General features: G+C 41.4%; 8 protein-coding genes and 3 non-coding genes across 11 annotated transcripts; 6 read left to right on the top strand and 5 right to left on the bottom strand.

Annotated features, from left to right (window-relative positions):
* The first annotated feature begins 38,152 nt into the window (after positions 1-38,152).
* LOC148297582 (small nucleolar RNA R71) lies at positions 38,153-38,259 on the top strand. The gene has a single exon (XR_015833240.1). It is a non-coding gene; the product is annotated as a small nucleolar RNA R71 (small nucleolar RNA).
* Positions 38,260-44,619: 6,360 nt separating this feature from the next.
* Positions 44,620-45,227, top strand: LOC148297581 (protein FAR1-RELATED SEQUENCE 5-like). The gene is made up of 2 exons (XM_088247701.1): positions 44,620-45,114; positions 45,195-45,227. The coding sequence occupies exons 1-2, from the start codon at positions 44,620-44,622 to the stop codon at positions 45,225-45,227; spliced, it is 528 nt and encodes a 175-aa protein (XP_088103827.1).
* A 492-nt stretch (positions 45,228-45,719) lies between these two features.
* Positions 45,720-47,242, top strand: LOC148297580 (protein FAR1-RELATED SEQUENCE 5-like). The gene is made up of 2 exons (XM_088247500.1): positions 45,720-46,769; positions 46,853-47,242. Exons 1-2 carry the CDS (start codon positions 45,811-45,813, stop codon positions 46,944-46,946), a joined length of 1,053 nt encoding a protein of 350 aa, XP_088103626.1. The 5' UTR covers positions 45,720-45,810; the 3' UTR covers positions 46,947-47,242.
* A 6,636-nt stretch (positions 47,243-53,878) lies between these two features.
* On the bottom strand, positions 53,879-54,604 carry LOC148297579 (uncharacterized). Its single transcript, XM_088247696.1, has one exon. The coding sequence runs from the start codon at positions 54,602-54,604 to the stop codon at positions 53,879-53,881; it is 726 nt and encodes a 241-aa protein (XP_088103822.1).
* A 2,831-nt stretch (positions 54,605-57,435) lies between these two features.
* LOC148297578 (uncharacterized) lies at positions 57,436-62,085 on the bottom strand. The gene is made up of 8 exons (XM_088251027.1): positions 61,890-62,085; positions 60,221-61,009; positions 59,985-60,137; positions 58,771-59,891; positions 58,602-58,681; positions 58,435-58,530; positions 57,930-58,336; positions 57,436-57,834 (listed from the first exon to the last, which is right to left on the bottom strand). The coding sequence occupies exons 2-5, from the start codon at positions 61,004-61,006 to the stop codon at positions 58,654-58,656; spliced, it is 2,088 nt and encodes a 695-aa protein (XP_088107153.1). The 5' UTR covers positions 61,007-61,009; positions 61,890-62,085; the 3' UTR covers positions 57,436-57,834; positions 57,930-58,336; positions 58,435-58,530; positions 58,602-58,653.
* Positions 62,086-69,594: 7,509 nt separating this feature from the next.
* Positions 69,595-71,316, top strand: LOC148297577 (uncharacterized). Its single transcript, XM_088247692.1, has 2 exons — positions 69,595-69,875; positions 70,455-71,316. Exons 1-2 carry the CDS (start codon positions 69,595-69,597, stop codon positions 71,314-71,316), a joined length of 1,143 nt encoding a protein of 380 aa, XP_088103818.1.
* Positions 71,317-83,998: 12,682 nt separating this feature from the next.
* Positions 83,999-93,333, bottom strand: LOC148297575 (uncharacterized). The gene is made up of 4 exons (XM_088247670.1): positions 93,321-93,333; positions 90,855-92,083; positions 90,258-90,794; positions 83,999-84,286 (listed from the first exon to the last, which is right to left on the bottom strand). Exons 1-4 carry the CDS (start codon positions 93,331-93,333, stop codon positions 83,999-84,001), a joined length of 2,067 nt encoding a protein of 688 aa, XP_088103796.1.
* Positions 91,660-91,766, top strand: LOC148297576 (small nucleolar RNA R71). The gene has a single exon (XR_015833252.1). It is a non-coding gene; the product is annotated as a small nucleolar RNA R71 (small nucleolar RNA).
* A 6,366-nt stretch (positions 93,334-99,699) lies between the features above and the next one.
* On the bottom strand, positions 99,700-100,611 carry LOC148297574 (uncharacterized). The gene has a single exon (XM_088247663.1). The coding sequence runs from the start codon at positions 100,609-100,611 to the stop codon at positions 99,700-99,702; it is 912 nt and encodes a 303-aa protein (XP_088103789.1).
* Positions 100,612-129,517: 28,906 nt separating this feature from the next.
* On the bottom strand, positions 129,518-130,078 carry LOC110746528 (uncharacterized). The gene has a single exon (XM_021946759.1). The coding sequence runs from the start codon at positions 130,076-130,078 to the stop codon at positions 129,518-129,520; it is 561 nt and encodes a 186-aa protein (XP_021802451.1).
* Positions 130,079-139,227: 9,149 nt separating this feature from the next.
* LOC148297573 (small nucleolar RNA R71) lies at positions 139,228-139,334 on the top strand. Its single transcript, XR_015833226.1, has one exon. It is a non-coding gene; the product is annotated as a small nucleolar RNA R71 (small nucleolar RNA).
* Positions 139,335-144,179: the final 4,845 nt, after the last annotated feature.

Below are 144,179 nucleotides of genomic sequence, written 5' to 3'. Positions count from 1 at the left end.
CTATTTCCCTAAAAAAAAAAGCCAGTTGGTACCCACTCCTAGACCACAGTTCAGGAGATTCGTGCCGGATATAAAAAGCAACGCACATTACGTCCAAATTTGGTTTCGTCGTATTAGAAAAAGTGATGCGAGGCTAGAAAGAAGGAGTCTAAACTAAAACGAAATATTTCGTCCAAAAAAAAAAAAAAAAAAAAACTAAAACGAAATAATAATAAACAATGACTTTAGTTACTTTCCCGGCACCTCAGTCTGGATGCAATTGCGATGAGCGATGAGCGATTGTTAAATGCAAATTGCAATTATCCTTGTTATTATAATATGCTTTTGTTTTTGGGGGTCTAATGTTATAATATGCTCTGATTTGAAAAGTTTAGTGGGCTTTTCTCAAAGTTGCCGGAAATTAAATTGTGACGTAAGCCATGTGTGGAGGAGAATCTTGCTATCCTCGATTTTCACAGGCTCACAGCTACAACTGAGGGGTGGGTCCCATTCCAGGGTGTCTTCTATTTCATCCCAACGTCGCCTTCGATCTCATTCTACAGAGAAACACCGTGCTTCTGCAATCCCGTTCAACTTCGTGTTCTCAACTCGTATTTAAGCACTAATCTTCTCTTTCTCTTGCCGGAGTTACCTACCGAAGGAGATTGAGATGGAAAGAGAATCGATCCTTACTTTTGCTGCCGAGGCAATACTGACGAAGGTTTCACTTGCCGCTAGTGCTCTTGATCATGAATAAATCAGTCTTTTCTGGGAATTAAATGTTGAACTGCGGAGGCTCGATCAATCGTTACATATTCTTCAAAGTTTCTTACTTGATGTTGCGGACCAACCACAGCATAGGGGCAAGGCTTTGGAGGACTGGGTGAAGAAACTTAAATACGTTGCTCATGATGCTGATGATGTCTTAGATGAAATAGACTATGAAGTTATCCGGCGTGAAGTAGAACTCCAAAACCAAACAAAGAAAAAGGTACTCAGGTTCTTTTCTGCTTCCAATCCCATTTTATTTGGTCAAAAAATGACACATAAAATTAGGTATGATTTGCGAACTTTAGCAGAAGATGAATGTTGGTTAATATTGAAGGATAGAGCATTTCCACATGCTAGTGCTGACATAAGTCCAGATCTCGAGAGAATTGGTCGGGAAATTGCCAAAAACTGTTCAGGCATGCCCCTAGTGGCAAAGGTACGAAAGTAGTATCATACATACATGTTACGACTGAAGTTTGTGCATGTTTTTCTGATTCTGTTTGTTATGAATTGTGCATGAGCCTAGCTCAAGTGGCATGGAATGGCTGGGTATCCTTAGAGATCCTAGGTTCAAATCTCAGTGTAATAAAAAAAATAGTAAATTGAGCTTAAACCCATAAAATTCATTTTAAATCACCTACAACTCTTTCCTTTAGTTTTCTATTTAAAATACCTAATTTTTTCAAATAATACCCGATGACTAGGATCCAACTAAGCAAGTTACCTAATATAACTTAAAATATGATTTATTGTATTTTTCGGATTCCAAAACTACCCCTATTTATAAGTTAATGTGTTATGGGGGTGTAACTAATGACACCCGTTGGATTTGGAAATATCTCCAAATAGTTGTAATGGATGTAGAAACTAATTTAGAAACTTATTTGAAATTAAATATTAAATTCCACATTAAAGTATTAGTAATCTATTTTTGAATTAATGGTGTTTTCCTTGTATGAATTACGATTAGTAATCTATTTAAAGTATTAATAATTTAAATTCAATATTAAATTTAGGAATTAATGTTGTTTTCTTTTTATGAATTATACGATCAGTATTCTTTTTTTATTATAGTTTTATGAATAATAGTGTACATTCTAATTATGTTGAAAAATAATTTGATAATCTATTTATTGTTTTGCTTTTAAAACTTTTTTTTTTAATGAACCTATTTTTTCTCCAAATATTGTACCTATTTTTTTTTCTTTATTACTTGTTTTATGAAAAACAATTTGATCATCTTTTTATTGTTTGTTTTATGAAAACAATTTTTTTTTAAATGAGCCTATTTTTTCTCTCAAATTTTTTTTCTAAATAATGTACCTATTTTTTTTTCTCAAAATAATGTACCTATTTTTTCTCTCAAAATAATGTACCTATTTTCAATTTATAAAAAATGTGCATAAATTTCAATTATACAACATACCTGTTTGTACCATATTTGACCCTCCACTCATACCGTGACACGTGGACTCGGGACAAAGAGAAGATCAATCCTACGGCTCGCATCGGTAGACCATCTGAGCACGAATCGGTGTTAATCACCTCGGGGGACTACTGTTTGTACCTTCAAGACCTTCGAACGGTAAGCTCTCCCAATCGCCTCGCTGAGCAAACCATCGACATCAGCTACTGATCGACATTCAAAGCCTACAATCAGCATGAGGTGACGATTCTGCGGAACAAACCTCGAAGGCCCCGCCTAGATATCCACAGACTCGTGTCGACCACAGAAGACCCTCCCACGAGTCCCACATCGAACTAAGTACTGAGAGCACACCAGATACCCTCCATAAATAAGCCCCTTCACTACAGACAAGGGGTAAGACTTTCAGCTTGACTTTTATGCTAAATACATCGAAACTAAGTACTGAGTGCTTGTGCTTGTGAAAAGAAACGAACAAACTAAAATTGCGAAGGAAAGCAAGTAAACAAATGTAACAAAGAGTGGTTTTGAGAGTTGAAAAACATATTTGGAGACTAGGGCATTCGAATCACCATAACAATTCAATTCTGGGTTATAAAGAGTCAAGTGACAAGTCTAATTCAGATTCAAAGATTGATTCTAGCTAAAGTATAATTAGGCCATGGTGTCTGGTCCTAACTTTGTGTTCCTAATTCCCTAATTTGATCATTTGTTGTCTAACCTAAAATTAAGCATTAGAAACCCATTAAGCATAGAAGAACATTTTAAACAACCAAGCTTGTATCTAATCCCTGTTGTCGAATGTCCATACATACTCTTCCTATTCATAGTTCAATTCGAATCAAAGCATGGTGTCTACTCTTGATTCAAACCAAGATAGCTAACATACAAGTTCTAATGGTGATCAATCATTCAAACAAGCATATTAACTGATAAGCATAATGAATAAGAACATGAATCACGAATCAAACTTGAAACTCCAAACTTCAAACTTATAAACCCAGAATATTCATGTTAGGTTACATCGAAGCCCTAGTTATGAAATTAGCTGCTCATAATGGAAAAGAAACTTAGATAGAAATGAGAAAACATAAGGAATGCAATAAGAGTAGAAAGACCCCTTTTCTGAAGTTCTTGTGGGGTCCAAGGCTTCTTCAAGTGCTTCTCCACGTCTAATGCTTCTCCCAGAGCTTCCCACCTCTAGAAGGATGTATGACAGCTAGTAGGTGATTTGGGATGAGTTTGGGTGAGTGGTGATGGCTGAGAAAGAGGAAATTCGTAGGGAAATGGAACAGAGGCTTTCTGGAGTTGTTTTGGTGATTTGGGGCAGTTTAGAGTATTGGGTTGATTGCTGGAGTGTTTGGGGTTGGATGGAGTGTTTGAGGATGGATGGAGAGGGTTTTGTGGGGTTGTGAATCCCAGGCTTGCACACCTTGAATGTGGAATGGAAGTTGTATTTATAGGAAGAGGGAAGTGAGAAATCAGAATTTAATATGGCAATGACCTAACACACTTGCATTAGAAAATCAGAATTGGTTGTTGCACTTCAACAACTAATCCTACCTGCAGCCATAGCTCATCCTCATGTCAGCATGACCAAGCAATAATGAGCTCATCTATAAGTCAGCATTATGTGTAATTGCATGGGCTCACGAATTGGGCTTGCCTTAATCAATTGATAACTTTGAGCTATCCATCTTTAAGTTCAGAATGTCTTCTTTCCAACCACATGTGATTTGGCCCAATCCAAGCTTGGATAACAAAGATAAGTCCGAAACGAACTTATAACTCAGTCTCTAGTTTTTTTACACATTCTTTTCACCATTTTACTTCAAATGCCTCAAGTGGTACCTAGAGCTCAATGAACTGAATCACAAACACAAAGGAGGTTAAAAGCACAAGTTTATCTCAAAAACATAACTAAATCATAAGCTAGAAGGGTATAAAATGATATACAATTGTGAACCGAACAAATACCCCCAGACCTAGATTTTGCTAGTCCTCGAGCAAAACAACACAAAACAAAGTTAAAAACAAAACAAGAAGTTAACTAAACCACTTCCGCAAGCAACTTGATTGCATGGAGCATATGCAACAAGCCTTTAAACCTCTAGGCATCCCTAGTAGGAGGAGTTGTGTCTCCCGATTGTTTAACAGAAACGATACCCATAAACGCTTTTCTAACTCAACAAAACAAAGTGGTTAGGAAAAAACTAACTTTGAAAACAACTAATGAAAATGAAAGAAAACTTTAGTCATACCTCCAACACCATAGAGTTGCCAAGATAGGTGATCAATCAGTGTGCAATGTGGAAGCTATAGCTCAAAGGCACACAGCTTCAAAGCAAACACACTCAAACCTTGAAGAAAGAACATGCTTCAACTCTAATTCTCACAAATAACACTCAATCACTCAGAACCTATGGTTTAATTCTCTCAAGAAAGCATAAGTGAGTATATGAAATAGAAGCACAATTTTTGGTTAGATCTCATGAAGGGAATCAAATACTAAGAATAGAGATACACATATACATACTAGCACCCATGAATACATCCTCAAAGATCAGCTAGGTCTCTCACAAGGTTGTAATGAATGGCCAAGGTTAGGGGAAATGGAAGAATTGGAAGGAAAAACAAGTAACTTAAGAACATACCAAGGTTGCATTATTCATTGATCTACAAGGTATCATTGATTAAGAATGGCATGGCTGCAACTTCATAGCATCTGCTAGCATAGACCTTATATTTCACACTTAGATCAAATCGAAACACTTTCTCTTTATCTTTCTTATTTGCTAATTTGATCTACTTCTTCTTTAACTTCATTGCACAGATTCACACCATCTTTCATTTAGGTACATGGCAGCAACTTCCTTGCTTCAAACTTTATCTTGGCACACCTTGGTATAATTCTAAGCTATAGGGTATGGCTACAATAGGTTAAGTATCTCAGATTGAGATACAAAGGTTGGGGAATTATGAGGGTGATAGAAGAAAAGGCTTAAAGTGTTTGGCTACAAGAGAGCTGATGGAACACAAATATGGTTAGGGTGAAAAGAAAGCACATAGAAAGGTTATACACACATAGCCTAGTATCACTTCAATGAGTTCATTCACGAGTGAGAGCATGCACATGATATCTGCAAAAGAGAATCATTGTTAGTATTCAATCAAAATGGAATAATGAGATCATTTAGAGTGAATTGAAGAAAATAAGTAGAGATGAGAAGCAGAAACACTTTAAACCCTCTCAAGAAAGTAATTAGGCTCGATATAGCTCACTAGGGTAGTCTCCACTATTCTCCTTCAAGAATTTGAGCATGGTACTTTAGTTGCCAGAATTCTAAGAGCAAAAGCTTTGTGAAGTGCAAAAATTCTGATATGAAAACCTCAATGGCAGCTCCATAGCATCGATTGTATGACATTCTAAAAAATTAGTGACAAATGAACAAAAATTGAAAACACAAATGAATAAGAAAATTGAAAACACAATTGAATAAGAAAATTGAAAATTGAAAACCTCCCCTCCCCCTCCCCCCCCAGACTTGAATTGAACATTGTCCTCAATGTTAAAGCAAAGTAAAGATGATTAAGAACATGTAAATGATAAAGGGAAAAGTTAAGAAAAAGGTTTACCTTGATGCGATTAGGTTGATTGTTACCAAGCACCTTCTTCTTGAACACATGGGTTGCCTCCCAAAAAGCGCCTTAGTTACTGTCTTGGCAAGACATTATGTGATCAGCTAAGTTGATACTACAAAGGGAAGGTGATCCACCACATGACCTGTTTGAATGCCAGCTGAAATTCCCTCATAGAATGGCTTTAAACGTTGTCCATTTACTTTGAAAGTCGAGCCATCTTTAGGGTTTTGAATCTCCACAGCTCCATAAGGCGAAACATTGACCACGGTGAATGGGCCAAGCCACCTAGACTTCAATTTTCCTGGAAAGAGACGCAATCGTGAGTTAAACAAAAGAACTGTCATACCTTTTGTGAACTCCTTCCGTTGAATATTTCTGTCATGGTAACTCTTGGTTCGTTCTTTGTAAAGCTTTGCATTCTCGTAAGACTCGTGTCTAATTTCTTCCAATTAATTGAGCTAAAACTTTCTAACATGGCCGGCCTTGTCCAGATCAAAATTCAACGTCTTGATGGCCCAAAAAGCATTATGTTCAAGCTCCATTGGCAGGTGACACGCTTTCCCAAACACAAGACGATAAGGGCTCATTTCAATGGGAGTCTTATATGCAGTCCTATAAGCCCATAATGCATCATTGAGCTTGGTAGCCCAATCTTTCCTTGTATTGTTCACAACCTTCTCCAGGATGTGCTTAATTTCTCTATTGCTTATTTCCACTTGACCAGAAGTTTGAGGATGATATGGTGTAGAGACTCGATGGGTGATGTTGTACTTTTTCATGAGTGCTTCGAATGGCTTGTTACAGAAGTGGCTGCCTCCATCACTAATGACAGCTCTTGGAGTACCAAACCTTGTGAAAACATTATCCTTCAAGAACTTTAGCACCACCTTATGATCATTGGTTTTGGTGGCTATGGCTTCCACCCATTTAGACACATAATCAACAGCAACAAGTATGTAAGTACAACCAAAGGAAGATGGGGATGGTCCCATGAAATCAATACCCCACACATCGAAGAGCTCCACAAAGAGTATGTTATTCAATGGCATTTCGTTCATGCGGCTTATGTTCCCCATCCTTTGACACCTATCACACTTAACACAAAAATTAAACGCATCTTTGAATAGAGTGGGCCAAAAGAAACCAGATTGCAGAATTTTAAGTGTTGTTTTCTTAGCTCCAAAGTGACCTCCACAAGCCAATTCGTGGCTATGCCTAAGTATGCTTTCTTGCTCTTCTTCTGGAACACATCTTCTGATGAGTTGATCCGGGCAATTCTTGAATAAGAAAGGTTCATCCCAGACATAATGTTTAACCATGGAAAAGAACTTCTTCTAGTCCTGAGAAGTTAGATCATTTCTAAGAACACCACAAGCAAGATAATTAACAAAATCAGCATACCATGGCTCTTTGACTTGGGCAGCATATAGTTGTTCATCAGGGAAAGTCTCATTCAAGGGTAGCACAGCTTCTCCTTGCTCTTCAACCACAATTATGCTCAAATGGTCAGCTACCACATTCTCACATCCCTTCTTGTCTCGAATATCCAAATCAAACTCTTGCAACAAGAGAATCCATCTAATCAAGCGGGGTTTGGCGTCCTTCTTAGTGAGCAAGTATCTAAGAGCTGCATGGTCAGAGTAAACAATTACTTTAGAACCAACAAGGTAAGAACGAAATTTTTCTAAAGCAAAAACCACATCAAGCAACTCCTTCTCTGTTGTGGAGTAGTTGAGTTGAGCATCATTCAAGGTCCGGCTAGCATAATAAATCACATGGGTAAGCTTGTTCTTCTTTTGACCTAAAACTGCACCAATAGCAAAGTCAGAGGCATCACACATTATTTCAAATGGTAAAGACCAATCTGGAGCTATGATAATAGGGGCTGAAGTTAGCTCTCTCTTCAAGGTAGTAAAAGCTTCCATGCAAGCTTCATTAAACTCAAAAACAGCATCCTTAGCAAGGAGATTACACAATGGCCTTGTAATGCTTGAGAAATTTTTTATGAACCTTCTATAGAATCCAGCATGACCCAGAAAGCTTCTAACTCCTTTAACAGAGGAAGGGGGTGGCAGATTTGAGATGAGATCAATCTTGGCTTTGTCTACTTCAATTCCTTTGCTTGAAATCATGTGGCCTAGCACAATTCCTTGTCTTACCATGAAGTGACACTTCTCCCAATTCAAAATCAAATTTGTTTCCTGGCATCTTTTAAGCACTAGAGACAAGTGGTGAAGACAATCATCAAAAGAGGAACCAAAAACTAAAAAATCATCCATAAATACCTCAATGAATCGTTCCACCATATCTGAAAAGATTGCCGTCATGCATCTTTGGAAAGTTGCTTGAGCATTGCACAAACCAAATGGCATCCTTCTATAAGCAAACGTACCGAATGGGCATGTGAATGTGGTTTTCTCTTGGTCTTCCGAAGCAATGGGAATTTGATTATAACCTGAAAAACCATCAAGAAGACAGTAGTAAGCATGGCCAGATAAACGTTTAATCATTTGATCAATAAAAAGGCAAGGGGAAATGATCTTTTCTTGTGGATGCATTCAACTTCCTGTAATCAATGCAAACTCTCCAACCGGTGATAGTTCGTGTAGGAACTAGCTCATTCTTCTCATTTTTCACAACGGTGATTCCGGACTTCTTTGGAACAACTTGCACAGGGCTCACCCACTTAGAATCTGAAATTGGGTAAATGATTCCTATATCGAGTAGCTTTAAAACTTCAGCTCTAACCACCTCTTTCATGTTGGGATTTAGCCTCCTTTGGGCATCACGGGATGGTTTGCTGTCTTCTTCCATTAAAATCCGGTGCATGCACATGCTTGGACTAATTCCTTTGATGTCTGCTATGGTCCACCCAATGGCTGTTTTATGCTCTTTTAGAACTTTAATTAATCTCTCTTCTTCATGTGAGGTGAGACCTGCAGCAATTATAACAGGGAGAGTTTCATTAGCACCCAAATAAGTATATTTAAGATGATTGGGCAGAGGTTTAAGTTCTAGCTTAGGTGGGATGATAATGGATGGCTCCAATTTCGTGGATGATGCTGTTTTATGCTCTTTTAGACAAATTCGTGCCACCACATCTTCAAGAAAATAGATACGTGCCACCCGCTCCATATGTTCCACCAATTCCATTTCCAAGCAAAGCAAGATAAGACTTTTAAAGAGATTTATGACATTTTGAGTAAAGTTAATATCAATTTGCCGCTTCCACCAAAACTAGAAGATCCTGGCAGCTTTGACATTCTGTCTGCCGCGCAAATCTCACTGCCTGGAGTTCCGGGCCGAGGGGATATGCGTTAACACGGGGTTTCCTGCTTTTGGGTGCGGTGCGGTTGTGCGCGGGCGTGCCAGCACGGTTTACCGTGCGTTGATGTTTCGATGAGTGTTGGATGGATGAATGTTGCGCCTGTTTGATCTGTCTTCCTGGTCAAACGATTGTAGCCGAGAGAGGAACTGGTCTCGGCTGTTAGGTTCACGGCCTGAACTACAAGGCCGTCGAGTGATGGTGTTGGTGGTGGATTTTGGGCGGTGCTCCGGCGCGCTGCTCAGGGAGCGACGGTCGTATGATATATGGGGTGAATGAACGAACAAACAAGGATGGTGCTCCGGCGCCTTGAAAATCAAGGGTCGTATGATATATTGATGAATGGATTCTGCTTACAACCTAACACTACTCCTAGGAAAGCAAGTAAAGATATTGAAAATGCATTACAGGAAAAAATAAGTTGCTCCATGGGAGGCTTGTTTTGGTGTTTGAACCCTTTGAATGTAGCTCGAGTCTTGTATTTATAGGAAGAGTCCCTGGATGAGTAATCGAGGCTGAATTTGCGCATAGTGGAGTCTGATTAGCGCAAGTGGGCAATCCAATCGACATTTGGGATCGTGAAGTATGGTGATGAGACCCCAGAAATCCTGGTGAATCTCGGCCGCCGCTCTCGATCGTGGGTTCTGAACCTCTGGCCGTGGAGACGCATTTATGGCCTGGATAGCTGGTGAACCAACATCTCAAGCTGTCAGAATCCTTGTGAGAATGTCTACGTCTAATCACTCTGATCTTCATCACCAAATCCTGACTTCAGTCACTTCCCACCTTCTCTGCATTTCAGCCTCTGCAAACAAGTGCCAGGGCCGAGAGAAAGGGCTCCTTCGGCCAGCTTATGGCCGAGATTTATCAGGCACAAACACATTCCCATTAACATTGGAGACAAGAAGGTTGGGAGAGCTATGTTGGACTTGGGAGCAAGCATTAATGTAATGCCATATTTAGTTTATCAAGAGCTTGGCTTAGAAGGGATGAAGAAGACTTCAATTCGTCTAGAACTAGCTGATCATTCTATTAAATATCCAAAAGGTATTATAGAAGATATTCTAATTCAAGTTAATACACTAATTCTCCCTGCTGATTTTGTAGTAATGGACATGGAAGACAACCCAAATGGAAATCGTGTTGATCCTTTTCTCTTAGGACGACCATTCATGGCCACTACAAACACAATTATTAATGTGAAAGATGGCACCCTCTCCATGACTGTGTTGGGTGAAACTGCTGAATTTAAAGCGTTTGATCCTCCATCTCAACCTAGTACCTCTCTTGATACTTGTTTTTCAATTGATTTTGTGAATGATGAAGTTTCCTCCCAAAGCTTGCAGAAACAGTCCAATGATGATATAGAAGTTGTCATTTCACAAAAAGAGGAAGAACAAGTTGAACCAAAGTTCCAAGAAGTGGTAGCTGCCTTAGAAGTGTTTCAGCCATACCCAACTTCCTTTAAGCCACCACTCGAGCCTCTTGGACCATCATCCACGAAATTGGAGCCATCCATTATCATCCCACCTAAGCTAGAACTTAAACCTCTGCCCAATCATCTTAAATATACTTATTTGGGTGCTAATGAAACTCTCCCTGTTATAATTGCTGCAGGTCTCACCTCACATGAAGAAGAGAGATTAATTAAAGTTCTAAAAGAGCATAAAACAGCCATTGGGTGGACCATAGCAGACATCAAAGGAATTAGTCCAAGCATGTGCATGCACCGGATTTTAATGGAAGAAGACAGCAAACCATCCCGTGATGCCCAAAGGAGGCTAAATCCCAACATGAAAGAGGTGGTTAGAGCTGAAGTTTTAAAGCTACTCGATATAGGAATCATTTACCCAATTTCAGATTCTAAGTGGGTGAGCCCTGTGCAAGTTGTTCCAAAGAAGTCCGGAATCACCGTTGTGAAAAATGAGAAGAATGAGCTAGTTCCTACACGAACTATCACCGGTTGGAGAGTTTGCATTGATTACAGGAAGTTGAATGCATCCACAAGAAAAGATCATTTCCCCTTGCCTTTTTATTGATCAAATGATTGAACGTTTATCTGGCCATGCTTACTACTGTCTTCTTGATGGTTTTTCAGGTTATAATCAAATTCTCATTGCTTCGGAAGACCAAGAGAAAACCACATTCACATGCCCATTCGGTACGTTTGCTTATAGAAGGATGCCATTTGGTTTGTGCAATGCTCAAGCAACTTTCCAAAGATGCATGACGGCAATCTTTTCAGATATGGTGGAACGATTCATTGAGGTATTTATGGATGATTTTTTAGTTTTTGGTTCCTCTTTTGATGATTGTCTTCACCACTTGTCTCTAGTGCTTAAAAGATGCCAGGAAACAAATTTGATTTTGAATTGGGAGAAGTGTCACTTCATGGTAAGACAAGGAATTGTGCTAGGCCACATGATTTCAAGCAAAGGAATTGAAGTAGACAAAGCCAAGATTGATCTCATCTCAAATCTGCCACCCCCTTCCTCTGTTAAAGGAGTTAGAAGCTTTCTGGGTCATGCTGGATTCTATAGAAGGTTCATAAAAAATTTCTCAAGCATTACAAGGCCATTGTGTAATCTCCTTGCTAAGGATGCTGTTTTTGAGTTTAATGAAGCTTGCATGGAAGCTTTTACTACCTTGAAGAGGGAGCTAACTTCAGCCCCTATTATCATAGCTCCAGATTGGTCTTTACCATTTGAAATAATGTGTGATGCCTCTGACTTTGCTATTGGTGCAGTTTTAGGTCAAAAGAAGAACAAGCTTACCCATCTTATTTATTATGCTAGCCGGACCTTGAATGATGCTCAACTCAACTACTCCACAACAGAGAAGGAGTTGCTTGATGTGGTTTTTGCTTTAGAAAAATTTCGTAGCCGGACCTATTGTAGCCATACCCTATAGCTTAGAATTATACCAAGGTGTGCCAAGATAAAGTTTGAAGCAAGGAAGTTGCTGCCATGTACCTAAATGAAAGATGGTGTGAATCTGTGCAATGAAGTTAAAGAAGAAGTAGATCAAATAAGCAAATAAGAAAGATAAAGAGAAAGTGTTTCGATTTGATCTAAGTGTGAAATATAAGGTCTATGCCAGCGGATGCTATGAAGTTGCAGCCTTGCCATTCTTAATCAATGATACCTTGTAGATCAATGAATAATGCAACCTTGGTATGTTCTTAAGTTACTTGTTTTTCCTTCCAATTCTTCCATTTTCCCTAACCTTGGCCATTCATTACAACCTTGTGAGAGACCTAGCTGATCTTTGAGGATGTATTCATGGGTGCTAGTATGTATATGTGTATCTCTATTCTTAGTATTTGATTCCCTTCATGAGATCTAACCAAAAATTGTGCTTCTATTTCATATACTCACTTATGCTTTCTTGAGAGAATTAAACCATAGGTTCTGAGTGATTGAGTGTTATTTGTGAGAATTAGAGTTGAAGCATGTTCTTTCTTCAAGGTTTGAGTGTGTTTGCTTTGAAGCTGTGTGCCTTTGAGCTATAGCTTCCACATTGCACCTACTAGCGTTTATGGGTATCGTTTCTGTTAAACAATCAGGAGACACAACTCCACCTACTAGGGATGCCTAGAGGTTTAAAGGCTTGTTGCATATGCTCAATGCAATCGAGTTGCCTGAGGAAGTGGTTTAGTTAACTTCTTGTTTTGTTTTTAACTTTGTTTTGTGTTGTTTTGCTCGAGGACTAGCAAAATCTAGGTCTGGGGTATTTGTTCGGTTCACAATTGTATATCATTTTATACCCTTCTAGCTTATGATTTAGTTATGTTTTTGAGATAAACTTGTGCTTTTAACCTCCTTTGTGTTTGTGATTCAGTTCATTGAGCTCTAGGTACCACTTGAGGCATTTAAAGTAAAATGGTGAAAAGAATGTGTAAAAAAACTGGAGACTGAGTTAGAAGTTCGTTTCGGACTTATCTTTGTCATCCAAGCTTGGATTGGGCCAAATCACATGTGGTTGGAAAGAAGACATTCTGAACTTAAAGATGGATAGCTCAAAGTTATCAATTGATTAGGAAAATGCTAGGGAGACCAACTTGGGAGACCAACTTGGGATACCAACTCTCTAATAGAGCGTGGGACCCATTGTATTGGTGGGCTCCACCTCTATTAGAGAGTTGGTACCCAAGTTGGTTGTTGCGTAGATACAGCTGCACCAAAATTGATTCAGCTGCATCCTCAACTTGTGATACTCGCAAGTGCACGAGCCGTTTGGTAGTATAGCATATGTAAGTGCGAGGTCGATCCCACGAGGATTGGTGATTGAATGATCCCATTCATTTCTCCTACACAAAATAGAAATGAAAAAGAAAGGAAATAAATACAACAAGAAAGAAAGAAAATAACTAACTCAAGCAGATAAGTTCCCAAGTTCAATTAGATTAACGGATTGATTCTAGCTAATGTATGATTAAGCCATGGTGTGTGGTCATAACCTTGTGTTCCTAATTCCCTAATTTGATCATTTGTTGTCTAACCTAAAATTAAGCATTAGGAACCCATTAAGCATAGAAGAACAATTTAAACAACCAAGCATGTATCTAATCCCTGTTGTCGAATGTCCATACATACTCTTCCTATTCATAGTTCAATTCGAATTAAAGCATGGTGTATACTCTTAATTCAAACCAAGATAGCTAACATGCAAGCCTTAATGGTGATCAATCATTCAAACTAGCATATTAACTTATAAGCATAATGAATAAGAACATGAACCATAATTGAAACTTGGAAACTAATCAAACTTGAGACTAAAGAAAAGAATTTACATAATGAAAAGTAAAGTGGAACTAAGAAAAACTTAAGAAAAATTTCAACACAAAAGATTTCATTACAACAATTGAAAACTAGAAAGAGAAACTAAGAGAATTTGAGGGAGAGAAGGGAAGGGAGCTCTAGAGAAGTGTTTGAGAGCTCCCCCCCCTTGGGGTGTGTTTACAAGCTTAGAGAACTTCCCTATTTATAGGCCTAGGGGAAGTGAAAATCTGAATTCAATATGGCTAATGCATACAACACTTGTTTTATAAAATCTGAAATGGTTGATGCACTTGTATTAGAAAATCTAAATTGGGTGATGCACTTGTATTAGAAAATCTTGAATTGGTTGATGCACTTCACCAATAGATGCCACCAGCAGCCCTAGCTCATCTTCATGTCACCATGACCAAGCTTCCAACCAGAAATGATAGCTCATACCTAGCTCACCATGACCAAGCATCCAACCAGCACATGCTGAGGTCAGCATGACCAGCAACTTCAAGGGCTTACAACTTGGGCTTCTATTAATCAAATTAGGACTTTAAGCACTCGCAATTGAAGTTCAGAATGTCTTCTTTCCAGCCATATGTTATTTGGGCCAATCCAAGGTCGGAGGAAGAAGTTAAGGCCGAAACAAATTGCTAACTCATTTTCCGCGCGGATAAGATCCATCCTGAGCATGGTTCTGTGTTTGCTAGGTAACGGACTCCAGATTTATCCAATGGGGCTGAATTTTGGATATGTTATAGTACACACCAATTGGAACAACTTTCATGAAGAATGTGGCCTCATTCGAGCTATATAGGTTGTTGAAACAAAGCTTGCAATATGACCTACGGAATTGGACTGGCAGGGGGCTGTAGCCAAAATGAGTTTGTCTTTAAGCTCTTCATCCATTCATCCAAATTAGGCCTTAACATGCTTGAATTGCATGAATTATGCTCTCTAAAGCCATCATTATTACCTAAAGCTCAATGAACTGAAAGATAAACACAAAAAAGATTAAAAGCACAAGTTTAACTCAAAAACATAACCAAATCATAAGCTAGAAGGGTACAAAATGATATACAATTATGAACCGATCATTGGTCTCCCAAGTTGGTCTCCCTAGCATGACCCAATTGATTAAGGCAAGCCTAATTCGTGAGCCCATGCAATTACACATAATGCTGACTTACAGATGAGCTCATTATTGCTTGGTCATGCTGACATGAGGATGAGCTATGGCTGCTGGTGGGATTAGTTGGTGAAGTGTAGCAACCAATTCTGATTTTCTAATGCAAGTGTGTTAGGTCATTGCCATATTCAATTCTGATTTCTCTCTTCCCTCTTCCTATAAATACAACTTCCATTCCACATTCAAGGTGTGCAAGCCTGGGATTCACAACCCCACAAAACCCTCTCCATCCATCCTCAAACACTCCATCCAACCCCAAACACTCCAGCAATCAACCCAATACTCTAAACTGCCCCAAATCACCAAAACAACTCCAGAAAGCCTCTGTTCCATTTCCCTACGAATTTCCTCTTTCTCAGCCATCACCACTCACCCAAACTCATCCCAAATCACCTACTAGCTGTCATACATCCTTCTAGAGGTGGGAAGCTCTTGGAGAAGAACTTGAAGAAGCCTTGGACCCCACAAGAACTTCAGAAAAAGGGTTTTTCTACTCTTATTGCATTCCTTATGTTTTCTCATTTCTATCTAAGTTTCTTTTCCATTATGAGCAGCTAATTTCATAACTAGGGCTTCGATGTAACCTAACATGAATATTCTGGGTTTATAAGTTTGAAGTTTGGAGTTTCAAGTTTGATTCGTGATTCATGTTCTTATTCATTATGCTTATCAGTTAATATGCTTGTTTGAATGATTGATCACCATTAGAACTTGTATGTTAGCTATCTTGGTTTGAATCAAGAGTAGACACCATGCTTTGATTCGAATTGAACTATGAATAGGAAGAGTATGTATGGACATTCGACAATAGGGATTAGATACATGCTTGGTTGTTTAAAATGTTCTTCTATGCTTAATGAGTTTCTAATGCTTAATTTTAGGTTAGACAACAAATGATCAAATTAGGGAATTATGAACACAAGGTTAGGACCAAACACCATGGCCTAATTATACTTTAGCTAGAATCAATCTGTGAATCTGAATTAGACTTGTCACTTGACTCCTTATAACCCAGAATTGAATTGTTATGGTGATTCGAATGCCCTAGTCTCCAAATCTGTTTTTCAACTCGCAAAACCACTCTTTGTTACATTTGTTTACTTGCTTTCCTTTGCAATTTCAGTTTGTTCATTTCTTTTCACAAGCACAAGCACTCTCACTTCACATTCCAATTTCATCTTGCTTCATTTACTCACTCTTGCTTTAATTTCTGTTTTAGACATAGCCTCTTACTTTCTTGAATTTGGTAATCTACGTACATAACTAATTTTAACTTCTCAGTCCTCGTGGGTACGACCTCGTACTTGTCTTGCTATACTACTAATTGCCCCGTACACAAATATTGCATTTTGGAGACAAGTCAGCTCAAATTGTGTCTGCAAATCTGTCAACTTCACGGATTGAACTGTACGTTCTCAGGAAGAACCAGCTAATGAGACATACATCATTGGAAAGATATGGAAGTCTAGTTTCTGGAGCATTTTACGGTTCATGATTCTGAGTCTCCTAGAGGAAGTTATGCAAGTTCTGGCAGCTTAAGGTCAAATTCGGCAGCATCTGCGTTACTGGGCCAAAAATGGCATTTGAAGGCCTTTCTGATTTTTCCTCAAGCTGGGCTGCATATGCTTGGAAAGATAAGACAAAGAGCTTGAAGATCCATATTTTTCCAGATTTTTCAGAATGGAGGAACGAGACCAAAAGAAGACTGCAATGCATTGTCATGCATGACATATGCATGAGGTATTATTGATTGTGGGGAAGTTAGGTGAAGTAGATGCATCACTTATAATTTGAGTGGATTTTTGCAGCAGCCAAAAGAAATAAAACATGATGAAGTGGGAGCTTCAACACTAAGCTTAAAGACAAGAAGAATTGTTTCAAATGTAATTGTGTGAAGTTAGTGTGATTAGAGAACTCAATTGTATAATTTAGATTTTCACTTCCCTTAGGCCTATAAATAGGGAAGTTCTCTAAGTTTGTAGATATACCCCCAAGGGGGGGAGCTCTCAAGCACTTCTCTAGAGCTCCTCTCCCTTCCCTTATCTTCTTTTCTAGTTCTTCAAAACACCTTCCCTTTGTTGACCACCGCGAATCTCACGGCCTGGTGCTCCAGGCCGAGGGGGTCTGTGCCAACACGTGTCGTCCTTCTTTGGTGCGGTGCGGTTGTGCGCGGGCGTGCCAGCATGGTCTACCGTGCGTTCGACGATGATGGGATGAATGGGAAGATGAGTTGCGCGCTTGTTTGATTTTGACTTCTAATCAGAGCAATTGTGGTCGAGAGAGGAACTGATCTCGGCCGTCGGATTCATGGCCTGAGCTACAAGGCCGTTAATGGTGGTTGCTAGTGGGGGATTTTTAGGTGGTGCTCCGGCGCATTGCTGGGTAACAACGGTCGTATGATATATGGAATGAACAAGAGAGTAATAAAGATGGTGCTCCGGCGCCTTGAGAATCAAGGGTCGTATGATATATTGATGAATGGATTTTCCTACAAACTGTCACTACTCCTAAGAAAGAAAGTAAAGGTATTGAAAGTGCATTACAGGAAGATAAATGACGGAAGGTAAATGACAGGAAAAAATAATCTGCTCCGTGGGAGGCTTGTGTGTGGTGTTTGAACCCTTTAAACGTAGTTGGAGCCCGGTATTTATAGGGGAGGTCCTGAGAAGACAATCAGGCTGAAAATCTGCATGATGAGGCTGATCAGAGATAGTGGGTAGTCAAACTGACGTTTGGGGACGTGAAGTATGGTGGTGTGACCCCCATAAATCCCGGCCGCCGCCCTGATGGTGGGCTCTGCGTCTTGGGCCTTGGAGGAGCATTTAATGCCCTGGTCTGGTGGTTGGTGACTCAATCTTACAAGTCGTGAGATTTTTACACCTAATCACCCTGATTTTACTCGCCATATCCTGACTTTAATCACTTCCTCTCTTCTCTTGTGCATTAAATACTCTCACGCGGACCGTGGGCCCTCTGTTGCAGTCAAAGGCGTTACTTCATTAAATGAAGTGTGGGGCCTTGATGCCACGTGGCGACGCCACTTGATCTTTTCCGCTTTGGCTATGTACTTGGGAGTATATTAATTTCTTCGTTTATGTTCACCGTGGCCGTGGCCGTGACGGTTTTGCCTTCACGAATCAACCTTTATCCTATGAGAGAAACGAACCACAACTCGACGCGCTCGGCCCCTTCTTCTTCTAGGTAGGCCCTTCGACCGAGAGGTTGCTTCTTCAGTCGGCCTCATAGGCCGAGATTTCTAGGCACAAACACCCTTCTCTCCATTCCTTTCCCCCCTTCTCTTCTTCTAAATTCTTCAAACACTTCTCTATTCTCTTCCAAAGTTCTCCATGCACTACTACAAAAAGTGCAAAAGACGACCAGAAAACAACGACGGTAGGTCAAAAAACCGTCGTTGTATTTTAAAAGACGACGGTAATAGAAACCCGTCGTAGAAACATAACTTAAACACCTAAAAAACCGGGATACGCAACCACGATGCACCAAATTAAAAAAGCGTCGTCTTATTACAAAGGTTTTATTCCGAGTTAAAATATGAACCTAAAAACAACAACTGCAGCTATGAAATCACCGCCGTAGAAAGTAAAGACGACGATTTAAAAATAAGACGCCGTGTTAACTCGTAAATAAAAACGACCCAATTTTCTTAGTCAGCGACGCATAAATTCAAAGAAATCTACGATGGTTAATTACAAAAAAATTCACCGATTTAAATTAAGTTACCACGACTGTAAATATAAATTTATCGACTTTTTAATTACAGTATACGACGACGGTATCCATAACTCTACTGTCCGCATAATTTGTACTAACCACGACGGTTTGTTAAATTAACGACGTACAAATTTTTTACCACTTCGTGGAGTTAAAAATACCGTCGTATTAATTTACTTTATACGTCTATCATTATCTATAAACCATCGTCTTAATTTTAATTGCTTTTTAAGATTTATTTATTGGATTTTTTTCCTACGACGGTAGATATAGAAAACCGTCGTCACCATCAAATTAAAGTGAAGTCTTACCAGAATGAACTCTGTTCCTCATCATAATCAAACCAACACACAAAGGCAATATTTTAGAAATTGATGATGTGTGTGTCTTTGTGTCTTTGAGATACACAAAGGCACACACACATCAACATCCAAAACATTTGCTTTCAGAAAAATGACGACCGCAGCAGAAAGACAATTTTTTAGATGATGTGTGCGTGTTTGTCTTTCAGATACACAAACGCACACACACATCAATATCCAAACTAAAAAATGAAAGCGAGGTGAGACAGAGCCCAGGGCAAGAAAGACAGAAAAACCCTTATTTATAAAGTAATCTTTTATACCACGTCGGTTATATTAACATTAGCGACGTGTAAATGAAAATATAAACTTCGTTTAACACTAAAATAAGGTCGTATAAATGTAATTAACAACGATGGTATATAAAAAACGACGTTGTCATTTTTTGAAAAACTAATTTATTGTGTAATTAAAAAAGTTACACGTCGGTATGCGTAATTAAAACAACATGCTATAGATTGTTCACGTCGTTATTATTGAGTATAAGGTCATTGGGTAAATTTGAAAATGACGGGATACATCTTTTTGAAGAAAAAAGCGTCGTGTACTTAGAAATAAAAAACGTCGTTTTCTTACAACTAAGTGTCGTGGAAACTGATGTAATAGGGCGGTATAAACCTATGGCGCTGTATAATGTTACATACTAGGGCGCGTTCTATTAATCGCGTTGTTTTATGAAACGGTATGTTAATATTTTAAACTTTTCGCCTACCTGACCTACACTTGCACTGTTTCCAAACCCGAGAAAAACTTTCAACTTCTCTCATTTTTCATTCTGAAAGCGTTGTTTCTGTATCTTCGAGAGAAAACTTTTCATCTTCCTCTCCTCTTCGTCTTCGTCTCTGAACTGAAACACCAAACTCCAGGAGAAAACTTTCATTGCACGCAAAGGGTAAGCATTTCTCACTATTTTTGTTCCTGTTTTGCATGTGCATATCATTTTCGTTTTTTTAAATCTTTTTACATTTTTTCTTGCTAAAATCATTTTACTTCTTTCCAAGTTTGATAAAATTTGCAGATAAAGAAGGAAAGTTTCCAAGTTTGAACACTACTCTGTTTCTTTTACTTCAACTAAATAAGACGACAGTGGCTTCTTATTTACGTGGTTAGATTTATAGACCACGACGGTTCGTCAGTCATCCTAGCATCGTGTGAAAGTGTTCTACGTTATTTTTTAAAATGATCGTATTTTTTTGTATTTGATTTTTTAGGATATATTCATCGCAGGTTTGATTTCTCTGAACAATGGTTTTTGTTTTGAAAATCTTTTTAATTATTTTTCTGTTGAACATCATTTTACGTTTTTCCAAATTTGTTTTTCTCTTGTAGAGACGACGGTATATTATTATTGACATCGTTTTAATTGTAATACCATGACGGTATATTATTATTTACGTCGTGTGAATATATTACTATGTCAAATATTTTTAAAAACGTTGTTTTAATAAATGAAAATCTAAAATATTTTCCCCTGAATGTGTGAATCTTGAATCAACCCTCTGTTTTTTGTAATTATATCATAAGATGTCGGTTGTTTATTATTAACATCGTTTTAATATTTAATCACGTCGGTAGTTAAGTACCGTCGTTAAATTTTTTTATTACGTCGATTTTTATGTTCTTACGTCGTGTCAAATATTATAATACATCGGTTTTTATAAATAACCGTCGTGTTTTTTCTTAATTTCATCTTAAATATTTTCACTTGCAGGTTTGATTTGTCTGTAACCATGGTTTCTCAATCCCAAAGTAAGGACTCTGGCTTGAAAAAAAATGAATGTAAGGAGCTTAAAGTTGTAAATCCTCAAGCCAAGTCCTCAAAGAAGATGAAGTTTGTTTCATCTGCTGAGACATAACCAGGTAGCATGACAACATTTTCTGAGGAGCCAAAGTCAAGTCGGGGTATAAGCACAATGCCCCATGTTGTGAAGAGAAAATTTCAGAAAATCAAGCCAGTTGTTGAGTACAATAAAAGGGGGAAACCATGTGGCCCTGCACATACTGAGATGCAGTCCTACATTGGTGTGTTGGCACGCTCTAGAGTCCCACTTGTGGACAAGAAATGGGCTGAAATATCCATGGATATAAAAGAGCAGATTTGGGAAGCTGTTAACATGGCTTTTGTGGTAGGTCAAGGGGGCAAGAAACTGGTGTTATCTTCTGCTGCCAAGAAATGGAAGGATTTCAAGTCTACACTAACAAGGCATCATATCCTTCCATTCATCAAGGAGAAGGAGAAATTAAGCCAACCCCCTGAAATATACAAATTCATAGAGAAAGCAGACTGGGATGCCTTTGTAGCTTCAAGGTTATCTGAAAAATTTGTGTCTGTGCATTTTGAACAATCACAGAGGGGGGAGAAACTTGAGTACAATCATCGATTGTCTCGAAAAGGATATGCTGGTTTGGAGGATCAGTTGGAGGAAACCATGCCCAGGGTAGAAATTGATCGATCTACCTTATGGAAGAAAGCTAGAGAAGAAAAACACGGTAACATCCCAGATCCAAAGGTTGCAAAGAAAGCAAAATTAATTGTAAGCCTACTCACTCTGTTTTAAATTTTTATTAAACTGTATTGCCATGATAAGTCTTATTACGTCTTCTGTTATATTTTGCGTCGTGTGAAAAATATTACTACGTCGAATTTTTTTTAAAAACGTCGTTAAAGGTCTGAATCTGGAATCACTACTCTGTTTTTTGTAATTATATCATAAGACGTCGGTGGTTTATTATTGACGTCGTTTTAATATATTAACCACGTCGGTAGTTAAGTACCGTCGTGTGAAATGTTATATTACGTCGATTGTTATGTTATTGCGTCGTGTGAAATGTTATAATACGTCGTTTTTATAAATAACCGTCGTGTGTTTTCTTATGCTGACTTTTTATTATGTCTTTGTGTTAGGATGAATTGCAAAAACAAGTCTCTGAAGGCACTCTTACTGTATCAGGAAGTAATGATGTGTTGACAATGGCTTTGGGTCCCAAGCATCCAGGAATAGTTAGAGGGGTAGGGGCTGGGATTTCCACTAAGAAATACTTCAATTTACCTAGACAACAGAGGGTAAAGTTTGCCGGTCAATTAAAGGAAAGTGTAAGACTTGTCCTTCAAGAAGAGACTTTGAAGATGGAGGCTAGATCAAGAGAAGAGACTTTAAAGATGGAGGCTAGAACCAAGCAATTGGTAGAAGCTGAGAGGGAAAATTTGCTGAGTCAGCTTTCCCAACTCTTCCCCAATTTTGATCCAAGCATGCTAAAACTGAAAACTAACCCCTGTCAAATCCAAGGTCAAGAGCAAAGTCCCAAAAATCCAATGTCGGACAAAGCAAGCTGCTCTGGGGCTCTTGATGTCAGAGCTCTACATTTTGAGGATGATACTACTAAGAATGGGGAAAAGCAGGAAGAAATGGTAACATCTTTGAACTTTGAATTTTCTGTTTTTTAAAAAGCCATTAGACGTCGTTATTGGGAATCACAGTCGTTAAAATTAAAACACAACGACGGTTTACATTTACCGCCATTTTAAAATGCATACCACGACGCATTTATTAATAAACCATCGTTTGGGTTTTAATACCACGACGGTGGAAAGGATTGAGTTATTGTCGTATTTAGTTTACTTGTTTTACAAGCTATCTTCACTGACACAATCTCACTCTCTGTATCTCTCTCTCTCTCTCTCCCTCTCCCTCTCTCTCTGCAATTGCTGTTATCTGTGTTTCTGCTAAAAAAGGCTGGTACACTCTAGAATCTGAATTTCTGAAAAAATTTATGTGATTTAGACGACGGTTTATTACTTACCGTCGTAATAGATAAATCACCACGACGTTTATTATTTACTGTCGTTTAATGAATGTTAGACGTTTGTAATTCTTACATATCGTCTTCTGTTATGCCTTACCACGACGGTTTATTTAATTTTTTTACTTTTTAATTTTTTTTACTTTTTGTACAATGTCTTATATATATTTCTTTATTTCTTAAAACAGAAATCCGGGGATGTAGAAAAGATAGATGAAAAGGTAAATTCTCATAACTTTGCCTTTTTCATTTGTTTTTCAATTTTATGTGATTTAGACGACGGTTTATTCCTTACCGTCGTAATAGATAAATCACCACGACGTTTATTTACCGTCGTTTAATGCATTTTAGACGTCCGTAATTCTTACATACTGTTTTCTGTTATGCATTACCACGACGGTTTAATTTAACTTTTTTACTTTTTAATTTTTTTTACTTTTTGTACAAGGTCTTACATATATTTCTTTATTTCTTAAAACAGAAATCCGAGGATGTAGAAAAGCAAGATGAAAAGGTAAATTCTCATAACTTTGCCTTTTTCATTTGTTTTTCAATTTTCAGACGTCGATATTTTCTTTAAACCGTCGTTTGTTTTAAATTTCCACGGTAGTTTTGTTTTTAATTGAATGTTTAAATTGTTGTACAAGCTTTCTTATATATCTCCCTTTATTTATTAAAACAGAAATCCAGTATTGGAGAAAAGCAAATTGAAAAGGTAAATTCATTATCTATGAATTTTGCATTTGAATTAGACGTTGGATTTTTTTTTTATACGACGTAATAAATTCTATAGATATTTATAAATAAACCCAATCCTAAACATGTATTTATAAAAAAAACCCAAGCACTATTTAAACATATAAACACACCCAAAATCAACCCCACAATCAACAATTGTATATTTTTTGGGTGTGTTTATAAATGGGTTTTGAGTGTGTGTAATGATGGGTTTTGGGTGTGTTTATAAAGTGTTTTGGGTGTTGGGTTTTTTTATAATTTCAGCCCCCATTTTGGGTGTTTTAGTGAAACTCCCTAAATTCTTCACCACGACGGTGTTTTTTTACCGTCGTTTAAATTATTTTCAGACGACGTTGTGTTCTTTAAACTGTCGTGTTTATTGATTTACCACGTCACTTTATGTTGCTTTATTTCTTAAAACAAAATACTGAAGTACCAGATTATTCAAAGCTGGAGTTGCCATCTTCTTTACAATCCCTTTGTCGTTATGTGGAAACAACACTAAAGCCTCAGGAGAAGATTATGACCTTTACTATTGAGAAGGAGATGTTTGGTGAAGATCGTAATACCTTCATCTTGCATGAAGATATTACACAGTTTCCTGGCATGGAAGAAATTGGGGCTACTGTGGTTGCAGTTTATATGAGGTTTGTCCTTATCAAATATTCATTTCACACTCTCCTCTCTGTTGAAAAAAAAAAAACAGTCATGGTTTCATTTCATATATTTAGGTGCCTATTTGATAATTTGAAAGCTATAAATATGGTGAACATGGTTGGCCTTATCGACCCTGCTCAAGTTAGTGCCAACGCTGGGACATTAACTGAAAGATCACGTTTGGTAGCCAATCAACTTCAAAAGACATATGGTGAACAGATTTTCCCGATGCCTTACAATCCAGGGTTAGTCTCCTTAACGGGATTTTGTTTGTATGATGCACTGCATATAAAACTGTTTAACCTTTATATTTATTTTGTGCAACCGTCATTGGGTCTTGATCATTGTGAGAGCAAAGAAGGAGACTGTGTATTTTCTGGATCCACTGCCTGGAAATCGAGTTGTGGATGAGGGGGGGCAAAAACATAGTGAACAGTGCTATCAAAATGTATAATTCACACATAGGCAAACAAGGCTGTAAAGCACCTATTTGGAAAACTCTACCAGGCACACCAAAGCAACCTAGCAGTGTAGAGTGTGGCTATTATGTCATGTGCTTTATGAGAGACATCATCATGGATCCTTCCCTGGAGTTTGAGAAGATGGTAAGAAGAAAATTTTCAAATTTATTTTATGTGGTTTTTTGTATTATCAACGACGGTAAATTAAAAATACCGTCGTTGCATAGATATACTACGTCGGTAAATGAAAAATAGCGTCATCTGTGGATATATATTGAATTTCTGTGTATTTATAAAGCCTAAATAATAATTGTTTATGGATTGCAGTTTGCGAAGGGAAAAGATCCGGCGCCATACCCCCAAGAAGCCATTGAAGAAGTGAGGAAAGAATGGGCAGAGTTTGTTTGCCTTCATATGGAGTAGAGGATTTTTAGAACACTTAAACATTTTTATATAATGTACAAATTTTGTTAGAATTAGACAAGTTTTTGTACAAATTTTATGTATAATGTACATTCTTTTTTTCCCTATGAATTTAAAATTGGTTTTCATTATTTAAAAAAAAAAAAGAAATTGCGTGACCAACGTGTAATAAACCTTCAAACGACATAATTATATCAAACACCGTCGTCTTATGGAGTACAAACGTGGTTAATAAATAAAATAAAAGGAATAAAAAAACACGACTGTACATTTACAATCGACGTAAAAGGAATTTAGACGACGCTCTTAATGCCCTAGATGACGTGGTAATTAAATTAAACAGCGATAAGTTAATAGTTTGAGTTGTGATATACTGTATGTACGTCGTTGACAGCCATTAAACGACGGTTGTTTTTACAAGTCGTTTATAAGTTTTACAACGTCGTTCTTTTCTTAGAGCCGACGTGGTTTGTTTGTCTTTATATCTATTTAATTCAAAATATTCATAATAAATTTAAAATAAATCCAAAAAATGCACCGTCAACCTCCCTGTAAATTTGTTGAGGTTTTCATGTTGTGAAAAACCCAAGTTCATGCTGAACCAAATTTGTAACGACAGAAAGTTGAATTCTGCTTGACTCGTCTGAGTTGGATCGTATTTGCAACGAGAGAAAACTGGTTCTTCTCTTATTGGAATCAGAAACCTGAGTTCCGCCTGTTTTGCTGGAACTGGATGGCTTTTGTCAGTTTTGACTGAGAGTTTTTGTTTTCCGTCGATGTTTTAAGAAGGGCACTTTCTAAACCGTCTTTATTTAAACTGACGTGGTAACATTATGATATTTTCTTCCCCCTTAAGCTTTAAAAAATGTAGTTTGATTTATACAAATTTAAAATGACTAAAAAAAAAAAATGTTTTGATGCGTCACAACATCACTTATAGTTTGATGGTTTAGGGTTTAGGGTTTAGGGGGATAAATGTTTATTTTTGGGGTTTAGGGTTTATGGTTAATATATATTAGGCCGTTGTTCACCCGTTTTGATTTGTTTCCTGTGATGGTAGGGCAAAGTTCCCCATTAATTCAAAGACCATAGTTTGGTCAATAAATTAACTTTCTTTATGTGTTGAGCGTGCCACCGTTAGCAATTTTTCAATTCTAACGGACTTGAGAGTAAAAATAACTTGCGCCCCAAGCTATTGACTCTGAACAAAACGATTGTGAATTTGGGTGAGGAATATCTCCCAAGTAAGTTCTTTTCTATGCCTTAGACATGTAAGGACTTCATAATTTTCTCAATATAAAACCGGTAGTTCCGGCCAGAATAAATGATAACAAATTGAACTAATTTCAGGCAAAACTCCCCTTTATGATACTCAAAATGGGAAAACTGACTATACAAAAACAAAAAGAGGGCTGTGCTTCCATTCCTGTCTGGATAGAAGCCTCTGCTCCGGGCTGGACTGGACGTGCCTGTGCTGGACTGGACTTTCAACAACTTCAACTGCTAGGCTTCAGCTGCAAATCAATACCAAAGCTTGAGTTTGGCAGAGCTTTAATCTATTTCAAGCCCTGGAAGGCTCTTGAATGGGTAGAACTGGGATTTCTCCAGTCTGAAAGGGACAGAAGTGGCTGGACTTGAGCTAGAGCTGTACTGTGGTACCTGTGCTGCTTAGTCAGGGGTCTCCATAAATTTGTTGAGGTTTTCGTATTTGAGACAAACTCAAACTCTGCTTGTCTTGGCTTTTGCTGAACCAAATTTGTAACCAGAGCAATCTTGTTTTTGTTGATTGGTGAACTGGGATTCGAATTAGAAGTAGTGTTCTAACTGTCCTTGCTGGGAAAAAACAAGATGATTCTGCAAGCTTGTTGAGAAGCTTTTGAAATTTAAGTGCTTCAGACTCTGGGTCTGTTGGATTTGGAATTTTTCTGTGATTAGGTGATCATTTTGAGTGTTTGTCTTTTGACTGAGTTTTTGGTTGTGTTGGTTGATTGTCCTTTGCTCTGTTTACCCTCTCTTGTTTATATAAGAAATGTTCTTGAGAGCAGGAGTTTTAATTATGGGCGGCAAATAATCTCAAAAGATCTTTAATTTTTAAAGGAAAAAGAAGGGGGTTCTATCCATTTTCTGGCAAGCAAACACTCAACGATCAGTTCCTGAAGTGACCTATTCTCTATATTTTTGATGGGGTGCCATGTCTTTCTTCCATTTCAACTGCTTTTGCAAGAGTCTGAAGTTTGAGATGGTAAGTTCTCAGTTTTTGAACAGCTCCCTGTTTCCCGCTTATCTCCTTTTCACAGAAGCAGAGTCTGCTTATCTTTGAAAATGGTGCTTTTTCTGAAAAATAGCAGGATATCTTTAGATAAACTAAACGGAATTTGATCTCTTGGCAGCAGAGTTCTTTCAGAGACGTCGTTCTTTATACCTGCCCCTGTTCAATCTTTAATTTCAGCCGAAGTTATTGACTTTTCTAAGTCAGGGGTCACATGGGTCTGTTCCTCTTGTGGGTTTTCTTTCTTTTTAATTAAAAGCTGCCAAGCCCATTTTTTCCTTTGGCTCAAACCTGATTTGGCTTCCTTCGAGGCCCAGGCTTCTTCTTGGTTTTTGATTACTTCCAAGCCTCTAATGTTTTTGGGCCAAGTGATATTGCTTTGGCCTGTTTACTTTGTTTAATGGGCTGGGCACGTTGATGGGCTGAGAGCGTCAAAAGCAGGTGGCCTAAAAATGATGTGGGCTTTTTGCTTTCTGATTGGGCGTGCCAAATTTGGGCCCAAACAGCCGTGAAACCATAAACCCTTTTCTAAAATTATTTTAAAATATATATATAATTTAGGGTTTATTTTTTATGGTTTAGGGTTTAGGGTATTAATGTAATAAGCGTCATGTTTATTTATATTTTTAACGACGGTTTGTTTGTTTTCCGTCGAAGATTTACGAAGAGCGCTTTCAAAACTGTCGTTTCTTTAAAATGACGTTGTACACAAATAACAACGTCATAGTTTTTTAAAAAGAGACGTAAAAGGTTATTCAAACGACGCTCTTGGTTCTATAGACGACGTGGTTTAATATAATTAGACGGCGAGAAGTTAAGAATTTAAGTCGTGGAATATCATTTGTACGTCGTTTTTTGTGTAAAAATGGCCATGGTTTTGCGTTTAAACGACGTCTTTTTTACAAGTAAGTCGTTTATTACGATTTACAACGTCTTTACTTTCTTAACGCAGACGTGGTTTGTGGGTTTTTGTAAGAATATTTTATTATATTTAATTCAAAATATTCAAAATAAATTTAAAATAAATCCAAAAAATGCACCGTCAACTCCTATGAAGTCATTATGATATTTTATTCCCCCTTAAGCTTTAAAAAATGCAGTTTGAGTTATACAAATATAAAATGACCACCAAAAAGAAAAATGTTTTGATGAGTCACAACATCACTTATAGTTTAATGGTTTAGGGTTTAGGGTTTAGGGTTTAGGAGGTTAAAGGTTTATTTTTGGCGTTTAGGTTTTATGGACGAGATATTTTAGGCCCTAAAACCCTAATCCCTTTTCTAAAATTATTTAATATATATATATATATATATATAATTTATGTTTTATTCATTAGCGTTTAGGGTATATTTGTCTATTTAATTTTCTGTTCATTCCACCCTAAACCCTAAACCCGTTCACGCACGAGTTCGAATCCCAGCAAAACCAAACCCCACATATATACTTAGTTTCTAATACGTCAGTTTTTTTTTTTTTTGCGTCGTAAGGAGTTACCACAACGCATTTCGTGTAATAAGCGTCATATTTATGTTGACATTTTAACGACGGTATTTCGTTTTTGCGTCATAAGGATATTTACCACGACGTCTTTAATGTAATAAGCGTCATGTTTATTTTGAAATTTTAACGACGGTTTTTTTGTTTTCCGTCGATGTTTTAAAGAGCACGCTTTCTAAAAATTTCCCCGCAACCTAAAATTTTCAGATTTCGCTCTAAGTCTTATACTTGTAACCCTGAACCAAGTTGGCCATAATCTGTGACCTAAAACATTTCGCTCTCTCACTTCAACTCTAATTCAAAGTTGGGCTCTCCAGGCTCCGTCGAATCCAAGTTGGCCATAATCTGTGAGCTCTGCCTACCTGTAAGTACAAACCCTAATCTTATGCTTGTAAATTCATTGAATGATATTAAGTTCTGTGTTAAAGGGTTTTAGATATATGTTTTGTGATCTTTTAATGTTGTCGGAGGTATGGGTTCATGGATTTAATGTTTAATGTTTTCATGAATCGGGAATGGATTTAATGTTGTCGGATCTTTTAATCACTCTCTGTTATTATGAATCGGGAATGGATTTAATGTTTTCATGCTTAGTATATGTTGGTTTCATGCTTAGTATACGTGTTCTTAATACCCAACATAAAAATTAATGTATATGTTGTGTTCTTAATATATTTTGGGTTCTTGAAAATAAATTAGGATTTTGATATTTAGAATGCTTTTTTAGGCATACGACGACGGTGTTTTAACAAACCGACGTCTGTATTTTTATACACGACGGTTTTTTTAACTACCGTCGTGGTTCAATTTCGCTGGCCTTTGTTTTTTGCTAGCATTAGACGACGTTTTTTGAAAACCCGTCGTCTATATATGTCCAATATGTCTGTTGTTGTTTAAAAACTGTCGTCTGTATACTATATTACTTGCTATTAAAACCCGATATAATCTGCTATAGTGATGGTCATTGCTTGTCTTTTCACTTTATTATAGGTAATAGGGTATAGTGTCGGATATGGATAAGTCATGGATGCACTCGGATAGAAGATCGAAGGCATATGAGTTAGGGGTGGAAGCATTTTTGAAATTTTCTGTAGAAAATCTTCTAACTACAACACATATCCGTTGTCGATGTGTTAAATGTGTGAATTTGAAATTGTTTGGGGTTGGAATTATAAAGGATCACTTATACTTTAATGGAGTTCACCAAAGCTATAAGAATTGTACATTTCACAGAGAACCTTGGGAAGCAACTACTAATGCTAGTAGAAATTTTGAAGAAGATGATGACCATAGTAGCTACAGTTTTGTGTCTGAAGAAATAGAGATGGATGATAATGATTTTAGTGATTTTGGATCCGATCCTTATGAGTTTGCCAATGTGATTGGGGAAGGAGATCAACCATTGTACCCTGTTTGTAGAAAGTACACCAAGTTATCGGCATTAGTGAAGTTGTATAATTTGAAGGAAAAACATGGGATGAGTGATGTCTGTTTTACAGAATTATTGATACTTCAAGGCGATTTGCTTCCAGAAGGAAATACAATACCGGCCTCTATGTATGAGGCAAAAAAGATTTTGTGTGCATTGGGGCTGAGTTATGAGAAAATCCACGCATGCCCCAATGATTGCATCTTGTATAGGAAGGAGTACGAAGATTCAACTAATTGTCCTACTTGTGGTATCTCAAGGTGGAAGGAAGGCAAAGATTCAATCTTGAAAGAGGGTGTGCCAGCAAAGGTGGTGTGGTATTTTCCTCCAATTGCAAGGTTTAAAGGGATGTTTCAATCACATCAGACAGCTAAGAGTTTGACTTGGCATGCTGCTAGAAAATCAATTGACAGTCAGATGTCTCATCCGGCGGATTCCCCGTCTTGGAAACTTGTTGATGATAAATGGCCCGAGTTTGGTAATGAGCCAAGAAACTTGAGATTGGCTCTTTCATCTGATGGATTCAATCCCCACAGTTCTCTAAGTAGCAGATATAGTTTCTGGCCAGTTATCTTAGTTACATATAATCTCCCACCATGGCTGTGCATGAAACGAAAGTTCATGATGTTGACCTTATTGATTTCTGGTCCTAAACAACCCGGAAATGATATAGACGTCTACTTGGAGCCTTTGATTGATGATTTAAAATCTTTGTGGGATGGGATTAGAGGAGTGTATGATGCACATATAGGAGAATACTTTACACTCAAAGCTGCATTACTGTGGACAATTAATGATTTCCCCGCCTATGGAAACTTATCTGGTTGTGTTGTTAAAGGATATAAAGCTTGTCCAATATGCGGTGATGATACACCTAGTCACAGGTTGAAAAATGGCCACAAATTTGTTACATTGGGCATAGAAAATGGTTACCAATCAATCATCCATATAGGAGGCAACGTGCAGCCTTTAATGGGAAACCTGAATATGGCACGCCTCTTGAGCCATTAACTGGAGAAGAAGTGCTGCAAATGGTTGAAGATATTAATTACATATGGGGCTCGAAAAAAGGGGGAGGTGGAGGTGAAAATGATGGTGACAAAGTTTGTTGGAAGAAGAAGTCAAAATTCTTTGATCTTGAGTATTGGAAATACCTTCCAGTGAGGCATGTCCTAGATGTTATGCACATTGAGAAGAATGTTTGCGATAGTATCATTGGTACATTGCTGGAGATCCCTGGAAAAAATAAAGATGGGATTGCTGCTCGGTTAGATTTATTGAACATGGGGGTCAAAACTGATTTGCAACCCGAGTATGGAGAAAGACGTACTCGTTTGCCTCTAGGGCCTTGGAATTTGTCAAGAGCAGAGACGAGAGCGGTTTGCAATTCTTTCTATGGTATGAAGGTCCCTGAAGGTTATTCTTCAAATATAAAAAAATCTTGTATCTTTACATGATTCAAGACTTCTTGGCCTTAAATCACATGATTGTCATACCTTAATGCAACAATTGCTCCCTGTGGCAATTCGTTATGTTTTGGAGAAGCCTGCAAGGTATGCAATAACTTGTTTGTGCTTCTTCTTCAATGCTATATGTGCAAAGACGGTTGATGTTTCCAAGCTAGATAAGTTGGAAGAAGATGTAGTAGTTACTTTGTGTTTGCTTGAAAAATACTTTCCACCTTCATTCTTCGATATCATAGTTCATCTAGTAGTACATATTGTTAGAGAAGTTCGTCTATGTAGGCCAGTTTATTTTAGATGGATGTATCCGTTCGAAAGATATATGAAAGTTCTAAAGGGGTATGTTCAGAACCGTACTCATCCCGAAGGTTGCATTGCTGAGCGTTATATAGCTGAAGAAGCTGTAGAATTTTGCACCGAACATTTATCTGATATTAGTACAATTGGAGTGCCATCAAGTCAGAAGATAGGAGTTTCAAAGACATTATCAGGTTGCACAGTGAGCATAGTTGATCGAGACCTATTGAACCAAGCACATCTATATGTCTTGGAGAAAATGGAGGAAGTCCTACCTTATATTGAGTATGAGTTTTATTCTTTAAGTTTCCATTTTAAATTATTCCTTATGTTTATCTTATAAGTTTGGGACCGTAATGCTTGAATTTTTCGTGTCATGTAGGGAACATATGATCCACATCAAGACCGCTTATCCAAAATTTAGAAAGAGAACAAAGTGGCTGCAAGATAAGTACAATAGCACTTTCATTCAATGGCTATGCTTCAAGGTATATGTTATTGAATAACATATTGGACTTTTAATTTTCTTCTTTCTATGTTAGATTGAATTAAGATATGATTAATTTGCAGGTTCAAAGTGAACTTAATGAGGAAGACAATCATGGCGTATCAGAAAATTTAAGGTGGCTAGCAGCTGGTCCAAACATGGCAGTGCCATCATATAGGAGCTATCTTATGAAAGGTGTTAAATTTAATCAAGGCACAAGATGATGTGCAGATAGTTCAAAATAGTGGAGTTAATTTACTTGCACATACCATGCAAGTTTCTAGTGCCAAGGATAAAAACCCAATTCTCTCAAATATGGGTTTTTATGGTGTCATTCAAGAAATTTGGGACCTTGACTACCAAAAGTTTACAATCCCAGTCTTTAGGTGTGATTGGATAGATAGTCGACGAACTTGGATTTACCCTTGTAGATTTGAGTAAAATTGGACATAGGAATGACCAATTTGTTTTGGCTTCTCAAGTCAAACAAGTATTTTTTGTTGACGACCCGATGCATCGTGGTTGGTTGGTAGTGTTATCAATGCCTAATAGAGAATATAATGATGTTATTGGTGATGATGTCTTAGGTGATGTGAGAATTGAGTGTGAGCCATTTACTAGAGGAATGCTAAATGTTGACACATTTGATGAACTGGTGGGTGAGTTTGGGAGTCAAAATATTCGAGATAGGTGTGAAGATATATGGATTGAATGATGCTCTTGTAATTTATGAAATTACTTATGCCCTAAACGGCACTAGTGTATGACATTAATTTTGTAATAAATTGTAATGTGTTTTCTTCACTTTCATTATGCAGGTTTTGGCCGCAAAACAATCAGTACAAAAAATACTGGTTCAAGATTATAAAACGACGGTCCTGATAAAAATGTGAAAAACAGATGTCTGTTTTAATAAAATTGTCATTAAAAAATGACGTTTTGGAGCATTCAACGACGGCAATGTATTTACCGACGTCTAAAAGCAACGTAAAAAGGAAGAACCACGACGGTATTGTGAAACAGTTATTAACGATATCACATCGGAGAAGCCTAAAGAGCTGACATGTAATAACAAATAACACGACTCCAATCCCATAATACCAACGTCTAAAAGACGAGATATCTAACCTGAATGTTACAAAAGACGACGTCTTAGATAATGAACTCGTCCGTAACAACTCAAAAATCGTCGTCTAAAATTTTACCACGTCGCTTGTTATCTCATAAACGAAGTGGAAAAAGAACAATTCACGACGTTATTTGAACTCCAGAGGTAAATTTGTCGACGTAAAGAAATATTTGGACGTCGTTCTTTTACAAAAACAACGTTATATGGGAATATCCGCATCTTTTTTTTATTCTTTTGTCGTTAAAAGTATTTTCCACGACGATTGGCTGACAAACTTTGCCGTCTCAGATAGATTAGACGATTGTCATTTTGGTAAAGACGACGTATAAATGTCAAAACACGGCTATCTTTTACATGATGACGACGTTGTCCATCAAACACAACGTCGTCTGTAGAAATAAATGTGTCGTAAGTAATGACCCTAACATATTTTCCACGTCGTTTATTTTCAGATCATGTCGTTAATATAAATTTATACGGCGATCGACTGACAATTTGTGCCGTCTAAAATACATTAGACGACGATCATGTTTTTAAAGATGACGTATAAATTCTGAAACACGGTTGTCTTTTATTTGTGGACGACGTTGTTCATTAAATACAACGTCATCTATAGAAATACATGTGTCGTAAGTAATGACCCTAACCGCTATTTCCACGTCAATATTAATGGAAAAAACGAAGTGGAAAATTTATTTCACGACGGTTATATAAATAGTGGTGACGTAGTATGTATTAATAACGTCGTCTTTTATTTATTTAAAGACGTCATAATTGTATTTCACGTTTCTTGTTTGATCATGTGTCGTGAAAGGTATATGTAACGGTTGTGAGTTTTAGTTTTCGTCTTGGTATGCGTCTCTTGCGGCCATGTTCTGTTAAAATATGTCATGTGTTGCCTTGTAAACAACGTTTGTTTGTTAAAATTGGTCGTCTATTCTTATCCTTGACAATTTTTTAGGCTCATTTTTCAATACACAGACGTCGGTTGTTTTTTGTTAATGACGTTGTTTGTTATAACAACGACGAGGATTTACCGTCGTGGTTTTCTTTTGGAAAAGATGTCGGTCGATTTCACGACGGTTTGAAAACCGGATACACAACGGTGAATTCCCGTCGTCTTTTGCCTTTTTTTTTGTAGTAGTGATGTTTTCAAACACTTCCCAAAACACTTTCTTCTCCCTTCTCTAAGTTCTCAAAACACCTCTCCGTTTCTTCATCAAATTCTCCAAGTTCTCAATTGTTGTACAAAACCCTTTTGCTTCTTAGTTGTAATTTATTTTTCTTTGTAATGTAAATTCTTTTCTTAAATTTGATTAGTTTCCAAGTTTCAATTATGGTTTTTGTTCTTATTCATTATGCTTATAAGTTAATATGCTAGTCTAAATGATTGATCACCATTAAGGCTTGCATGTTAGCTATCTTGACTTGGGAACTTATTTGCTTGAGTTACTTATTTTCTTTCTTCCTTGTTTTATGTTCTTTTGTTTTCATTTCTATTTTGTGTAGGAAAACTGAATTGGATCATTCAATCACCAATCCCTATGGAATCGACCTCGCACTTACATCGCTAAACTACCAATGGCTCGTGCACTTGCGAGTATCACAAGTTGAGGATGCAGCTGAATCCATTTTGGTGCAATTGGACTTGTTTGGGTTCCTGAGAATCTGATTTGGCCTTAGGAGCAGATTGAGAAGTTTTGGGTTGTTCTCCTTCCATAGCTGTGGTCTGCTCCTCTTCATCTTCATCCTCTACAACCACAACATTGTTGGAAAGATTAGAATCAACTTTATTATGAACTTTCTTACCTGATCTGAGTACGTGAATGGCCTTGACTTCGTGGTTCTTTGGATTGATAACGGTTTGGCTTGGCCATTTTCCAGGTTCTCTTTGGCTTATCTCAGCAGCCATTTGGCCTAGTTGAACTTCCAATTTGGCAATGGCAGCTTGTGTAGTTTGCTGGAAATTGTATTGATTGGTTGCCATTTGCTTCACTATAAACTCCAATGATGATGATTGTTGTGACCTTTGGAATGAAGGGGGATTGGCTTGATTCTGTGTATTCCTCCATGAAAAGTTTGGATGATTCCTCCAACCTGGATTATAACTCTGAGAGTATGGATCATTTCTTGGACCTTGGTTGTAGGAATTTACCAACTTAGCTTGCTCTTGCACAAATTTTGGATATGCAGCCCCAAGTGGACTGATCAGTTCACAATTGTATATCATTTTGTACCCCTCTTGCTTATGATTTGGTTATGTTTTTGAGTTAAACTTGTGCTTTTAATCCCTTTTCTGTTTATCATTCAGTTCATTGGGCCTTAGGTAGCAATGGTGGCTTTGGATAGGAAATGATGCAAAATGGTGCAAAAACGAGCAGACTGAGTTAGCATTTTGTTTCGGCCTTAACTTCCTCCTCGCAACTTGTATTGGCCCAAATAATATGTGGTTGGAAAGAGGAGATTCTGAACTAAAAAATGGACTACTAAAACGTATAAATTGATGAAGCCAACCCCAATCCGTGGTCCCATCAAAGTGCACCATGTGCAGGATTGCAGCTGCCAGCTTTGAGCCTTGTCACCTCCTTTAAGCCATGTGCCTCACCCCAGCTGCAACTGACTTTGGACCCAACATAATGAGTGAAGTAGGGAGGTATTCCAGCTATGAAAGTCTAAAGGAGCAAGTTGGTACATGCTGGAGCTATTATAGAGAAAGCATGTGCATGCATGTGAAGCAGAAATGAAATGAAATCAATTCCAGTCTCTGTTCGGCAGCCAACTTACAAGGCCCAAAACGCACACTTGTACTACTCCGATGGGAATACTTTCTTCATAGAAGTTGTTCCAATGGGTGCCTAGTATAACATATCCAAATTTGAGCCCCATTGGATACATGTTGAAACCTCTGGCCTTCCTACACCAAGCCTAGTTCAGAAAACTCGTTTTTGTTCAGCAACCAAAAGAAGACCACATGGGTTGGCAGCAAAAGGCAGCCACAATTGATCACCTTTGATCCCATGTGAAGAAAGCTTGAGGTGCAGAAAAAGAAGTATGGGATGGAATTGATTCCAACCACACTAACATAGACAAGATGAAGTGTGAGTTATGGATTGTATTAAAAGAGGAATTGTGATGTTGGAATTCATCATGATGTTCCTCATTCTTAGCCCTATAAATAGAGAAGTCTTCAAGCTTCAAAACACATCCCCAGAGGGGGGAGCTCTCAAACACTTCTCTAGAGCTCCCCTCCCTTCTCTCCCTCAAATTCTCTTAGTTTCTCTTTCTAGTTTTCAATTGTTGTAATGAAATCTTTGTGCTGAAATTCTCCTGAAGTTTTTCTTAGTTCCACTTTACTTTTCATTGTTATGTAAATTCTTTTCTTTAGTTTCCAAGTTTCAATTATGATTTTTGTTCTTATTCATTATGCTTATAAGTTAATATGCTAGTTTGAATGATTGATCACCATTTAGGCTTGCATGTTAGCTATCTTTGGTTTGAATTAAGAGTAGACACCATGCTTTAATTCGAATTGAACTATGAATAGAAAGAGTATGTATGGACATTCGACAACAGGGATTAGATACATACTTGGTTGTTTAAAATGTTCTTCTATGCTTAATGGATTCCTAATGCTTAGTTTAGGTTAGACAACAGATGATCAAATTAGGGAATTAGGAATACAAGGTTAGGACCAAACACCATGGCTTAATCATACTTTAGCTAGAATCAATCCGTTAATCTAATTGAACTTTGGAACTTATCTGCTTGAGTTATTTTCTTTTCTTTCTTTCTTGTTTTATTTATTTTCTTTCTTGTTTTTCTGTTTTGTGTAGGAAAACTGAATTGGATCATTCAATCACCAATCCCTGTGGAATCGACCTCGCACTTACATATGCTATACTACCGAACGGCTCATGCACTTGCGAGTATCACAAGTTGAGGATGCAGCTGAATCCATTTTGGTGCAGCTGAATCGACGCAACATGGACAAGCTATGGTAGTATGGTCATGAGTTTCACAGATGCTACGCACTTCCTTCGGAGGGTTTCTTGAGTTCAACGCAAGAAGAGCATCTAGCTTTTGTTCTAATTTTGAAATATGCACACTAGAAGCATCATTAGAACCACTAACAACACATTTACCTCTTGTATCCGTATGTTGGGTCTCCATTGCTATCCCCTTAAAGAGTTCATACATTTCTTCCGGAGTCTTGGTTTTATAAGAACCACCTGCAAAATTCGTGACAATATTATGACTAGAAGGGGTTAGTCCTTTATAAAACATATGCATTTGAAGTTTCAAAGGAATCCCATGATGAGGACATTGATTGAACAACCCATTGAATCTCTCCCATGCTTCACAAAACGATTCATCATCTTGCTGTGCAAATAACTTGATCTTGTCCCTAAGCATGTCGGTTTTTTGTGTGGAAAAGTATTTCTCCAAGAACTTCTTTTGAATGGCACCCCAAGTTGTGAGTGAACCAGGCTTCAAAGAATTCAACCAATATTTCGCCTTATCCTTCAAAGTGTATGGAAACACTCTCATTTGAAATTGATCTTCCATCACACTTGTCAAGGGAAAAGAGCTAACAACATTAAAAATATCCTTTATATGATTTAACGGATCTTCATTAGGTAAACCATAAAAGGAAGGTAACATATTAAGATGAGAAGATTTAAGCTCATAGTTTCGAGCTACAGTGGGCAGCAAAATGCTTGAAGGAGATGTTGGAATTGTTGGGATATCAAGGTCTCCCATGAACTCATTGGCAGCCATCTCTTCTTCTTCTTCTTGATCTGAACTAGGTTCTGAATTTGAAGGTGAAGAACCAGGAAGGTCAGTGTGGAGAGCAAGACTTGTAAATGTGGCTAGAGCTTGCTCTTTTGCAGTTGACAACTCTCTTTCTAATCGATTCTGAATTTCAGAGATCACCCTGTTGGGTTGCAATGATGGTCTTGCGTTCAAAAATCTCGAATGTTGAAATGAAGACCTCACTTGTTCAAGGAATGGCCTTTTAGACATAAACTACCTAAAGCAGAAAATTAGACTGATTAGAAACACTAAAAAGAATAGGGTAACCTTGGGCACATAACCAGGGAAGAACTTTCGTTTAGTCCCCGGCAACGGCACCAAAATTTGTTGTTAATATTATGTTAACTCGCAATTGTACGGGGCAATTAGTAGTATAGCAAGACAAGTACGAGGACTGAGAAGTTAAAATTAGTTATGTACTTAGATTACCAAATTCAAGAAAGTATGAGGTTATGTCTAAAACAGAAATTAAAGCAAGAGTGAGTAAATGAAGCAAGATGAAATTGGAATGTGAAGTGAGAGTGCTTGTGCTTGTGAAAAGAAATGAATAAACTGAAATTGCAAAGGAAATCAAGAAAACAAATGTAACAAAGAGTGGTTTTGAGAGTTGAAAAACAGATTTGGAGACTAGGGCATTCGAATCACCATAACAATTCAATTCTGGGTTATAAGGAGTCAAGTGACAAGTCTAATTCAGATTCAAAGACTGATTCTAGCTAAAGTATAATTAAGCCATGGTGTCTGGTCCTAACATTGTGTTCCTAATTCCCTAATTTGATCATTTGTTGTCTAACCTAAAATTAAGCATTAGAAACTGTAGGGGTCTTTTTCTTCCGGCAGCAAGTGGGCTGGGCTGATGAAGTTGTCCCCTTTGTCTGAGTTCGAAAATTAAGCCCCAAAATGCTTCGAAAGGGCAGCAAAGCCCTAGGAAGTATTTTGGTTATCTTCACCAACAAAAACAACAGCAACTTACAGATAATTTCTTCATGTTTACAGATAAACTTTCGGGCTTGGCATGAGAGGCATGTGGCATGGGAGTAAAATTATCATAGGTTTAGCACTTTAGAGAGAGAGAGTTGTGGGCTCCTACGAAGGACAGAGGTTCTAATGGAAGAGAGGAGGGGTTCTAAGGAGGATTGGTGGAGAGTTTTGGGTGATTTTTGTAGCTTCCGGCAGCTTGGCGGAGACTCTGCCAAAACTTCTGTCGATAAGCCAAAACAGAGGAAATAAAGGAGACTTGGCAGGGATAGCACGAAAATTGCTGGGTTTGCAAGTGAGAGAGAAAGCTTGCTCTCTGAAGGTTGTGGGTTGTGTTGTGTTGTGTAGGAGAGGCCCTATTTATAGTTGCTGGGGTTTGTTCTTCTCCAAGAAACCCTAATGATTTCTTCCCATTCTAGCTAAGCTTTCCTCTTCCTTTCTTCTCCTCTTTCTTGACTTACTTCATGGTGGCAAAGTTGGCTCTGCCCAATCCCACAAAATCAGAGATTTTGGGTGCTCTAAGTTTCTTCTAGCGGCTGCCTCAGAGGGGGGGCTTCTATTTTCACTCATCTTCTTCCTCTTCTTTCCTCCTTTTTTCATAGCTAAATCTGATGAGGGAAAGGAAAATGGGTGCGCCTGCTGGTTTAAGAAGTAGCGTCCTCCCTTGCATGCCAATACCCATCGGTTTCTTGAATGCTTGCACTTGGGATTCGTTCTCCCAGCAGCCCCTCACATGTGAGCCTTTGTTCTTCTCGTGGCCCTTTGTTTCAGCCAAGTGCTGGAGGCTTTGACTTCCCTTTATTCAAATAGTTGGGCCTTTTTAACATAGCAAACCAAGCTATTTAATGAGTGGGCTGAATTTACCAAGTATTTGGGCTTTTATGGGATATCTAAAGTAATGGGTCATTTTGGTTGGGCTACCCTAGTTGAGGTAATGGGCTATCTCTCCTCTTGTGCTTACCCATATTTGGGCCTAAGAAATGGGCCTGAGTCCCGAGGCCCCCAAGCGACCCGAGACTTCCATTTCTTGACTCATCAATGGGTCCCATGACAATTTGTTACCATCCATACCACAACCCACTCAAGCAAGCCCCGGGCATTTGAGTGGCTTGGGCCCACTTAAGCTTGAAGTGCGATTGGGTGTGAAATAATAATTTCCCGCTTGGCATGGCATGTCGCTTGGCATGGCATGTCGTTTGGCATGCTTTTAATTATGACGCTTTATAGGATAATTGGCATGAATTTGCATAGCTAAATGCATCTTTATAATTTTAATATCAATTTCTAGCATGACAGATTTTTATTTGGCATGGCATGCAGGATGTGGCTTGTGCATGGCAGACTTTCGTGTACTCCAAATTGGATCCTTTTTCGATAATATATCGTTTTGGGCTATGAATTTATTCGGGCCCAACCATGGATTTTTTGGGCCCCAACAGAAACCAATTAAGCATAGAAGAACATTTTAAACAACCAAGCATGTATCTAATCCCTGTTGTCGAATGTCCATACATACTCTTCCTATTCATAGTTCAATTTGAATCAAAGCATGGTGTCTACTCTTGATTCAAACCAAGATAGCTAACATACAAGTTCTAATGGTGATCAATCATTCAAACAAGCATATTAACTGATAAGCATAATGAATAAGAACATGAATCATGAATCAAACTTGAAACTCCAAACTTCAAACTTATAAACCCAGAATATTCATGTTAGGTTACATTGAAGCCCTAGTTATGAAATTAGCTGCTCATAATGGAAAAGAAACTTAGATAGAAATGAGAAAAACATAAGGAATGCAATAAGAGTAGAAAAACCCCTTTTCTGAAGTTCTTGTGATGTCTAAGGCTTCTTCAAGTGCCAAGAGCTTCCCACGTCTAGAAGGATGTATGACAGCTAGTAGGTGATTTGGGATGAGCTTGGGTGAGTGGTGATGGCTGAGAAAGCGGAAATTCGTAGGGAAATGGAACGAAGGCTTTCTGGAGCTGTTTTGGTGATTTGGGGCAGTTTAGAGTATTGGGTTGATTGCTGGAGTGTTTGGGGTTGGATGGAGTGTTTGAGGATGGATGGAGAGGGTTTTGTGGGGTTGTGAATCCCAGGCTTGCACACCTTGAATGTGGAATGGAAGTTGTATTTATAGGAAGAGGGAAGTGAGAAATCAGAATTGAATATGGCAATGACCTAACACACTTGCATTAGAAAATCAGAATTGGTTGCTGCACTTCACCAACTAATCCCACCAGCAGCCATAGCTCATCCTCATGTCAGCATTACCAAGCAACAATGAGCTCATCTGTAAGTCAACATGATGTGTAATTGCATGGGCTCACGAATTAGGCTTGCCTTAATCAATTGATAACTTTGAGCTTTAAGTTCAGAATGTCTTCTTTCCAACCACATGTGATTTGGCCCAATCCAAGCTTGGATGACAAAGATAAGTCTGAAACGAACTTCTAACTCAGTCTCCAGTTTTTTTACACATTGTTTTCACCATTTTACTTCAAATGCCTCAAGTGGTACCTAGAGCTCAATGAGCTGAATCACAAACACAAAGGAGGTTAAAAGCACAAGTTTATCTCAAAAACATAACTAAATCATAAGCTACAAGGGTATAAAATGATATACAATTGTGAACCGAACACCAACATCATTATTGAGAGAGAGAGGGAGAGAGAGAGAGAGAGTGTGTAACTCAAATTTATTTTCTCTGTCATTGTTCGGTAGCTACATTTGTTCTGATGCATTCTCTCATAAAATAAAACTTGTATGATGAAGTTTATTTTCAGTAATTGTTCTAGCGGTAAATTTTTCCTGAAGCATTTTCTCATAAAATTTAACTTGTTTACTCAAGTTTAGCTTAACATGTGTGAATTTTTGTTTAATCAATCTTTTGACATAGGTTTTGGCATGAGAGGGACAAGACAACCCCGTCTCATTCACGTGAAGACTTTTGAAATATGCCGTGTTCTTATGAAGTGTCTCATAAGATCCAAACTCCAAGCCTAGAACAACTTCAGGATCTCGGTGATTTTCTGTGCTGAAGCTTTGCTCTGTTTCAAACATCTTCTATGATTTCATCCCTTCAACAATCATGTGGGAGACTTTTTACCGCTGAATCTGCTTGGCATATCACCATATTACAAACTACTAGAAATTCGTGGTTTCACCATCTATGTGAAGAAGATGTGGTGAGCAGTGTCCTTAATATAGTTTACTTTTTTTTTTTAGTCGAACTTTAATATAGTTACTTCAAAACCATTTCAAATACGTGGAATCTAATTATATACATTCAATTCAATATTTTCTAGTATTTGTAGCAAACTAGCCTTAATATCAAATCCAATTCAATATTCTTTCTTCAAACTACACATGTGCCAATTGGTTTTCTTTTTTATTTATTATTTTATTTTAGAATTAAAAAAAGATAACATGGTAGTTATGAACCATAAAAGTAGGACCTATTATCTGATTTTGTTTTTATTTTTATTTTTTTAATATGAAAAATTGTGAAATTACCATATTATCCTCATTTAATTAATAATTTCAATTCTTAATATTTGAATTAACTAAGGGCATTTTCTAGTATTTTGAATGTTTCACCATTCTCTGTCTTTTGCTTTATATATATAGATTACTCTATCCAAATGAAACTTGCTGCATTTGCATATGTTGTCTTTTCTGTAGGGGAAGAGATGGGACTGGTACCAAAAAAGGAGGAATTCAACACCTTTCTGTGAACTGTCATAAACCCAATAAGCAAACTAAACAAAATAGCATCATACGGGATTGGGCCTAGTGGCCCAGCCAGAGTACGATCCAGTTTACCCAACGGGAGCTTCTATAGTGAGGGGAAAGTTATAAGGGGTTTTTTTGAGGGGTATGTTAGAGCCATTGGATTTCATCCAACGGTGAGTTTTTAAAAGAGGGTGCATGTAGAACCGGGTTGAAATCTGACCCGTTGGAAACCCAACTTCAGTTGAAGATATTTCCCTCTCTGAAAAATTCAAGAACACAATCCTCTGTTTTTGAATGTAACGCAAACCCAGAATTAGAAAGATCCAAAGCTCCCAAACCCTATAGTCGCTCCATTGTCATCAGCTCCTTAGGAGGCCTGCGATCTATGGCATCCTCGGTATGACGATTAATGGCTCTTATCTAGCTATTGCCCTGTTTTGATTCTATGGCTGAAGTGAAAACCCCTTCTCTTTTTCGTTCAGCACACGAGATTCCAGATGAAAGCAAAGTAGCATATCTGGTTCTGTAGCTAGACGCCGCAGCAGCATTTGTTCCTCGATTGTGGTAGAGATGGAGTCTCCACTACCAAAGAGTCTTCTCTAATGTCCACCACATTCTCTTAAGCTGATTGACTTCGGAGCTCCCGCTTGAGTTTGAGAGGTAAGTTTACTGTTGCTGGATTGATTTTATTGGGTTTGGTTTGTTTTTTGTGAGGGTGAGAAATTCGTCATTTGTGGCATCAATAATGCGTCATTTCTGCGGTCAATAATGTGTTATTCTGCCGTCAATAATGCGTCAGTTTTCTGTCAATAATGCGTCATTTCCTTATGAATATTCAATATATTTAGTTGATTGTTTTTGGTGGGGGTGGGAAATTATAAAATGTAGGTAAAAGATCCTAAAATTAGGCTTAATGGCATTAGGAGTAAGCATTTGGAGAGGATATTGGGAGAAGTTCTGTAATTGCTGGTTTGAATTACATTTGTGTTCTTAGTTGAACATGTTGGTTCTAATGTTATTTTTTCCAGATTATTGCACAAGAGATGACGTAACTATTATTAAATTTTGTGTAATAATGGCTCTTACAAACAAGCTAGGCTATGCGTCTTTTTTGTGTCAATTTGGGCGATGTTTTGTGTAAGTGGAATGCATTGATATGTTGTAATGCAGTAATGATTGATTAATGAATTAATATTTGCTATGCAGTGATATAGAAGTAGTTCAAAAATATATGTGGGTAAAATGTCTGGGGGCTCAGAGAGTGATGACTGTGTAACAGCTAATGGGATGGTTTACATTCCTGAAGTAAGAAATGAGGAAACACCAGCGGTTGGGATGAAGTTCGACTCGCTTGACCTCGCTTATAATTACTATAACAAATATGCATTCTTGGCTGGCTTTGGTATTCGACTTCATTCCAGCTTTCCGGGGACATATAAGAAAGAGATTCTGAGGAAAGAATTTGTTTGTTGCAAACAAGGTGCATACAGGAAAGATGAAACTCGGGAGAGAAAAAGACAGCGGGAAATAAGTAGATGCAATTGCAAAGCTAAGATTGTGGTTGTGAAGACAAATGGGAGCAAGAAGTATGCCATCTCTCTTTTTGCAGAGGGACACAATCATAAGATGACAGCCTCAGAAAGAGTGCATTTATTGATATCACACCGTCGTATTTCGGATTCTACAAAAGTACTTACAAAACAGTTGGGTTCGGTTAATATCCCCATTCATCAGAAGGTAAGTATTTTCGAGGTGCAATCCGGAGGAATGGATAAAATCGGTTTTATCAAAAAGGATATTTACAATCTTGAATGCAGTGTGAATGGGAAGCTGAGGAACCACGATGTTGAACTAGTGACCGAGTATTTTATGGCTGAACAGAAAAAAAAAAATGAGGCTTTTTATTTCAAGATTGAGGGAGATGGCGAAGACAGGTTTAGTCGATGTTTTTGGGCAGATGCAACTTCTAGACGGGCATACCGGTTGTATGAAGATGTTGTTGTATTCGATACCACATTCAACACGAATTGATACGACTTGACATTTGCACCAATATTGGGAGTTAATAACCATGGTCAGACAATTGTCTTAGCATGCACATTTTTTAGCAAGGAAACGACTGAGTCGTTTATTTGGATGTTTGAGGAGTTTAAGAAAGCCATGCAAGGTGGCGAACCTAAAACGATCATTACAGATCAAGATGCGGCCATCACCAGAGCGATTTCAATAGCCTTCCCGACTACATTTCATCGGCTTTGCATATGGCACATCACATCAAAGTTCCATGTTAAGTTACCACATTATGCTTATAAGGAGTATTGGTGTGAATTTCAGAAAGCCATATGGGATACTGACAATAAGGATGAGTTTGATGCAAAGTGGAATATTGTGGTTACAAAGGCTGGTTTGACTGACCATCAATGGCTAAGTTCAATGTTTGATTTAAGGGAATCTTGGGTTCCAGCCTACGCACGAGACTTTTTTGCCGCTGGAATGTCAAGCAGCCAAAGAGCGGAAGGTTCTCATGCTTTCTTCAAGCAATACATATCAAGGAGAAATTCGTTGATGGATTTCATAATACGATTTGAGAGGGCACTTTCCCATCAACGTCAAAAAGAGTTAGCTGCTGATCACGTAGATGCATTTGAAGTGGCTCAATGTATTCTACCAATGCCAATGAACAAACAAATGGCTACCTTGTACACAAGGGCAATGTTTCAAAAGTTTGAGAAAGAACTAATACAAAGTACAACATGTTTCCTAGAGCTCAAAACAGAGGATGCTTCAAAAGTTGTCTTTAATGTGAGCGAAAGGAAAAATTGGCAAACAAGAGTGGCAGAAGTCGTATATGTCAAAGATTCTGACCACGCATCGTGTAGCTGCAAAAAATTTGAATTTGTTGGGATTATTTGCAAGCACATCCTAGCATTGTTCAGAAGGGACCAGATTGAATATATGCCCGATAAATATATTTTGAAAAGGTGGAAGAAAACTACGAAAGCTGGATTGGTGTCAGATGCAAATGGCAACGAAATTAAAGACTCTGCAGATCCTGGTCTTTTAATAAAGCGGAGTACAATGTCCCGACTTGCTTCAGATGTGGTTGAGGATGCATTAATGTGTGAAGAAGGATGTGAGCTAGTGTCAGAGACTCTAAAAAGTTTGCGGGTGAAGTTGAAGTTGTTGAAGGATGGACCAAGTAATAACGAAGTTGGAGGGTCTAGCTCTCAAACACAATATATGAAAGACCCTAAGAGAGTAAGGTGCAAAGGAAGGTGGAAACAAGTAACGGGAGCAAAGGAAAAGCCAATGAAGCGAGGGATTCGACACTATCGGGAGTGTGGAGACATTGGTCATGATAGAAGACAATGCCCAAGAAATTTGAACACACCGTAAGATGTTAAAACTATTTATAATAACACCTAAAATTTGAATAGTTAAATTTTTTATGTGCTTGTGTTTGGTGTTTATGCAGGACATCACCGTCAAACAATGAGGAATCAACTCCAATAGATCTCAGTGACCCATTATTCGACGAATTTTACAGGATGCACGGACCTACCGAATGATTTATGTTTGTATTATACAAAGGCCGGTTGTTATGAAGGCTAATGATCAGGTTAAGTTTTCTATATGCAGTTTTATTTTATTTGTTTGTTCATGTCCACTGCTAATTGAAATGGAAATTTGGTTGGTTTACTTCTTGCATGAAATTTGGACACATGTTAATTTTACATGTCTTCTCCCTATTTGGAAATTTTCATAGACATTTGATAAAGTATCAAATTTTGAGTTTTGTGAAGAAGCAATGACTTTTACCATGTACAATGGGTAGTTTATGCTGAATTATGAACGAGTGACACAGATTCATTGATTATATCACAAGGTAATGTAGCATTTCCAGCAGGGAGCTGTTGTTTCCATCAGCAGTAATGATTTCCAGCACGAATCATTTCTAGCAACACTAATCATTTACAGCAGCAACCAATTTTTCCTAATGTTATGTTCTAGTGCTTGACTGGTTATTAAGATCTGACCTTGACTATGAAGCAATATTGGTGCACGATTTTGTAAACATTCGTACCTGAAGGATACTTGAAATTTGCACTATGTTAGAACACAATGATTAGAAATCAGCGTGTAAAATACAAACTACAATACAACATCTTCTATGCATGATAAGTACATTGCAGCTAATCACATTTCGAATGCTTGGAGAATATTAAAGTGTACACCAACATTTCAACTACTCGTAATTTCGCACACACAAGAAAATTACATTGCAAAGCATTTTATGTGCTCCCTCTTAGCAATATCACGATCACCCCAACCAACTGAACAATGGTAGCCATATTCACTCGGTCGTATGGGTCAGCTTTTTCCGAGCAGCTTGCACGTGCTTATGGTCACTCGTGTCCCCACTCATATAGACGAAATAAATATTCAGCAATATTTGTAATATTTTGTTATATAAATAACCCATAAATCATTCACCAAAGAATGTATAGCACATTGGCATGTAAAGTGAATAAGGAGAGTGTTACTTATGACTGACGTGTCAATTTTTTCAAAAAAGTACGCCATCTGTTTAATGTGAAGGGACATGATAATGCGACTTTACTGATTCCCAACGCGTGGTGATATTGACAACTTATTGAATAATATTTCAGTTTTTGCAAAATACAATTTTAGACACAAGGAATTGCAATACATAGTCCCAATAATTATATATGAAGCAAATAAAAGTAATACTTGTGTTATTATAAATTAGATAATGAACATTAAGGAAATATACTTCTAATTTGTCCCAGTTATATGTTGTTGTTTGTACTGTTTCATGTGACACTTTTTCTATCTTTCTTTATATTATATGTTTAGGGAATCCCTCAAAGCAACATATACTGTGAAAAATAAAATATTGTGTGAAGTTCTAATCACTCATATAGACTAGGACAAATATTCAGTACTATTTCAAAATTGCTTGACTGGTGTCAGGCCATCGAACGATGTGATTTGACATGATAGAGATATTTACTACGAACCCAAGACGGAGCCATATTGACAACTTATTGAATAGCGTTGACGTGTTCAAAGATCTAGATGCACGCACCCATGATGGCTTCAGAGCATTGTCCAATTATTATATATGTGGATTATTATAACAAAACAGATACGTTTACAGCCTTTTATATGAAAGGAAACTAATTATTATATTATTAAAACTTAGATAATTAATATTAGGGAAATATACTTGTGATGTTGGTTGTTGCAAAATATATAGCTAGGGTTAAGAGGAAAGTGAGTTATCTAAAGGCATTCAAATTTTTTCTTTATGAAATTGATGATTTCTAGCTTCCCCTAGTTGTATAACGTCACAAGGAGGCCGGAGTAATTTTCGGGGCATTTTTCCAATTTTCCTACAATTTATTTAACTTTTTATAAGATTTTTGCACTAAAAAAAAGCCAAAATAATCGCAAGATGACACCTGGCGCGATCTGAGCGCATCACCTTTCACCACTTGCACAAGTGTACGTCAATACACATGGCCACATCCTTGGTTTTTACCCTAAATTCTTATTTTATTGTTTTTTCTTATGAAATTCATAACTAAATACACAAAAATGATAAAAATGTTCCGAAAATTGATACGAACTCATTGACACTTCATCTTCCTTACTGAATTCCCCGTTTCATGGTTATTCATTTTAAAAGACAATTTCGAGCATTCACGGGAGATGCTTGTTGATGTAGGTTATCTAGGTTAAAGTTAACAACATATATAGCTAGGGTTAAGAGGAAAGTGAGTTATCTAAAGGCATTCAAATTTTTTCTTTATGAAATTGATGATTTCTAGCTTCCCCCAGTTGTATAACGTCACAAGGAGGCCGGAGTAATTTTCGGGGCATTTTTCCAATTTTCCTACAATTTATTTAACTTTTTTCAAGATTTTTGCACTAAAAAAAGCCAAAATAATCGGAAGTTGACACCTGGCGCGATCTGAGCGCATCACCTTTCACCACTTGCACAAGTGTACGTCAATACACATGGCCACATCCTTGGTTTTTACCCTAAATTCTTATTTTATTGTTTTTTCTTATGAAATTCATAACTAAATACACAAAAATGATAAAAATATTCCGAAAATTGATACGAACTCATTGACACTTCATCTTCCTTACTGAATTCCCCGTTTCATGGTTATTCATTTTAAAAGACAATTTCGAGCATTCACGGGAGATGCTTGTTGATGTAGGTTATCTAGGTTAAAGTTAACAACATATATAGCTAGGGTTAAGAGGAAAGTGAGTTATCTAAAGGCATTCAAATTTTTTCTTTATGAAATTGATGATTTCTAGCTTCCCCCAGTTGTATAACGTCACAAGGAGGCCGGAGTAATTTTCGGGGCATTTTTCCAATTTTCCTACAATTTATTTAACTTTTTTCAAGATTTTTGCACTAAAAAAAGCCAAAATAATCGGAAGTTGACACCTGGCGCGATCTGAGCGCATCACCTTTCACCACTTGCACAAGTGTACGTCAATACACATGGCCACATCCTTGGTTTTTACCCTAAATTCTTATTTTATTATTTTTTCTTATGAAATTCATAACTAAATACACAAAAATGATAAAAATGTTCCGAAAATTGATACGAACTCATTGACACTTCATCTTCCTTACTGAATTCCCTGTTTCATGGTTACGCTATATTAGTATTTTATTATTATTTACCCTACATTATTATTATATTACTTTTTAGCCTCTACATTTGTTAATTATATTTACTCGAAATTATTATTTTTATTGTTATTTTGAGTGAGAATAGACCATTTCTGGTGTTAATCAGTTTCTCTCTTCTTCAATTTGTTAATTTTTTTTTTCCTTTATTAGGGTGAAGGGATGTTTTGAAAAATAAAAAGAACAAATTACATTCCAAGTATTGTATAACATCAGAAAAAAGTCCATGAATAACCCATTATTTGTATAGCTTAATTTACTGCATCCAAACATTTCATTCATTCATACAAAATTGACGAATTACTGATGACTGACATAATGGTCCCATAAGATAGTTTTACATTGCAAAGCATATTATTTGGTCCCTGTTAGCAATACCACGATGACCCCAACCAACTGAACAGCCGTAGCCGCAATTAGTCAGTCGTATTGGTCGGCTTCTTCCGAGCAGCTTTGACGTGCTTATGCTCACTCATGTCACCACCATCGTCTAGTATCTCTCTCACAGCATCAGGGGATACATAGTCCCAATTATAACTTGTATGAGTAGTTGCCGCAAATGCTCGGAAATTTTCGAATCCTTCGTTGAATGCCATCTCCAGTTCACTATGGTGCTCTTCGCATCGCATATGGTTCATCAAACAACCTTTAATTTCATCATTCATTACTGTATCCAACTCCTCTGCTTTCAACTTCCTTGTATGACTCAACTTCAAGTACTTGTTCTTTTGGGAGAACGCTTTGTTAACTCTAATGTTAAGATCAGCCAGAATGGCCTCGTCTTCAACACATTTCTCGTGCCACGAATTGATCAGTCTGGAATTATAATCTAGCTTGCTACTGACTGCATGTATTGCCTCTAATGGATCATCGGAGTCCCCCTCACTCCCAAATGATGTTGAAAATGGAAGGGGTCGGCGAGTACAACGTGGAAATGGAGCCTGCAACTCCAATTTTTCATATTCGACTGTGTTGTTGGCGCCTGAAGAGGATGACATGCTTGAATAATCCTATTTGTTTTTAGAGGATGAGGATTGCATATGCAATTTCGTTTGAGGAAGGGGACATAGCTTTATAGACCAACATACTAAAGCTTGCGTGTAGTCAACATATGTACTTTACTTCAATTTTTAAAAAGAGGTGTCAGGTTTTGCTTTTCAAGCATGTCAACCTCATTACACCACTGTCAGTGGTTGAAAGAAACTCAATGGAAGTGACATCTAGTTAGTGAACCCAACCACAGTGGTTAGGATTAAACTTAGATTGTATCAGACAAAAAATTAATTTATACATTGTCAACCAAATATTTTTTGGCGGGAACCTTTTTATTGGTATTACTATCACATCCTTCATAGAAACTCTCCCTCCACGAAAAACTGACTCCTCCACCGAATCTCTCTCCATCGACTGAAACTCTCTCCCTCCATAGAATGGATTTACTAACCAAGTTTGATGTCAGCATAATAAACACCCCTCCAAACAAAGACCGCCTTCGACACGCAAGTGAGTCACCAGACAAGCAGTGTCACATTCCTAGACAGAATGACCATTTTGTTGGAAGTTTTGAGTCTGAAAGGGTTCTTGGATTCTGGAAGGAGAGGCATCTTCAACTTGGTGATGAAATCCAAAGGGCAAGGGCACGTTTGGAATTTGTTGAAGGCCAAATTGAAGATGACAAAAGGCAGGCCAATCTGGATAGGGCGAAGTTGCAGCGCATGAAGCGTAGACACAAACGACTTCGGAGTGTAGCTGTTCAAAACTACAAGAACTCATCTAATGCAGTGGAGTCAAAGAAGCGTGTGATGCAAGCTGGATTCGACTACTTCCGGTCCTATGCAAAACTCGTCGTACCCGGGTTTGATTGGTCATCTATTACCTTTTCCGACGTTAACAAATATACTCACCAAGGGAAGTAACCATTTTGGTTATCGTGTTTGAGCAGAGGCAAATCAGTGGAATTGGAATTTTCGTTCAACTCTGCTTCAAACCTATTTTGATGCTTACTATTATGGAAGATTTCAACCTTCATATTTTGATGTCTTTAATGATGAGAACACGTGATGCAACGTGGCCATCTACTTCAGTCATATGTTGCTGCCATGTCCATTTTTGTGTGATCACGTATCAGATTTGGACATGGTTGCATCATATGCAATGTTGCCTTTATTTATTATATGTTAGGGCAAGGTTTATGGAAAAGCATTTGTGAGTGCGTTTGTGACAAGGTTATGTTATTGTTTTTTTGTACTGGTTCATCTCCTACTATTGTTTTCTTCCTTTATATTATATGTTTGTGGAATCCCTCAAAGTTAACATATACTGTGAAAAAAATGCAGAGTGAATATATAATCACTTATATAGACTAGGACAAATATTCACTAATATTTTAAAATTGCTTGAGTGGTGTGAGGTTTTTCAAAAAAGTATGGCATTATTTTATGTGATTGGACATGATGGATCTTTTGTACTGATTCCCGATGGACTACTTATTGAATACCTGTGACGGTTCATAACTCTAGACGCAGTTGCATATGGACTACTTATTGAATACCTCTGACGTGTTCAAAGCTCTAGGCGCAGTTGCAATGATGGCTTCAAAGCAGTGTGCAATTATTATATATGTACATTATTATAACAAAACAAAAACAGATTATGTTACATCCTTATATTTGAAAGGAAACTATTTCTTGTCTTATTACAAATTATATAACGAATATTAAGGAAATATACTTGTTAAAGTGAACAAACATATATACTTAGGGTTAAGAGGAAAGTCAGTTCTCTGAAACAATTTGGATTTTTTCATTGCGAAATGGATGCTTTATAGGTTCCTCTAGTTTTATAACGTCACAAGGAGGCCGGAGTAATTTTCGGGGCATTTTTACGATTTTCCGACTATTTATTACAATTTGTTCAAGTTGTTTGCACTAAAAAAACCCCAAATAATCGCAAGTTGACACATGGCGCGATCTCAGTGCATACCTTTCACCACTTGCACAAGTGTACGTCAGTTGCAACCAAACATTCTTGCTTTTTACCCTAAATTCTTATTTTATTGTTTTGCCTTACAAAATTCATAACTAAAAACACAAAAATGATAATAAAAAACTTCCGAAAATTGCTACGAATTCATTGAGGCTTAATCTTTCTTACTGAATTCCCCGTTTCGTGGTGACGCTAAATTATTATGATATTGTTCTTGACCCTAAATTATTATTATATGACTTTTTACCTTCTATATTTATTAATTTTATTGACCCTAATTTTTTTTTTTTTGTAATTTTGTTATGCGAAAAGACCATTTCAGGTGCCAATTAGTTTCTCTCTTCTTCAATTTCTTAACTTCTAATTTTTATTAGGGTTAAGGGATGTTTTGAAAAAGTAAATGAAAAAAATACATGTCAACCATTGTATGGCATCAGAAAAAAATTAGTTTAGGATATGATAAGTGGGAAAATGTCTTTTCCAAGCACTGGTGAACAGACAGCTCACTCCATGCACGCCTTTTCGTTTACCAAATATTAAGATTGTAGTTGGGCAAAATATCTATGTCAGTAAGATGTCATATTACCCATCTCTGATGTCAGTAAGCATTCAAGTATACAAATATATATACGTAGATTTATATATGAAACGGTTTATGACTGCACAAACACCAGACAAAATACATTAAAACCCAACATTTGGCCAACGTAGCCAGCCAACGTAGAACTGAAGAGAAGCAAGTCAAGAAAGCATAAAAACCTTAAAAACATACTACAACTAATTATAAGGGTATGGATTCCCTGGCACAACATACACACGCATTACCTTGAACCAAAAAACACTCTCACGGTGCCATTTGCATCGATTGCAACAAGTCCAGAACGAAGGATTTATCTTTGCTTCAGTAGGCCAGCCTTCAATAACAAAACACCATTCGTTGTTGTTACAAGCGCTGCAATGATTGAACTTAATCTTCCCATAGTAAAACATATCTACGATATGTCTTGCAACATTCCAAACTCGGCTTAATCTTCGTCTCAAAGCATCCCTGGTTCCTTTCATATCAATGTTGTTACGTTGATTCAAAGAACACAAAAATTCTAATGCATCCTCTTTTGACTGACCAATTCCAGACATACCAAGAAGTCCAACTATATATGCCGCTTCCATATGGCCTGCCGTGGCTGCGATGCGCATCCCATACAACGCTTCCACGTTACCATGCATGAAAAACACTTCGAACGCCTCTCTAAATATCGACTCAGGGTTCTCGCAAGCTCTGCATTGTTGCAAGAAAAGCTGGACCGCAGGATTAGCATGGTACCAGCTAGGATGGTCTGGGTACTTAGCCATTGAAATGGTGTTCCACACTTGTGGAGTGTTTGCCAACGTCCGGAATAATGGGCACACAGATGCCATACGGAAGAGATCTTCCGAAGATTGGGTTGCCACGTATAACATCACTTTAAACCAAGCCAACTCCGGGATGAAGGCCTGGGGCATCTCCAAATGGATATGCTTCCTTCTCTTTCCTCCGACTGTAGTGAAATATTTGGAATTCATGTGTTTCTATTTTTTTGGAATGGAACGATTTGAGGAGTGGAAGAGGGGAGAAATGAGAATAGATGGGGTTTTGGTTCTGTTATAGGGTGTGTTTGTTGTACCGTTTGGAAAATGTGTTTCCACTTGAGGTTTTTCTCACTTGACCCTTTTTAAAGAAACTGAACCAACACCCTAAAACTAGAGAAAAACAGAAGAGAAGGAAAATGTCATCGAAATGCAAAGTCAGACAGTCAAAAAGTAAATTAAGAACCTATATGCATAGGCAATTTTAGGATTTTCCCGCCCTTTTTATGTCAATGAAACAAATGTGACGGATTACTGACTAGTCACAGAATGTCCCATCACATAACTTTTCATTTTCCCACACCGAAATATAGTAGTAATGTTATTAAAATGTGATGGATGTTTATCCAACTAGTTGGTTTAATGAAATATAATGAAAATAATATAGGGTTTAGGGCAGTTTTCCCTCAATTTTCATATTGGGTTTTGGTAGTTAAATATTATATTGGTTTATGGGGTAAACAGTGCCCCATATCTGACGGTACATGTGTCGAAAGCATGCCCAACCCACCCACAGACAGAAAAGAGGATATAATCGCATTTGGGCAGAGATGAGAGAGCTCTGAGTCCGAAGAGGTTTGAGTGAGAAGATCTGAGTGAGAAGGTATGATTCCGAAGAGGTTTCAGTGAGAAGATCTGAGTGAGAAAAGGTACAAGTGAGAAGATTCAACATGTCTTCGTCTTCATCTCCCGCTCAAACAAAGAGGTGTCCGTAATGTGGAGCTGCAATGGTGCTTCGGGTTTCAAAATCAGACAAAAATCGAGGGAAGCCATTTTGGAAGTGCCTAACCTCCTATGTAAGTTTTCATTTCCAGAATATGTATGTGGGTGAAAAAAACCTTGGTCTAACTCTGACACAATTATTTTGCATATATGATGCCTGCAATTAGGGAGCCACCAGTTGCAATGGATTTGAATGGGTTGATGTAACTTCCGCTCAAGCAGAACAGCCAGATGACACGTATGATGCTACGGTGCTGAATATGCTGAAGTCCATTAAGGACTTGGTATTAGTTTTATTACTTTTATCAATTTTAATATTATCTGTTCTTTTAATGACCAATTAAGTGCACAGTTTCAAGGATTGTAAAAGTTCTCCCCAAAAAGACATGTTGCACGCACCACCAATGAGTTTTCAAACCCATTTTGTAATATTTGTTCTTGAAATAGGTGGATTGGCATTGAGTTTAAATTATTGTTCTTGAAATAGGTAGATTGTTTATTGGCGTATACTAAAGGTTTATTGATTGTTTACTGCATGTATATCGCATGTTATAGCGCGGATATTGGATGTTTATTGAAGGTTTATTGATTGTTTATTGCATGTGTATCGCATGTTATTTATCGGATATTGGATGTTTATTGAAGGTTTATTGATTGTGTACTGCATGTGTATCGCATGTTATTTATCGGATATTGGATGTTTATTGAAGGTTTATTGATTGTTTACTGCATCTGTATCGCATGTTATTTATCGGATATTGGATGTTTATTGAAGGTTTATTGATTGTGTACTGCATCTGTATCGCATGTTATTTATCGGATATTGGATGTTTATTGAAGGTTTATTGATTGTTTACTGCATGTATTTCGCATGTTATTGTCCGATATTGAATGTTTATTGAAGGTTTATTGATTGTTTATTAGTAGGAAGAACAACTATTCAGTAGAATTTCCTAATCGATACGACTCCCTTATGGATGGTGAAATTAGGGACTGATGTATATTGCATGTCTATTGCGTATAGATTGCATGTGTATTGCGTGTATATTGCTTGTCTGTTGCCTGTGTATTGTTGTTTATTTCCTTCGTAAGCAATAAACAATCAATACACATGCAATAAATGTACGCTATGCACGCAATAGACAAGTAATATAGACGCAATAGACAAGCAATATAGATGCACCAATATACATTACTTTTATGCTACTGAGTTGCCCAAGACCAATAAAATAAAGAAAATCAACGAATTTATTAACCGATTATAAAGGAAAGAGGGATTCAAACCCGATGGGCGGTACGGAACCAATAGGAAGTTTTTATAGCATTGCAGATGGGAAATGTTTATTGAAGTTTAATTGAGGTTTATTGACGGTTTACTGAATGTTTACTGAAGGGTTACTGCATGTATATCGCATGTGTTTCTATAAAGAGGGCATGGTTGAATAAAACATTGGAGGCGAGGGCATAGCCGCCTATTTCCCTTACAGAATTACAATCAATACACACGCAACCCATTGCGATTAAGTTAAGGCATGGTGAACGGCTTAAAGATTGGGATGTGATATTTGGAATGGTGGCTTGGATAAATCATGACATATTACTTTGCAATAATGTAATACACTTTAAAAAGCCATCAGTCATTGTTCACATATGCAGTCTTCCAATCCCAATTCAATGCAGTTTGGTTAAGGTTATGTAAATGTCGTGAAGGAGTTAGGGCAATATTACAGAGATGTTTGTTTCATTAAATCCAAAAAAACTTTACACTCCAGATGCACTTCTATGTATGGGAATGGCATGTGCCTAACTTCAAAAACGCATATGCCTATCCATTTACATTTGCCCACGTGCACTAGATTTACAGATCCATTTACTTTTCTCCTCACTAAGCCTCTGCATCTCCATTTCAGATTCTTCATTTTTCTGTCCTTGCTCTGCATCCAGCTACTATATACATTTAGCCTAATAAGAGAATAAACGTAGCGTAGTATCACACTAATCAAAATGAAAGCATGCATCCGCTATAATAATATTTTGGTTCTAATTGTTGTCCAATAACTTAAACTTAAAATTATGTACAAAAATACACTAAGATTGAGAAAGACGAAGAAGAATTGAGGAGCAGAGGTAGAATTCGAAAAGGAGCCGTGGATCTGTATTGTGTATTTACATGACTTTCAAATTGGAGATTTCCAAAACCAATTTAATCATCACGTACCTGAACCCATTTCAACCACTATCATGGCATGTAAGCATCTCCCCGTAATATCTCTGCAGCCAACTTCAACCGGAAAAAGGGCATGTTCTGCGCGGTGCAAGTAGCTAACGGAATCTCAGCGCTCAAAAGCTCAATGTACTTCAACACAAACATGCCACAATCGCCTCTGAAGCAAATCAAGAACTCGATCAATTCAAGTAATGACATTGTAACGTAATTGACAATTTCAAGTAATAAAATTAAAGAAAAAGTTGTGCTCACTGATTAGATTGTTGTGGAACATCCACACGTTCTATTGGCCATGGACACCACCAATCTCTGCTGCAGTCGTTTGCGTAAACACCTTCTTCATAAAAGTCGATGGAGTTGAGAAGATTTGGAATCGTAATTGAAAGCGGGGCGAGTTCTTCCTTTAACATCTCATCTGGAATAACTGAAACCATTGAATCGTACACTTTGATTTCACACTTAACCAGATCAATCATTAGAGCCACCCAATGCTTATGCTTCGTCAACATACAAGGGGCATACACCTTATACACGTTCTGCCAATCCACCCCACACGCCGGAACCTTGCCATTTACAACGTTCACTAAACTGTTTCTAATTTTCCACCCAGCCTGCTCTTTTTTTCTTTTATTATCCACAAAGCAAGTATGGATGTGATTCTGTGAAATAGAAAACAATCAATGGTTAAACACCTCCACAAAGCAAGTATGGATAATTTGTAATTATTAACTGCACTTGGTCAAGCCCTATGACATACCATGAAAAATACATCGGTCGTTGTCCAGTTCGATATTTCTACAACCTCCAAATCTTGTTGTCGCTTCCGGATGAGATACAACCCCAAATCAATGTGCTGCACATGTTTTTCTGGTCAATCTCATAATCTATGTACATTAAAACAAATGCATAATCAATTAAACTTACATCTCCTGTCAGCCAACCGTCAGCTTTTACGAGGGAAGCGAAGAATTCAATCTCAGCTTCCACGTGGCCAAATTGCATCACTAAATTGTGAATATAACAAAGTTTTAGATCACAACAATTTAAAAATATATACACTAATGCCTTCTATCTCAAAAAACAAGGGACTTACTTTGGGTTAAGGCGCCATTCCCAACAAAGTTTCAGCAATTTCACCATATCATCATGCGGAATCGCCTTCATTGGGTCTAACATCCGAAGTCGGGTTGTCTCTGGCACAGTTTTTTTCACCAATTCACTAGCTTCAATGATCTTCCACATAGGAATAATCCTCTTTCTCTTTCGTAATTGGACCCCTTGTTCCACAGCTTTACCTTTATCATTCAACCAAACGTTCAACTCAGATAGCACAGCTGTAGGTTGATCCAAATCAATATCCCCGAGATTAAACTCAACAGTTGTCCCCGCCGTGCTCTCACCAATGTCATCACAAACCAAAACAACTTCATCATCCGCTTCCTCACATTCCTTTATTTGCACTTCCTTTTCCTCACTTTTTTTACTTTTCACTTCCTTGCGCTCCCTTCTTTTTCTTTGCGGATCCTCTCCATCACTGCTTTTTCTTTGCAGTTCCCCTCCGTCACTGCTTTTTCTTTGCAGTTCCTCTCCCTCACTGTTTTTTCTTTTCACTTCCTCTCCCTCACTGCTCTTTCTTTGCAGTTCCTCTCCCTCATTGCTTTTTCTTTTCACTTCCTCTCCCTCACTGCTCTTTCTTTGAGCTTCCTCTCCCTTGCTGCTTTTTATTTTCACTTGCTCTCCCTCTTTTCTTTTCCTTTGCGCTTCCTCTACCTCACTTGGTTTTCTGTGCACTTCACCCCCTTCAATCCCCTCCTCGTCCTTTTCCTCTCCCTCATATCTGTTACTTGGCCCTTCATCCCATTCACTATCATCCATTTCGTCAGATCCCGTAAATAAATGTGAGATGGCACAACGATTCGTCCTCTCTTTCAGTAAAGCTAGGTCCCTCCTTACTTCCTGCTCAAACTGAGGACCTAAACAGTGGTCCAAAAGTTTTTCCATCCGTATGACCTTTAACTCAAGGACGTCATTTTCCCGCTTTACTTGAAACAACTCGGACCTCAACAAGCTTACCAGCTTGTTCAACTCATCAAGATCAGCACATGAAGAAGGAATTGACTCTGCCGAGACAACAGCAGGGCGATCCTGTGGCCAACTCCAATATGATTGTCTCATTTCCTCTTCACTCGGACGTAGCGCCCGCAACTGAACTGACTGTTTCAGAATACAGACAATATTCATATTCAATCATTCTACTTAATAATTTCATTGAATCTTATAAATAGTTTCAAGGGCTGCAAACCAAACCTCTTTGCTCTGGAAAAAATAATTGTTCAACTTCCTCATCTCGGGCATAGACGTAGTCGTTCTCCATCGCAAAATACGCAGGACAGCTGTTGGATCAACAACCTTGCAGTAATTCAGGTCCACCATTCTAGGAATTAATTCATATACCCAAATCTACACAATTCACAGGACAAAAGTCATTATTTAAGTTTTAAAGTTCACAAAGCATAACTGACATGAACATTATTACCATGTACCTGGAAAGCATACGTGAAACCTTTAAAACTCCACCCACCCCTTTGCACTTCACCATGCTTATGCTTCTTGCCCTTCTCATTTTTCCGGCTTGTTCCCGTTACCTTACTTTTCCCCTTCTCTCTTCCCTCTTCATTTTCAAAGCTTTTCATATACTTTGTTGGTGCAGAAAATAGACTGTCTTGGGTTTTGTCAAACGACACCGAACCCCACGGATACCTGTTGAACGCATCCAAGTCCTCTACAAGGGTCAGGTAATTTACATTGATGTTCAAATGCTTGTCCCTTCCCAAAACCACTAACTCAGCAAAGTAAACAAGAGCTAGCTTGTAGACGTCATCTCTCTCTTTGCACCTCATAAATGCTTCTTCTAAAGCATTACATGTAATTCCTTCGTCTATAAAATATCTTTTCTGAAGTCTAATTTCAGCACTTTCTCCACTGGAAACTTCAGGCACTTCCCCAAAACGAAGCCCCGAGATCAAACAGAAATCCTGACGAGTAAACTGAGCAACGTCGCACCCTATTAAGAAACTCAGTCCATCCAAGTCTTTCACACCCTGCCCCGCGACTCGACGCAACACAACTCCATGCACAATCTGCCCGCTAAACTGAATCTTGTCTATATTCAGAAGATGGCCAAAGCATGATGTCTTGAATTGTTCTAATTGTTCCGCACTCAACTTCGCTCGAATTGCAGCTAGGGTTGAATTTGCATGTGAGCAGTTGTTCACCCGTGACGCATATGCCTCTGACTCTGGCCATACCAGCTGCACGTTGGATCCCATTTCCTAACATACAAGATGAAATAACGTTAACACATATACTACCACCACGTATTTGCACAATCATATTGGTATTTAGTATTTACATAACTAGTCAACCAGGCACATTACAAATTTTATGAAGTACATGCGCATAGGGATTACTGATCACAGCCTTTAACATCATCAAAGCAATATGACAAATTTTGTGCAAACACCTGTTAATGCAATGATTCTGTGAATTACAACCAATAGCATGTGTTTTATTTTTGGATACAAACTCCAATCAATGGTTGATGCATGAGTGAGTGTGAGTGCAATCTAGGCAAGTTCTGCACTTCACACACATGACAATTATTGTCATCTCATACACAACACAAAATAAATAAATAAATAAGAAAGATAGTGGAAGGAAGCAAAGCAAAGCATTTGCTCTGCTATCTGCTTGCTAAGCCATTGCCACATCCTTCTTTCTTTCTAGCTTTTTCTTCAGTCAGCCACTATGATCATGGATCAACCTTCATTTCAAATGCTTTGCACTTTTATTCATGACTTTATTATTATATCTTCTCATTTTTCACAGGCAAATTTAGCAACAAGGGAAATAATATTTATTTCAAAAAATATATATATTCTAGCGCCAGAGATATGTTATTGACATGTTATTGACTTCAGGGTCTCCTCCAATTCAACACCATTATCTTATTCATATCATTATTGATATGTTATTGACATGTTATTAACATGTTGTTGACTTGATTTTCATTCATTTTTTAACATATACACAAGCAAAAATTAACATGCAAGTGAAGCACAAGGAAGAGATGCCAAATCCAACAACATTGATGGTACAAATTGGGGAAAACCTTTACTCTAACCCTAAACTCAAATTCCATAAATTACTCACCAAATGTTGGTTATTGAACAATCGCAAGGTGTCTGTGCGGGGTCTTTGTGCGGCTTTGCTCCACAAATGGAACCTTTCACTTCCAACAAATACGGCTTCTCTCCTTCCCCTTCCACTGCTTCGCCACTTCACTGTTTCGGAATCCACGCCTTTGTCCCTTCCACTGAAAATAAATACTTTTTCAGGGTTTAGAGAATGGAGTTGCGCTACGTTCAACCGTTGCCTTCAACCGTCGTTAATCGTTGCCTTCAACCTTTTCTCAGAGCTTAGCAGTTTCTCAGAGCTATGGGTTTTAGAGTGATGGGTTTTTTCTGTTCAAACTTCGAATTGATTTTTTCTGTTCAAACTTCGAACTTGCCTCTTTTTTTTTTTTTGGGACCAACTTCAATGCTGGATATTAAATTCGGGTTTGGGTTCCTCACCTACCCGATTGCAAAACTTTATCTCAATTCTCCCTAGCCTTTGGATTGATCTGATGGCTATAAAGTGAACCCCTTATAACTTACCACTCATAACTTTCCACTCATTATAGTCTGGCCTTTACCCAACATCTCCCGTACAAACCCAGTTTTCAAATGCCAAGTCCACATACACCAGGTAATTATTTTGTACAACTTACAAATTCATATGAAATGAAATAAACTCAATTATCATTGTGAGTACGAAAATATTCTGCGGAAAAATCCACATTTTGAAGTTTATGATTTCTTTCCAATTTTTATCCGGGTCTAGGACTTTCTGCCAATTTTTATGAAGAAAATTAGCGAGCACTGGTTGACATACATCATCAAAGGGAGGGGGAACGAAAGGGGAAAACGATTTCAAAAATTATTCAGATAGTTGTTATTAATTTTTGCTAATTGGCAATTCAATCGATGCAAGCTAAGAGGTAGACAGCGCTTTCAATTAGGATGATGACCAATTTACTTTTCTTATTTCATGTTGTGAATTTCAGGCACTGAATAATGGTTTTCTTGTGGACCCTCATGATTAGAAATTTCATGAAACGTGGCTGCAATGATTCTGTTAAGGATATGCAAGAAATGGCCCTTAGACTCTGAGTTGAGGGATCTTTTGATGCGACTGTAGCTACTGGTTACCACCAGGTGCAAGATCAAGTGGAGCGTGTCCTAAGCAAGATGATGTAGGTCAAATGGTTTAATGGATTGGAGAAGAATTGGAGCGAAGAGGGAAAATAGGACGCAGCAGAAATTTACAGATTTGGCTATGGAGCTCCGATTGGGTAGCATAATACTTTTCCGAAAAGGAAATGACGCCACAAGTCCAACACACTATTTTACTATGACATAAGATGGATTTTGGGCTTCTGAGGGCGTTTGGGCTTTCAAAATGGCATTTAAAGATTGTAATCAATCTACAGACTTTTCGTTTATTTTCTATTAAGCTTTCAATAACTACTCAGGGTAGTCCAATGGGTGAGAATGATGTATTTAGACAGTCGTCGTGTATAGTTGAACTCAACTCATCTTTTATCAAATAATACAAACAGTGAGAATTTTCTCTCTAACTTTCTGGTGGATTCCAAGTTTATGTTCTTTTCTAGATTACGCATGTAACCTATTTGCTTGTACTGCGTCACAAGATCAAGAAACCATAGTCTGGTCGAAAAGGTCAAGAAGGAAATAAGTTGCTGGATAATATGGCAAGTATCCTATTTAAGGGAGCACACATAAATGGGTTTTTGTAGTGCTTGATTGCTATGGAAGCCCAAGATCTCCTGAAAAGAAGACGATTTAGGCTGTCATATGAGACTCTCAGAGAGCAAAGTTCACAGGGTTTTGGTCTACTAACGGTAGAGTTTTTCGGTTTTAGACAATCTCCAACCCAAGGGGTGAAATGTCAAATTTTGAGTTTTGAGCCGAAAATTCATCTCCAACCCATGTATTTGGGCACGTGGAATTTGAGTCCATGTAGAATATTGGGCGGAATACCAGTCTGGGTATTGCCTGGACTGATAAATTTGTGGTGCCCAATAGCCAACTGGGCTTTCCGTGTGACTCTCATGGGCACATCAAGGAGGCGTTGAAATCCAACGGTCTATTTTGAAAGCTCATGATCCATTGTTTTATTAAAATACCAATAGCTATTCCAAAGAAGTTGATGTTTCCCATTTTATTTTATTTTAAATTCCAACATCTATATATAATCGATGGCCACAATTATTTTTAGGCAATCTCGACAGGAAAAATTCACATCCAACGGTTGAAATTTAAATCCAATGGTCAAATAATTTTTATAATTAATATAAATTAGATCTAACCTCAAAACTCTTCCTAAACTCTATAAATACCCATCTTTTTGTTATACTTGCTTTTATTCTTTAAGTGATATTATTTTTGGATTTTTTTTTATCAAAATGTTCAGAAAATTAAATCATGAATGTTGAAACAAAAATAATGTCAAGAAAAATTAAGGATTAACCATTCTTAAACAATTTAATAAAGTTGCGAACTCAAATTATGAGTCTGCAAGGTTGGAAGAAAAAACAATTTGAGTCCTAAAAATACATGAATAGTGTATTTTAAAGGGTGAAATTTTGAGTTTAGCCTCAACATGATTGGAGATGGTCTTAGGGAAGATACAGGCAAATTTTGAGGCTTTGGTTTGTTGTAGTGGAAGTGAACTTCACAAAAGATGGAAGACTTTTCCTAGATCCAGATCATCACATATTGACTACTGGGCGTTAGGTATAGAAGATGAAAAGGGAACTGTTACGTGTACACTCATTTCTATATTATTTAATCCTCAATAACAAATACAGAGCACCACAAACAAAGCGAGAAAAGCAAGCATTGAAACAGACAGCACAGTGTCTATCTCTTGCTAAATTTTGAAGGGAACTAAGGTTTTTTTTTTAGTTTGTGAAATTTTGATTGACCTAAGGTTTTTTTTAGTTTGTGAAATTTTGATTTTTTCTTTCTATTGGGTTTAATGGGAGATATTTGCTAAATCGCTACTATTTGTCTATCTCTTGCAATTTTTCTTGCTCAGAATATATTTTTTTATCCCTTTGTTGAGGACAATTATGATTGCAACCAATAAGCAATATAATTCTTAACATATGTGATATATATATATATATACTATTTTTCGTATGTATTGTGAGTTCGAATTTTTTATTCTTTATAATTTGTGAGAGGGCCCCACACACATGAAATCCTGGCTTCGCCACTGCAACACACTCAGAGAATCTCAACAATGATTTCAAACAAACCATAATACACAAAACATATACAAAACAAACCCTCAAAAAAAGTATAGCATGATTAAACACTCTTAGTTTGTGGATCCACTTACCGAACACACTGCAGCTCCTCTTGGTCCTGTCATTGTCGGATTGAGTCTATACTTCCAAAATGTCACAAATTGTGCAAATTTTTCCAATTACAACCTTAGTTTCACTCTTTACTCTGAGGTCTAGTTTGGGATTGTTTTTTTGGCCAAAAATATGCTGCACTTTAAAGTTTAAGGTGTTTGGTAAGAATAAAAGAGAAATTGGCTAAAATAGCCCTTTTTCACAACTTCTATTCTAAAATAGACTCCCATTGCATTAAAGTGGCACTATAGGGACAATAAAGAGACACTGTATGGGGCATGGGCTATTATATAATAGAAGTTGTGAAAAATGGCTATTTTAGCACAAACTCCAAAATAAAAGTACATGATTGTTTCAATTCCCATAATACCATCATTAATTTTTAAAAATGACATCATCTACCACCACCAACACCACCTTCACATGCAACTCTACCACTATCACCACCATCACCCACCACCTCCACCACCACCACAACCAGCACTGTCACCTCTACCTCCATCTATAAAAACTGTGAACCTTGAAGAATGTAAGACAAGAAAGGGCAAGATCAGTGAGCCTCCCACATTAATCGGAGAGGAAAATGTGAAGTGTCATATATGTGTGGACACTTACTAGCCTTTTGCATTTTTTCCTCTATAACTCCAGGTGAAGCTAGCGATATTTGGATGAAATTCCCTAAACTTTATTGGCAAGTGTATAACTGGCAATTTAAATTAATTCGAGTGCTAAATTGCCTATTTTTTTTTTAATTCATGAGTTAAGTTCAATTATGGTCATAGTTCGAGATATTCATCACTTTACTCTAATGGTGTGTTTACTAATCAGGAATTGGAATTCTTATCATAAATTTCCACCTATGGAGGATTCCTGTGTTTACTTCACATCAAAGAATTAAAAAGTAAGTGGAGCTCACACAAAATTAGGAATTGAATTATTGATTTTGGAGGAATTCAATTCTTGGGTAGGAGGTGGTATTCTAATTCCTGAAGAACTAACGCATTAAGAATTCATATTATTACCCATTATATCTGTTTACACCCAAAATAAACGGCCAATAAGAGCAGGACACGTGGAGGAGATTGGGTTTGGTCAGAGGCGCCCTCGGCACCCTACCTACCGATCACTACGTTAGGGCAACGCCCACTCCTGGGACACGTGGCACGCTCCCAAGCGACGTCCACAGTCCCATATCGAAATTATCAACAAATGCACAACTCCCAAGACCTATAAAAGGAGGCCAACTATCCCAAAATATAGGTAATCAGAACTAACGGCATACAAGCCTATTGATCTGTCAGTTAAACTTTCTATTCCCGAACTTACTTAAGTATCGGAGAGCCTTCGGCCGGTACCACACCGGTGCCCTAGGTCTTACCGTGCGTTTGCTCATATTGCAGATCACACAGACTACCGAGGCATCAAGAATACCGAAGGCATAAAATTACTAGGTTGACCCTCAAAGTCAGAGAACCACTTTTTGGCGTCAACAGTTTGGCGCCGTCTGTGGGAAGCCGATAAAATCGACCCTTTATCCCAAAACACATGGGGACCAACTCGAAAGCTACGTTCCTACCGCAGGAGGGGATGCCGTTCGGCATGCCTAGCGGGGTTAGCCCAGCGCCGCCCCCATGCACCCCGGCAACTAATCCACCTGTGCTCCAACCCGCTGAAAATGCGGAGCTTTTAGCTCAAGTCGTGTCCCTTCGGCAGGACATGGCTAGGTTGCAGGAACACAACAACTTCCTCTCGTCCAGGGTGGATGAAACACAACAGTTGCTCAATCAGCAGCAAACACAAAACATCCAGACCAATCGATCTTCCGAGAGCCTACAGACTCCCCGTCGGCAGAAGAAGGGCAAGAGGGTGGCAAAGGCAACGCCTGCGCCTTCTAAAAAATTGGTGGTCCCGGCACCAAAAAATAAGCCCCATGTGCCGAAGAAGGTCTATTCCGATTGCGACACAGGTTGCTAGAGCGGGAAGTCGAACGGCAGTCCGAACGGCAGGAATCGCCGATCAAGATAAATGCCCGCTTGGACGATCCCCGACTAAGAAACATGGGGAGGAAGTCTCCAATACGGAGGATACAAGTCCTGGAATCAACGGCAGAGTCTGACCGAGAATACGCTCCTTCCACCAATCGGTCATCATCCTACCGTTCGGCAACGCCGACGAAATTCTCTGAAGTTAACCCCATCCGGTCCCAGCAGCGATCGGTGCATCAAACCGCGGAGGAGATACCGGAGAGGGACCCTGTCATCCGCCTCCTCCTTCAAAGGGTACAGAAGATGGAGGACGATCGAACTCGCTCTCAGGAGCCGGACTGGGGAAGGCTCCGGCCAGGACCCTTCACCAAGCGCATAAGGCACTCACGGCAGGATAGGAACGTGCAGCCCCTACGCATAACCCCTTACACAGGGGTGGAGGATCCACTGACGCACCTTCATTCTTTCCAATCGGCAGTAGGGTGCCGAGGGCTAAGCGACGAAGGCCTGTGCCTTCTGTTCCCTTCCTCGCTCACAGAAGCAGCTCTAATTGGTTCTACCATTTGGAACCGGAGACGGTCGATTCCTTCGACGAGCTGAAGCAAATCTTCCTGAACCACTTCATGATTCAGACAGACAGACTGTACTCTGCCGATGACCTGTATACCATCCGGCAGAGAGATGACGAACCATTGCGTGAGTATGCCGCACGATTCAGCCATGAATACTCGAGATGTCCGGATACCGATGACAGGGCAGCCTACGGCACCTTCAAGAGTGGCCTACAGTCCTCACACTTTCGGTATCTGGTACACAGCAGCAATTGGCGTACGTACGATGAACTCATGAAACAAGCGGCAATCCACGCCAAAGCTGAATACTTCAACTCGAGGGCCGAGCCCACGGCTCGCCAAAGCGAACCCATACAGCCGTCCTCCACGGCACAGGCATCGCCGTTCGCTCCAGCGGCACAAATTGCCGGACACCTTGAAAGCCACAAGCGCAAAGACGCCGGAAGCTCCCAAAGGGGGAATTCCAAGAAAAACAAGAGCAGGTACGGCAGGGACAACTACCGATCCCCACTACCGGCACATAACCAGGGGACAGAGGTGTTCACCCTGCTCAATACCTCCTACGAGGCAGTGCTGATGAACGAAAACGAGATAATCCCGAAGCCAGCATTCCGAAAGCCCAGTCGGCAAGACGGCAGGGATACAGGGAAATTCTGCCGATACCACCAGCAGAATAGCCACAACATTGAGGACTGCATCAGCTTGCGGAAGATCGTCGAGCGGTTGATTCGGGAAGGCAAACTGGATCAGTACATAGCCAGGCCGCAACAGGCGCCAGTGCCGAACGCCAACCGGCAGATCAACATGATCAGCACGATCATCGGAGGCCTAACCCTGGCTGGGGCATCCAACCGATCGATAAAGCAGTATGTCAGGGCGGCACAGTACCCCCAAGTCCTCGGCATTGAAAGTAGCCGCCACACAAAGATGCCGAAAGTCAGGTGGGAACCCATCACCTTCTCCGAGGAAGAAGAGGAAGGGATCATCTACCCACATAACGACCCTATGATCATCCGAGCCGAGATTGCCGAGTTCGATGTCGGACGAATCCTGATCGACAATGGAAGTTCGGTAAACGTCATCTTCGCCGATGCATTCAAAGAACTCGGGATAGATGACAGCCAGGTCAATCGGCAACTCTCGCCTCTCCTAAGCTTTTCGAGAGACCTGGTCTAGCCAATCGGCAGTGTCAGTCTGCCAATCTCTTTCGGCACAGCCCCACGAAGGACCATGGTCTACGACCAGTTCCTTGTGGTGGACTGTCCTACGGCGTACAACGTTATTGTCGGCCGAACGGCGCTCACGGCAATAAAGGCCCACTTGTCCCCCCACATGCTACTCATGAAGTTCCCAACCTGCTACGGCACGGGGGCAATCAGGGGCGATCAATTGAGCGCTCGGAACTGCTACGCCACAGCATTGAAATCGGCAGCTCCCCACAAACAAAAGGAAGCCTTCACGGTCGCAAGCTTGCCGAACGACAATGAACCAGTGGACGATCCAAGGGAGGAAATGCCCACTCCGGTGGCACAACCTGCCGAAGATCTCGAAACGGTGGCGCTGGACGAACGTCAACCGGAGCGGTGTGTAAGGATCGGTACCGTGCTGAACGCCACCCTCCGTTCTGAATTCATCCAGTTCCTTCGGCAGAATTCGGAGGTCTTTGCCTGGTCCTACAACGACATGCCGGACATATCCCCTGATATCATCAGCCACAAGCTGAGCATCTTGCCAGCATTCAAACCGGCCAGGCAAAAGCGCCGATCCTATGATGCCGAACGGTATGAAGCCATGAAGAACGGTATGAACTCATGACCATCGGCTTCATCCGGGAGGCTGTATACCCGGATTGGCTAGCAAACTCTATCATGGTTCGGAAGGCAAAAGGCGGGTGGCGAATGTGCCAGGACTATACCGACCTCAATAAGGCCTGTCAGAAGGATAGCTTCCCGTTGCCACGCATCGATCAGCTGGTTGACACCACTGCCGGTCATGAGCTGCTCAGCTTCATGGACGCATACTCTGGATATAACCAGGTCTTCATGCACCCTGCCGACAGCGAACACATGGCGTTCATAACAGACAAAGACCTGTATTGCTATAACGTCATGCCGTTCGGCTTAAAGAATGCGGGGGCAACCTATCAGAGACTGGTCAACCGAATCTTCGCCGAGCAGATCGAAAGCACCATGGAGGTCTACGTGGATGACATGCTAGTAAAGAGCCGAACGGCAGGAGAGCATCTGACAAACCTATCGCTCATGTTCGGCATCTTGAAGGATTACCGAATGAGACTCAACCCGACGAAGTGCGCCTTCGGCGTATCTTCTGGGAGATTCCTCGGTTTCATGATCAGCCAGAGGGGCATCGAGGCTAACCCCGACAAAATCAAGGCCATAATTGACATGGAGGTACCGAAGACGCAGAGGGACATCCAGAGCCTTACCGGACGAGTGGCAGCCCTCACTCGCTTCATCTCCAAAGCCACAGACAAGTGTGCGCCGTTCTTCAAAGCCTTGAAAGGGGGCAAACATCATATAGAGTGGACTGCCGAATGCGACAAAGCGTTTCAAGACTTGAAGGACTACATGGGCAGAGCACCGCTACTTTCCAAACCTCTTCATGGGGAAATACTCTCCCTATACCTATCGGTATCCAACACTGTCGTCAGCTCAGTGTTAATACGAATACCTGAGAGGGCGGAGCTACCGATTTTTTACGTCAGCAAGGCCCTTCAGGGGGCAGAGTCTCGGTACCCCCCACTCGAGCAGCTGGCTTTAGCTCTGGTCGTTTCTGCCCGGCGGTTGAGGCCCTATTTTCAGGCCCACACCATCATCGTTCTGACCAACCAGCCCCTTCGGCAAGTTTTTCAAAAACCAGAAACATCCGGAAGGCTGGTGAAATGGGCGATCGAGCTAGGAGAATTCGACGTACAGTTCAAACCCAGGCCTGCCGAAAAAGGACAAGCCGTAGCAGACTTCATCGCTGAACTGACACCTTCGGAGGCTTCAGAACCTGAAAAAACCCCTCCACAGGAAGGCCTACCGAACGGCAGTCGTCTCGACCAGTCAACTCCTTTCTGGATCCTACACGTTGACGGCTTGGCAAACCAACAAGGATGCGGAGCTGGTCTGGTACTCACCGCTCCCGATGGAGCCAAAATTGAATATGCCATCAGGTTTGGCTTCCGAACGTCCAACAACGAAGCCGAATACGAGGCGCTTTTGGCCGGCCTACGGCTCGCCAGAAGCATGGGGGCAATTCAGATAAGCATCTACAGCGACTCGCAACTAATAGTGAACCAGGTGACTGCCGATTTCGCAGCAAAGGACGCGTCAATGACGGCGTACCTCACGGCAGCACACCAACTGCTAAAAAAGTTCTGGGCGTACGAAATTCGTCATGCCGACGCCCTCGCTAGATTGGCTTCGGCAATCAAAGACAAAGTGGGTCAAAAGATCCCCGTCGAGATACTGACCCTTCCGAGCACCGCCATTACCGAGATCTGCGCTATAGAGTACAACAACACATGAATGTCGCCTATTCATGCTTACCTAACGAACGGCACCCTCCTTGCAGACAAGGCCAAGGCCAGACAGCTGCGTTACCGATCGACAAGGTACATTGTCATCAACGACATTCTGTACAAACGTGGCTACTCGACCCCCTACATGAAATGTATCACCGAAGAGCAGGGCGAATATGTCCTTCGGGAGATCCACAGTGGTGTCTGCGGCGATCACTCCGGTTCTAAATCCCTGGCCCACAAGGCCTTTCGGCAGGGCTACTATTGGCCATCCATGCACAGGGATGCAATCGCGATGGTAAAAAAGTGCGACAAGTGCCAACGGTTCGGCAATATCCCGCACCTGCCTGCCGAACCCCTCACGCCAATCGTAAGTCCTTGGCCGTTTGCCCAATGGGGACTTGACCTAATCGGACCAATGCCGCAGGGCAAGGGACAGGTTAAGTATGCAATTGTTGCCGTGGACTATTTCACGAAGTGGGTTGAGCCCGAAGCTCTTGCCACCATAACGGCGGCAAGAGTCGAGGAGTTTGTCTGGACCAATATCTGTTGCCGCTTCGGCATCCCCTACGCCATCATCACTGATAACGGCAGACAGTTCGACTCGGAGCTCTTCAGGCAGTTCTGCACTCGCCTCAAAATCAACCTATTCTTCGCCTCCCCAGCTCACCCTCAATCGAACAGCCAGGTAGAGGCCGTAAACAAAATCATTAAGAAACTTTTGAAACGGCAACTCAACAGTGCCAAGGGCGCTTGGCCGGAGAAGCTTCCCGAAGCTCTGTGGGCCATACGAACATCCTACCGAACCTCCACGGGGGAAACTCCCTTAAGCCTTGCATTCGGCTCAGAGGCCGTTGTCCCAGTTGAGATCGGTGAGTCTTCTTACCGAACGGAAAGCTTCGAGCCAAAGGCTAACGAGGCGGCACTCGCGTTGAGCCTAGATTTAATTGAGGAGCGCCGAACGGTAGCCAACCTTCGGAACGAAGCTTACAAACAGCGCGTCTCTCGGTACTACGACTCAAGGGTCAAACCACGCTCCTTCAGAATCGGGGACTGGGTCATGCGCAAGGTTTCGCTTGCAACCAAACACCCAACGGAAGGAACCCTCGGACCTTCCTGGGAAGGACCCTATGAAATCATCGGCATCCTTCGATCCGGCACCTACAGGCTCCGAGGCACAGATGGGAAGACCCTCGGTCACCCATGGAATGTGGACCATCTCAAGAGTTATTTTAAATAAAGCCCCCTAGCCAACGGCATGGAGGAATTTGTATTTTTGCCTACGGCACTTATATATAAAATGAGATTATTCAGTCGCTTATGTTTGAAACATTATAGCCTAAACGACACCTTTTTCGGTAGGGCCCACTATTTACGAGCCACAGCAACATTGCCTACGGCAATCAAAAGCTACGCTCTTTATGTTAACTACCGATTCAGAGAGGCCTTGCCCACGGCATCTCTATGGACGAAAGGCTATTGGGGCCTTGTTCCTACCGATGCGCGTGATACTTTGGTTATGGCAACTAGGTATGAGCCAACGGCAGTATCGCTACTTTGGGTTTATCTATCGAAGGTAGGGACACTTCGCTAATCCAAAGCAAATAAACTCCTAAGTGGCCAAAGGCCCAATCGGTAATTATCCTAAGCAGTTATTAGCCTACGGCAATAACAAAGCATGGAAAGAATTCGAACCAAAGATAAGCGAAAACGCACTGATTTGAAGAGAAAAATAACTTAAATTAAAAAGATGCCCTCGGCATCAATATGTTCAGAAATTTTGCCAACGGCAATTAAAAATACATAACAAAGTTACAAAATTATGAAGTAGCTCAGGCCTCGGCAGTCTCGACCACGGCGTCAACAGTGGCATCAGGGGCACCCTCGGTATCAGGCCCATCGGTGTTTTCTGGGGCGTCCTCCCCTTCGTATTCTTCGATCATATCCTCAGTGACACCTTCCGGCAGGGGAGGGGGATCGGCAGCGAAGTTTAAGTTGAGTTTTTGCCCTGGGTTGAACCGCTTGAAACGGTAGATGAGGTCCGCCATCTCCGAAGCCACTTCATTGTCCACCAGAGAGGTGAACTCAGCGGAGGAATGGTATCCCCTGATGGCTTCGTTAACGGCAACCTCTATCTCCACTGCCTTCGACCGCTCAGAACCCTCGAGCGCCGCCTGCACAGCCACCTTGGCACCCTCGGCATCCCTAACGGCCTGCTCCGCACCGTCCAGGGCCTCGCGCATCTCGGCAAGCTTCGCCTCGTGCGCCTGGATCTGCCATTTGGCAGCATGCATATCCTCCACGAGATGGGCGTGGTCCTGGAGAGCCTTCGTAGCATCGGCAACCTTGGAGCGGCCGTCCTCATAGAGCCGTTTCGCGCGTTCGGCAGCTGTGATGGCCCTCTTCATGCACAGCCACATGTCCATCGACGCCTGAAAAATGAAGCCACAAGTTAGTACCGAACGAAAGATAACAGCAACAAAAACACAATGGGAGTCAAAAGTTTACCGTGGCCTGGAGACGGAAGGCGCGCCCCGCCTCTTCCCGAAGAGCCCTCTTCGGCAGATCGTCGATTTCAGACAGATCCATCTGCGAACCCACGATCATGTGGTTCGCAAACTGAACTGTCTTGGATGGACAGGCAAGTGTGACCGCTTCGGTAGGGCCCTCCTCGTCCTCGACCGCGAAAACGGCCCTCGGTGGGTCAGATAGCCGCACCCTTTTGGGGGTGGAGGCGGCATCCAGGTCTACCGTCAATGGCCGCTTCCCGGACGCCTTGGAAGAAGCGGCATCGGCACCCTGTACCGGGTTAAGGACCGGCTCGTTAAGCGGCACCCTTCGGCTCACGGGTTCGGCATGGCGCTGCCTCTGCTGTTCGGAAGGAGGCTGCTCCTCAACGTCAGCCTGGGCGACCTTCTCTGCAGAAGCCTCTGGCTGCCGTTTCTGCTTCTTCCCCTTTGCGAGCACTTGGAGGCGCCTCTTCGAGGTCTCCGACATCTTCTTAGCCTCGGCAGTCTTCCTGGCCTCTGACACTGCAAGACAGAACGGTGGAGTTAGCCGAAGAAGTTAAAATAAATATAAAAAAAAAAAAAACTCAGGTGAACTTACTCTCGGCAGGGTTCACAAGACGGGCTCTGATGAGGTTCTCGGTGAAGAGGAACTGTGGGCATTCCCTGTCACCAGCAGGAACTTTCAGCATAACCTTGTCAATCTGCCGAAGTTCTGATTGGGTTGCCGTGGGCTGCTTCAGTTTGCCTACAAAAATAAGGAAGTTAGGTTAGTCCACAAAACAAAAACAAGTACCCTACCGATCGGCATGGTAAAGACCTACCGGCAATCTGAAAGGTGGTGGGAATATGGAAGCGCACGGGCACTCCCGAGGGCGATTCCCAATCACCAGAGAGGAGAACCCGCCGATTCCTCCAGGACTTCTGGGAGGTTGGCACGGCCGCAAGAAAATGGCCCCTTTCGGAAGCCTTGAGACAGTTCGCCTGAACCCAGCCACCATGATCGGTACTCTTGGACTTGGTGATGCTGTACAGGTAGGAGAACTGCTCGTATGAAGGCCCCTCCTCATCGGCAAGTCCGAATGCTGTTACAACCCCCATCAGAACGGCCCAGAAGTTCGGATTGAACTGCCCTGGGGCATACCCAATCTGAGCCAGGATCCGTTGAACTGGAGGCTGCAACGGCAGCCTAACGCCCTACTGAAGGACATCGGTGAAGGACGCAACCTCACCGTCCTTGGGGTTGCTCAGGGATTCGGTAGGGCTCGGGATCCTCATCCCTACCGAATTGGGGATCATGTACTCTGCCCTAATCCTCACCAGCTCACGGTAGGTCAGCTTATTGGGCGGTAGGTAATCTACATCGAACAACTGCTCCCTCGCTACCCTCATCGGCACCCTTTGGTTCCCACTGTTCACTATCGTTACCCTCAGCAGAGTAACTAGCTCGGAAGACTCTCCACGGCCAGAGGTGGAAGCCTCCTCACGGTGACTAGAAGATGCCTCCGGCATCCGAATGTCTTCCACCTGAGGTTCGGGATGCAGGCCCAACCCAGCTTGACGACCGTCGCTATACACGACCGCCAACGGTTGAGGCTGACTAGTCATAAGCCCCTTACTGATCCCATGAGTGGGCGCAGGTCTAAACCTCTCGCCAACGACCTCAACCTCAGAGTCACTATCACTATCGGTATCTTGGCCCATCTCCTCACTTTCGGTATCCCTTCGCCTATCTGGATACTCCTCCTCAAATGCGTTGGGCTCACTCTCGAACCCCGACTCGCTATCAGACATCTACAAAAACAACGGAAGGAAACTAAGGGCCATACAAGGAGCTATCTTACCGATGCCTACGTCTCTACCTATGGCAACTAGACTACCGAACCACACCCCACTTGCATAAAGTTCTAAGTCTAGTTCAAACCATGGAAGGACATATGCACAATGAAAGAAAAAATAGCAAAGTTACCGAACGGTACCTTGTGTGAATTAGAATGTAAGGACAAGAATCGCTCTGCCTTCCGTTTGCTTTCACCGGAAATCGTCTCTGGTACCGAATCAAGTCGCCGGAAATCGCCTCTGTTACCGTTTGCTCTCGTCGAAAATCGCCTGGACAGAGCTCTCGCCTCACTCACAAATGCAAAGTGAGTTTTGCCTCAGAGACTCCTTCTATTTATAGGGCGAAAGTTGCAACGGTACGCCTCGAGATACCAAACGGCGCCTTAATGGTGCCGCTCCGCGTGATAAGACACACCACGTGTCGTGCGTTGAGTGGAACCTCTGACAGAACGCTGGGTGCAGAAGACGAAGCGTCATTCTGTCCCATCACTACCCCTCACTGTGCACGACGTCGCATGAGAAAAGATCAAACTCGCCCAAGTTAACAAGACATCGGCAAGCATCTCTCGGAACCCCTTAACATACCAAATACTGCCGAACGGTAACCCTTGAAGTGGCGACTCTTGAGTTTCCGGGCAAGTTTTTGAAGTCAATCGGCACCAGGACAAGGCCCCAGCGCGCCTCCCTGACAAACTACCGAACGGTAGATTAACCGAGCTGCTACCGAAGAACATACAAGTCCCCGACCGAGAAATCTCGCTCGAGAACTTGGGGGACTCCTGTTTACACCCAAAATAAACAGCCAATAAGAGCAGGACACGTGGAGGAGATTGGGTTTGGTCAGAGGCACCCTCGGCACCCTACCTACCGATCACTACGTTAGGGCAACGCCCACTCCTGGGACACGTGGCACGCTCCCAAGCGACGTCCACAGTCCCACATCGAAGTTATCAACAAATGCACACCTCCCAAGACCTATAAAAGGAGGCCAACTATCCTAAAATAGAGGTAATCAGAACTAATGGCATACAAGCCTATTGATCTGTCAGTTAAACTTTCTATTCCCGAACTTACTTAAGCATCGAAGAGACTTCGGCCGGTACCACACCGGTGCCCTAGGTCTTACCGTGCGTTTGCTCATATTGCAGATCACACAGACTACCGAGGCAGCAAGGATACCGAAGGCATAAAATTACTAGGTTGACCCTCAAAGTCAGAGAACCACTTTTTGGCGTCAACAATATCCTCACACAATTTTTAAAATTCCAAAATTGCCATCTACTTTAACCCAACAATGATGACAACTTCAATAAGAATTTGGAATTTAACTCCCCTCAATTCATATGGTTAAGTAAACAACTTCAATAGGAATCCGGAATCTAATTTTTCTTAACCCAACTCTTCCTCAATTCAATTCCTCTTCCAATTATGGATTAGTAAACATGCCATAATAATAAACAAACGGTTTAGCAAAGACCTTTCTGCATATATTGAAATTGCAATTGCTGATTGTTAAATGCAAATTGCGATTTGTTAAAAAGAAATTGTGATCATGTGAGTTGGACGTTTAGTGGACTTCATCAACAAACGCCCAGACCGTTGATTGGTGGTGATGTTGTGATGTAAGCCACTGTGAAAGAGAATATCTATACTCAATTTGAAGTTCAATTTTTAAGGGAACTAGTCAAACCTAGAGCTTTGTGCTATTTGTCTTTCCACACCTTGCCGTCATCGCCTTTGTTGACACCGTAACTAACCGAGCAACTAGCTAAGCAAGATTAGCCACGTGTCATGCTTAAAGAGGTCATCACCTTCACCAAAGAAGCCTTGCCATATGTCACCACTAGGGGCAATGTCAAGAGTCCCACATTGGAAGACTACAAGAAGTGGAGACTCCCCTTCACCTATAAAAGAAGACTGCTCTCCTTTTAGAAAGGGATCCCCGATCCTATCGGATCCGATGCCATCCCATCCTAGGCTGGGCTCTCTCTTCAGGACTCTCCTGCTAGCCTGGCCTTCGGGTCCTAGGTCTCCGGACCCGGGGACTTGACCCCTAGGCTTCAGGTTCCTAGCTTTGTAGCTTAGGCCCTAGGCCTTCTTCCATTTATCCTTGGGTCTAATCCCCTTATACAAATGTAAACAATATCATAATGAGAACATCTTCTCCGTGGACGTAGCCCATTCATTAAGGGTAAACCACGTATATCTTGTCTTTCGTATATTTATCGCTTGGCCAAGTCCTCACATACATGCTGAAGGTCCTCACCTTCACCCATCATCCATCACACCTCATCACTAAGTTGGACTCAATCTTGGCTGAACCATTTTGAGCATCAACAGTTTGGCGCCGTTTGTGGGAATCGACACAATAAGCCTTCGTCGTTCTCCCTTCCTTCAGTGCCCTTCGGCACCCTTCCAATCATCACCCTTTGGGCTTATCGTTTAGTATCATACGTGTAGAAGCCACCATGAGATCTCAAGGCACCAATATGCCGCAGAGATGTATTTGCCGAAGCAACCCACCTTTCAGTCACATTGAAAGAGTCAATTTATGGGTGGCAAGATATTCCAACCGCACCAGGGATAGCACCATGCATGGCTTGCGCATGGCCAAGGAAAAATTGCTCCACTCTGAAGGATGCCCACGTACATCCTCACCACAAGATAAGATTTCCCTTCTTACATATAAATATTGTATATAAGCATGCAATATTTAAATAATTCATTGCACAATCCTATTCAACAATATGATTCATGAATATTGCATATGAATAAAAGCTGTCCAGATATTCCAATTCACCAACAGCTTCACTTTGCATGGCTTGCATGGCCAAGGAGGCCAACCATTATTTCAATCCAATGGGAAGCCCACGTGGTTCACTTTTCCAATTCAACTAGAGAGTCCCTTTGCATGGCTTGCATGGCTTGTGTTGACGCCAAAAAGTGGTTCTTTGACTTAGAGGGTCAACTTAGTAATTTTATGCTTTCGGTATCCTTGATGCCTCGGTAGTCTGCGCGATCTGCATTATGAGCAAACGCACGGTAAGACCTAGGGCACCGGTGTGGTACCGGCCGAAGGCTCTCCGATGCTTAAGTAAGTTCGGGAATAGAAAGTTCAACCGACAGATCAATAGGCTTGTATGCCGTAAGTTCTGATTACCTCTATTTTGGGATAGTTGGCCTCCTTTTATAGGTCTTGGGAGGTGTGCATTTTGTTGATTATTTCGATGTGGGACTGTGGGCGTCGCTTGGGAGCGTGCCACGTGTCCCAGGAGAGGGCGTTGCCCTAATGGAGAGATCGGTAGGTAGAGTGCCGAGGACGCCTCTGACCAAGCCCAGTTTCCTCTACGTGTCTTGCTCTTATTGGCTGTTTATTTTGGGTGTAAACAGGAGTCCCCCAAGTTCTCGAGCGAGATTTCTCGGTCGGGGACTTGTCTGTTCTTCGGCACCTGCTAGGTTGTCCCACCGTTCGGTAGTTTACCAAGGAGGCACGCTGGGGCCTCGTCCTGGTGCCGATTTGTCCAGGAATCTGGATAGGAGCCCAAGAGTCGCCATTTCGAGGGTTACCGTTCGGCAGCATTTGGTGCGTGAAAGGGGTTCCGATAGAGGCTGGCCGGTCGTTTGTTAACTTGGGCGAGTTTGATCGCTCGTTAACTTTTTGATGGGACAGAATGACGCTTCGTCTTCTGTACCCAGCGTGCTGTCAGAGATTCCACTTGTTGCGCGACACGTGGCGTGTCAAGTCACGCGGAGCGGCGCCATTAATGCGTCGTTTGGTTTCTCGAGGCATACCATTGGAACCCCAGCTCTATAAATAGGAATGATTTCTGAAGCATTGTTCACTTTGCGTTTGTGAGTGAAGCGGAAGCTCTGTCCAGGCGATTTTCGGCGAGTGTTATCGGCAACCGAGGCGATTTTCTGAAACGAACAATCGGTAACCAAGGCGATTTCCGGCGAGGTCATCGGTAATCAAGGCGATTTCAACCTCTTCTCAACCAGCTCGTACAAGGTACCGTTCGGAAACCCTTCCTTTTATTTTCTTTATTCATGCGTACGTCCTTCCTTGGTTCGAACTAGACTAGAACTTTATGCAAGTGGGGTGTGGTTCGGTAGTCTAGTTGCCATAGGCAGAGGCGTAGGCATCGGTAGGATAGTGCTTCGGCATAGCCCTTTAGCTTTCTTTCCTTGCTTTTGTAGATGTCTGATAGTGAGTCTGGGTTCGAGAGCGAGCCCAACGCCTATGATGGGGAGTCCCCAGACAGAGGAAGGGATACCGAGAGTGAGGCGTCGGGTCCTGATACCGAGAGCAACAGTGGTTCCGACGTTGAAGTAGTCGGTGAGAGAGTCAGGTCAGCGCCTATTCATGGGATCGGCAAGGGGCTTATGACCAATCAACCGATGCCGTTGTCGGTAGTGTACAACGACGGTAGGAAGGTTGGTTTGGGCGCGCATGCCGGGCCCTCGGGAGAGGACGCCCGAGCCCCAGAACAGCAAGGAGGTCACCGATCTGAGGCCTCTACATCTGGACGGGAGGAGGTGTTGTGAATTTATTGCAAGCGCACAATTCGCACAAGTAATATAGAAATAAGTAGAGTATCGTTCCCACGAAGACTGTAATTTCCTATTAATTACCAATTATGATTAATTCAAAAGTTTATCTGAACAATTGATTAAGAAGATTGATTGATTTAAGTAACCTAAAACAATTATGAAAAATAGCAATTTAATTAATGATAGAAAATTAAGATGATGAGACACTAGAGCATCCGATTTCACCATAACCAATTCCACTTAATTCTTATAGCCAATTAACCCTAATTACTATCCATATTGACAGTTGGTTTCTCCTAATTCATTCGATATCCCCTCTCGGGCTCAACCAAAAGTATTCTTAATTAACAACCCATTCTCTCTCGAGCAACGGATTTAGGAAATCAAGAACCCATTAAGTTCTATGAGAACCTGCAAGAAAACTGCATGAGTCATGTTAGTCCCTCTCGGGCACTCATTCAAGACATGGTATTTGTTACAAGAAGCAAACACCAAACATCTCCTCTCGGTCTCCGCTTGGATCATCAAATCAATTAAATATTGGCCAGATATTCAAAGCATTAAGAACAGTAACAAATACTCAATATGGAATAGTAATAAGAAATTAATATAACTATAAAAATTAAGTATTCATGGTTAGGCTACATCGTAGCCCTAGCAAGGATAATTAGTTCATGACAAAAGAAAAGATAAACAAGAGAATTATTGTCATAAAACCGATTTGGCAGATGAATTTGATCTTCGGAGTCTCCACAGGAACACCTTCGAAAGCTCCTCAAGTAGTGCAGCAGCAAATCCTTGGCTCTCTCTGATGTTTCTCTGGGTGTATGAAAGTTGGTGGAAAAATATGGTATATGGGATGATGATCTGAAGAGATCCTTAGGGTGATCTTATATAGTGTAAAACAACTAAACCCTACTCTTAAAAGGTCTGGAAAAACTCTCCTAAAGCAAAACACAATCCCAAACAATTAAGGAAACAAATTAGGAAAGAATCCTTCTTTGACTTGGAAACACGTCAGCCAACTTGCACGTACACTTTGGGGTCATTCCACTTCCTAGAAAATTCTGGAAAAATATGAGAAACGTAGCTTTATGTCTAAGCTTTCCAGGCATATATTACACGCCACTAGGAAAAATCGGAAAGGTCTTCAAATCTTCAATCTTCCACAGCAGTGCAGTTTTGACGGAATTTCAACTTAGGCTGTCTTGACTTGCAAGTCTGGAGCATTTGGCTTGGTAGAAAATTATGAAACTTTGATACAATGATCTTCAATGTCTTAGCTTTCTTCTCCAATTGGCCTTGCGCTAAAATTCATTTGAAAAGTCGATTTTCAGTCGAAATCCTTCCAAGAGTGCAGAATAGCTGAAAATAAGGAAAGTAAGGTAATAATGCTATTTTAAATTAACTTTCCCTACAAAAACCAAATAAAAGAGATATAAAAATATAGTAAATAATGCACTTATCAAACTACCTCAAACCTATCTTTTGCTAGTCCTCGAGCAAAATTAGAAACAAACACAAAAAAACAAAACGAAAAACTAACTAAACCACTTTCGCAGGTAAACTCGATGGCACTTAGCATGTGCCACAAGCCGTTAAACCTCTAGGTGTCCCTAGTAGGAGGAGTTGTGTCTCCTGAGGGTTTACCAGTTACGATACCCACAAACGTTTAATTGCAAAACAAAGTCGTTAAAGGCACCACTTTAAACAAGCTAATAAAAACCAATGCATGCCAATCACATTTGCATCACTAAAACTATGCCACTTTGAGTATAATTGCATCATAGTGTAACGTGTAATACCAAAACTCATAACATCAAAGCTTAAAGATAACCACACTCGAATGCCATGGAATTATTTCGCCTTGACTCTAATCCTCACCGGATATCACTCTATTTTTTCTCTCAGAATCCTAGGCTTACACTCAAATGTCACATATGTGTATGAAGTTATGTAATGGAAATCAAATATTAACACATATGCTTAGCTTGAAGAATGGAAATTTCTGAAAATAATGTCTCATGAAAAGAATCGAATACTAAGAACTAGAGTACATACCTCACCTCCAAGCAAGATTTCCCAAAAGATCAGTTAGGTCTTCTACTCAGGTTGTAATGAAAGGCTAGGCTTGGGGTATGAAAGAAAGGAAAGGATTAACAAAAACTTAGGACATACCAAAGCATTATTCACGATCACATACACGGCCAGCTCCTTTTGACATTTTGTAGTATTCAGCGTCCAAGAATTGTGCATATTTCCTACTCCATTTGGAGTGATTTTGAACTTTTATTCTTTTGAATTGCAAAATACTGTTTTCTTTTCTTTTGTCTTTCTTCTTTTCTTATACTTTTTTTTTTCTTCTTGCAATTTTGCACAAACACCTCGGTACACGCCAATTCTTTGGTGTAGAGCTCAACCTTCTTATTTTCATCACTTTGGCACATCCTAAGCTATAAGGTATGGCTTAGAAACGGGTTGTATAGGTCATAGATAATAAGGGTGGTGAAAGAAAGGTTAAGTGTTTGGTTACAAAGGGGCTAATGACGCACACAAAAGGGTAGGATGAAAGGTCTTTTAGAGGGTGAAAACATGCATAGCCTAACATCATCTCTCATGGTCCATCCAACTTGGAAGCGACGTACCTACAAAAATAAGAGAATTCTTTAGTATCCAATAAAAACCTAATGAGAGCAATCTAATTAAGAACAAAATCGAAGAGTGTTTAAGAGTAGAAACAATAAAACCCCTCTCAAGGAATGGCTTTTGGCTCAATATCTCACAAAGGTAGTCTCCACTAATATTCCATAGTCATTCGAGCATAGCAACCTTTTCCACCAAAATATTACGAATATGGTATTGTGAAGTGCAAAGATTATAATGCAATAACCCTTCATGGCAACACGTTAGTAAAGCATTCATGATCAAAACATGACATATACATCTCTATTAGCAAGGAAAAGTGATAACTTTAACTAGAATTTATATTTCACAAAAACTGCTTCTTTTCAATTTCGACCTTAGATCAGTTTTCAACAATTATCTCTTAAAGTATTGCACAGATTTTGACAAGCCTTATATGCTCAGAAAATAGACAAACAAACGCAAAACCTCTCTTTAGAAAAAATACCAGAAAACAGAGTAGAACTTCATGAAAACTGATGTTGAAAACAGAAATCAGTACTGAATCGCAGAAAAATTCCAGATCCAGACCCCTGTTCAGAAAAATAGCTATAACTTGCAAACGAAAAGTCAGAAAATTACGGGCCTTATATGGCTGGATTCAGCACAAAAAACTGAAGAAGACAGCGCGGGCCAAATCTTCAAATCCATTACAGATTAAAACAGTATTATCGAAACATAAACACCAATGTTTTGCATGACTTGAAAAAGACTAAAAACGAAAAAAAATTAAAATAAAACGAATGTTACCCACCTCAAACCTAAACGAAACATTGTCCTCAATGTTTAAAAAGAAAATAAAAGCAAGGACAGAGAATAGTAAAAGTAATGAACGCGAGAAGCACACAAACGAAAAATTAAAAAGATAAGGAACGAAGGTACCTAGTTGGGTTGCCTCCCAACAAGCGCTTAGTTTAAAGTCAATAGCCCGACTTTCAGATGCGTTATTTGGGATTATTGAGGACGACGTTGGTCTCATCCTTAAGAAATGCAGCTGCCATATGTGGTTTCAATCGATGGCCTTTGACTTTGAAGGTTGTATCGTCACGATCATTCTTGATATGCTTGTCATGCCACTTCTTTGTATGCTCCTTGTAAATTCTTGCACTTTCATAAAGATTTATTTTGAAGTTCCTCTAACTCATTCCTTCCTGGGTCATATGGTTTTGGTTCATCCAAGTACAAGGCAGGTTTGGCAACTCTTGGTTTGTCAGCTTTAGAGGTGGAGGCATGTACCAATGGATGGCTTGGAGTCTCATTTTCCTCTGCTTTTCCGTGAAATGTTATTGGTTCAAAAACTTTGAATGTCGCTTTTTCATTCCCAACTCTCACAGTTATTAAACCTTCTTCCATGTCAATCAGAGTCCGTCCAGTAATCAGGAATGGACGGCCCTGTAAGTTCTAGATAAGCTATAAAATCAAATATACTAACCTTGATTCTCAGCTGCCATTGTCCAGAATAGTCGTAGGAATTAGAAAGTTCTTCTCCAAGAAAACCAACACTGTATGCTTATTCTGATGGGGTGAATTTCTGATAGCTGAAAACGTGTTGTTGGTTCTGGAGGGAGCTCTCTATTTATATGCATATATCTCTTAGAGTTTTGCCCATCAAGGAACTCTAGGAGATGTCCTTATTGCAGTAGATGTTGGAGTCTCAATCCTGATAGAGTTAGGAATCCCAAAAGCTTTAGAATTCTGTTTAACATATTATCAAAGCTGCTGGTCGAGTAAGTGTATTGAGTTCTTGATTAACTAGGAGTCCTAGCAATCCCTTAGTGATTAGAAGATCACTTTAATGAGTCTAAGATGTATTACCATCTTACATTCTCCCACTTGATCAATAATCACTTGAGACTTCAAAGTTAACCTCTTAATGGCCATGTAGAACTCATCACTTCTCTATTCCAAAATCAAGCCGCTGTCATTAACAAAGTTTCACATGGAACCGTCGAAGTTCATTGGATATATAACATCCAAGACTTTTACAATCACACATATGAACCTTTGAAAACACATAAGGCTTCCAACTGGATTGAGATCGAGAAACTGTTGTGATTGACTGTAAGAATGTTAAATAATCACAAACTGTTCTTTGCTCACCCTTACAAGACTGCTAAGGTCTTTTATCAAAAGATACTTTATTAACTCATTCATGGATGCAAACTGCAAAACTAAAGCTAGCACTCTTGCAGTTTGTACTTTAAACCATTTGTTAAAACACATATTACGACAATATATGAAGAATGAAAAACTCCAGACTTATATTATCAACTGTCATATAAATTAAAATAACAAAAGAAAAATAAATTGTAACCTCTAGCTCCCACTGACTCCCACTGACTTTAAGCATCAAAATTCACTAACAGACCCATGCTATTCACATGCCTATGAAAAACATGGTTAGGCAGAGCTTTATTTAGAGGGTCTGCAATCATAAGGTCTGTACCAATATGATCCAAAGCTGTGTGACCATCTCGGATCTTTTCCTTGGCTGATAGAAACTTCAACTGCAGATGCCTCATTCCTGATGACCTTTTATTTCCTTTTGCAAAAAATACTGCTGCACTATTGTCATTCCACAATTGTATAGGTCTCTGCACAGAATCTACAACTTTCAACATAGACATGAAGTTCTTAAGCCACATTGCCATAGAGGTGGCTTCATAAATTGCCAAAAATTCCGCTTGCATGGTTGAAGTCGACACATATTGCTGCTTAACACTTTTCCAAGCTACTGCTCCTCCTGCAAACATAAACACTACTCCTGATGTGCACTTTTTGGTATCCAAACAACCAGCAAAATCAGCATCTCCATATCCTTCCAGTCGCAAATCATCCACTCTTCTATAAACCAGTTTGTATTCCTTAGTTCTCTGCAAATATCTTAGCACCTTCTTACCTATAACCCAATGAGCTTGTCCTGGATTTGATTGAAACCTTCCAAGAACACTAATACAGAAAGCAAGGTCAGGTCTGGTACAGACTTGTGCATACATTAAGCTTCCTACTAATGATGCATAAGGTTTATCCCTCATCTCATCCTTCTCTTGCTCAGTCTTAGGGGACTGATCACTGCTCAGTTTGTCGCCTTTTGACATGGGCACATCACAACCTGTGCAATTGTCCATGTTGAATCTCTTGAGTATTCTTTCAATATATCCTTTTTGAGATAAACCAAGTAACTTTCTTTCTCTGTCCCTTTTAATTTCGATTCCCAAAACATAGTTGGCTTCTCCCAAATCACTCATGTCAAAATGATTAGACAACATCCTCTTGGTGTCATGAAGCAGAGACAAATTACTACTTGCCAAAAGAATGTCATCAACGTATAAGAGCATGAATAAGAAGTCTGTTCCATTAAACTTCATATAAATGCATTCATCCAGTGGATTATCAACAAAACCTTGAGATTTCACTACTTCATCAAATTTCAAATACCACTGCCTTGAGGCTTGTTTTAAACCATAGATAGATTTCTGCAGTTTGCAGACTAGATCTTCTTCCCCTTTTAAAACAAAACCATCTGGTTGCTTCATGTAGATCTCCTCATTCAGGTTCCCATTTAAAAAAGCCGTCTTAACATCCATTTGATGAAGGTGTAGATCAAAGTGTGCTACCAAAGCCATTATCACCCTAAATGAATCCTTGGTAGAAACTGGAGAAAAAGTTTCATTGTAGTCCACCCCTTCCTGTTGAGTGTAGCCTTTTGCCACTAGTCTGGCCTTGTATCTATCAATTTTCCCTTGTGGATTTTTCTTTGTTTTGTAAACCCACTTGCAGCCTATAGGTTTACAACTTTGTGGCAATTTGACAAGTTTCCAAACTCCATTTTGGCTCATTGAATCGAGTTCAGATTCCATAGCTGCCATCCAATATTCACATCTGTCACTTTCCACAGCTTGTTTGAAAGTCACAGGATCCTCCAAGTTGTTGATATCTTGTTCAACTTCTTGCAAATAAACATGATAGTCATTTGACAAAGCTGGCCTTCTAGGTCTTTGAGACCTTCTTAGTTCTTGGTTATGAGGTTGTGCCACTTGTATTTCAGCTTCTACATTTATTTCCTGATCGTGGTGGATATCTTCATGAATTGGTGTGGCTGCTTTGTTAACAAATGGAATTATTGTAGTCTCCTTTCCTTGTTTTTCTTTTACTGCAAGTTCCTGATGCTCTAATATTTCATCAAACTCAAATTCGTCACTTTCATTTTCTGTATTCTCCTCCTCAAGGAAGATTGCCCTTTGTGTCTCTACAAACCTTGTATTGTGCTTTGGACAATAAAATCTGTAGCCTTTTGTCCTTTCTGGATATCCCACAAAATAACAACTAACTGTCTTTGAGTCAAGCTTCTTTTGCATTGGATTATAGAGTTTGGCTTCTGCTCTACATCCCCAAGTTCTCAAGTGATTAAAACTTGGTTTTCTATTGCACCAGATTTCATAGGGAGTTCTGTCAACACTTTTAGTAGGTGTTCTATTAAGCAAATAATTTGCTGTTTTCAAAGCATCTCCCCATAAGAAGTTTGGTAATACTGTGCAGCACATCATGCTTCTCACCATCTCTATCAAAGTTCTATTTCTTCTCTCTGACACACCGTTTTGCTGTGGTGTTCCAGGATTCGTGTACTGAGCCACAATGCCTTCTTGTTGCAAGAAAATGGCAAAAGGTCCTGGATTTCTTCCTTTCTCAGTGAATTTTCCATAGAACTCTCCACCCCTATCAGACCTTACTATCTTTATCTTCGAATCTAATTGCTTTTCCACTTCAGCTTTGTATATTTTAAACATGTCTAAGGCTTTTGACTTTTCTGTTATCAAATACACATATCCATACCTTGAGAAATCATCTGTGAAAGTTATAAAATATTTATAACCATCATGTGTATCAATTGGAAAAGGTCCACAGATATCTGTATGTATTATCTCTAGCAATTTCTCACTCCTTATTGCTCCTTTCTTTCGTAAGTTTGTCATTTTCCCTTTTGCACATTCAATACAGACTTTATCTTGATCATGGTGATTAAGTGGTGGTAGCATAGATTCTTTGCTTAAGAGGTTCATCCTTTCTTTTGAGATATGTCCAAGTCTTCTATGCCAAAGTGTATATGATTCTTCTGTTCTTAACTGTTTTGTACTTATCACATTTAATCTTGCAGTGCTTTGATTTGGAGAATTGCAGTTTAGACGATACATTCCATCAATAATAATGCCATTGCCAACATAACTTTTATTTCTGAAAATGGAGAATCCAAACTTATCAAACTCGAACTGTAAGTTTGATTGAACAAGTTTACTAACTGATAAAAGGTTCCTTGTCATAGTAGGAACATAAACTACATCTACCAAATCCAAAACAAAACCAGAATCCAAAACAAGACTAGCTAAGCCAATAAATTCTACTTTGACTCTTTCTCCATTTCCCACGAACACCTTCAAGTCATCCTTGCTTGGCACCCTCTTGCTTTTGAACCCCTGCAAAGAATTAGCCACATGAACTGTTGCACCACTATCTAACCACCATGAATCAGATAAAACTTCAACTATGTTAGATTCATAAACCACTGAAACCAAATTCTTCTTACCTTTTCCCTTCTGTTTTTCCAGCCAACGCTTATACCTTCTGCAATCTCTCTTCATATGTCCAAATTTTCTGCAGAAGAAACACTTGAGGCCTACTGGATTCAGTCCTTTTGAATCTGCTTCCTTCTTATCTTTCTTGCCTGCAGTTTTGTACTTAACAGTCTCCTTGGCTTTTGGTTTGGCTTCGTGTACAAAACTGACATGTTCCTCAGCTTTCTCCTTTCTTATATTTTGCTCTTCCTGCACACAGATGCTTATGAGGTCTGTGATTTTCCAGATTTCCTTTTGAGCCACATATGTGCTTTTGAGATGTCTAAAAACATTTGGCAGAGAATTAATAGCAAAGTGTACCATCATTGTCTCGTCTACATTGACATTGAGTGCCTTCAGTTTGTTCCCAATGTCCAGCATATTGAGTATGTGAGTCCTAACACAGCCCTCTCCATTGTACTTGACATCAGTGAGTTGCCCCATCAATGTACCTATCTCAGCCTTCTTTGATTCCTGGAAAAACTCCCCAATTGACTTAAGAAAATCTTTTGCGTTTTCAGATGTTGTTATGCTCCCCTTAACAGATGGAGAAATCGACCTCTTCATAATTAGGATAGCCATTTTATTTGCCTTGATCCATTTGGCATACTTATTCTTAACTTCTGCAGATGCATTTGCAGCAGGTACAACAGGAGCATCTTCTTCCAAAGCCATTTCATAGTCGAGCAAACCTAAAGCAATTTCCAAGTCCTCTTTCCATTTCTTATAGTTTGAGCCAATGAGAGTCTCAATTGAGTTGTGGTTAACTGAAAACATATAAACATGTATACTTAAAACTTTAGCCCCAAAAACTTTAAATTAAATATGTTCGATCCTCACCTTTAGGTAGAGATTCGTTCATATTTATCAACCACTGAGGTATGAAAAATACAAACTTCTTTTGAACAAAACCTTCCTTATCTTTGGATAAGAAAAATTTCATACTAGTTTGTATGCTTCATATCCCATGTTGTTCTGCCACAAGTAATTACATGAAGATGTACTCACATCTTTGGACAGAGAGCAATTTCTCCATGTAATTTCTTGCAGCACAATCTTGATCGTGAACCTTTGAATGTATAGATCTTGCAGTTTATTGAGTTTGCTTTGGCTTACTCAATATACTGTAAGAGATATGCATTCAACGATCAATGCTTTCTCTTGTCACGACAAAGTGATAATCTTTATACTGTTATCGTGCCAAGCTTTCTGAAAACTGTTTTGAAACTTGACAGTTTGTAGAACTTGATTTTCTTGATTTTCTTGATTCTTAAAATTGGTTAGATAAGAGATAATATAACTTAAGCTCTGATACCACATGTAAGTTCTAGATAAGCTATAAAATCAAATATACTAACCTTGATTCTCAGCTGCCATTGTCCAGAATAGTCGTAGGAATTAGAAAGTTCTTCTCCAAGAAAACCAACACTGTATGCTTATTCTGATGGGGTGAATTTCTGATAGCTGAAAACGTGTTGTTGGTTCTGGAGGGAGCTCTCTATTTATATGCATATATCTCTTAGAGTTTTGCCCATCAAGGAACTCTAGGAGATGTCCTTATTGCAGTAGATGTTGGAGTCTCAATCCTGATAGAGTTAGGAATCCCAAAAGCTTTAGAATTCTGTTTAACATATTATCAAAGCTGCTGGTCGAGTAAGTGTATTGAGTTCTTGATTAACTAGGAGTCCTAGCAATCCCTTAGTGATTAGAAGATCACTTTAATGAGTCTAAGATGTATTACCATCTTACAGGCCCAAAATTAATTGTGTGTCAGAATCTTCTTCCATATCCAAAACCAAAAAATCTGCTGGGAATATGAGTGTATCAACCTTTACTAAAACATCTTCAATAATTCCGTCTGGGTATGTGATTGACCTGTCCGCCATTTGCAAAGAAACAGTGGTGGGTTTAATTTCACCAATACCAATCTTTTTAGCAACAGATAAAGGTAGTAAATTAATGCTAGAACCCAAATCACATAAAGCTTTTTCAAAGAAATTATTTCCAATAGTACATGGAATTTTAAAACTCCCTCTATCTTTTTTCTTTGGTGGAAGCTTCCGTTGTAGGATGGCACTGCACTCTTCTGTCAGTTGGATTTTCTCATGATCACCAAATTTCCTTTTCTTGGAAAGGATGTCTTTCATGAATGTTGCATAACTTGGCATTTGTTCCAAAGCTGCAGCGAATGGAATGTTGATTTGCACCTTTTTGAACATTTCTAAGAAATCAGAAGATTGCCCATCAATTTTATTTTTCTTCAGCCTCTGCGGAAAAGGGATCGGTGGGACATATGGCTTCAATGGAGGAGAAGGGGACGGCATAGCAGCATAATTTTCTTCTTCTTGAGATTTCTCAGCTTCTTCCTCTTTTTCTAATTTTTCTTTTTCCAAGATGACCGCTGTGTTCACTTGCTTCCCTTCCCGAAGTGTGATTGCCATTACTTGTTCTTGATTTTTCGGATTAATTTCGGGTTGGCTTTGCCATACTCCTTGATTTCTTCCACTCAATACATTAGCTAGTTGGCCTACTTGCACCTCCAAATTCCGAATAGAAGCGCTCTGATTTTGAAATTGGGTTTTTGTTTCAGTCATAAATTTGGTGGTAGACATAGTCAACTGAGTAAGTGCATCTTCCAAATTTATTTTCTTCTCTTGAGCCGGAAAGCCAGGTGGTGGTCTCTGCACATTCTGAGTATTGCTCCATGAAAAATTTGGATGGTTTCGCCAACCGGGGTTGTATGTATTGGAATAAGGATTATTTATTTGTCGATTAAATTCTCCAACCTGATTGACTTGCTCAACAGACGTGAATGGGTTCCCTGTGGTGCAATCTGAACTTGGATGAGGACCTGCACAAAAATCACAACCAAAATTAGTATTAGTGTTTATAGCATTAACACTCAAAGAATCAACTTTTTTAGTAAGGTTAGAAATTTGTGTTGCTAGCAAAGCTATAGCATCGACTTCCAAGACCCCAGCTGGCTTCGGATTCATTCTCTCACTCGGCCATTGGTAGTTGTTGGATGCCATGGTCTCCAATAATTCAAATGCTTCAGTAGCCGTTTTTGCCATTAAAGCCCCTCCAGCAGCTGCATCAACTAGTGTCCTGCTTGTTTGACTCAACCCATTGTAGAAAGTTTGAACTTGAATCCAGGTTGGTAGCTCATGGTGAGGGCACTTGCGCAACAAATCTTTGAATCGTTCCCAAGCTTCATATAAAGGCTCCTTATCATACTGAGCGAATGACATAATATTTTGTCGGAATTTTGCAGTTTTGGCTGGTGGGAAAAATTTAGCAAAGAATTTCTTGGATAAATCATCCCAAGTACGGATGGAGTCTTGTGGCTGTGACAATAACCAAAGCTTGGCTTTATCCTTCAAGGAAAAGGGGAATAGCCTTAAACGAATCGCATCGTCAGATACCCCATTGAACTTGGATGTGTCACAAATCTCCAAAAATATCGCAAGATGTATATTTGGATCTTCATTCGGCAGACCACAAAATACGGATGAATTCTGCAGCATGGTGATCATGGCTGGCTTGATCTCAAAATTGTTGGCTGCAATAGAAGGACGTCGGATCACTTAGGGAGTTGCCACTGGGGGGCCAAATTCCCTCACTGCTCTTTCAGCTTCATCCGCCATAGATGGGGGTGTCGGAAAAATCCAATGTACCTGAAAATAAAAAGAAAAATTCAAATTAAACTCCGAATTAAAATATATTGATATTAATAGAAAATAAAACAATCCCCGGCAACGGCGCCAAAAACTTGTTGTGAATTTATTGCAAGCGCACAATTCGCACAAGTAATATAGAAATAAGTAGAGTATCGTTCCCACGAAGACTGTAATTTCCTATTAATTACCAATTATGATTAATTCAAAAGTTTATCTGAACAATTGATTAAGAAGATTGATTGATTTAAGTAACCTAAAACAATTATGAAAAATAGCAATTTAATTAATGATAGAAAATTAAGATGATGAGACACTAGAGCATCCGATTTCACCATAACCAATTCCACTTAATTCTTATAGCCAATTAACCCTAATTACTATCCATATTGACAGTTGGTTTCTCCTAATTCATTCGATATCCCCTCTCGGGCTCAACCAAAAGTATTCTTAATTAACAACCCATTCTCTCTCGAGCAACGGATTTAGGAAATCAAGAACCCATTAAGTTCTATGAGAACCTGCAAGAAAACTGCATGAGTCATGTTAGTCCCTCTCGGGCACTCATTCAAGACATGGTATTTGTTACAAGAAGCAAACACCAAACATCTCCTCTCGGTCTCCGCTTGGATCATCAAATCAATTAAATATTGGCCAGATATTCAAAGCATTAAGAACAGTAACAAATACTCAATATGGAATAGTAATAAGAAATTAATATAACTATAAAAATTAAGTATTCATGGTTAGGCTACATCGTAGCCCTAGCAAGGATAATTAGTTCATGACAAAAGAAAAGATAAACAAGAGAATTATTGTCATAAAACCGATTTGGCAGATGAATTTGATCTTCGGAGTCTCCACAGGAACACCTTCGAAAGCTCCTCAAGTAGTGCAGCAGCAAATCCTTGGCTCTCTCTGATGTTTCTCTGGGTGTATGAAAGTTGGTGGAAAAATATGGTATATGGGATGATGATCTGAAGAGATCCTTAGGGTGATCTTATATAGTGTAAAACAACTAAACCCTACTCTTAAAAGGTCTGGAAAAACTCTCCTAAAGCAAAACACAATCCCAAACAATTAAGGAAACAAATTAGGAAAGAATCCTTCTTTGACTTGGAAACACGTCAGCCAACTTGCACGTACACTTTGGGGTCATTCCACTTCATAGAAAATTCTGGAAAAATATGAGAAACGTAGCTTTATGTCTAAGCTTTCCAGGCATATATTACACGCCACTAGGAAAAATCGGAAAGGTCTTCAAATCTTCAATCTTCCACAGCAGTGCAGTTTTGACGGAATTTCAACTTAGGCTGTCTTGACTTGCAAGTCTGGAGCATTTGGCTTGGTAGAAAATTATGAAACTTTGATACAATGATCTTCAATGTCTTAGCTTTCTTCTCCAATTGGCCTTGCGCTAAAATTCATTTGAAAAGTCGATTTTCAGTCGAAATCCTTCCAAGAGTGCAGAATAGCTGAAAATAAGGAAAGTAAGGTAATAATGCTATTTTAAATTAACTTTCCCTACAAAAACCAAATAAAAGAGATATAAAAATATAGTAAATAATGCACTTATCAGGAGGCGACCGCCGGCACCTCTTCCTTGCCGAGGGTAACGATAGTCAACCGGGGGGTCCCCAGGGTTCCAATAGGTGTACCGAAGGAAGTCTTTTTTGCTGTGGATTGATTACCTGGAACCCAACAAGATGACCTATCGGGAGTTGGCTAGGATCTGGGCCGAATATAGGATCCCGAACTCGTTAAGGATGAGGATCCTGGGTCCTACCGAGTCTTTGAGTGGTCCGAAGGACGGCGAAGTCGCCTTCTTTACTGACGTCCTTCAGCATGGCGTTAGGTTACCGTTGCAACCTGCGGTTCAACGGATTCTCGCCCATATTGGGTACGCCCTAGGCCAGTATAACCCCAACTTTTGGGTAGCTTTGATGGCGGTAGTCACTGCGTTCGGCATGGCTGGTGAAGGGGAACCAACATATGAACAGTTTTCCCACCTCTACAGCGTGACGAAGTCGAAGAGTGCCGATCGTGGTGGTTGGGTTCAGGCCAATTGCCTTAGAGCATTCGAGCGGGGCCATTTTGTGAGCGCCGTGCCGACCTCCCAGAAGTCGTGCAGGAATCGGCGGGTTATTTTGTCGGGAGACTGGGAATCTCCCCCAGGGGTTCCCGTTCGATTCCACATCCCCAACACTTTCCAGATCACCGGTAAGTATTGACCATACCGTCTGGTAGGTGAGTTTTTCTTTTGTTTGCCTAACCGTTTTGAGTTGTCTTCTGCAGGCAAGCTGAAGCAGCCGATCCCCTCTCAGGCTGAGATTCGGCAGATCGAGAGGGTGAGAGAGAAAGTCCCTGCCGGTTCCAGAGCCTATCCGCAGTTTCTTTTTACCGAGAATCTGATCAGGGCTCGACTTGTTGACCCTGCCGAGCGTAAGTACACTTCATATTTGTCATTTTTTTTTATAATGGTTCGCCCTTTTCTTAACGGAGCTGTCATCCCTGTAGTGACCGAAGAGAGAATTACTGCCGAGGCCAAGAAGATGAATGACTCATCGAAGCGGCGCCTGATGATGGGTCTGCAGAACAAGAAGAAGAATCGGCAGGGGGATGCCGCTGCGGAACCTCCAGTACCGGAGGCCGATTCTGACAACCAACCCCTTGCCGACCGGCTAAGGGAGTTGGCTACCGAGGCTGTAGTCGGGCGGACGCCTACTGCCCAGCCTGTTGCTAGAGGCGGGAGGGGTGCCGCTGAGGTCATGACCTCTAAGGCCTCCGGGAAACGGCCTCGACCGTGGACCTGGATGCCGAAGCGGCTCCAAAACGCAGCCGGTAGTCAGACCTTACGAAGGCGACCTTCGCTGCCGAGGAAGATGGTGGCCCGGTGGAGCCTGTCACCCTCGCCTGCCCATCGAAGACGGTCCAGTTTGCGAATCACATGATCCTCGGTTCGCAGATGGAGTTGTCCGAGATCGAAGAGCTCCCGAAGAGGCAGCTTCGGGATGAGGCGGGGCGTGCCTTCCGTCTGCAAGCTGCCGTAAGTCTCCTATCTCTATCTCCCTAATTTCCGTTTCCTTCACCACTTTGAGGTAACCAATTTCCCTTGCAGGCATCCATGGACATGTGGCTCTGCATGAGGCGGGCAATTAACGCTGCCGAACGCTTGAGGAAGCTGTACGAGGACGGCAAGGCTAGGGTTGCCGAGGCGTCCAAGGTCATTCAGGATCGGGACAACCTCTAGCTCGACATGCAGGCTGCCGAACGGCAGGTCAAGGCCCAGGAAGCCAAAATTGCAGAGCTGGTGTCTGCACTTGGGGCGGCCGAGACTGCGGCGAAGGATGCCGATGCCGCAAAAGAGGCGGTGCAGGTAGCGTTGGAGGAATCCGAGCGAGCCAAGGCTTCTGAGATCGAGGCCGCCGTTCGGGAAGCTGTGAAGGACTACCGATCATCCCCTGAATTCACCAAACTCCTGGACAGCGAGGTGGGCTCGGAAATGGCGGATCTCCTATACCGTTTCAAGCGGTACAATCCTGGCCGAAAGCTCAATCTCAACTTCATCGCCGATCCTCCTCCTCTCCTTGAAGGGATTACTGAAGAGATGATTGAAGACTATGAGGGGGAGGCTCCCGGAGATGATGCTGCTGCCAACGAGGGCCCTGTCCCTGTTGCCGAGGAGGGCCCCTCAGCCGGTACCGAAGCCCCAGACTCTGCTGCCGTTTGACTTTTAAGTTTGTAATAACAATTTTTTATTTATTTGTGTTTTGCCGTTTAAGTCCTTTCCGAACACATTGATGCCGAGGGCATCTTTTTAATTCAAGTTATCTTTTGTTGTTCCAAACTTGTGCCTTTTGTTTATTTCACTTGAATTCTATCCATGCTTGTTACTGCCGTAGGCTAATAACTGTTTTTAGGATAATTACCGATTGGGCCGTTGGTAATTCTGGGGCATTGTACTGCCGTAGGCTCGTACCTACTGTATTAACTTGGAATAAAAATTGACAAGCTAAGTTGGAATCGGCAGTAAGCATGTAGTGGTGTAGCTTTTAATTGCCGTAGGCAATGTTACTGTGGCTCATTTTGGTGAGCCCTACCGAAACATTTTTTTTGAACGAATGCCGCTAGGATATGACGTTCTGAATATGTGGAACTGAATAATCTCGTTTTATATATATATGCCGTCGGCAAAAATACAAATTCCGCCCCTGCCGTTAGCTAGGGGACTTACTTAAAATAGCTCTTGAGGTGATCCACATTCCATGGGTGACCGAGGGTCTTCCCATCTGTGCCTCGGAGTCTGTAAGTACCGGAAGGGACTTCGTAGGATGCCGATGACTTCGTAGGGTCCTTCCCAAGAAGGTCCGAGGGTTCCTTCCGTTGGGTTTTTGGTTGCAAGCGAAACCTTGCGCATAACCCAGTCCCCGATTCTGAAAGAGCGCGGTTTGACCATTGAGTCGTAGTACCGAGAGACGCGCTGTTTATAAGCTTCGTTCCGAAGGTTGGCTACCGTTCTTCGTTCCTCGATTAAATCCAGGCTCAACGCGAGTGCCGCCTCGTTAGCCTTTGGCTCGAAGCTTTCCGTTCGGTAAGAAGACTCACCGATCTCAACTGGGACAACGGCTTCTGAGCCGAATGCAAGGCTGAAGGGAGTTTCCCCTGTGAAGGTTCGGTAGGATGTTCGTATGGCCCACAGAGCTTCGGGAAGCTTCTCCGGCCAAGCGCCCTTGGCACTGTTGAGTTGCCGTTTCAAGAGTTTCTTAATGATTTTATTTACGGCTTCTACCTGGCCGTTCGATTGTGGGTGAGCTGGCGAGGCGAAGAACAGGTTGATTTTGAGGCGAGTGCAGAACTGCCTGAAGAGCTCCGAATCGAACTGTCTACCGTTATCAGTGATGATGGCGTAGGGAATGCCGAAGCGGCAACAGATATTGCTCCAGACAAATTCTTCGACCCTCGCTGCCGTTATGGTGGCTAGGGCTTCAGCCTCAACCCATTTCGTGAAGTAGTCTACGGCAACGATCGCATATTTGACCTGTCCTTTGCCTTGCGGCATCGGTCCGATTAGGTCAAGTCCCCATTGGGCAAACGGCCAAGGACTTACGATTGGCGTGAGGGGTTCGGCAGGCAGGTGCGGGATATTGCCGAACCGTTGGCACTTGTCGCACTTTTTTACCATCGCGATTGCATCCCTGTGCATGGATGGCCAATAGTAGCCCTGCCGAAAGGCCTTGTGGGCCAGGGATTTAGAACCGGAGTGATCGCCGCAGACACCACTGTGGATCTCCCGAATGACATATTCGCCCTGCTCTTCGGTGATACATTTCATGTAGGGGGTCGAGTAGCCACGTTTGTACAGAATGTCGTTGATGAAAATGTACCTTGTCGATCGGTAACGCAGCTGTCTGGCCTTGGCCTTGTCTGCAGGGAGGATGCCGTTCGTCAGGCAAGCATGAATAGGCAACATCCATGTGTTGTTGTACTCTATGGCACAGATCTCGGCAATGGCTGTGCTCGGAAGTGTCAGTATCTCGACGGGGATCTTTCGACCCACTTTGTCGTTGATTGCCGAAGCCAGTCTAGCGAGGGCATCGGCATGACTGTTCTCGTTTCTTGGTATCTGCCGAATTTCATACGCCCGGAACTTGTTTAGCAGTTGGTGTGCTGCCATGAGGTACGCCGTCATTGACGCATCCTTTGCTGCAAAATCGGCAGTTACCTGGTTCACTATTAGCTGCGAGTCGCTGTAGATGCTGATCTGAATTGCCCCCATGCTTCTTGCGAGCCGTAGGCCGGCCAAAAGCGCCTCGTATTCGGCTTCGTTGTTGGACGTTCGGAAGCCAAACCTGATGGCATATTCAATTTTGGCTCCATCGGGAGCGGTGAGTACCAGACCAGCTCCGCGTCCTTGTTGGTTTGCCGAGCCGTCAACGTGCAGGATCCAGAAAGGAGTTGACTGGTCGAGACGATTGCCGTTCGGTAGGCCTTCCTGTGGAGGGGTTTTTTCAGGTTCTGAAGCCTCCGAAGGTGTCAGTTCAGCGATGAAGTCTGCTACGGCTTGTCCTTTTTCGGTAGGCCTGGGCTTGAACTGTACGTCGAATTCTCCTAGCTCAATTGCCCATTTCACCAGCCTTCCGGATGTTTCTGGTTTTTGAAAAACTTGCCGAAGGGGCTGGTTGGTTAGCACGATGATGGTATGGGCCTGAAAGTAGGGCCTCAACCGCCGGGCAGAGACGACCAGAGCCAAAGCCAGCTGCTCGAGTGGGGGGTATCGAGACTCTGCCCCCTGTAGGGCCTTACTGACGTAGAAGATCGGTAGTTCTGCCTTCTATGGGATCCGTATCAGTACTGAGCTGACGGCAGTGTTGGATACCGATAGATATAGAGAGAGTGTTTCCCCAGGGAGGGGTTTTGACAGTAGCGGAACTCTGCCCATGTAGTCCTTCAAGTCTTGAAACGCCTTATCGCATTCGGCAGTCCACTCTATATGGTGTTTGCCCCCTTTCAAGGCTTTGAAGAACGGCGCACACTTGTCTGTGGCTTTGGAGATGAAGCGAGTGAGGGCTGCCACTCGTCCGGTAAGGCTCTGGATGTCCTTCTGTGTCTTCGGCACCTCCATGTCGATTATGGCCTTGATTTTATCGGGGTTTGCCTCAATACCCCTTTGGCTGATCATGAAACCGAGGAATCTCCCGGAAGATACGCCGAAGGCGCACTTCGTCGGGTTGAGCCTCATTCGGTAATCATTCAAGATGCCAAACATGAGCGATAGGTTTTTCAGGTGCTCTCCTGCCGTTCGGCTCTTTACTAGCATGTCATCCACGTAGACCTCCATGGTGCTGCCGATCTGCTCAGCGAAGATTCGGTTGACCAGTCTTTGGTAGGTCTCCCCTGCATTCTTCAGGCCGAACGGCATGACGTTATAGCAATACAGGCCTTTGTCGGTAATGAACGTCGTGTGCTCGCTGTCGGCAGGGTGCATGAAGATCTGGTTATATCCAGAATATGCGTCCATGAAGCTGAGCAGCTCGTGACCGGCAGTGGCTTCAACCAGCTGATCGATGCGTGGCAACGGGAAGCTATCCTTCGGACAGGCCTTATTGAGGTCGGTATAGTCCTGGCACATTCGCCATCCGCCCTTTGCCTTCCGAACCATGACTGAGTTCGCCAGCCATTCTGGGTATATGGCCTCCCGTATGAAGCCGATGGTCATGAGTTTGTCCACTTCGTTCTTCATGGCTTCATACCGTTCGGTATCATAGGATCGGCGCTTTTGCCTGACCGGTTTGAATGCTGGCGAGATGCTCAGCTTGTGGCTGATGATATCAGGGGATATGCCCGGCATGTCGTTGTAGGACCAGGCAAAGACCTCCGAATTCTGCCGAAGGAATTGGATGAATTCGGCACGGAGGGTGGCATTCAGCATGGTACCGATCCTCACACACCGTTCCGGTTGACGCTCGTCTAGCGCCACCATTTCGAGATCTTCGGTAGGTTGTGCCACCGGGGTGGGCATTTCCGTTCATTGCCGTTCGGCAAGTCTGCGACCGTGAAGGTTTCCTTTTGCTTGTGCGGAGCTGCCGATTTCAACGCTGTGGCGTAGCAGTTCCGAGCGCTCAATTGATCGCCCTTGATTGCCCCCGTGCCGTAGCAGGTTGGGAACTTCATGAGTAGCATGTGGGGGGGACAAGTGGGCCTTTATTGCTGTGAGCGCCGTTCGGCCGACAATAACGTTGTACGCCGTAGGACAGTCCACCACAAGGAACTGGTCGTAGACCATGGTCCTTCGTGGGGCTGTGCCGAAAGAGATTGGCAGGCTGACACTGCCGATTGGCTGGACCAGGTCTCCCGAAAAGCTTAGGAGAGGCGAGAGTTGCCGATTGACCTGGCTGTCATCTATCCTGAGTTCTTTGAATGCATCGGCGAAGATGACGTTTACCGAACTCACATTGTCGATCAGGATTCGTCCGACATCGAACTCGGCAATCTCGGCTCGGATGATCATAGGGTCGTTATGTGGGTAGATGATCCCTTCCTCTTCTTCCACGGAGAAGGTGATGGGTTCCCACCTGACCTTCGGCATTTTGGTGTGGCGGCTACTTTCAATGCCGAGGACTTGGGGGTACTGTGCCGCCCTGACATATTGCTTTATCGACCGGTTAGATGCTCCGGCAAGGGTTAGGCCTCCGCTGATCGTGCTGATCATGTTGATCTGCAGATTAGCGTTCGGGACCGGCGCTTGTTGGGGCCTGGCTATGTATTGGTCCAATTTGCCTTCCCGAATTAACCGTTCAACGATTTTTCGCAAACTTATGCAGTCCTCGGTATTGTGGCTATTCTGCTGATGGTATCGGCAGAATTTCCCTGTATCCCTGCCGTCCTGCCGATTAGGCTTTCTGAACGATGGCTTCGGGATTATCTCGTTTTTGTTCATCAGCACCGCCTCGTAGGAGGTGTTGAGTAGGGTGAACACCTCTGTCCCCTGGTTATGTGCCGGTAGTGGGGCTCAGTAGTTGTCCCTGCCGTACCTGCTCTTGTTTTTCTTGGAATGCCCCCTTTGGGAGTTTTCGGCGTCTTTGCGCTTGTGGCTTTCAAGGTGTCCGGCAGTTTGTACTGCTGGAGCGAACGGCGATGCCTGTGCCACGGAGGAACGCTGTAAGGGTTCGCTCTGCCGAGCCGTGGGCTCGGCCCTCGAGTTGAAGTATTCGGCTTTGGCGTGGATTGCCGCTTGCTTCATGAGTTCATCATACGTACGCCAGTTGCTGCTGTGTACAAGATACCGAAAGTGTGAGGACCGTAGGCCACTCTTGAAGGTGCCGTAGGCTGCCCTGTCATCGGTATCCGGACATCTCGAGTATTCATGGCTGAATCGTGCAGCATACTCACGCAATGGTTCGTCATCTCTCTGCCGGATGGTATACAGATCATCGGCAGAGTACAATCTGTCCGTCTGAATCATAAAGTGGTTCAGGAAGATTTGCTTCAGCTCGTCGAAGGAATCGACCGTCCCTGGTTCCAAACGGTAGAACCAATTTAGAGCTGCTTCCGTGAGTGAGGAAGGGAACATAAGGCACAGGCCTTCGTCGCTTAGCCCTCGGCACCCCACTGCCGATTGGAAAGAATGAAGGTGCGTCAGTGGATCTTCCACCCCTGTGTAAGGGGTTATGCGTAGGGGTTGTACGTCCCTATCCTGCCGTGAGTGTCTTATGCGCTCGGTGAAGGGTCCTGGCCGGAGCCTTCCCCAGTCCGGCTCCTGAGAGCGAGTTCGATCGTCCTCCATCTTCTGTACCCTTTGAAGGAGGAGGCGGATGACAGGGTCCCTGTCCGGTATCTCCTCCACAGTTTGATGTACCGATCGCTGCTACAATGGGTGTTGATTAGAATCTATTCCCAAATGCTCAGGCCAACATGGTGAATGCCAACTTCCCAAGGCCAGATCAACCTCGACCAAGATTAGACTTGGGTGGCTCCGGAAAAGTAGCAGCTGAGAGAAGAGCAAGGGAGAACCTGATGGATCCTAAGGCGAAGGGGAAGTCCAAGATGTACCCAGAAGTGACAAAGGCTCTAGATGAGAAAATTCCAATTATGGAAGAACCTCCCAAGGCTATTGTGCTATGCAGCCGATGTCAATGTGAGGTCTCATTGGAGGTAGTTCTATCAAAACCCAAGGACCCAGCCAGGGAACCGACTAAGGAGACGATCAAGGATCAAGCCCAGACAAGTAGACCAAAAAGTGCTGGGAAAAATATGATCAAAAGTTCGGCCGGGAATTACGGCCCATATAGCCCAAGGGGCATGATGGAGATGAGACCGAATAAACAACCATTACATGAGTACCAAGATAGGTACGAGAGGCCACGATATCAGCCCAAGAGAAGAAATCATCTGATGCCACTAAAGTATGAAGATGTTGATCCATTGAACCCAAGCCAAGATAAAAATAGAAGCATGTGGGTTTCGGTGGGAGAAGGAAAGAATCGAGATGTGGCCTATGTGTCAAGACCTCGCCCATCTGATGGTACTGGTGTCCCAACTTTCAAGATGCCAAACACCAAGGCAGGACAATGGTATAGGAGTAGAGGTTCGAAGTTGCCTCCAATACCCTTGAGCAAATTTGTGCTTCTATTTCATACACTCACTTATGCTTTCTTGAGAGAATTAAAACATAGGTTCTGAGTGATTGAGTGTTATGATCGGTTCATAATTGTATATCATTTTGTACCCTTCTAGCTTATGATTTGGTTATGTTTTTGAGTTAAACTTGTGCTTTTAATCCTTTTTGTGTTTATCTTTCAGTTCATTGAGTTTTAGGTAATAATGAGGGCTTTGGATAGTAAATGATGCAATCCATGCATGTTAGGGCCTAATTTGGATGAATGGATGAAGAGCTTAAAGACAAACTCAATTTTGGCTACAGCCCCCTGCCAGTCCAGTTCCGTAGGTAATATTGCAAGCTTTGTTTCAGCAACCTACACAGCTCGGATGAGGCAGCATTCTTCATGAAAGTTGTTCCAATGGGTGTGTACTATAACATATCCAAAATTCAGCCCCATTGGATAAATCTGGAGTCCGTTACCTAGCAAACACAGAACCATGATCAGGATGGATCTTATCAGCGCGGAAAATGAGTTAGCAATTTGTTTCGGCCTTAACTTCTTCCTCCGACCTTGGATTAGCCCAAATAACATATGGCTGGAAAGAAGACATTCTGAACTTCAATTTCGAGTGCTTAAAGTCCTAATTTGATTAAGAGAAGCCCAAGTTGTAAGCCCTTGAAGTTGCTGGTCATGCTAACCTCAGCATGTGCTGGTTGGATGCTTGGTCATGGTGAGCTAGGTATGAGCTATCATTTCTGGTTGGAAGCTTGGTCATGGTGACATGAAGATGAGCTAGGGCTGCTGGTGGGATTTATTAGTGAAGTGCATCAACCATTTCAGATTTTATAATGGAAGTGTTGTATGCATTAGTGAAGTGCATCAACCATTTCAGATTTTATAAAACAAAGTGTTGTATGCATTAGCCATACTTAATTCAGATTTTCAGCTTCCTTAGGCCTATATATAGTGAGGTTTCCCAAGCTTGTAAACACACCCCAAGGGGGGGAGCTCTCAAACACTTCTCTAGAGCTCCCTTCCCTTCTCTCCCTCAAATTCTCTTAGTTTTCCTTTCTAGTTCTCAATTCTAGCTTTCCTTTTGCTTCTTAGTTGTAATTTATTTTTCATTATGTAAATTCTTTTCTTTAGTTTCAAGTTTGATTAGTTTCCAAGTTTCAATTATGGTTCATGTTCTTATTCATTATGCTTATAAGTTAATATGCTAGTTTGAATGATTGATCACCATTTAGGCTTGCATGTTAGCTATCTTGGTTTGAATTAAGAGTAGACACCATACTTTAATTCGAATTGAACTATGAATAGGAAGAGTATGTATGGACATTCGACAACAGGGATTAGATACATGCTTGGTTGTTTAAATTGTTCTTCTATGCTTAATGGGTTCCTAATGCTTAATTTTAGGTTAGACAACAAATGATCAAATTAGGGAATTAGGAACACAAGGTTATGACCACACACCATGGCTTAATCATACATTAGCTAGAATCAATCCGTTAATCTAATTGAACTTGGGAACTTATCTGCTTGAGTTAGTTATTTTCTTTCTTCCTTGTTTTATTTATTTCCCTTCTTTTTCATTTCTGTTTTGTGTAGGGAAAATGAATTGAATCATTCAATCACCAATCCTCGTGGGATCGACCTCGCACTTACATACGCTATACTACCGAACGGCTCGTGCACTTGCGAGTATCACAAGTTGAGGATGCAACTGAATCCATTTTGGTGCAGCTGTATCTACGCAACATGTTATCTGTGAGAATTAGAGTCGAAGCATGTTCTCTATTCAAGGTTTGAGTGTGCTTGCTTTGAAACTGTGTGCCTTTGAGCTATAGCTTCCACTTGTACACACTGATTGATAACCTATCTTGGCAACTCTATGGTGTTGGAGGTATGACTAAAACTTTCTTTCATTTTCATTAGTTGATTTCAAAGTTGTTTTTCTAACCATTTTGTTTTGTAGAGTTAGAAAAACGTTTGTGGGTATCGTATCTGTTAAACCCTCAGGAGACACAACTCCTCCTACTAGGGATGCCTAGAGGTTTAAAGGCTTGTTGCATACGCTCAATGCAATCGAGTTACCTACGAAAGTGGTCTAGTTAACTTCTTGTTTTGTTTTTATCTTTGTTTCTCTTTTGTTTTGCTCGAGGACTAGCAAAATCTAAGTTTGGGGGTGTGTTAAGCTCATAATTTCATACATATACATGCCCAATTTACTTACTTCTTTTGCTTAGTTCCTATAATTCTAAGTTATTTCCCTCCCTTTGTGTGTTTTGTAGGCCAATAGAGCAAGAGAGCATAATTCATGCAATTCAAGCATGTTAAGGCCTAATTTGGATGAATGGAAGAAGAGCTTAAAAGACAAACTCATTTTGGCTACAGCCCCCTGCCAGTCCAGTTCCGTAGGTCATATTGCAAGCTTTGTTTCAGCAACCTACACAGTTCCAATGGGTGTGTACTATAACATATCCAAAATTCAGCCCCATTGGATAAATATGGAGTCTGTTACCTAGCAAACACAGAGCCATGCTCAGGATGGATTTTATCAGCGCGCAAAATGAGTTAGCAATTTGTTTTGGCCTTAACTTCCTCCTCCGACCTTGGATTGGCCCAAATGATATATGGCTGGAAAGAAGACATTCTGAACTTCAATTTCGAGTGCTTAAAGTCCTAATTTGATTAAGAGAAGCCCAAGTTGTAAGCCCTTGAAGTTGCTGGTTATGCTGACCTCAGCATGTGCTGGTTGGATGCTTGGTCATGGTGAGCTAGGTATGAGCTATCATTTCTGGTTGGAAGCTTGGTCATGGTGACATGAAGATGAGCTAGGGCTGCTGGTGGGATCTATTGGTGAAGTGCATCAACCAATTCAGATTTTATAATGCAAGTGTTGTATGCATTAGTGAAGTGCATCAACCAATTCATCTTTTATAATGCAAGTGTTGTATGCATTAGCCATATTGAATTCAGATTTGTCACTCCCCTCTCCCTATAAATACCACATCCATTCCACATTCAAGACACAACAAATCCTGAGATTCACAACCCCCACAATTCACTCCAACCATCCTCAAACACTCTCAAAATCCCAAACACTCCAACAATCACCAAAACAACTCCAGCAAACCTCTCTTCCATTTCCCTACGAATTTCATCTTCCTTAGCCATCACCACTCACTCAAACTCATCCCAAATCGCCTCCATATCCTTCATACATCTTTCTAGAAGTGGGGAAGCTCTTGGAGAAGCATTAGAAGTGGAGAAGCACTTGGAGAAGCCTTGGACACCACAAGAACTTCAGAAAAAGGGTTTTTCTACTCTTATTGTATTCATTATGTTTTCTCATTTCTGTTCAAGTCTCTTTTCCATTATGAGTAGCTAAATCCATAACTAGGGCTTCGATGTAACCTAACATGAATATTCTGGGTTTATAAGTTTGGAGTTTCAAGTTTGATTCATGATTCATGTTCTTATTCATTATGCTTATAAGTTAACATGCTTGTTTGAATGATTGATCACCATTAGAACTTGTTTGTTAACTATCTTGGTTTGAATTAAGAGTATACACCATGCTTTAATTCGAATTGAACTATGAATAGGAAGAGTATGTATGGACATTCGACAACAGGGATTAGATACATACTTGGTTGTTTAAAATGTTCTTCTATGCTTAATGGGTTCCTAATGCTTAATTTTAGGTTAGACAACAAATGATCAAATTAGGGAATTAGGAACACAAGGTTAGGACCAAACACCATGGCCTAATCATACTTTAGCTAGAATCAATCTTTGAATCTGAATTAGACTTGTTACTTGAATCTTTATAACCCAGAATTGAATTGTTATGGTGATTCGAATGCCCTAGTCTCAAAATCTGTTTTCCAACTCTTAAAACCACTCTTTGTTACATTTGTTTACTTGTTTTTGTTTGCAATTTCATTTTGCTTCTTTTGTTCAACAATCACAACCACTCTTGTTTTAAATTCTGTTTTAGACATAACCTCCTACTTTCTTGAATTTGGTAATCTAAGTACATAACTAGTTTTAACTTCTCAGTCTTCGTGGGTACGACCTCGTACTTGTCTTGCTATACTACTAATTGCCCCGTACAATTGCGAGTTAACATAATATTAACAACAGAAAACCACAGACAACGGAAGATAAGCTGACAGCGGAAGAGGACCAAGTCATGGTCGATGTCCAAACATCCATAGTGGAAGAAGAGGCCGAACCAACGGCCGACGTAGAGACCGAAGAGACTTCAGAAAACCTAGGAGATGCCTTAGCCGATAATGAAGAACTTAATGGGGAGAATGAAGAGTATGGTGATGATGAATATTTTGAAGACCTCCTAGAAGAGGCTATGGAGCAACTAGCTAATGAATGTAGGGAAGAGATTACCAATTTGGAGAGTGAATTGAAGACAAGTAAGACCAATGTGAAGTTTGGGGACTTCGACGAGGTCAATGCTATGGTGGTCACACTTCCACTATTTTTCGAAGCTCAGCCAGGTCAACCAAATTCCATGGATGGAGATGTTTTTGACGAAGTCAAGTCCATGGTTCAGATGGGAGAATCAAAGGAAATCGAGGTAGTTCGGGAGACTCCGAAGGCAGAGGTAGCTCAACCTCAAATTGTGATGCCAAGTGCGGAGGAAAAATTGCCCGAGAAGGTGTGCTTTGAAATGCCCACCAAGAAGATGTCTTCCCATCTTAAACCTTTATATGTAAGTGCTCACTTTGATGGGGTTCCAGTGATCAAAGTTCTAATTGATACGGGCTCCACAGTGAATATCCTCCCAGCCTCGGTGATGAGGAAATTGAAGAAAAGTTCAGAAGAACTAATTCCAACTGAGACAACGGTCAGTGGCTTTGTGGGAGACACCACAATATCAAAAGGAATCATCCCACTCCAAGTCAGAGTAGGGGAAAAGGTCAGGGCGACAGCTTTCTTTGTGGTGGAAACAACTGCTCACTTTACCGCGTTGTTAGGTCGAGATTGGATCCATGGAAATATATGTGTCCCTTCCTCGCTCCATCAAACTTTACAGTTCCAGCACGAGGATGGGAGCGTGGAATTGGTCCAGGCCGACTCACGGCCTTTCATGGCTTCAGCCAACGCGGTGGAAGCCAGGTTTTACGTTGATGATCTTGGTCCTCTTTACTTTACAGGGTCAGATAGGAACGGCCGACCTACGGGAGTCTCGGCCCAAAAGTTGATAGACTTGGGGGCACACGATGCCCAAGCAGATGGGGAGCGCCCCACGATGTCTGATTTTTTCTCTCTCAATGATTGATACAACCACGAAAGAAGAGAATAGAGCCGCGGTGGAAGACACCTTGAGACGGCTATATGGTTTTTCGGCCGAGAGAGCGGCCGAGCACGGGTCCACTGCTCATCTGGTGGAATTCCTCCACGAAGGCCCTGAGGATGATGCACTTGAAATCGAGGAAGTAGAGTTAGCACCAAGCTCGATGGATGATTCGAAGGCAGAAGTCCAAGATCCTTTGTTGGAAATCAACTTGGGGACGGAAAACAGCCATCGACCAATCTACATCAGTGGTTTGATGGAGCCAGAACTTCGGGCCAAGATGGAAGAGCTTTTAAGAGAGTTCAAGGATTGCTTTGCTTGGGATTACATTGAGATGCCTGGACTAAGTCGTGACTTGGTCGAGCACCGTCTGCCAACAACGGAGGATTTCAAGCCCTTCAAGCAGCCACCTCGCCAAATGTCGGCGGAAGTAGAATTACAGGTCAAGGTAGAAATTGTAAGGCTTGTTAAAGCCAAATTTATTAGGCCAGCAAGATATGTGGAGTGGCTTTCTAATATTGTACCTGTAAAGAAGAAAACAGGAGCAATAAGAATTTGTGTTGATTTTCGTAATCTTAATATTGCAACTCCCAAAGATGAATATCCCATGCCCATGGTAGACCTCTTAGTTGATGGGGTAGCCAAGCATGAAATTTTATCCTTCATGGATGGACACTCCGGCTATAATCAAATTTTTATAGCCGAAGAAGACATTCACAAGACAGCCTTTAGATGTCCGGGTTCCATTGGAACCTTTGAGTATGTTGTGATACCCTTCGGCCTAAAGAATGCCGGAGCCACATATCAACGGGCAATGAATGCCATCTTCCATGACATGATCGGTCGAAACTTAGAAGTTTATATCGATGATGTGGTTGTGAAATCGGAGTCGAGACCAGGCCATTTGAGTGACCTTCGGTTAGCCTTCGAGAGAATGCGAAAACATCAATTGAAGATGAACCCAAAGAAATGTGCCTTTGGAGTTTCTGCAGAAAATTTCCTAGGGTTTTTGGTACATCAAAAGGGGATCGAAATTGATAAAAATAAGGCTAAGGCCGTCATTGAGGCGCCGCCCCAGAAAAACAAGAAAGGATTGCAAAGTTTGCTAGGCCAAATAAACTTGCTCCGGAGGTTTATAGCTAATTCCACCGGGAAAGTCGAGCATTTTTCATCTTTGCTAAAACTCAAGGATGAGGAGAAATTTCGGTGGGAAGAAGTTCATCAAGAGGCATTTGATTCCATTAAAGAATATTTGACCAAGCCACCGGTGCTAATCCCGCCAAGACGAGGCCGACCTCTGAAGGTATATATTTCGGCAGCAAAGAATTCCATCATAAGTCTTTTGGCCCAAGACAACGATGAGAAAAAGGAGCAAGCAGTGTACTACCTAAGCCGAATATTAACGGACACCGAGAGAAAGTATTCACCGGTGGAGAAATTTTATTTGGCCTTATACTTCACCGCAACCAAGTTAAGGCACTATATGTTGCCTTCCGTGGTGCATATAATTGCCAAGACTGATTTGATTAAGTACATGCTCACTCAGCCAATCATTAGAGGGCGGATTGGAAAATGGACGATGGCATTGGTAGAATTCACCTTCCGATACGTACCTCAACAGGCTGTCAAGGGGCAAGCCTTGGCGGACTTCTTGGCCTCTCACTCTTGTGTTGAAATAGAAGATATGGACTTCTTCAAAGTCGACATGATAAGTTTATTCCCATGGCGTCTCTATTTCGACGGATCTCGAACATCAAATATGGGGGGAGCAGGTGTCATCATTGAATCACCCCAAGGATTCCGAGCTCGTTATTCATTTCAATTAGACTTTGATTGTACCAACGATCAGGCCGAATATGAGGCCTTGATCATTGGGTTGGAGATTTTGAGAGAACTTGGAATAAATAATGTGTCAATCATGGGGGATTCGATGTTGGTTCTAAAACAATTATCCGGCGACTATAAGGTAACCAGCCAAGCATTGCTCGGCTATCATGCCTTGGCCAGCCAACTTATAGAAGGTTTTGATGAAGTGAGACTCGCTCACCTACCAAGGGAGCACAACTCATAGGCCAATGCAATGGCCCAATTGGCCTCTGGAGTTCAGATCTCTGAAGGGCTTTCTGAGGAGTTATTCAAAGTTGAAAAACGATCGTTGTCCTCAGTTTTTGAAAGAGGAATACCAATGGAGGTGATGACATTGACTGTAACTCCAGATGACTGGAGACACGACATCGTGGAGTATTTGAAATGTCCAAGTGGTTCGCATTGCCGGCAGGTTCGGCAAAGGGCCATAAGCTATGTGCTCAGGGATGAAGAGCTTTTTCATATTGGCTCTGACGACTTACTCATGAAATGTCTGGGAAAGATTGATCAGATGGTAGTTATGACTGAGGTTCATGAAGGAATATGCGGAGCTCATCAAGAAGGCATCAAGATGAGATGGTTGCTAAGGAGGCATGGGTATTACTGGCCAACCATCCTGAAGGATTGCATTGGTTACTCCAAAGGATGCCAAGGTTGTCAAAGGCATGGTCCGGTTCAGCATGTTCCAACCGGACCCATGAATCCTATTGTGAAGGCTTGGCCTTTCAAGGGTTGGGCGATGGATGTGATTGGCCAAATCTACCCGAAATCATCTAAGGGTCACAAGTTCATTTTAGTGGCCACGGACTTCTTTACAAAATGGGTAGAAGCCGTACCACCCAAGCTGAGGTGATAGGGTTTATTGAGAAATCTATCATTCATCGATTCGGATTACCAGAGTCTATCATGACTGACCAACGAATGGCTTTTGTGGGAAAGGCTCTCAAGGTAGCCGCAAAGAATTGGGGAGTTAGGATGGTTCAGTCTACCCCATACAATCCTCAATCAAATGGTCAAGCTGAGGCCAGCAACAAGGTGATAAAAGGTTTCCTTTCAAAAATTGAAAGGTCTTGGGTTTCGATTTGTTTACCTCCACACCAATTCCGAGCTAAACAAATCGGGGGGCAATGTTTGGGTCTGTTGAAAATCACAACTGAATTTGAAACTTGCGAAGAGGTTGCGGCTGAAATCTTGGAGTTTCCGTGACCGGGCTGCACTGGAAGTTGCGGTTGGGGTTTTATTCTAATGAGGAAAAAGTCACGGCTGGGTATTGTGACTTGGGAGTTCCAAGATGGAGCGGATGGGGTTTTTGTTTAGGCTAGGGCAGATTTTCTGGGTCATGCTTGAGTGTGGCTTTCCAAGTGTTTTCTAATATATATATTAGAAAATGAATGCAAAGTTGCAGTCGAAAGTGGTGTTTTGTTAACTAACAATTGGACAAAGGAAGCAGCAAGTCACGTGGGAAAGCTTGGGATGTTGGCTGCAAAAAGGTTGGCTGCAAAGTGTTGGCTGCAAAGTGTTAGCTGCAAATTGTTGGCTGCAAAGTGTTGGCTGCAAAGGTGGCCAAATCGTGGCTGCAAAGGTGGCCAAATCGTGGCTGCAAAGTGGCCAAATCGTGGCTGCAAAAGTGGCCAAATCGTGGCTGCAAAATGGCCAAATAGTGGCCGCAAAGGTGGCCAAATCGTGGCTGCAAAATGGCCAAATAGTTGGCTGGAACCAAGTCAAGGTCTTGGCTTCTCATGTCAGTGAGTTGGCTGGAAAATGGAAGTCTTGGCTAAAGAGATGGTTTGGGCATGACCACGTGGGTTTACTTTGGTACTCTCAAACTTGGCTCAAGTTGGCATGGGTTTTAAAGGGCTGGAATCCAATTGTCTTGTTATATATAAAATTAATCAAAGCCTAATGCCATATGCTGCCAACATCAGACCAACATTCATGCAATATCAAATAAAAGGCTAAGAAGTCTGGTTGAGTGGGGAACCCACGCGGACGACATCCAAATATTTGAAGTTCACATGTCACTTAACGTTGGTGGGAGCCTTAACCAAGTCAGAAGCTCCAAGTGCACAACTTCTCACCAAATGTCAAATCAAGTCCAAGGCTCAGCCTACGAAACTAAGTTCAGAAGTTCCAGCATATGTTTTCTAGCAGATGTTTTCAGCATATGTTTTCTAGCAGATGTTTTCAGCAGATGTTTTCTAGCAGATGTTTTCCAACAGATGTTTTCAGCAGATGTTTTCCTACAAGTGCCAGAGTTCAAAGACAGGAAAGCATTAACATCGGGAGGATTTCCAAGACATCGGGTAGTTCGTACCTAGAGCTCCGAAAAGCATTAATATTGGGAAGATTTCCAAGACATCGGGTAGTTCACGCCTAGAGCTCCGGAAGGCATTAACATCGGGAGGATTTTCAAGACAGAGTTAGTTGTATGGCCAAACCCATGAGCTGAAGGATCTCTATAAATAGGTCATCAGAAGAAGAGAAGAGGAGCTCCGACTCAACACACAAAATCTATCTCTTTATCCTATACTTTTCAATTCATAGTCTAGGATTTTATATTTCAAGCTTTTCAGATTATCCAAGTTCTTTGTTTTCCTAGTGTAAGCTTACTTTCTTGCAATTTAATTTCAATTGTCTTTACATTCGAATTTAATTCAAGTCTTTATCGCTTTAATCTATTTTATCGCATTTACATTTCTGTCATTTCGTTTATCGCACTTACATTTATGTCATTTCTTTTATTGCATTTACATTCATTACACTTATCACAAAAAAATCCTAAAAAATAGTCATACAAAGCTCAATCATCCTTGACCTCAAGGAAGAAAAAGAACCTAGGCCAAGAGGAGGTTCCTTGCTTGGCCGATCAATCGTTTGATTAAAAGTCAGAAGCGCAAACACACTCACACGATCTTTCCATCCAAGCCATCAAGTGGCTTGGTAGTGGCACGCCTACGCATCTCAAGAGAAGAAGGACCAAAAACTCCTTCCGCGGCCTACTCGGCCGAAAAGAGGGAAACACAATGCAAAGGCTGCAGAGCTCAAAAGTGTCGTCCAGCCCTCCTTTGCTTTGGCAAGGCAAGGAGTTACGCTGAAAAACAAACAACCCCTTCCTGGCACCCTTGCCGAACGGCAAGGGTTGTGCAGAGGCTACGAAGGTTCTCGCGAGGGTCCAGCCCCCCTTTCCAAATGAGATTGCCGAAACCCAAATGCTACAGCCACCGGGATTCGTGCATATCCTTGCCGCCACTCCAAACACCCACCATTCTACCAACAACGACCCAGACCTACTCCTTGCCGATCGGCAACTTTGTTGAAATATGGCCAGGACCTCCTTCCTTCAGCACAGCCAACGACGAAGACTCACAAAAAAAATATATATATTAAATTGAGCTTAGGTCCATAAAAATCATTTAAAATCACTTACAACCCTTTCCTTTAGTTTTCTATTTAAAATACCCAATTTTTTCAAATAATACCCGATGACTAGGATCCAACTAAGCAAGTTACCTAATATAACTTAAAATTTGATTTATTGTATTTTTTGGATTCCAAAACTATCCTTATTTATAAGTTAATGTGTTATGAGGGGTGTAATTAATGATACACGTTGAATTTGGAAAGATCTTCAAATAGTTGTAATGGATGTAGGAATTAATTTAGAAACTTATGTGAAATTAAATATTAAATTCCACAGTGAAGTATTAGTAATCTATTTTACGACTCGTAATCTATTTTTGAATTAATGTTGTTTTCCTTTTGGGAATTAATGTTGTTTTTCTTTATGAATTATACAACTAGTATTGTATTTTATTATAGCTAGTTTTATGAATAATAGTGTACATTCTAATTATGTTGAAAAATAATATGATAATCTATTTATTGTTTGTTTTTTGAAAACCATTTTTTTAATGAATCTATTTTTTCTCTAAATAATGTACCTATTTTTTTTCTCTAAATAAAGCACCTATTACTTGTTTTATGAAAAATAATTTGATCATCTTTTTATTGTTGTTTTATGAAAACAATTTTTTTGTAAATGAACCTATTTTTTTTCTCTCCAAATAATGTACCTATTTTTTTTTCTCTAATAATCTACCTTGTAAAAAATTTTACCTAGTTTAATGAACCTATTTTTTCTCTAAATTTTGTATCTTTTTTTTCTCTAAATAATGTACCTATTTTTCTCTGATAATGTATACCTTGTAAAACAATTTACCTAGTATAATGAAATTATTTTTTGGTTCTAAATAATGTACCTATGTTTAATTATAAAAAATGTGCATAAATTTCAATTATACAACGTACCTATTTTCTATAAATTATTGTGGACCTATTTTTAGTTTATGAAAAATGTACGGAAATGTCAATTACAAAGTAACTGACCTATTTTTGTTTTTTTTTTTGTAAATAATATACCTATATTTTTATACCTATATATTTATATTGATATTTTTCATATGTACATTATTGGATATGTAATTTACATTTTTTTATTTGCAATTTTAGGGGGCGATATGTTAGAGGGAATGACAACCAAAAGAAATGGGGTGATTGATATGCTATTAATAGGGAGTTTTAATTACAATTATGGCAGTTAATGAAATGCTTGAAATAAATTATAAATAAAATATGAAATCTGATGGCAAGGATGTAAAAACATAGGAATACTATGACCTCTTATATTCTACTAGTCATTTAAGTTTGAAATTGGGTTTTACACATAGATTTATAGAATGATGGGTATATGTCTAGGAAATATAAATTGTAGGGACCTATATTGGACAAGCCCAAAAAAAAACCTGCTGCCGAAGGTCCAACTTCAAACCCAATCTGCCGAAGACAACACAGGCTCCCAAAAAGCTTTCAATCCACCCTTGCCGTTCGGCAAGGGCTGTGCGGCAGCAAAGGAGCTCACAAAAAAAAACCTGCTGCCGAAGGTCCAACTTCAAACCCACTCAAGTTGAAACACCAGGGGACTCGGCAAGGGCCCAGCTCACGGTCCTCACCGTATTCCACCCAAGGTCCTAGCCAAATAACCAAAACAAGCAGCCCACGTAAAAACCACCTTTGCCATCAGTCGGTGACTTACCCGTGCTTCAGCTCAAGCCGTGACCCACGCAGCCCGGCTTCCAAATCTGCAAACACCCGTGGGATCAGCCCACTTGCCGAAGACACATAAAAAAAAAAAAAAAAAAAAAAAAAAAACCCTCCCATCAGCCCATGCGGAAGATGATGAAGGCTTCGAAAACTACTCACCTCAACCCCAGCCAAGGTCACCAGAGCCCAGCTCCAGTTCACATCGACTTTCTCCTTCCAAAACCACGATTCAAAGCCTTGCCGTTCGGCAATGGTTGAACAAAGGCTGATGGGGGCCAACTCCCAATCCAAGAACGAACTCTTGCCGATTCGAAGCTTTGGGACGACACTCCAAGATTTCTGAAAAACACGAAGAGGATTGGCTACTGAAGCTAGCTCCCAGCTCCGACTCAGACCGAGCCCAAGGCCACCACCAAAACCTCTCAGCACACCCTTGCCGAACGGCAAGGGTTGCCTAGAAACAAATATGGCCTCCAAAATCGAAAACTCACCCCAGTTCTCCCAAAAGCCCAGGCTCTGATACTACCTCAGTTCAAGCCCAATATTCACCAAGCCCCAGGTCTCCACCCCTTGCCGAAGCAAGCTCCCTAGAGGAAGACCCAGCTCAAAATTCTGAATCCAAGCCCTTCCTCCTTGCCAACAGCTCGAGAGGTTCCAAAAATTTTTTTGAGCAGCACCCTTGCCGAAGGTCCAAATACCTAAACCACTCCCTTACTGAAGCTGGAAAAACACGAAATCTCCTTTCAAGCTAGCCTTGCCGAAGACACCGAGGGGCCTCAAAATCTTTCCGATCCACCCTTGCCATTCGGCAAGGGTTAGGCTGAGTAGATCGGAGCACTAGGTCCAAAATATGACCTAGCTCCAAAAGATGACCTAGCTCCTTTTTACTGACCTAGTTCCCAAAACAAAACAAAAAACAAAAAACAAAACAAAAAAAAAAATTTGCCTTGCCGAATGGCAAGGAGCATGCAGAAGGTAAGGAGAGAGTTGCTAACTTTTTTGCTGACGTCATAAAAAAAAAAAAAAAAAAAAAGTTTTTTTGCCAAATCTGGAAGCCCCCAGCCCTGCTGAAGGTACTTAGGCCCTAGAGAAAATCATTGCCACTGGACCATGACGAACGACAAGGCCCATGTTCAGGCCATGGCTTACATCGCGCAAATTTCTCTTGCCTAACCCCTTGTAGCCCAGCTCCACAGAGCACAAACCCCAGGCCTTTGCCAAAACCCAGCTCATGAGGCCCACCTACCAAGAACTTGGAAACTCGCGGCATCAAGCCCCTCATTCTTCCTGCCGAAGCCTTGAAGGCCCAGCTCCAAGGACATGCCAAATATCCACAAGGTACCCAAATTTATGAAAATAATAATAACAAATGCACACTTGCATTCTTCCCTTTAGCACCCTTGTGCATTTGGCAACGCCTTATGCCTTCGGCACCCTCGTGCCTAGCCACTTCCTCTTGCGACATGCAGGCTTGGCACCTTCGGCACCCCGTGCCCTTCGGCATTTTAGATTGCGACATGCAAGTCTTATGCCTTCGGCACCCTTGTGCCCATGCCACATTGTCTTGCGACACGCAAGCTTTGTGTCACCTTCGGCACCCTCGTGCCTAGCCACATTGCCTTGCGACACGCAAGCTTTGTGTCGCCTTCGGCACCCAAGTGCCTGGCCACATCGCCTTGCGACACGCAAGCTTCGTGACGCCTTCGGCACCCAAGTGCCTAGCCACATTGTCTTGCGACATGCAAGCTTTGTGTCGCCTTCGGCACCCAAGTGCCTAGCCACATTGTCTTGCGACACGCAAGCTTTGTTTCACCTTCGGCACCCTCGTGCCTAGCCACATTGCCTTGCGACACGCAAGCTTTGTGTCGCCTTCGGCACCCAAGTGCCTAGCCATATTGCCTTGCGACACGCAAGCTTTGTGTCACCTTCGGCACCCTCGTGCCTAGCCACATTGCCTTGCGACACGCAAGCTTTGTGTCGCCTTCGGCACCCAAGTGCCTAGCCACATTGCCTTGCGACACGCAAGCTTTGTGTCACCTTCGGCACCCTCGTGCCTAGCCACATCGCTCTGCGACATACTATGATGCCCTTTGGCACCCTAGCCCTTTAGCGTAGTGTTTTTGCTACAACTTCTCTCCCTCAAATGTCCTTCTTACCCGGGGACTTGGGGGACTGGGGATAGTGCACTATATGACATGGAAGATGAACTACAGTGTTGCTCGGCCAGTGCACTTAAAATTACAAATCCCCAAGCAAGAAGTACCTTCTTACTCGCGAACTTGGGGGACTACTGTTGACACCGTAACTAACTGAGCAACTAGCTAAGCAAGATTAGCCACGTGTCATGCTTAGAGAGGTCATCACCTTCACCAAAGAAGCCTTGCCACATGTCACCACTAGGGGCAATGTCAAGAGTCCCACATTGGAAGACTACAAGAAGTGGAGACTCCCCTTCACCTATAAAAGAAGACTGCTCTCCTCTTAGAAAGGGATCCTCGATCCTATCGGATCCAATGCCATCCCATCCTAGGCTGGGCTCTCTCTTCAGGACTCTCCTGCTAGCCTGGCCTTCGGGGCCTAGGTCTCCGGACCCGGGGACTTGACCCCTAGGCTTCAGGTTCCTAGCTTTGTACCTTAGGCCCTAGGCCTTCTTCCATTTATCCTTAGGTCTAATCCCCTTATACAAATGTAAACAATATCATAATGAGAACATCTTCTCCGTGGACGTAGCCCATTCATTAAGGGTGAACCACGTATATCTTGTCTTTCGTATATTTATCGCTTGGCCAAGTCCTCACATACATGCTGAAGGTCCTCACCTTCACCCATCATCCATCACACCTCATCACTAAGTTGGACTCAATCTTGGCTGAACCATTTTGAGCATCAACAGCCTTCATTCTTCTTCTTGTTTTCTAAACTAGCTAAGCATCGATCTGCTCTTTGGCTTGCACTCAGAAGTATGGCAGAAATGTTCCTGCTTACTTTGTTTGCTGAGGGAATACTTACAAAGGTGGCCTTACTTGCTACTGAACAATTCAGTCTTGCCTGGGGATATGGAAGAGAACTAGAATGTCTCCATCAAACAGTGTCCAAGATTCAAGAGATCTTAACTGATGCTGATGCTGATGCTGCAGATGAGCAACCACAAGATGGAGGCAAGGAGGTCCAAGATTGGGTGAAAAAAATTAAAGACGTAGCTGATGCTGCTGATGATGTCTTGGATGAAATCAACTATGAAGTTCTCCGGCGCAAACTACAACTTCATAACCACATGAAGAAAAAGGTACTCAACCTCCTTTCTGCCTCCAATCCCATTTTATTTCTTCGAAAGATGAGACAGAGACTTCAAAGTATCAACGCAGATTTTGTGAATCTCATAGATGAACCATGTACCACTAAACTAGTTGATTAAAAAAAAAAAAAAAAGTGTAGCTACAACCTCTGAAAGATTAGCACACGGAGAATCTTTCAGATCCTATCATAGGGTTGAAAACATCATTGGAAGGGAGGAGATTTTGTCAGAAATAATGGCAACCCTCATGTTGGTCTTCTTTCTTGCCAGGTATTCTTTTCGCCAAATGTCGTAATAGGCGTGCTCGAAAGAATACGACAGCTGCTAGACCGACATCAATGCCCCGATTGTATCTTTTTGGCTCGCGCAAATGCTACTTCAATATTCAACAAAATTGAAAGTTGAATCAGGTTGACAAAAATCCAGTCCAGCCCTGTCTTGGGCTTAACTTCCGGATTCCTTCTGATTCATGTGTTCTGCTTTATAGGCGTGCCACTGTTGGTTCTAAGACCAGTCCAACAGACCTGGTATAAGCGAGTGTGATGAGTGTTTTGTGAAGTTTGTGCCTTTTTTCTGGACCTCTGTTCAAGCCATTGTGCTCCAAGTGGGGTACTGGCCTGGATTGGTTCTTTCTTTCATGTATATATCGGCTCTAGTTGGTGCGAGCAACACCTATCCAAGCAAGGGAAAAAGACAATGTTTTTGGTCAGTAAACACCTCACACGGGTTTACAAACCTAAATCTGAATTTAAATATATTTATATATGAGCTAACCACAAATTCGGGCCCAACTATGTGATTTTCGGGCCCAATCGGTTTATATCCCTTAAGCCTATAAGGCCTGATTCGGGCTAAAAACCTTTTGTGAGCTTTCAGTTTAAATAAAATGGAAATGGGAAAATGCCTAAGTATTGCAGATGTGGAGATGAATGCAGATACAAGCATAACAGAGTTCTTTAGATACGAGTTCCATCATTCTTATTTATTCAGCTCTTAAATCAACGCCAGCAACAATAAAGATCCATGTTTATTGGTTCCAAACTATGAAATACATTATCACGGTGATCTAAGGTTTATAGCCGGCTAAATTATACAAATTCAAATTGAACATTTTCAGAAGTTAGTCATACCATGAAGATGGCAGAGAAATAAAAAGATGAACACAGAAGTCGTATGGCTATCTGAAATCCGAGCGAGTTTGACTGGAATATCTTGAGTGCTTTTTAGGTGTTTTACAAGACGTTGCGTCTGGTTTTTTGGAGAGAGAGTCCCCTTCTTCTGTGCTGGAAGCTCTCTATTTATAGGAGCAGGGGAGGTCTTAAGTGATGATGACTGAGCGAGGATGTTTGGCTGTTGTCCAAAGTCAGCTTGCTGACTTGACGTCCTGAACCAGTCCATAGTGGGGGTGATTGGACTTTCTGACAGGAACCATCGGTCCTTTGAAACAGCTCTCTGGTCTTTGTACTTGGCGATTTGATATGCAAGTTGTCTTCTTACCTGGCTTGGTGGCTTCCTTAGGCGGCTGGCTTTCTTACTGGAAGAGGGAAAAGTCAAATCGTCATTAAATGTTGATGGTCCTTCTCCAACTTCGCGTGGGTTTGGAACAGTTTCCTATTTTTCATTTTTCAGTAGTCCAATCGCTTTGGGCCCTCTGTTCTTGGGCTTCAGTTTTGGTCCTGTCTTGGTGTTTATTTTAAATAAGAAAAGTCCTCTTGAAAAAATACAGCTTACAGACAACTATTGGGCTTGGGCCCTGGCCATGCTCTTTTTGGGGATGGAACCACTTTTGGTCCATTGACCAAAATTGGGTACAAACATTGCCCCCGGTTTTAATGCGCTTGGGTCAAGTCTATTAAAACTGACCCCCAGCTTCCTACGACGTCAAATCGTACGAAAAGGGAATTTTTGAAAGTAACGCGCCAAGTTCGTGATAGCAACTGTCCTATCACGTCTGGCAATTAATTCGGCCTGTCAAAACTCCTCATCTTCTTATTTTTGAAACTGTTCGCCCAATACGCATACCTCCTTCCAACTTGCTTTCGCGTTTGTCGTCCTTTCCTTTTCCCTCAGAAAACCTAAACCAGAAAAAAACCATCTTTGCCATGGCTCCTAAGAAATCAAAGGTTGCGAAAGTTTCTACTGGGGTTCCTGAGTGGCTTTTCGAGCAGGCTGCGACGGAACACGCTGATGAGTTCCATTCTACTTTGGCTCAGGAGCAAACGGATGTTCTATCGCCGGTCTATTCTCCTTTCCCGATAACCCTGAGAGGCCCTTTTCAGACACCATTTCTGGGTCCTTATTATCTTCAAGCCAAACCAGAAGATCTTCTTTCGCTAGATACTCGGTTGGTTCGAGCTCCATTTTCGTATGGGTTGGAAGACATCGACTGGAGTTGCTGGGAGGCCAACCTGGAGCGGTTGGGTTCCAACCCTGACGTGCCTGTGTCTGAAGTCTACTTCTCTTGGTCAAACTGGGTAGACGAGATGCAGCCTTTATTCTCGGACGTTTGGAAGCGGAATGGGATATTTTACGCCATTCTGCTATCGAAAAATTGGATTGATCTTTGTTTCTGGGACAACACTTCGAACACTTTCGCTTTCGGGCCTGGTCCCATGACCCCCACGATTCTGGACATGGCAGCCCTTTTTGGCTTCAAACCCTGGGGTGGGAACATTGATGCACTAGGTGATTATGAGTTGGAGAATCGGCGGGTTAAAGTTCCGATGAGAGCGAGCAAAGCCGAGATTCTTCGCCTGAAAACCTACTCTGGTTTTATAATGTCTTTCCAAGGCATGGCTGACCGTGAACAGGAACATATGATGTTGTCTGCCACGCAAATCTCACGGCCTGGAGTTCCGGGCCGAGGGGATATGCGTTGACACGCGGTTTCCTGCTTTTGGGTGCGGTGCGGTTGTGCGCGGGCGTGCCAGCACAGTCTACCGTGCGTCGAGATGTTGATGAGTGTTGGATGGATAAGTGGTGCACCTGTTTGAACTCGTCTTCTAATCAAACGATTGTAGCCGAGAGAGGAACTGGTCTCGGCTGTTAGGTTCACGGCCTGAACTACAAGGCCGTTGAGTGATGGTGTTGGTGGTGGGTTTTGGGCGGTGCTCCGGCGCGCTGCTCAGGGAGCGACGGTCGTGTGATATATGGGGTGAGTGAACGGACAACAAGGATGGTGCTCCGGCGCCTTGAAAATCAAGGGTCATATGATATATTGATGAATGAATTTTCCTTACAGTCTAATACTACTCCTAGGAAAGCAAGTAAAGATATTGAAAGTGCATTACAGGAAAAAATAAGTTGCTCCGTGGGAGGCTTTGGTTTGGTGTTGAACCCTTTGAATGTAGCTCGAGCCTTGTATTTATAGGAAGAGTTCCTGGAGGAGTAATCGAGGCTGAAAATCTGCATAGTAGAGCCTGATTAGAGCAAGTGGGCAGTCCAATCGACATTTGGGATCGTGAAGTATGGTGGTGTGACCCATAAATCCTGGTGAATCTCGGCCGCCGCTCTTGATCGTGGGTTCTGAGCTTCTGGCCGTGGAGACGCATTTATGGCCTGGATAGCTGGTGAACTAATATCTCAAGCTGTCAGAATTCTTGTGAGAATGTCTACGTCTAATCACTCTGATCCTCATCACCAAATCCTGACTTCAGTCACTTCCCAACTTCCCTCATGCATTAAATGCTTATTTGTGGCCAGTGGGTCTGCTGCATTAAACAGGCACTACTTCATTAAATGAAGCCTGGGACCCTGTTGTCACGTGATGATTTGCCTTTAATGCTTTGGCCGTGATTTTGTTCGGCCTCGGCCTCGGCCTGCGCTTGAGGCCGAGATGATCATGCCTTAGCATTTTTCTTTTGTCTTCAGGAAGGCGGAGCACCCTAGCGAAACGCTGCGTTTCAGTTTTACGAGCAAGTGCCAGGGCCGAGAAAAAGGGCTCCTTCGGCCAGCTTATGGCCGTGATTTATTAGGCACAAACAGATGTTCCTGCTGTTCTGGCTTAACCGATTCATCTTCCCCAATGTGGATGGCAGCGTTAGCCCAGAGTACATGCACCTGGCCGAGGCTCTTCACAACGAATCGGGTCTGGCTACAGGCCCTTTCATGCTGGCCTCATGCTGGCCTCACTCTACCACTGCCTCTATCAGATTACGGTCAATCCTCTTAACCTTGCTGTGTGTGGACCTATCTGGATGGTCCAAGTCTGGCTGGAATGGTATTTTCCTGAGCTGGGGACTGAAGATCTGGTGTATCTTGAAGATGATGTCCCTGCTATTGCCCTGGCCATTGCTCCGAAGAGATTGGTCAGCACTAAGGAATGCTTTGTCTTTTTTCGGGAATGCAGAAGACGTCCCAGCGAAATTTGGTTTCGTTCTCTCGGCTGCGACCTTCCCTGGTTCACAGACGGAGGCTTGCATCAAGCTCCGAGCCAATGGAGGGAACTGACCAATTTCCGGTCTCGGCTCCATGCGGATATGAGCCTTTCTTGTCTAGTCAGCAGGGACCTTTCCATCGGAGGGGTCATGAATGATAAAAGGTACAACTACGGAGTAGAAGCCTATAATCCTCAATTCGTGAGCCGCCAATTTGGATTTGTTCAGCCTATTCCTGAATTGAGATACAGTTCCGCGAACAAGGGCAGCTCCTAGCACAACTTGGCTCTGAGGCCTGAGGCGATGAAATCAATAAGGTCTTGGAAGGGCCGAGTTATCAGGGCCAGAGTACCTCCATACACTCCCTCTTCCCTTTGTACCTCGAGCTTCCACGAGTTCTGGGAAGGGAGATTGTTTTCCTGGCTTCCTGAACCTGCCAAGCTTTTCCATACTTCTGCATTTCAGGGTTGCCCTTTTGCCCGGGAGATGAAGGGTGAAGAAGAAAAATCCATGAGGAGGAGGCTGTTGCATCTCCAGGGTGTAGCAATAACAGGTAAACGTCTGAGACTTTTACTTTCTCTTTTAGTCTTGATTTGTCAATTTCTAACAATCTGGATTGTTTTGGGTGATTGACAGAGACGGTTCAGGGCAAATCTCCCATTCCAGAAAGCACTGGTAAGATCCTGATTAGTCTTACTCTTCTGATACCTTTTTCTTATATGGGTTGTTTTTTTCTTACCGCAGCTCGGGCTGACATCACCCCTCCTGGTGATGTTGCTTTGGGTGAAAGAGTGGAAGAATTCTCTGCCCCTCCCCCTTCCTCTCACCCCTCTGGCCCTGGTCCATCAAGCGTAGATAAGGGAAAGGCCCCTCTGGTAGAGGAAGAAGAAGAAGAAGGAGAAGAAGAAGAAGAAGAAGAGGGAGGTGACTTGCCCCTTCAGAGAAAACGAAGGGCTGCATCCTCGCCGGGCTCTGGGAACGTTAATCCTGAAGGAGGTACGAATCTTACCCTTTTTAAATCGTTCTTGCCCTTGGTAAGTGGGCTTTTATGCTCAAAATAGAATTGTTTATCTCTGGATTCCATGCCGGTACCTCAGGTCCGATTCTTGATTTTGTTCATACTTTTCTTGATTTTCGGGACCTGTCCCAGATGATGGGCGCCCCCAAAAAATTCACTTGAAAGTGAGGACCATTAAGCTTGAAGAAGGTGTTGACCTCCCTCCCTACGAACCTCTACTAGTTCCAGACTCAGCCGTGATCAATACGAGCCGCCCTGTTTTTTCAAATCTTGGAGCATCTGGGGTTTTCGGGCCTCCATCTAGACGCGCCACCAATCTTACAAGTGCAGAGGGCAGGACGGTCCTTCTGACCCTGAGCAAGCCGGATGTGGTGCTTGCTAATGCAGTGCAAGGGCTTAAGGCTCTATGGAATTTGATTAGGGCTCCGACTTTTGACCCAGTGGCGGATCATGATACTCTCTCGAAGATTCAGCCTCTTCTCTGTCAGATTGCTGAAGTGAAGCCACATATTGCCCCTGCGTGCAACCACCTGGACCGATGGCTGAGCAAAACACTGAAGCACATCTACATAATTAAAAGTATCCTTCCTTCTGCGAGAAATCCTGAGGAGATTCTGGAAGATCACTGTGATCGTAAAGAAGGATTTGTAGAGGCTGTCGAAGCAGCGGAAGAAGTTCTGGACAGGCTTGAGGCGCTGGAAAAGGAGGAAGTTGCTCTGAAGGGTGAAATTTCTGCTGATCTCAAGTTGAAGGCAGAATTGGAAGCTAAGATGGCGGACATTCGGGCTCGAATTGCGGCCAGTGAACCTGCTGTTCAAGACTTGACTTCTCGCACCTTTCGGGCCAGGCTGGCCAGCAAGAAATTGACTTCTGCACGGCGGGCCCTTGATTTGGACATGGACAATTTATCGGACTTAATCTCCACTATTCTAGAATTTATTTCTTAAATTTCAGTTATTTTGATTTTCTTTTGGCCTGTAGACACTTATTACGGTTTTTTAAACCATGCCATGGTATTTTCTTTCTTTCATTTTGTTTTTTGACAGTTATTTCCGTTCAACCATTAATTAGCTCAATAACTGTGTCTTTAGACAAATCGAATTTCAGGATGGTCGCCATTTAATCCCAATGAGTACAGACTTTGTACCAATATTCATTTTTAAGGAATAAAAGCAACTAAGTCTGAGAAGCCCTTCCAAAGCTGTTTTTTGGGCCTATTCTCATAAAGTGGGCTTTTTGTCCGTTACGCGTCGTGTCCTTAAGCACGGTTTCATTGAGCGTCGCGCCTCGAAACAAATCATGTCCTTTTCTTTTTGGGCACGTGTCACGCTGACAGAGACTTGTCAGGTGGCTGAATTGAAAGGTCGCTTTGAGTTTTAAATATCTGACATGAGCCTTCCCCCTTCTTTCGCCTTTCCATTTCCTGTCTTTTCGAGATCGTGTCAAAAGGGTCAGTCTTTTTCTAGAGTGAAAAATTTCAACTTCCTTCTTTCTTTCAAACTTTTGAATTCCTGTGTGTTCCCAGTATTTTTTGAAAAAAATGGCGCCTAAGAAATCCTCAACCTCTACCCCTGACACTTCTTCTTCCGGAACCGCTTCCTCTGGACCGGCATTCCTTTCCGGGATGGGTGGGTTGAGAGGTTTGCTGTCGGCCGTGCCCAGTTCCTGTTATGCAAAGACACCATCAGCTTTGCGAATGACCACTGTATATTAGGCCCTCGGTATTTTGATCAGAAGTCTGATCAACTTTGGAACTACGAGGTGCATCCTGTTCGTGCTCCAATTCCGGCCTGCCGCAAAGGGGGTATTGATTGGTCGAATTGGAACAAAATGCTCCCTCGGTTCTTTCCAAAAATTGACGTGTCGAGTGTCGAACTTCGTTGGGCAGATTGGGTGAAGAGAATGGAGCCTCGTTACAGGGCTTGCTGGCTTGATAATGGCATCTATCAAGCCATCACTTGCTCAGTCGTTCAGCCACAGGCCGATTCCCCTCTTCTAGGTTCGGCCCTGGTCTTTTGGAATAGAGCCTCCAACACTTTCGATTTTGGGGTCGGGCCAATGTCGATTTCTATTCTTGATCTTGCAGTGATCTTTGGGTTTCGTCCTCACGGGCGGAGTGCTGACTGGTTAGGGGATTTTCAGGACAGTCCTTCTCAAGAGAAGGAGAGAAAGAAGAATCTCGAAGTCCTTACCAGTTTAATAGGGTCCAATCGGGCCTATGGTGCTTTCATGGGAACCTTTATGGATCAGGAGGTTGATTATCCTGATGGGGAGCATGTGATGTTCCTGTTATACTGGCTGAACAGGTTCATCTTCCCCAGCGCTTCCAACTGCATCACCATGGAGTGGCTTCATCTGGCTGAGGGTTTATCCTCCTACAGAGACATCGCTACTGGTCCCTTGATTCTGGCTTCCATCTACAGAGCTTTGAGGGAGGCGACGGTGGAGCCCATCAATCTCAACGTGAAGGGACCCTTATGGATGGTTCAGGTCTGGCTTCAGTGGACTTTTCCTGAATTGCGGGCTCGAAAGTTGCGGGTCGCTTCTAATGTCGTACCCTTGAGGGAGCTACTCTTGAGTACTGCTTCTGGAAAGACTACCGAAGAGTGTTTCACCTTCTTTTTGTGTCGGAAAACCAGGCATGCCTTCTAGTGGATGATGAATCTCAAAAGGGGTTCTCCTTGGTTCGAAAATCGACCCATTTACCAGGGTCCTCGAGGTGGAAATGCTCCCATGGCCTCTGAGAATATGGACATTTTCTCATGCCTACAGACGCGAGACTTGCCTTGTGGCGGGAGAATGGACTCCAGAAACTATCAGTACGGGGTAGAAGCCTACAGTCCCCAGTTCTTCAGCAGACAATTTGGATGCCCCAAGTGATTCCTGAATTGGACTATTCCTTGATCAATAAGGGTTCGTCCTACAGATTCCCTAGGTTGAATAAGGAGGATCTCTTGGGCGTAAGGGCCAGGAATAGGGAGTCTGCCCGAATTCTGGAGTTGAAGCCTTATCATCCTGACTGCTGCTGTACTCAATCCTTCCAAGTCTGGTGGGATCATTGTCTTAGTAGGTATGGACCCCTGAGTGACGCGTATCAGAGGGCTTTCAAGAATTGTCCCTTTCGGCGAGATCTTAAAGGTGAAGACAAGCGGATTTTGCTTGAGCAGATTGCGGAAGACAACCGGCTATCCCTAACTGGTAAGAGATGTATTTCTGTCCCTTTTCTTGGTGTGTTCATAATTATCTCTATCTTCCAATGCAGTTTCGGTCAACTATCAGCCCTTCTGCACGCCCAGCCAATTGACCATTTTGGGGCAGGGGATTGTCGGTGGATTGGAGACCCCTATTTTCGTTCAACGGAGACAGAAGGAAAGAGCTTCCATTCCTCCTGTTTCGCAGGCTGGTAGTGAACTTCCGTCTTCTTCTCCCCAAGGTAAAAAAAAAAATTTACTTCTGGATAAACCATTTTTGTGCTTCCAAGTTCTAACCCCATTATTGGTCGGAACAAGTGTTCGCGTGGCTGCCAAGAAAAGGTCTCAGCCAGAAGGAGCTGGGAGTGGTGTAAGGGAACAGGTTCAATCCAAGGTGGCTTCAAGCAAGCGGGCCAAGGTTTCTTCTGTCGAGGCTCCTGGGGTTGTTCCGGTGGGCCTCTACATTTTCCTGATTTGTTTCTGTTCTTTTTTTGTCTGGGCTTTGCTTACTCTTATGATTCGTTGCGCAGGTTCCTGCTTCTTCTTCTCCTTTGATGGTTCAGCCGCTAGACGTTGCTCTGCCTAGAGATGGGTCCGAGGAAAGAGTTACCGGAGCGAAGCTGGCAGAAGGCTCTGTTGCTGAGGTAAACGATGACCCCTTTTTTTTTTCTTTTTTTTTTTTTGGATACGATAATAATGATACATGGTCCCTCAGGTTGCTGGGCTGGTCCCACAAGTGAAGGAAGCCCGAGGAGGAGGCACAAGTGATGTTGACATTTGGACTGAGGTGTGGTCCTGGTTCGAATAAGTGTTTCTGTACAATAATCCTTGGATAATATCTTCTGACATGCGGGTTGGTTGCAGGTGACTCCCGACTCTTCCATTCCAGTTGAAGTTGTCGGTCTTGAGGAGGGGGTGCCCGAAGAAGCTGTTCTTGTGGCAGAAGGCCCTACAGAAGAGATTCCGGCCGAGAAGAATGGCCAAGAAGGGAATGCCCCAGATGATGACGCCCCCCGAGTCCGAGAAAATGAGCCCGAAATACCGGTTTCCACACCAGCCACCGAACCTTCTTCTGGTTCTGCGAGTACGAAGGCGCCTGGAAGCTTAGGGACTGGGAGTTCTGACAGCACTTTCATTTCAAATGCAAGAGAGAAGATATTGCTGGGGAAATGGTTGGTGCTTCCTTTGGAGGAAAAGGTGATGGATGAGCAAGGTGCCAAAGTTTCTAACGCTCTAGACTCCATTTGCCGTGCCTGTTCTGATTTTGCAACGTTCTGCGAGACTGCCAAGACCGATTTGGAAACTATTGTTGGAAAATTCAAACGCGATGATCCGCTGTTGCAATATGTTCTTCCTGGATTGGAGGCAGAGCTGGCCCAAGCGAAAGGTGTGATGGAAGCGCAGCTCCAGGAGTTGACTGAACAGGACGTGCTGCTGAAGCAAGTATGTTGGCGTCTGAAGACTTCGGAGGCCCGATTGGCGAGAGTGCTAGTGCAGAAAAGGGAACTTCAAGATGCGGCGGACCAAATGCTCACAAATTTGTCCTTGGCCAAAGAAGATCTGGATAATGTTTGTACCTAATAAATCACGGTCGTAAAGATGACCGAAGGAGCTTTCCGCTCGGCCCTAGCACCTACTCACGAACTGGAACATGGCGTTTTGTCCTCCCAAAGACAAAGGAAAATTGCGAAGGCATGGTCATCTCGGCCTTACAACCACGGTATCATCAAGCCGAGGCCGAAGGGCGAAAAACACACGGTCGAAGATGCTAAGGTCACATCGCCACGTGGCAACAGGGTCCTACACTTCATTTAATGAAGTAATGCGTCTGTTTATTGCAGCAAACCCACTGGCCACAAAAAAAGCATTTAATGCACGAGGGAAGATGGGAAGTGACTGAAGTCAGGGTTTGGTAATGGGAATCAGAGTGATTAGACGCAAACATTCTCACAAATGTTCTTACAGCTTGAGATATTAGGTCACCAGCTATCAGAACCATAAATGCGTCTCCACGGCCAGAGGCGTAGAACCCACGATCAGGGCGGCGGCCGAGATTTACCAGGATTTATGGGGTCACACCACCATGCTTCACGATCCCAAATGTCGATTGGACTACCCACTTGTTCTGATCAGGCTCCACCACGCAGGTTTTCAGCCTCGATTACTCCTCCAAGAACTCTTCCTATAAATACCAAGCTCAAACTACATTCAAGGGGTTCAAACACCAAACCAAAAGTTTCCCACGGAGCAAATTATATTTTCCTGTCATGCACTTTCAATACCTTTACTTGCTTTCCTAGGAGTAGTGTTAGATTGTAAGGAGAATCCATTCATCAATATATCATACGACCCTTGATTTTCAAGGCGCCGGAGCACCATCTCTGTTACTCTCTCATTCACCCCATATATCATACGACCGTCGCTTCCTGAGCAACGCGCCGGAGCACCGCCCAAAACCCACCATCAACACCACCATTAAACGGCCTTGTAGCTCAGGCCGTGAAACTGACGGCCGAGATCAGTTCCTCTCTCGGCCACAATCGTTTGATTAGGAGTCGAACTCAAACAGGCGCACCACTTAACCACTCCATCCACATCACCCTCTCGACGCACGGTAGACCATGCTGGCACGCCCGCGCACAACCGCACCGCATCCAAAAGAAGGACATCACGTGTTAACGCATTTCCCCTCGGCCTGGAGCACCAAGCCGTGAGATTTGCGCAGCCAACAGATAAGGCGGACATGGATGTTGGGCTGGAGCTGTGGGGAGAAGATTCGTACTGATCGGTTGCATGTGGAGGTGCTGCATTTTTCGGACAAGATCAAGACTTTGCTGGATCTGTTGGTGTAAACTTTGTTTAAACTTGTCCCGGACGTCTTTGTTGTTTTTTCTAATCTTTTTATTTGCTCTTTAATTGCTTATGTTGATGAATGATTAACTTGGCATGATGGAACTGCAAATGGGCTAAATGAAATTTCAAAAACCTTTTGTCTATATATGATCGCCCTTTGATGTGGGTAATTTGTTACAACATCTTAGCATACAAGATCTTGCATCATGCATTATTCCCCCTTAGTCATTACTAAGATCGATGCCTGTTGTTTCCCATAAAGAAGGAATAAACTTCTTTAACCACTGTCCGTTTATAGGGTGCTGGTGAAGGGTTCCGTCCCTATCTTGCAGCAAGTAATCCCCTTTTCCCAGGATTCTGTGGACCACAAATGGACCTTCCCAAGTTGGGCTCCATTTCCCAAATCCTGACACGTGGGCTCCTAGGGGTAAAATAGCACGCCAGACGAGCTCTCCTTCTTCGAACGTCTTTCCTCGGACCCTTTTGTTATAAGCCCGAGCCACCGCCTGTTTACCCACCATGAGATGATTTAAGGCCTTGGCCCGAATCGGGCTTAACTCCTCCAATTCCTTCATCATGGACTCGACATAAGCTGTGTCATCCATGTCAGGTTGTCTTTCTATGCGTAGAGATTGCACATTGATTTCGACTGGCAGAACTGCATCGTGGCCGTATGTTAATGCGAAAGGGGTAGTACCGATGGATGTTTTCTTCGACGTTCGATCTGCCCAAAGCGCCTTGGATAACCTTTCGTGCCAATCCCTAGGGTTGTTCTCGGCCATCTTTTTGATGATGTTGATCAAAACTTTGTTAGTAGATTCTGCCTGACCGTTTGCCCATGGGAAATAGGGACTAGACTGTACGAACTTGATGCCGTAGGCGTCCGAAAAGTCTTGGATTTCCTTGGAAATGAAGGATGTGCCTCTGTCAGTAGTGATTGTTTCTGGGATCCTGTCTGCCGCGCAAATCTCACGGCCTGGGTTTCCGGGCCGAAGGGATGTGCGTGGACACGCGGCTTCCTGCTTTTGGGTGCGGTGCGGTTGTGCGCCGGCGTGCCAGCACGGTGTTGTTAATATTATGTTAACTCGCAATTGTACGGGGCAATTAGTAGTATAGCAAGACAAGTACGAGGTCGTACCCACGAAGACTGAGAAGTTAAAACTAGTTATGTACTTAGATTACCAAATTCAAGAAAGTAGGAGGTTATGTCTAAAACAGAATTTAAAACAAGAGTGGTTGTGATTGTTGAACAAAAGAAGCAAAATGAAATTGCAAACAAAAACAAGTAAACAAATGTAACAAAGTGTGGTTTTAAGAGTTGGAAAACAGATTTTGAGACTAGGGCATTCGAATCACCATAACAATTCAATTCTGGGTTATAAAGATTCAAGTAACAAGTCTAATTCAGATTCAAAGATTGATTCTAGCTAAAGTATGATTAGGCCATGGTGTTTGGTCCTAACCTTGTGTTCCTAATTCCCTAATTTGATCATTTGTTGTCTAACCTAAAATTAAGCATTAGGAACCCATTAAGCATAGAAGAACATTTTAAACAACCAAGTATGTATCTAATCCCTGTTGTCGAATGTCCATACATACTCTTCCTATTCATAGTTCAATTCGAATTAAAGCATGGTGTATACTCTTAATTCAAACCAAGATAGTTAACAAACAAGTTCTAATGGTGATCAAACATTCAAACAAGCATGTTAACTTATAAGCATAATGAATAAGAACATGAATCATGAATCAAACTTGAAACTCCAAACTTATAAACCCAGAATATTCATGTTAGGTTACATCGAAGCCCTAGTTATGGATTTAGCTACTCATAATGGAAAAGAGACTTGAACAGAAATGAGAAAACATAATGAATACAATAAGAGTAGAAAAACCCTTTTTCTGAAGTTCTTGTGGTGTCCAAGGCTTCTCCAAGTGCTTCTCCACTTCTAATGCTTCTCCAAGAGCTTCCCCACTTCTAGAAAGATGTATGAAGGATATGGAGGTGATTTGGGATGAGTTTGAGTGAGTGGTGATGGCTAAGGAAGATGAAATTCGTAGGGAAATGGAAGAGAGGTTTGCTGGAGTTGTTTTGGTGATTGTTGGAGTGTTTGGGATTTTGAGAGTGTTTGAGGATGGTTGGAGTGAATTGTGGGGGTTGTGAATCTCAGGATTTGTTGTGTCTTGAATGTGGAATGGATGTGGTATTTATAGGGAGAGGGGAGTGACAAATCTGAATTCAATATGGCTAATGCATACAACACTTGCATTATAAAAGATGAATTGGTTGATGCACTTCACTAATGCATACAACACTTGCATTATAAAATCTGAATTGGTTGATGCACTTCACCAATAGATCCCACCAGCAGCCCTAGCTCATCTTCATGTCACCATGACCAAGCTTCCAACCAGAAATGATAGCTCATACCTAGCTCACCATGACCAAGCATCCAACCAGCACATGCTGAGGTCAGCATAACCAGCAACTTCAAGGGCTTACAACTTGGGCTTCTCTTAATCAAATTAGGACTTTAAGCACTCGAAATTGAAGTTCAGAATGTCTTCTTTCCAGCCATATGTCATTTGGGCCAATCCAAGGTCGGAGGAGGAAGTTAAGGCCAAAACAAATTGCTAACTCATTTTGCGCGCTGATAAAATCCATCCTGAGCATGGCTCTGTGTTTGCTAGGTAACAGACTCCATATTTATCCAATGGGGCTGCATTTTGGATATGTTATAGTACATACCCATTGGAACAACTTTCATGAAGAATGCTGCCTCATCCGAGCTGTGTAGGTTGCTGAAACAAAGCTTGCAATATGACCTACGGAACTGGACTGGCAGGGGGCTGTAGCCAAAATGAGTTTGTCTTTTAAGCTCTTCTTCCATTCATCCAAATTAGGCCTTAACATGCTTGAATTGCATGAATTATGCTCTCTTGCTCTATTGGCCTACAAAACACACAAAGGGAGGGAAATAACTTAGAATTATAGGAACTAAGCAAAAGAAGTAAGTAAATTGGGCATGTATATGTATGAAATTATGAGCTTAACACACCCCCAAACTTAGATTTTGCTAGTCCTCGAGCAAAACAAAAGAGAAACAAAGATAAAAACAAAACAAGAAGTTAACTAGACCACTTTCGTAGGTAACTCGATTGCATTGAGCGTATGCAACAAGCCTTTAAACCTCTAGGCATCCCTAGTAGGAGGAGTTGTGTCTCCTGAGGGTTTAACAGATACGATACCCACAAACGTTTTTCTAACTCTACAAAACAAAATGGTTAGAAAAACAACTTTGAAATCAACTAATGAAAATGAAAGAAAGTTTTAGTCATACCTCCAACACCATAGAGTTGCCAAGATAGGTCATCAATCAGTGTGTACAAGTGGAAGCTATAGCTCAAAGGCACACAGTTTCAAAGCAAGCACACTCAAACCTTGAATAGAGAACATGCTTCGACTCTAATTCTCACAGATAACACTCAATCACTCAGAACCTATGTTTTAATTCTCTCAAGAAAGCATAAGTGAGTGTATGAAATAGAAGCACAAATTTGGTTAGATCTCATGAAAGGAATTAAATACTAAGAATAGAGATACACACATACTTACCAGCACCCATGAATACATCCTCAAAGATCAGCTAGGTCTTTCACAATGTTGTAATGAAAGGCTAAGGTTTAGGGGAAATGGAAGAATTGGAAGGAAAAACAAATAACTTAAGAACATACCAAGGTTGCATGCTTCATTAATCTGCAAGGCATCATTGATTTAGATTGGCATGGCAGCAAACTTCATGGTATCTCCTGGCATAGACTTTATTTTTCACACTTAGATCAAATCGAAACACTTTCATCTTCGTTGATTTGATCTGCATCTTCATTAACTTCATTGCACAGATTCACATCATCTTTATTTAGGTACATGGCTGCAACTTCCTTGCTTCAAACTTTATCTTGGCACACCTTGGTATATTTCTAAGCTATAGGGTATGGCTACAATAGGTCAAGTATCTCAGATTGAGATACAAAGGTAGGGAAATGATGAGGGTGATAGAAGAAAAGGCTTTAAGTGTTTGGCTTCAAGAGGGTTGATGGAACACACATATAGGTAGGGTGAAAAGAAAGCACATAGAATGGTTATGCACACATAGCCTAGCATCACTTCAATGAGTTCATTCATGAATGAGAGCAAGCACATGATATCTGCAAAAGAGAATCATCCTTAGTATTCAATCAAAATGGAATAATGAGATCAATTAGAGTGAATTGAAGAAAATAAGTATGGATGAGAAATAGAACACTTTAAACCCTCTCAAGAAAGCAATTAGGCTCGATATAGCTCACTAGGGTAGTCTCCACTATTTTCCTTCAAGAATTTGAGCGTGGTACTTTAGCCACCAGAATTCTAAGAGCAAAAGCTTTGTGAAGTGCAAAATTCTGATATGAAAACCTCAAATAGCATTGATTGTATGACATTCTTTAAAAAAAATAAAAATAAAAAATAAAAAAAAAAAAAAAAAAAAAAAAAAATTGTGACAAGAGAACGAAAATTGAAAACACAAATGGATAAGAAAATTGAAATTGAAAACCTTCCCCCCAGACCTGAATTGAACATTGTCCTCAATGTGAAAGCATACAAAAGATGATTGAGAACAAACAAATGATAAAGGGAAAAGTTTAGAAGAAGGTTTAGGAAAAATAAAAAATAAAAAAAATGAATATATAAGCAACTCATGGATGACCAGTTAAGGGCCTCAGAAAACACAGCCAGGGGATCCGGGAAGGTTGGAGGGGTCACAATGGTCCCGCTTAAAACCCAAACTTCTTAGACACCGAAGGTGTCGCCTAAAGAACTCCTAGACACTGTATTGACGGAAGTGCTCACTGGAGTTACCATAAGTTAGCTCATATGAAAAAACTTTTTAAATTTTTAAATTTTTTTATTTTTTTTAAATTTTTATAAAAAAAAAAAAAAAAAACAGAAATTTAAAATAATAACAAGTAAAGAGAAAGGATTGAAATGCTCCCCCTTGATGCGATTAGGTCGATTGCTACCAAGCACCTTCTTCTTGAACACATGGGTTGCCTCCCAAGAAGCGCCTTAGTTACTGTCTTGGCAAGACATTGTGCAATCAGCTAAGTTGATGGTACGAAGGGAAGTTGATCTACCACATGGCTAGTTTGGATGCCAGCTGAAACTCCCTCATAGAATGGCTTTAAACGTTGTCCATTTACTTTGAAAGTCGAGCCATCTTTAGGGTTTTGAATCTCCACAGCTCCATAGGGAGAAACATTGACCACGGTGAATGGGCCTTGCCATCTAGACTTCAATTTTCCTGGAAAGAGACGCAAACGTGAGTTAAACAAAAGAACTGACATACCTTTGGAGAACTCTTTCCGTTGAATGTTTCTGTCATGGTAACTCTTGGTTCGTTCTTTGTAAAGCTTTGCATTCTCATAAGACTCATGTCTAATTTCTTCCAATTCATTCAGCTGAAACTTTCTTGCATGGCCTGCCTTGTCTAGATCAAAATTTAACTTCTTGATGGCCCAAAAAGCATTGTGTTCAAGCTCCATTGGCAGGTGACAAGCTTTCCCAAACACAAGACGATAAGGGCTCATTCCAATGGGAGTCTTATATGCTGTCCTATAAGCCCATAATGCATCATTGAGCTTGGCTGCCCAATCTTTCCTTGTATTGTTCACCACCTTCTCCAGGATGTGCTTAATTTCTCTATTGCTTATTTCCACTTGACCAGAAGTTTGCGGATGATATGGTGTAGAGACTCGATGGGTGATGTTGTACTTCTTCATGAGTGCTTCGAATGGCTTGTTACAGAAGTGGCTGCCTCCATCACTAATGACAGCCCTTGGAGTACCAAACCTTGTGAAAATATTATCCTTCAAGAACTTCAGCACCACCTTATAATCATTGGTTTTGGTGGCTATGGCTTCCACCCATTTAGACACATAATCAACAGCAACAAGTATGTAAGTATAACCAAAGGAAGATGGGAATGGTCCCATGAAATCAATACCCCACACATCGAAGAGCTCCACAACAAGTATGTTATTCAATGGCATTTCATTCCTGCGACTTATGTTCCCCATCCTTTGGCACCTATCACACTTAACACAAAAATTAAATGCATCTTTAAATAGAGTGGGCCAAAAGAAACCAGATTGCAGAATTTTAAGTGCTGTTTTCTTAGCTCCAAAGTGACCTCCACAGGCCAATTCGTGGCTATGCCTAAGTATGCTTTCTTGCTCTTCTTCTGGAACACATCTTCTGATGAGTTGATCCGGGCAATGCTTGAATAAGAAAGGTTCATCCCATACATAATGTTTCACCATGGAAAAGAACTTCTTCTTATCCTGAGAAGTTAGATCATTTCTAAGAACACCACAAGCAAGATCATTAACAAAATCAGCATACCATGGCTCTTTGACTTGGGCAGCATATAGTTGTTCATCAGGGAAAGTCTCATTCAAGGGTAGCACAGCTCCTCCTTTTTCTTCAACCACAATTCTGCTCAAATGATCAGCTACCACATTCTCACATCCCTTCTTATCTCGAATCTCCAAATCGAATTCTTGCAGCAAGAGAATCCATCTAATCAAGCGTGGTTTGGCATCCTTCTTAGTGAGCAAGTATCTAAGGGCTGCATGGTCAGAATAAACAATTACTTTAGAACCAACAAGGTAAGAACGAAATTTTTCTAAAGCAAAAACCACAGCAAGCAACTCCTTCTCTGTTGTGGAGTAGTTGATTTGAGCATCATTCAAGGTCCGGCTAGCATAATGAATCACATGGGGCAGCTTGTTCTTCTTTTGACCTAAAACTGCACCAATAGCAAAGTCAGAGGCATCACACATTATTTCAAATGGTAAAGACCAATCCGGAGCTATGATAATAGGGGCTGAAGTTAGCTCCCTCTTCAAGGTAGAAAAAGCTTCCATGCAAGCTTCATTAAACTCAAAAACAGCATCCTTAGCAAGGAGATTACACAATGGCCTTGTAATGCTTGAGAAATTTTTGATGAACCTTCTATAGAATCCAGCATGACCTAGAAAGCTTCTAATTCCTTTAACAGAGGTAGGGGGTGGAAGATTTGAGATGAGGTCGATCTTGGCTTTATCCACTTCGATTCCCTTGCTTGAAATCACATGGCCTAGTACAATGCCTTGTCTCACCATGAAGTGACACTTCTCCCAATTCAAAATCAGATTTGTTTCCTGGCATCTTTTAAGCACTAGAGACAAGTGGTGAAGACAATTATCAAAAGAGGAACCAAAAACTGAAAAATCATCCATAAATACCTCAATGAATCGTTCCACCATATCTGAAAAGATTGACATCATGCATCTTTGGAAAGTTGCTGGGGCATTGCATAAACCGAATGGCATCCTTCTATAAGCAAACGTACCAAATGGGCATGTGAATGTGGTTTTCTCTTGGTCTTCCGGAGCAATGGGAATTTGATTATAACCTGAAAAACCATCAAGAAAACAATAGTAAGCATGGCCAGATAAACGTTCAAGCATTTGATCAATAAAAGGTAAGGGGAAATGATCTTTTCTAGTGGATGTGTTCAACTTCCTGTAATCAATGCAAACTCTCCAACCAGTGACAGTTCGTGTAGGAACTAGCTCATTCTTCTCATTCTTCACAACGGTGATTCCGAACTTCTTTGGAACAACTTGCACAGGGCTCACCCACTTAGAATCTGAAATTGGGTAGATGATTCCTACATCGAGTAGCTTTAAAACTTCAGCTCTAACCACCTCTTTCATGTTGGGATTTAGCCTCCTTTGGGCATCACGAGATGGTTTGCTGTCTTCTTCCATTAAAATCCGGTGCATGCACATGCTTGGACTAATTCCTTTGATGTCTGCTATGGTCCACCCAATGGCTGTTTTATGCTCTTTTAGAACTTTAATTAAGCTCTCTTCTTCATGTGAGGAGAGACCTGCAGCAATTATAACAGGGAGAGTTTCGTTAGCACCCAAATATGTATATTTAAGATTATTGGGAAGAGGTTTAAGTTCTAGCTTTGGTGGGATGACAATGGATGGCTCCAATTTCGTGGATGATGGTCCAAGAGGCTCGATTGGTGGCCTAAAGGATGGTGGGTATGGCGGAAACACTTCTAAGGCAGCCACCACTTCTTGGAACTCCGGTTCACAAAGATCTTCCTCTTCTTGTGTTAAGACAGCTTCTAGAGCATCATTAGACTTTCTCTGCAAAATTTTGGAAGAAACCTCATGATCCACAACATCAATTGAAAAGCAAGAATCAAGAGAGATAGAAGGTTGAGATAGAGCATTAAGCATTTTAAATTCAACAGTTTCACCCAAAACAGTCATGGAGAGAGTGCTATCTTTCACTTTGATGATTGTGTCTGCAGTGGCCATGAATGGCCTGCCTAGGAGAATGGGATCAACACGATCTCCATTTGGATTGTCTTCCATGTCCATCACTACAAAATCAGCAGGGAGAATTAGTGTATTAACTTGAACTAGAATATCTTCTACAATACCTTTTGGATATTTTATAGAATGATCAGCTAGTTCAAGTCGCATTGAAGTCTTCTTCATCCCTTCTAAGCCAAGCTCTTGATAAACTGAATATGGCAAAACATTGATGCTTGCTCCCAAGTCCAACATGGCTCTTCCAACCTTCTTGCCTCCAATGTTAATGGGAATGTCAAAGCTGCCAGGATCATCTAGTTTTGGTGGAAGCTTCCTTTGCAATACAGCACTTACATTCTGGTCGAGCTTTACTCCTTCATTTGGAGCGAAATTGAGCTTGTGAGTTTTCAAGTCCTTGATGAATTTTCCATATGCAGGAATCTGTTCAATAAGATCAAGCAAAGGCAAATTGATATTAACTTTACTCAAAATATCATAAATCTCTTTAAAAGCCTTATCTTGCTTTGCTTTCTTAAGACGGCCTGGAAATGGAATCTGTGGAACATATGGAGCGGGTGGCACGTATCTATCTTCTTGAAGATGTGGTGGCACAAATTTGTCATCCCTTTTATGCAATTGGAATTGATCGGATTTCTGAGAATCTGATTTGGCCTTAGGAGCAGATTGAGAAGTTTTGAGTTGTTCTCCTTCCGTGGCCATGGTCTCCTCCTCTTCATTTTCTACAATCACAACATCATTTGAAAGATTAGAATCATCTTTATTATCAATGATCTTACCTGATCTGAGCACATGAATGGCCTTGGCTTCTGGGTTCTTTGGATTGATCTCAGTTTGGCTTGGCCATTTCCCAGGCACTCTTTGAGTTATTTCAGCAGCTATTTGGCCTAATTGGACTTCCAATTTGGAGATGGCAGCTTGTGTAGTTTGCTAAAAATTGGATTGGTTGATTTCCATCTGCTTCACTATATCTTCCAATGATGATGATGATTGTTGTGGCCTTTGGAATGAAGGGGGATTTGCTTGATTCTGGGTATTTCTCCATGAAAAGTTTGGATGATTCCTCCAACCTGGATTATAACTTTGAGAGTATGGATCATTTCTTGGACCTTGGTTGTAGGAATTTACCAACTTAGCTTGCTCTTGCACAAATTCTGGATATCCAGCCCCAAGTGGACAAGCTGTGGTAGCATGGTCATGAGATTCACAAATGCTACACACTTCCTTCGGAGGGCTTCTTGAGTTTAATGCAAGAAGAGCATCTAGCTTTTGTTCCAGTTTTGAAATCTGCACACTAGAAGCATCATTAGAACCACTAATAACACGTTTACCTCTTGTATCCGTATGTTGGGTCTCCATTGCTATCTCCTCAAAGAGTTCGTACGTTTCTTCTGGAGTTTTGGTTTTAAAAGAACCACCTGCAAAATTGGTGACTATATTATGACTAGAAGGGGTTAGTCCTTTATAAAACATACGCATTTGAAGCTTCAATGGAATCCCATGATGAGGACATTGGTTGAGCAACCCATTGAATTTCTCCCATGCTTCACAAAACGATTCATCATCTTGCTGTGCAAATAACAAGATCTTGTCCCTAAGCATGTCGGTCTTTTGCGTGGAGAAGTATTTTTCCAGGAACTTCTTTTGAATGGCAGACCATGTAGTGAGTGAACCAGGCTTCAAAGAATTCAACCAATACTTCGCCTTATCCTTTAAAGTGTATGGAAACACTCTCATTCGAAGTTGATCTTCTGTCACACCTGTCAAGGGAAAAGAACTCACAACATTAAAAATATCCTTTATATGAGTCAATGGATCTTCATTAGGTAAACCATAAAAGGAAGGCAGCATATTAAGATGAGAAGATTTAAGCTCATAATTTCGAGCTACAGTGGGCAGCAAAATGCTTGAAGGAGATGCTGGAATTGTTGGGATATCAAGTTCTCCCATGAACTCAATGGCAGCCATCATTTCTTCTTCTTCTTGGTCTGAACTTGCTTCCGAATTTGAAAGTGAAGAACCGGGAAGTTCAGTGTGGAGAGCAAGACTTGTAAATGTAGCAAGAGCTTGCTCTTTTGCAGTTGACAACTCCCTTTCTAGACGATTCTGAATTTCATAGGTCACTCGTCTGGGTTGCAATGATGGTCCTGCGTTCAAAGATCTAGAACGTTGGAACGAAGACCTCACTTGTTCAAGTAATGGATTTTTAGACATAAACTACCTGAAACAGAAAATTAGATTAATTAGAAACACTAAAAAGAATAGGGTAACCTTGGGCACATAACCAGGGAAGAACTTTCGTTCAGTCCCCGGCAACGGCGCCAAAATTTGTTGTTAATATTATGTTAACTCGCAATTGTACGGGGCAATTAGTAGTATAGCAAGACAAGTACGAGGTCGTACCCACGAAGACTGAGAAGTTAAAACTAGTTATGTACTTAGATTACCAAATTCAAGAAAGTAGGAGGTTATGTCTAAAACAGAATTTAAAACAAGAGTGGTTGTGATTGTTGAACAAAAGAAGCAAAATGAAATTGCAAACAAAAACAAGTAAACAAATGTAACAAAGTGTGGTTTTAAGAGTTGGAAAACAGATTTTGAGACTAGGGCATTCGAATCACCATAACAATTCAATTCTGGGTTATAAAGATTCAAGTAACAAGTCTAATTCAGATTCAAAGATTGATTCTAGCTAAAGTATGATTAGGCCATGGTGTTTGGTCCTAACCTTGTGTTCCTAATTCCCTAATTTGATCATTTGTTGTCTAACCTAAAATTAAGCATTAGGAACCCATTAAGCATAGAAGAACATTTTAAACAACCAAGTATGTATCTAATCCCTGTTGTCGAATGTCCATACATACTCTTCCTATTCATAGTTCAATTCGAATTAAAGCATGGTGTATACTCTTAATTCAAACCAAGATAGTTAACAAACAAGTTCTAATGGTGATCAAACATTCAAACAAGCATGTTAACTTATAAGCATAATGAATAAGAACATGAATCATGAATCAAACTTGAAACTCCAAACTTATAAACCCAGAATATTCATGTTAGGTTACATCGAAGCCCTAGTTATGGATTTAGCTACTCATAATGGAAAAGAGACTTGAACAGAAATGAGAAAACATAATGAATACAATAAGAGTAGAAAAACCCTTTTTCTGAAGTTCTTGTGGTGTCCAAGGCTTCTCCAAGTGCTTCTCCACTTCTAATGCTTCTCCAAGAGCTTCCCCACTTCTAGAAAGATGTATGAAGGATATGGAGGTGATTTGGGATGAGTTTGAGTGAGTGGTGATGGCTAAGGAAGATGAAATTCGTAGGGAAATGGAAGAGAGGTTTGCTGGAGTTGTTTTGGTGATTGTTGGAGTGTTTGGGATTTTGAGAGTGTTTGAGGATGGTTGGAGTGAATTGTGGGGGTTGTGAATCTCAGGATTTGTTGTGTCTTGAATGTGGAATGGATGTGGTATTTATAGGGAGAGGGGAGTGACAAATCTGAATTCAATATGGCTAATGCATACAACACTTGCATTATAAAAGATGAATTGGTTGATGCACTTCACTAATGCATACAACACTTGCATTATAAAATCTGAATTGGTTGATGCACTTCACCAATAGATCCCACCAGCAGCCCTAGCTCATCTTCATGTCACCATGACCAAGCTTCCAACCAGAAATGATAGCTCATACCTAGCTCACCATGACCAAGCATCCAACCAGCACATGCTGAGGTCAGCATAACCAGCAACTTCAAGGGCTTACAACTTGGGCTTCTCTTAATCAAATTAGGACTTTAAGCACTCGACATTGAAGTTCAGAATGTCTTCTTTCCAGCCATATGTCATTTGGGCCAATCCAAGGTCGGAGGAGGAAGTTAAGGCCAAAACAAATTGCTAACTCATTTTGCGCGCTGATAAAATCCATCCTGAGCATGGCTCTGTGTTTGCTAGGTAACAGACTCCATATTTATCCAATGGGGCTGCATTTTGGATATGTTATAGTACATACCCATTGGAACAACTTTCATGAAGAATGCTGCCTCATCCGAGCTGTGTAGGTTGCTGAAACAAAGCTTGCAATATGACCTACGGAACTGGACTGGCAGGGGGCTGTAGCCAAAATGAGTTTGTCTTTTAAGCTCTTCTTCCATTCATCCAAATTAGGCCTTAACATGCTTGAATTGCATGAATTATGCTCTCTTGCTCTATTGGCCTACAAAACACACAAAGGGAGGGAAATAACTTAGAATTATAGGAACTAAGCAAAAGAAGTAAGTAAATTGGGCATGTATATGTATGAAATTATGAGCTTAACACACGGTCTACCGTGCGTCGAGATGGTTGATGTGGATTGAATGGTTAAGTGGTGCTCCTGTTTTGGACTCAACTTCTAATCAAGTGATTGTAGCCGAGAGAGGAACGGTTTGATAATCCGATTCCTGCCTTAGGGTGAAGTGGTGGTCGAGGAGGAAGTTACGACCGAGGAGCCGGCCGAGGAAGCAGCTGCTATCGAGATGGTGGCTGAAGAGGAAGCTGCGTCTGAAACGGTGATCGAGGAGGCGGCCGTTGATGAGGTGGTAGTTGAGGGGGCGACCGCTGCCGAGATAGCAATCGCAGAGGTGCCGGCTACTGAGGGGGCCGCCGAGGAGACTGCAAAGGAGATTGCCGACGAAGGCGCCGATGAGGCTACCGACGAGGCCGCTGAAGAGGCTGCCGAAGAGGCTACTGCGGTCGTGCCTGTTGAGCCGTTGCCGTCTACTCCTCGTCGTCCAAGCGGCATTTCCTTCCGCTCGGTAAGAGTCAGCTTTCCCTATACTTAGCTTTATTGTTCTCTTTTCAAAGTTGCACTATACTCCTAATCTAATTTTTGCCTCCAGCCTCCCCAGTCGTCGCTGCTGCCGTCCACGGTTGCCGTAACCATGCCCCTTGCGCCGTTGTCCCAGGATTCGACGGTCGTGACCGAGCCGGCGGTAACTGGGGCCACGGTCGTGAGTGTGCCGAGTCTCCTGAGGACTACTTCGGCGGTCAGAACTGAGCTTTCACTCAACGTGAGTATTCAGCCCTTTCTTTTTGTTATTCGCTTATGTTCTAGCTAAATGTTTCTCACCCCAACTCTTTCCCTTGTTCAGGAGGCCACCTCCTCCGATGATCTTGAGGAGCTATACGCCAGCCTCCATGAGGAAGGAGGTAGCTCGGCCTCGACTCCCCTGGACGAGGATTCCAAGACCGTCGTTGAACGGCTCCGAGAGTTCCTTCTCCATGGGGTCCATCAAATGACCGCCGCCGGGGCGCTTATGGAGTTCAGGTCCTGCTTGGACACGGCTATGGCACTCGATTTGCTGAACTCGGCTCAGCTGGATGAGTTGCAGGCCCGTCTGGCCGAAGGCGAGGAGATGATCGGCCGGTATGCTGAAGCCGTCACGAGGATGGCCGAAGGGAGCTCGCTCGAGCAGGATCTGGAGGTGATCAAAACACAAGTCCAACCTGCAATGGCCCGGTTGAAAGAGAATGATCTAGTCGTCCAACGAGAGAATGAAGAGCTTGCGCAGGTTGAGGCCCAGATTGCCGAGCTCCAGGCTCGCCGAGATCTCATACTCCAGCGCCAAGATGGCGCGGTCGCGGCCGGGAAAGAGCTGAAGTCCTCGACCAAGCAAATCCTCAAGGCAGCGACCGAGACGAAGAAGGCCCTGGCCGAGCGGAAGCTGATCCGGGCGAGGTGGCAGGCGGACATAGACGGCGGGGACATCGCCTGGAGGAGGATCACGTGCTTGATCTGGGGCATGTTCAGCGAAGGGGTCTAGGCGGGTGGCGAGCGACTTGTTTCGGACATATTTTGGGATGTAATAATTAACCACATACATTTTATTTTATATATAAATTTTTGTATGATTTCTGTATTTTTCGATCGGCCACGACTGGTCGTCCATCTTTATTGTAAAGAAACTCCTTTAACCTAATTATAAGGCTAGTCTTCTTCCCAAAAAATCAAACGTATGCTTCTTACCTTAAGTTGACCGCACCGCTTGCTTTAATTCGTTCGCCTACCTGCCTCTTTTCTTCTTCTTGACTTTTTTGTCGTAGGTCCTCGGCGCCATTTTTTTTTTTAACTTGCGCCGAGTTGTAGGTGCCGAGTTTCGACTGCTGTAAATTTTCTGAACTTCTTGGCATCATTTGCAAGTAGTCCTTCTTTCGGCTATGTCGCTTGATATCCTGAAGAAATCAAACCCTCAGCTTTAATAATTTACTAGTGTCATGGCCGTCGGCCAAGACACAGGGAGATGTGCGCACGGCCGAGCTTTTTGATGCGCGGCGAGCCCAAAAACCCTTAGGAAATAAATTGCGCCAAACTCCAGGTTTCCTTGATAGGTACAGCTTTGTGCACCCTGGTGCCCCCGGCCGTCGCTGAGTCAAGCCGCCCTCGGTCACGTACCGGGTATCTTTA

This window comes from Prunus avium, chromosome 1, assembly GCF_965620075.1.
Source record: "Prunus avium chromosome 1, drPruAviu1.hap1.1, whole genome shotgun sequence".
Classification (NCBI taxonomy): domain Eukaryota; kingdom Viridiplantae; phylum Streptophyta; class Magnoliopsida; order Rosales; family Rosaceae; genus Prunus; species Prunus avium.
The sequence above is the reverse complement of the archived record's forward strand: the minus strand, read 5'-3'. Positions and strand labels throughout refer to the sequence as shown.

Bases quoted from the DNA above. Each gene is read 5' to 3' on its own strand.
- LOC148297578 (XM_088251027.1), bottom strand. From the start codon at position 61,006: ATGGGATCCAACGTGCAGCTGGTATGGCCAGAGTCAGAGGCATATGCG. The intron at 59,892-59,984 runs GTTTGGTTTGCA...ATTCTGAAACAG, and splicing joins ATTTTTTCCAGAGCAAAGAG to TCAGTTCAGTTGCGGGCGCT. The intron at 58,682-58,770 runs GTAAGTCCCTTG...TTCACAATTTAG, and splicing joins GAATGGCGCCTTAACCCAAA to TGATGCAATTTGGCCACGTG.
- LOC148297574 (XM_088247663.1), bottom strand. From the start codon at position 100,611: ATGAACAAAAACGAGATAATCCCGAAGCCATCGTTCAGAAAGCCTAAT.
- LOC148297579 (XM_088247696.1), bottom strand. From the start codon at position 54,604: ATGCCCCAGGCCTTCATCCCGGAGTTGGCTTGGTTTAAAGTGATGTTA.
- LOC148297581 (XM_088247701.1), top strand. From the start codon at position 44,620: ATGTCTGGGGGCTCAGAGAGTGATGACTGTGTAACAGCTAATGGGATG. The intron at 45,115-45,194 runs GTAAGTATTTTC...TCTTGAATGCAG, and splicing joins ATATCCCCATTCATCAGAAG to TGTGAATGGGAAGCTGAGGA.
- LOC110746528 (XM_021946759.1), bottom strand. From the start codon at position 130,078: ATGGCCGAGAACAACCCTAGGGATTGGCACGAAAGGTTATCCAAGGCG.
- LOC148297575 (XM_088247670.1), bottom strand. The intron at 90,795-90,854 runs GAGAAATCTCAA...CCTCCATTGAAG, and splicing joins TAGAAAAAGAGGAAGAAGCT to CCATATGTCCCACCGATCCC. The intron at 84,287-90,257 runs ATTTTGGGCCTG...CTTATCTAGAAC, and splicing joins AAGATTCTGACACACAATTA to TTACAGGGCCGTCCATTCCT.
- LOC148297577 (XM_088247692.1), top strand. From the start codon at position 69,595: ATGACCATCGGCTTCATCCGGGAGGCTGTATACCCGGATTGGCTAGCA. The intron at 69,876-70,454 runs GTATTGCTATAA...CACTGTCGTCAG, and splicing joins TTCATAACAGACAAAGACCT to CTCAGTGTTAATACGAATAC.
- LOC148297580 (XM_088247500.1), top strand. From the start codon at position 45,811: ATGTTTGATTTAAGGGAATCTTGGGTTCCAGCCTACGCACGAGACTTT. The intron at 46,770-46,852 runs GTAAGATGTTAA...GTGTTTATGCAG, and splicing joins CCAAGAAATTTGAACACACC to GACATCACCGTCAAACAATG.